This window comes from Gastrolobium bilobum, unplaced genomic scaffold (assembly GCF_033153095.1).
Source record: "Gastrolobium bilobum isolate Gb01-03AN ecotype WA unplaced genomic scaffold, APGP_CSIRO_Gbil_v1 utg3268, whole genome shotgun sequence".
Classification (NCBI taxonomy): Eukaryota; Viridiplantae; Streptophyta; class Magnoliopsida; order Fabales; family Fabaceae; genus Gastrolobium; species Gastrolobium bilobum.
This window is the reverse complement of record NW_026899992.1, coordinates 40,257-175,449: the sequence shown is the minus strand read 5'-3', so window position 1 is coordinate 175,449 and position 135,193 is coordinate 40,257. Positions and strand designations below refer to the sequence as shown.

General features: G+C 33.9%; 5 protein-coding genes, 1 long non-coding RNA gene and 1 pseudogene across 11 annotated transcripts; all 7 read left to right on the top strand.

The window, feature by feature from the left end:
- The first annotated feature begins 17,751 nt into the window (after positions 1-17,751).
- Positions 17,752-20,587, top strand: LOC133294719 (ABC transporter G family member 9-like). Its single transcript, XM_061493465.1, has 4 exons — positions 17,752-17,865; positions 18,396-19,191; positions 19,537-19,856; positions 19,931-20,587. Exons 1-4 carry the CDS (start codon positions 17,752-17,754, stop codon positions 20,585-20,587), a joined length of 1,887 nt encoding a protein of 628 aa, XP_061349449.1.
- Positions 20,588-38,678: 18,091 nt separating this feature from the next.
- On the top strand, positions 38,679-39,993 carry LOC133294685 (NAC transcription factor 25-like). The gene is made up of 3 exons (XM_061493412.1): positions 38,679-38,862; positions 38,983-39,308; positions 39,427-39,993. Exons 1-3 carry the CDS (start codon positions 38,679-38,681, stop codon positions 39,991-39,993), a joined length of 1,077 nt encoding a protein of 358 aa, XP_061349396.1.
- Positions 39,994-57,884: 17,891 nt separating this feature from the next.
- On the top strand, positions 57,885-65,067 carry LOC133294718 (S-linalool synthase-like; annotated as a pseudogene).
- A 5,794-nt stretch (positions 65,068-70,861) lies between these two features.
- LOC133294715 (transcriptional corepressor LEUNIG_HOMOLOG-like) lies at positions 70,862-74,394 on the top strand. The gene is made up of 11 exons (XM_061493463.1): positions 70,862-70,925; positions 71,040-71,089; positions 71,178-71,287; positions 71,539-71,590; positions 72,497-72,608; positions 72,760-72,878; positions 72,960-73,115; positions 73,212-73,370; positions 73,720-73,836; positions 73,936-74,136; positions 74,242-74,394. Exons 1-11 carry the CDS (start codon positions 70,862-70,864, stop codon positions 74,392-74,394), a joined length of 1,293 nt encoding a protein of 430 aa, XP_061349447.1.
- Positions 74,395-93,048: 18,654 nt separating this feature from the next.
- Positions 93,049-95,816, top strand: LOC133294696 (pentatricopeptide repeat-containing protein At3g42630). Of its 6 annotated transcripts, none has more exons than XM_061493434.1 (4): positions 93,049-93,174; positions 93,603-93,753; positions 94,160-94,793; positions 95,674-95,816. In XM_061493434.1, exons 2-4 carry the CDS (start codon positions 93,664-93,666, stop codon positions 95,682-95,684), a joined length of 735 nt encoding a protein of 244 aa, XP_061349418.1. In that variant the 5' UTR covers positions 93,049-93,174; positions 93,603-93,663; the 3' UTR covers positions 95,685-95,816. The 6 variants fall into 6 exon arrangements, with proteins under 6 accessions (XP_061349418.1, XP_061349416.1, XP_061349413.1 ...); XM_061493432.1 differs by having other exon boundaries at positions 94,160-95,357; positions 95,674-95,811; XM_061493429.1 differs by having other exon boundaries at positions 94,160-95,357; positions 95,495-95,806.
- Positions 95,817-99,003: 3,187 nt separating this feature from the next.
- Positions 99,004-105,915, top strand: LOC133294697 (uncharacterized). The gene is made up of 6 exons (XR_009749241.1): positions 99,004-99,152; positions 103,113-103,205; positions 103,299-103,402; positions 104,758-104,807; positions 104,977-105,133; positions 105,370-105,915. It is a non-coding gene; the product is annotated as an uncharacterized LOC133294697 (long non-coding RNA).
- A 938-nt stretch (positions 105,916-106,853) lies between these two features.
- On the top strand, positions 106,854-108,152 carry LOC133294714 (uncharacterized). The gene has a single exon (XM_061493462.1). The coding sequence runs from the start codon at positions 106,854-106,856 to the stop codon at positions 108,150-108,152; it is 1,299 nt and encodes a 432-aa protein (XP_061349446.1).
- The last annotated feature ends 27,041 nt before the right edge of the window (positions 108,153-135,193 follow it).

Genomic DNA, 135,193 nt, shown 5'->3' with positions numbered 1-135,193 from the left:
CTCTTATTTTTTATTTGGGTTTTATAAGAGTTATGTTGTAAGAAAAGTAATTATGTAATGTTATAGAGATTCGTTTTGCGGGCCGTAGTTTTTTTTTCTTTTTTCTTCAAAAAGTGTGGGACTCACAAAATGTTGTGTGTGTAGGAAACTTTATTATGTCATGTTAAATGACAAATGCAAACCCTTTTTTATTTATCTTTTTTACTCTCTATTTTTTTTGTTCCTTTTTTTATCTTTATTTGTATTACTTTATTGCTTTAGTTTTTTATTCTTTTCTTTTCTTTTTTTCTCTCTCTTACTTTTACTCTATTTTATTTTATTTTTAATTGTTTATTGGTTTTCTTTTCAAATTTGTGGTATTACTTTTTTTTTTAATTTTTTCCTCAATATTTTAATATTTTTCATTTGAGTTCAAAACTGATTAAAAAACTAATTATATGGGTATGCAAAAGAACAACAAAAAACACTACACTTAAAAATTTTAATTTTTTAAAAATCAGTTCTTGAACTAAAAATCAATTCATGAACCAAACCAGTTTTTTTTCTCTTCTTTCAATTATTTTTTTTCCCTCTCTATTTCTCTTCTCTTATTTATTTATTTGTTGTCTTCTTTTTTTCTTTATTTATTTAGTTTTTTTATCTTCTTCATTTTCTTTTTTCTATTATGCGTTTTTATTACTTATTTATTTTTATTTTTTATTTGTAATTATTTTTTTGATTTCAGTATCACTTGTATATATATTTTTAATTTTTTATCTTTTTCTTCCTTCAATCTTTTAAAAACCAATTCTGAATTGATTTAAAACCAGTTCAGAACTGAATTGAACTGGTTCGTAACCAGTTCAAAACTGAATTTAACTAATAAGTCAATTCAATTTTCAAAACTGAATTATTTTTTCTAATTCAGTTCGGTTCAGCTAAGAAAATTGAACTAAAATGAACCATGCACACCCCTACACAAGCATAAAACTGGTCCACAGATACAAAACTAGTCCTCATTTCAGCAGCATAACAATTATCCAAATTTGTCCCAAAATTTTTCTCTAGATTCGAACCCATGTTCTTTTCAGAGTTCCTTTTTCTTACCTAACTCATACTGTCACTTGAGTCAACTTTCAAGTTCTAAATAAACAAATAAAGTTTTCTAATTATAAACATAATGTACAAGTCAATAATCAAGTCGTTATTATGTTGTTTCTTTATTCTTATTCTTTCTAATTTTTTTAAAAAAGATACTCTTCCTTTTGGATGTCGCAAGCTACTTGCATATTAAGGATGTTCCTAAATTAGGTTTGGTCGATTTCGAGAAATTAATCCATCGGTCCAACTTAATCATTTTTCTTATGGTACTATACCATCAGTCTTGGAGAATATACACCACATTTCCACGCCAATTTTCACGTTGGATAACTTCATGCATCAATCACGTGAACAACAATGGATATGTACCAGCTCAGCTGCATATAGTTGAGGCTTAATTTTCTATTATGACTTAGTTATTTTTCTATTGCTCAATTATATGATTAGTTAGGCCATATTCTTGATCTTATGTGTCCTATAAATGTAATTTTGCTTCTTTGTTTCAGTTGATGAATTCATTCACAATATATTAGTAAATTCATTCACCGATGACAAGGTCATAAGTTCGATCCTTATTGCCCCCCACTTTCTAGTGTAATTAAATAAGTAGAAGGTAAACAAAGGGCTATTACGCGAGGAATGTGTTAGAGAATAATAAAAATCATTAAAAAGGCCTTCATCCAACCGCTTAAGCTTTTGGTTTGAATTAGTTCTTTACATAGTATCAGATATTTAAATTGGAGTTTTGGTATCGTAGGAGAGAGAAGAGTGAGTTTTGTACTTTCATTGGTTTTTTTCTTTTGTTTTTCAATGTCTGATCAAGATCCCACATTGGAGCAACCTACCATGGCGGCACAAACTACACTTCTTGATTTCTATAACAATCCTTCTAATCCATTCTTTACGCATCCGAACGAATCACCATCGACGGTGCTAGTTTCTCCGTTACTCAATGGTACTAATTAGCATATGTGGGCTAGAGCAATGACAGTTGCACTCATCTCCAAGAATAAATTTGGATTCATTGACGACAACATATTTCCGCCATTTGAGACCGATCCAACATATTTTGCTTGGCAAAGATGCAATAACATAGTCAATGCATGAATTCATAGATCCATTTCACAATCAATTGTGAAATCCATTATATAGATAGAGAATGCTAGAGATGTGTTGCTTGATATTCACAATAGATTTTCTTGCTTAGACGTGTTTCAAATCTCTGATCTCCAACAGAAGATATATCATTTGAAGCAGTGAGATAAAAGTGTTATAGAATACTTTACTGAATTAAAGACATTGTTTGATGAACTTGATAATTTGAAGCCATTACTAGTGTGTAGTTGCATCGTTCATTGTTCAAGTGAAGGATATGTTAAAATGAAGAAGCATCGAGAGTGAGAACACATTATACGATTTTTAAAAGGCTTAAATGAACAGTAATCACAAGTTCGGTCTTAAATCCTGCTTATCAAACCTCTACCAGATGCTACTCAAGCTTTTTCAAAGGTAGTGCAGTAGGAAAGACAATTCCAAGGTGAAAATTATCTTGCAAATCCAAGCAATGCACAGATATTTCTCGCCTTCCATTAGTCTAATTCCTTTAGAAGAAATCATGGTGGACGAGGATTTAGAGGACGAGGTATAGCTCCTTTGAATAACTGCAATGGTGGACACAATTAATCAAATAAAATATGCAATCACTGTGGCAGATCAAACCACACGATTGACACTTGCTTCATATACATGGATTTTCACCAGTGTCTAAGCCAAGAAATGCAGCAATGCACACAACTAGTAATGTGATACAAGAATTTCAAGATAACTGAAGTGAACAAGTTGAAAAGAATGAAAGTTCCTCGGTAGTATCCTTTTCTAATTATCAATATCAACACCTCCTAAGTTTACTAGAGAAGAATAATATAGCTTCACCAGTTGTGCATGTAACAAATTTCACTCAAGTTTCAAATTTCAATACATAACTAATGCAGCAGCAACCAGGTAACATAGATATACAATGGATATTTGACACAGATGCTATAGACCATATGACATATATAAGATCTCATTTATCACACATACAGAAAATCCAACCAATTTTGATTAATCTACCTAATGGTACAAGTGTTATTGCATAATACTCAGGCATCATTCATCTCTCACCTAGCTTAACATTTCTCAATGTTCTTTACTTCCAAATTTTAAAGTCAATCTCATTTCAGTTACCAAGGTTTTAAACATTGTACCTTGCACCTTACTATTTCATGGTTCATGCTTACTCAAGCGAAGATTGGTATTGCTGAGCAAAAATATGGGCTATTTGTGATCATTGGTTAGGCTGCTCAAGAGGCATTCACAACAAATAAAATGGGTAGTTGTAGTGTAACAAACATTTGTAATACAAATAAAGATGACTCAATTCTATGGCACCGAAGGCTTGGCCATGTACCAGCTGATGTAATGAAGCATGTCATCTAGATTTCCTTTCATTCCATCTACTTGTATAAATCCATGTGATATTTTCTATTTAGCAAAGCAAAGGCATCTGGAATTTCATTCTTCTGAGAAAAAGTCCTCTAAATTTTTTCAACTTAATCATGTTGATATTTGGGGGCCTTATGCCACTACATCCATTGAGGGCCATCGTTACTTTCTCACGACAGTTGATGATCTCTCAATTTACTTGGATTATATTAATGAAAGCTAAGTCAGAGACTCTCGCACACTTGCAGAATTTTGTTGCTCACGTTGAAAATTAGTTTAAAACTTCCATCAATATCATTCGCAGTGACAATGGTGTTGAATTCCTCATGACAATATTCTACTCATAAAAAGGAATAATCCATTAACGTAGTTGTGTGTAGTGCCCACAACAAAACGTGAAGATGGAACGCAAACATCAACATGTGTTGAATGTAGCTCATGCCCTTATATTCTAGTCCAAACTACCTATACAGGTTTGGAATTATGCTATTATCCAAGCAGTTCATTTAATCAACTAAACCTACACATCTCTCTTAGACCAAAAAATACCTTATGAGCTTTTATACAATGAAGCCCTCATCCTTGAAACATTTGAGAGTGTTTGGCTGCTTATTCCTCAACTCTTCACGCCCCTAGAACCAATTTTCTTGAAGAGCCTGTAAAGCTGTTTACCTTGGTTAAATGATTCACGGCCAGCTTCAAATGCTCAAATACAGTCTCCCTGTCGTTCAAATCGGTTCGAGTGCCTCCAAAATACCTTAATCAATATCATTGTAGCCCATCCAATGCTCAACGTGTCAATCTTTGTGAAGGTACGTCCTCTATTAAAGCCCCTAAATATCCATTGTCTAGTATATTATCTTACAAAAAGTGTTCACCTATGTACTCTCATTTTTGCTTCAACATTTGCTCTAACGTTAAACCAAGTTCTTATCCACAAGCTGCTAAGTCTTATCAATGGTCCAAAGCTACAGAGCCTGAACTTCAAGCCTTGGAACAAAATCAAATCTGGCGTCTAGTTTAAGCAACCCATTGGCTGCAAATGGGTATACAAAAATAAAGTATCTCTGATGACTCCATTAAGCGAAGCAAGGCACGCCTCGTAGTGAAAAGGTTCACTCAAATGGAGGGAATTAACTTCTTCGACACCTTCAGCCCTGTAGTAAAGCTATCATCCATTCGAATTTTGCTAACTGTGTGTTAAGCACGTGGCTTCCATACTCAAGAGGGGTGAATTGAGTATTACAAACTTTTCGCAAAAATTCCTTTCTAGTTTCTAAATTATTATTTGAAGAAAACATTGATATATGAAAAACTAATCAATACATTTAAATAACCTATAACATATAATATATCACAATTATAGAACCTATGCTAGCACATACAAGATATCAAAGAAGCAATTAAAGTGCTAAAAATAAAGAGTTTAAAGTTTAGAAAATTATAAATAGTATATATCCTGGTTCGGTCACAATCATTAGTGACCTACGTTCAGACTGAAGTTGCTCGATCAAGTCTTTCACTATGTATCAAGCTTCACTAATGCTTGACAAACCACTACAATCTCCCAAGACTTCGGACTCTTGGACTGATAAATTCTTTGAAGTAAGATTTTGTTTAGCAATTTTAATTATCTTATATAATATTCATTTTTTTTAAGCTTTAATATTTTTTATCTTCAATTATCATATTTTTTTCACTTCTCAAATATGATAGGAATTAAGATTGCACAATCAACACCTTGCAATAAATGCTGAAAAGTCTGCACTTGATATTTATTTAGAGGAGCCTATATTGGTTATTGGCAATTGGAATAGTTTAGATAAATTGCAATAGTGGAAGGATAATAGTTGTCGTTTTCCGGATCTATCATTAATGGCTCGTGACTTGTTAAGCATTCCTATTACCACTGTGGCATCTGAATCTGCTTTTAGCATTGGATCACGTGTGCTTAGCAAATATAGAAATAGATAGTTGTCAAAGAATGTTGAAGCTTTGGTATATACCCGCAATTAGTTGGCTGGTTTTGTTGCCAATAGTAATTTATTTATTTTCAATGAAATTAAAATTTCATTTTAATTTGTCATTGTAACCTAAATTGATTATTTACATTTTTTGGTTTGTGTTTTGTAGATGATGATGATAATGATTATGATGGTATTTCCCATGTATTGGGTTGCTCTTCTTCACGGGGATATAATGGTCATGAAACTTGATTTGATTTAGCATTATGTCTTGTTGGACTTGAAATATTTTGTTTGGAAACTTTTAATGAAGTATTGGACCTTTGGAGATGTATTATTTGTGGTTCAGACTTTGATGCAGATGTTTGATATTTGGTGGGTTTGGTATGTTAATGTGTTCTTACCTTGCATGAATATTGTATTGTTTAAGCTGCCTATGGTACTTGCATTGAATGAATACATTTGCTCAAAACCTGTTGCTGCTTTGTCCATTTGTACGACAGCAAACCAATCAAAAAGTTTGTCTCACCCCAATTAAAAAGTGTGATCCTTGCAATCCAACCTTTACGGTAATCTGTATATTCATGCAATTAATGCTCATAGTAACAGTTGTCACTAAAAGGCATAGGGTTTGGGCACTGGTAGATGTTTCATGCTAGCCCAAGTAACAACCATTTCAATTCTATTCTCAAAAGGAACAAGAAGTGCTTCTGATGGAAGCTACAGGTTCTATGTGAGCATCCACATGCACATGTGTTACAAGAAATAATTGATTCATTGTAATAGGCTGAAAATGAGCTAACCCGCAAGCTATTTTTCGAGCCAACTCGTGATTCATTTTTCGAGCCAACCAACGAGCCATTATTTCAAGCCAATTCAAGAGCCATATTTTCGAGCCAACCTTAACCGGACTCGGGTCAAGTTGAGTTGGATTTTTTGGCTCATTTTTTTCGAACCAATCCTAACCCGGATCTTTTTTTCTGGTTGCAAGCGGGTCGAGCCGGGTTGGCCCATTTTATTAGCCCTACTAAATACAAGTTTAAATAAATTCATCAAAAATATTTTCAAATTCTAAACATAATTTCAAATTAATTCTCGAATTGATAGTAATGTGGCCAGATTTAATAGATTCTTTTCATGTATAAATGTAGTTAATATATAAAAATTTCTTACATAAAATATATATAGATTTATTTTAATTTGAATTAGATCAATTTTTAAATTTAGATGCGAAATCTTATTCAACCTAAAGCTTTTTTTTTATTTTGGGAAAATATTTTTATTTTTTCCACCCTCATATATAAAAGTAAATAAATCTCCATATAAAAGAAGATGAAGAAAAAATTGATGAAATCATCTGATATGAATTTGCGAGAAAATATTTTCGGATATAAAAATAGTATTATTATTCCCTTTTATTTTTTATTTCTTTTTTGAATTCATTCGATTTTTTGTTTTTTTACACTTGACTTTTTCAATTTTAGTTGGGTCGGTTTGATTCGATCTATTTTCATTGGACTGGTTTGATTGATATTCAAATATCAATACAGATCTTTATATATTTATATATATTCATATGTTGCCTATAGGGTAATTGTTTTAAGAGTGCGTTTGATACATGTATATTTTTTGAATTTCCGGGAAGTTGGTATTGGAACTCTATTTACCCACGTTTGCCGTTTGGTAGAAAGTTTTTGAAAATTTTCCCGGGATTCTAATTTGTGAACAAATTATATAGCAAAATGACATCCAAGAATATCACTAGGAGGGTGATATTTTTGGAATCCCGGGTGTTGGGAAAATTTGATATTCCCGATAATATTTAATAATCAAACAAACCTAGAATCAGTAAACTTGAGCAAATATTCTCAGTAAGATTTTTGCCTACCAAACAGTTTTTTGGTCACATTTCTGGGAAAAATTGTTTTTCTCCTCTACCAAACGTGTAACACCCCGTAGTACTCCAGTTGTTAACATCATGATCTTATAGCGTACACAGCGGAAGATTTTATTAAATAATTAAAGAGACTTCATGTAAAAATACGAATAAACTTTTTCCAAAATATTTTCTGAAAATATTTCTAAAAATGTTCACATGAGATATTACGAAAGCGTAAAACTAAAACATACATCTACTAATTAATCCATTAGCCAGTATTAGTGGCCAGTGACTAACCGGATATGACAACAAGTGTCATTCCTGCCAGAGTCTCACATACAGCATAACGTCTGTTTAACAGATAACTGAGAGATAAGAATCTCACACACAATCACACTTGATAAACATAGTTAAATAACATACAGCTTGCAAGTCCTACACGGACTGCAATTCCCTCAATGGGTCAGTACATACATAATGGCTCCGTGCCCAAATTAATAAATCCATACATCATGTCTTTGTGTACTTATCACATGCATCTAACTTATAATACATATATCCGTAATCCAAAAGCTCAAATAATAATAATCCTGAGCATTATTACATACTTCAACGGAGTCTCAAAATAAGCTAACTAGGCGTGTCAAAACACTACACATGCCACTTAATCAAATAAAAACGTAAAATGAATAGCAACATCAATCCAGTAATCCGTAGCTGGGCCTTTTCCCTTAGAATACTCACAGCTACCGTGGGTACCTGAAATGATGTCCCCAAAAAGGGGTGAGATAACAACATCTCAATAAGCTCAAGATTCTTAGAGGATCCTCTAATCCCCTGAGCCCACTTCTTGCATGACAAGTCAGATATAAAGAATATATAACAAACATACAGCATAAACATAGCATCATAGATCATTCTCTGGTTAACTATTCATGGGTTCTCCCCAAGAATAGCTAACTGACATGTCCCACATGCCTAGTGTGACTTCCAGAGTCAAGCCATAGATAGTCAACACAAACTGTAGTATAAAATAACTCCCAAGGTCAAGCCATAGGCAACCTGCATACATATTCACTAACCAGGAACCTCATCCATACATCATCAGTGCATCCTCATAATATCAATAATCATATAATATCTATATGAATGAGAATGAATGCACATATACCACATATCACATACTTTCATACAATTCAACCATAATACCCACCATCATGGTGGGGCCACAAGATAGAGGAGCAACCAAAATCAGGAGCTTAGCACAAGCCCACACTCCAATATAATACGTATGCTCCAAATCAATCCTCAAGTTCAAGGTTCTCTAGGCACACCTAGAGTAGGAACCATTCACATCATTAATTACATATTTATTAATCAAGTCATATCCAAGACTTAATCATTTAATGATTTCACTTTCCATACTCATATGCCAGTAATATGTCTATTACAAGTCAAGACCATTTATTCCATATTTACATATTTTCAGTGCATTATGAAGCGTTCACTTGTTACCCAATCAACCATATAGGTTAAACACCTTACATAAACTTAGAATCACACTCTAAGACCACTAAGGTAACTTAGATTAAGATATTTTTCACTTAACTTACAACTAATCAAGATATTTATCATCAATATATTTAATTCATAACCTTGAACATTAATTATAATAAGTTACTAAGGGGTTTCCATAAGCCCACTTAGCCTAAATCTTATTTTTGCGATTATCCTATGACTGTACATGCTTCTGTTTTCTAGTCACTATGCGCAACCCACTTGTTATAACATTCTCATCTTTTAGTATGTAAATCTAAACTCAATTACCTTTCCAACAAGGTATCACATGCCTCATTTGGAGTTCTCTAGCTCCGGTTATCACTGTTTGAAGTTGGACACGCAAAACTGCCTGCCAACTCCAAACAGAGTCCCAAACATCCCTCACCATTTCTAGGATTCTAAAAAATATACTAAACCGATTGCTCTCACATTTTTATAAAGAAAACTAGACACCTTCAACTTTAATTTGATGTATCATGAGCCTAATTTGAGTAAGAACTGAGGGAGAAACAATTCATGAAAAATGTAAACACGTACAACCCTTGCACATGGCTTCCATGGGCAGTCTACACTCAATTGGACCTACAGAACGCTATACATATTCAAATGGTACCCAATTTGGATACAACGTAGCTAACATCTCAAGATTCAAAATGATATATGAAATATCCCTATTGGACCTCTGTGGAGGGAGATATGGTCTCCCAAAGTTAGCCTAAAAAATGGTCATTTAATCAAAGTGTGTTTAATTAGCAATTCCTAATTAGGTTTAGTTGGAAACCCTAAGTTACTTTAATTTTAGTGTTTTTTACATTATTAGGTCACTTATGCATTCACACGTAGTCACATTAGGTCTTAGTTCATTAATTTCACTAATTATATAATTAGTGCTTCTAAACCCTAATTAGGTTCATTTTTAGGGTTTTATAGTTAATTAATACATTATGCATGGTCCACCTTGCTTAAACCTTATATTAGTATCCTAATTAGGTCTTGAACCAATATTTATCATAGTAACCCTAATTGATCCTTATTTGACCGAATTGTTTATGTGCCACAAAAAAGGTTTTTAGCTTGTCAAGTTCCTCATTTCTTTAGTTAATTAAGTCCTACACTTAATTAGTCCACTAATTCATTATTTAATTTAATTTTAAACATACAATCCTAAGTATACTATTTAGGACAGATTTGATATAATAGAGTCATTAGAGTCTAAATCCATTCCTTAATCAAGATTAGCATTTTTAAGCTTAAATGTTGCATTTTTAACATTTCCTTTGGTCCTACTAATGATTGTCCACACTTAACAACCTCAAGAACCAATTTTTATCAACTTAACACATCAACCCCCTTAAGAACTCATGATGGTCGAATTGTTTAGGTGGTGGTGGTGGGATTTTTGTCACCATTTCCAAGGTTTCATGCTTACATCTTCAAGTGAGCACCAATGCTTCAAGCTCCCATCTTTCTCAAGCAAGCATGCTTTCTTTTCGCAAAGAACATACCTTTAAGAAAACTCAAGGTTAGAACTCAAGAGCACAACCCAAAGATGAGATTTTTCAAGAAGAAAACTCAAGAAACTTACACTAGAACGTAGTGAAATAAGCATCAAAGTGATGTTCTTCAAGTATAACTCAAAGCACCATCACCATGGCTTGAAGAAGCCATGAACACGCTGCTGTATGGAGAAGAAGACCCACGAAAATTTGGCTTTTCAAAATGAAAATAGGATATTCTTGAAGAGGATGATGAGGGGAACAACTTTGGTGAAGAGTGTTTGGTGATTTGAGGGAGTTTTGGTGGTGGAAAGCTAGAGAGAAGGTCGAGAGAATTTGAATCTCCAAAGGGTAGAGAGAGAGAGTGGGCTGCTGATGGGAGTGTTTGGGAGGGTTGCCCTTAGGGGTGAAAGTGGGTTGGGCTGGGCCAAGCTTTGCCCCGAAAAGCCCAAGCCTATGTTAAAAAATTTCAATATGGCCTGGCCCAAGCCTAGTACGAGTCTAATTGTTAGCATGGCTTGGCCCGTTTATAAAAAAACAAATGGCCTGGCCTAGCCCGTTAGCCTTTTAATTTTTAACTTTCAAGCAGAATCATGAATCAAATTACAAAATACTCAAATTCTGTTACTAAACCAAAAATCATAATTTCAACGTCCAAACAAAATCATGAATAACAACAAAACTCATACAATCTGCATTTAAGTCACTTTCAAAAGCAAAATGTTCAAACTAAATAACATATATTTCATCAGATCCAACAAACAAATCCATACTATGTAAATTAAAATAACTATATGAATCCAACAAACACATCATGATCCTTGTAGTAAGTATAACCTCTCCTAAAAATCTTTTAATATATTCATATACACAATCTAACATGCTTAGATGTTGGTTCCTCTTACGTAAGAAATAAAGTCAGATTTCTATTAAAATATAATCGAATATAATTAAGTTATAAATAATTGCAATTGATTAAATTTATATATTTTGTTTTTTCTTCAAGGCATACTTATTCTATTTTATTTTATTTAAAATAAATAATACAATATAGGTCGGCCTGTAGGCTTATAGGCCAAGCCTTGTGAAAGTGGGCCTATGGCCTTTTTATTAAACAAGCTTTTTCAAGGCCCAAGCCCGGCCTATTTTACGAAATATACTAGGTCAGGTCTAGCCTGATGTAGGCCGAGCCGTAGGCCCCTGTAGGCCGGCCCGGCCCAGTTTCACCCCTTGCCTTAGTCTTCTAGGGTTTTAACCAAGTCACATAAGTGACTTTCTGTCCTTTAGTGACACCCGGTGTAATTTTTATCTGAATCGTTATCAATTTTTCCACTTAGAACCTTCAAGACTCAAACTTTAAGTAATTAATATTAATTTTGTCTAATTATCATGTTTCTAACTTAAAAGTTTAATTAGCATATCACAGATCCACTTACAGCTGTTTAATTGCACTGTATACTTTACCGGTGTTCTTAACTGTACCCGGATTTCATAATCTTCTTAACTTTAACATTATTGGTCTAATTATGACTTGCTAGGCATATATTGGTCTTTCTTTCCATTTTCTCATCATTTTCCTGCTCCGGGATTGTACCGGCTGCTTCTACAGCAGTACAAAATACCTGGCAGAAGTGATTTTTCCAAAATAACCCAATATGAGTATCAAACTTCATCAAATCATATAATCATATCATCAAAATAGCTCTCTAACTCAAATTTACTAAATTGGAGCTATTCTACTGACTGTTACTGTATCAGCAGTAAAAAATAACAGATGAAAATTTATCTGTGTAAAATACCATCAATAAGGATATCAAACTTCTTAAAATTTCATCCTCATTCCATTTATGACCCTAAGGTCTTCATAATAATCCTCTAATTTTGAAATTATAAAATTAGGGTTATTATAAAATGCCTCCTAAGCGTTTACTGTTTCTTATATTAGAGGAGATAAATTTATCTCTCACCTACATATAAAAGTATGTGAAACTCATGTTTTCTTTTTCTCTCTCTTCTCCTTACATTGACCCGTATGAACATCACATATTTTTATGTATGGGTAGGAGATAAATATATTTCTTATAACATGAGAAACACTAAAACCTTGTTTTAAATATCTATTTTGTTTGTATCCAAAAAAATATATATATCTATTTTGTGCGACACTAAGTTTTCTGCTGGCAAAGAAAGATTTATCCGTAGTCCGTTTCCTTAAATATACCTGACAAATCAAAATATTATGCTATAAAATTATAAATATTTACATCTTAACAATAAATTTTCTGACATATTTATTATCATGGCAAAGCGGGATAACCCAATCCGACGTGCCCTGTTCCGTCTCTAACTTGCCTTCAAATAATCTGTCCTGCCTCGTTTTCCTTTTGAAAATGAATTTAAAATTTCTCAAACGTCGTCCCCTCCTGCCTCATCAAGGACCCACCAACATATTAAAAAAATGAATTTTTAAAAAAAATTATACTCTCTGTATATATAAAAGGTATCAAATAAAGATAAAAAAAAATAAAAAAATATTATTAATTATTTTTAAAAAAAATAAAAAATAAAAATAAAATTAACTCTAGGATTAACTTGGCTGCCACGGGTTAAACTTATTTTGATCCGCCCTTAAATAAAGCGGATTCAAGCGGGTTCACAAGTTAAAAATCTTAATCCAACTTTCATTTATAACGGATGAAGCGAACCAATCCGATGGATTGGACCCATTTTGTCACCATGTGCATGAGAAAGCAGACGATTGTTTGACTATGGAAACTGGGACATCCAAATTCCTTATATTAAAAGTGGTGACGCAAAATGATATAAGAAAAAATATCATCCAAATTCCTCATGAAGGAACAATTTCATTTATCAGAAAAAATATTATAATTAAGCTGTTTTGATGGCAAGCAGTAAATTTGTACTGCCACTTTTGAGATTTCTTTTTCTACGCATTTTTAGGTTTTAGGGAGAAGGAAGAAGGCTGTGGTGTTGCAGAATGGTGCTCTTTTCTATCATAAAAATTAACATTGCCATTTTATTAAATCATATTATCAGGTACTTACCTTGATCCTGCAGCAGGACAATGCTTGGCTCTGTAAAGACCATGGACATCATAATCAAGAATTTTCAGTATATTGGTCAGTATTCTAATTATTCTACAGTGGCTTAATTATCTCAAATCTTGGCCACAAGAATTAGTCTGGGGTTATTCTAACTTAATTAGGAATTTTGAGTGCAGCTATCTCAAAATTTGGTAAATAGAACTTTGCTATCATATGATCTATAAATCAATATATAATATAATAAAAATAAAGGGATGGACCCACAATAACAATAAGGGCTTGTTTGGTGTGACGTATAAGACATGATATATAAGCTTATACTATACGTTATGACATTTTCAGTTGTTTGGCGTGATCATCATATAGTATAAGCTTATACATCATAATTTCTTAATACATCAAAACGATGTATAACTTAATCCGGTCTAAGGGTGAGGGATAAGGTCTGATAAGAGATTGATGTATTAACATCGTTGACCAATGTAATTTTCAAAAATTAATATAGTATTTTAATATTAATCTATTAAAATAAAAATTAATTTTTTAAAATATTGAATATTTTTATTTTTATAAAAATTAATTTATATTTTAGACACACTAATCAATAAATTTTTATAAAAGTTAATTTCATATGATATTTTTTGAAGAATTATATAAATTCTTTATTAAAGGATATTTTTATTAAAAATATTTATTTTTATCATATATTGTATTATACAGTGCATTACCAATATTAGATGATATTATCTTATATAATATATTATTTTATACAATACCGTGTCAAACGCTAGATAGTATTAAAATTCAATCAGGTCTTATACAATCAAACCTTATACTATCAGATCTTAAATAGTATTCCAAGAATATAAAATACTCACTACTCAATATTTCTTTTATTAAATACAGTAAAAAATAATTTTTTATATTATCTTTATTTTTATATTTATTTCTACTCATATTTTATTTCTTTTTTCTTTTTTGGACGAGGACCATATGATGCATGACCACATAAACTTTTCTCTACTGACTACATGCCACATATCACAAATAAGGCAGATTATAAGACACGATTACATATGTTTCGTAATCTACATGCCATCCGGCCACGTGTGCAGAGTAAGACACGTGTACGGAATATGTTTTCTAGAATTCCACAAAAATATTTAATTGCTATCTTAATCTACAACTGTATTATCAAAACGGATCATTTATATTACAATTTACAGTTCTATTAATTAAAATGACGATGTTGGGTCTGGTAATAACGATGTTGGGTGGGGGCAATAGCTAGTCTAGTATAGGCATGATTTTTGAATGGGTGATAATTCTAATACTTTCTAGTACCTTATAGGCATGATTTTTTTTTAGGGTGTCTTATATTGTATCGTTATTAAAATCTCGATTTATTTTTATGATTTTATATTTTTACGATTTTTTTTTTACCAAAATGATTTTATTAATATTACAAACGCTTTTACGTTTTTATGATTTTTTTTTTACATTATGATTTTATATTTTACGATTTTTTAATCTTTTTTTGATTTTATTTAAGATCTCGATTTTAACAACATTAATTCTCTTGTTTTCTTCTAAATGGTGAGGGTCATTCCCATAAATGATTTTGTAATTTAAAAGATAATAATGAGTTATTGAGTAATTTGCATTATTAGAAGTTTCAATCGTAAAGGCTTCTTCAATTCATATATATGAAAGATATGGACAAGCAGGAAACATGACAAATCAAACAAAATATCTTGTTGCTATGCTATATTTGGGACTGACGTAGCATGTGAGAACCGGCAAAAGAGTAATTGAAAGCTAAAGATGTAAATAAGTCGGTTAGTCTAATAGAAGTTTGAATAAACACTTTTTTTTATTCCTAACAAAAAATATGGTCTACTTTAGCCCTTTACAAAAATAAATTAATCAGTTAGTCCTAACAAATTTAAAGTGGACCCATTTTAGTCTTTTTGAGGGACTAATATGGATCTTTTTTGAATTTGTGAAGGACCACGATTTCAACTAAATTGGTGTACTTTGAATTTGTTAAGGACTAACTGACTAATTTATTTTTGTAAGGGACTAAAATGAAGACCGTGTTTTTTGTTAGGGTCGAAAAAGGGTATTTACTCTAGAAGTTTACTGCTCAATCTTCGTCATATCAGATGCGACTTATTATATATGATTAAATAAATTAAACTCAGACTTAAAAAAAAATGTATTTAATAAGTAGGTTATATGCTTTCTTCTATATGCTGAGCCTATAAATCAACATACCAGCTTATATTACATTATAAATAAATAAATAAATAAATTATTATTTTAATAATTTTATATAAAATAATATTTTTTTAATTATTATTTTTTAATTATTGAATGTCTAATATACTTAAATAAACAAATAAACCTGATATTAAATTTTTTATTTTTTAAATATAAGTCACGTCAAAACTTATGATTTGAATCTTAAAAAGGTATAATTATTTTACATTTCGATGCATGATATGAAAATCACTTTTATATAAAAAGGTTATTTGGATGTTAAAATAAAAAAAGCTCTCTACCAAAAAAAAAGCACATTTTATATATAATTTTTTTTTAACAATTTTTGTTGAGTCAAGTCAGACTCTCAAGTAAATTGCGGAAACGAAACAATAAAATACAATAAGAGAGAGATGAAGAAGAACATAGGCATTTTGTTTAAGGGAAATGATCCGTTTACAAACTTTTTTGATAAATTTTTACAAATTACACTATGTTCTCCCGGGAGAACATAGTGAAACTAGTATTCTTCCGGGAGAAGATAATGTAGTTTGTAAGAGTTTGTAAACAAAAAAGTTTGTAAATATAACCTGCCCTTTGTTTAAGGTGGAAAAACATCCTCCAATGTGAAGAAGTAAAAATTCACAAGGTACTAATCCAGAATCAAACTTCCATTATAGAATAATGGGTTACAAGAGTCAAGCTTCTCTAGTCTTTCACTAGAGTACAATCAAGCTTCACCAAGTATGGTGGTAACATCAAACGTTCATAAAGAGGTCTAACACTCAAACCTTTATTTAGAGGTACTCTAAAATAATCAAGCATCACCTATAATGGTGGTATTCAAACTTCCCTAGAGAGGTTTCAGTCGGGTTCTTTCTCTCATGGAGGATTTCTCCATCTCTTCCTCTATTTATAGATGGCTAGGAGGGATATCTTCAATGTTCTAGATTCTTCTTCATTTAATGTGAAGAATTTCAATACAAACTCTTCGTTCTCCAATGAAGTCCTTTTATTTTCTTATGAAGCCTTTTCATTCTTCCATGTATTGGAACTTGTATCTAATTAAGGATAAATAATCCAACAAATTTTTGGGATTTACGCAAATGAAATTTGGAGAATTTGGTTGCAATGTTAGAAAAGACTCGTTCTACAAACCACTCCAATGCTATAGGAAGATATTCGATTGTAAAGTGATAGGTTGTTGGAAGACCTAGCTAAAAAAAACAGCATGATAATGAGATAAGAAGAGATAAAATAAGTATGATAGGATGACGTTAAAATTGTATTTTAAAAATTTGATATTATCTTTTAGTTTCTACTTTTTTCAAAAGCAACCAATTACTGGCTAAAAAAAAATATTTTAATTTTAATTTTAAATTATTTTTTGAAAAAATTGTTATCCAAACATCTAAAAATTCGCAATTTGTTTTTAAAAAAACAAAATCAATTTTTTTAGGCATCCAAACGGGGAACAGTGACCAAAATGCCATTGTTCACCAATTTTTTTACCTAAATGCCACGCGAACAGTATTATTTCCCAATCTGCCACGGGACAAGTTCGCTACCCGGTATAGCGAACTCAGTTTGCTACCCGGTATGGCGAACTCAGTTTGCTGATGTGTCATGTTTCTAGTGGACACCAACTTGATTTTAACCAAGTTCGCCTACATGGTAGGCGACCTTCATTTTTTTTATTATTTTTTTTAAAAATTTGATACTTGTTATCCATTAAAAATGTGACACGTCAGCAAACCGAGTTCGCTACACAGGGTAGCGAACTTGCCCCCGTAACATATTGAAAAATAACATATAACATTTAGGTAAAAAAATTGGTCAACACTCACATTTTGGTGAGTGTTCCTCCAAACGGGCACTTACACAGTTATTGAAAGCGACGGGGCCACGGGGGTGCTTATTATTTAATATACATTGGCAAGCATGTGGCAAAGCGAAACACAATGGCAGAGGAAATGGCAAGTGAGATATTGAACTCTCTTGTAACTCAGAGGCCGCATTCAGCAGAAGCAAATCGAAACATCAGAGTGGAAGTTAACCCATCTGTTACCCTCAAGGTACACACTCATGGTCAATCTCTTACCTACTTTCCCTCATTTTCCTTCCTCAATTTAATTTTTTAGTTGTTTCATGTCTTAGAAGACATTGTTAATGAATCAAAGCTTGTACATGCTGGTGCAAAAAATTAAAGGGTTTGAATTTTTTCTTCGTTCCTCCCTCATCAAAATGAGTCTTGCACATTTATATGGTTGATGACTACCCCTGCTAATTTCAAGGGAGTGAATGGACAAAAGGATTAATCTTTCCCTTGTTGTTGCAATTTTCTCCTTATTTTCTGATTTCTTGCATAAGAAGTTTATGTTGAATTAAGCATGCTTTCAACTACTTTATTTGGATGGTTTCTGAAACAATTATCCTTTTTAATAATCAATTTAATGATGAATAGAAGAAACAGTTAACTGTTTCTAAATGTGCAAGACTCAAACAATTATCCTTGTTTGAGTCTTGCACATTTATATGCTTGCAAATTTTTCTTTAAAGTTAACTGTTAACAGTCCATATTCTACTGCACTGGTCTTTATTGCAGTTTGAAGATGTTGTGCACAGAACCAAAATTAGCATAGGGCAAAGCTTATTCTGCAAAAAGGAGGCAAGTTCTGAAGAGAAACTGGTCTTAAAAGGGATTAGTGGTGCTGTTTTTCCAGGTGAATTATTAGCCATTTTAGGCCCTTCTGGTAGTGGTAAAACAACTCTGATAAATGTTTTGGGAGGCCGGCTCAATGGTACCATTAGAGGAAACATAACCTACAATGGCAAACCCCTTTCAAAACCAGTGAAGCAAAACATGGGATTTGTTGCTCAGCACGATGTCTTCTATCCTCATCTATCAGTCAGTGAGACACTTGTCTATTCTGCTCTTCTTCGCTTGCCAAATAGCCTCTCTAAGGAAGAGAAAATCTCAAATGCTGAGGCAGTTATGAATGAACTTGACCTGACTCATTGTAAGGACACTATAATGGGAGGGCCACTCCTAAGAGGCGTTTCAGGTGCAGAACGGAAGAGAGTTAGCATTGGGCAAGAACTGTTAACAAATCCAAGTCTCTTGCTTGTTGATGAGCCCACTTCAGGTCTTGACTCAACCGCAGCTAGACGAATTGTGCTAACTCTGTGTGAGTTAGCTAAAGGTGGAAGGACTATCATAATGACTATCCACCAGCCTTCCAGCAAACTTTATTACATGTTTGAAAAGATTTTACTGTTATCAGAAGGTAGTAGCCTGTACTTTGGGAAGGGAGAAAATGCTATGAACTACTTCTCTAGTATCGGATATGCTCCATCTTTAGCCATGAATCCTTCAGATTTTCTGCTCGATCTTGCAAACGGTATGCAAGCATAAACCTTTCAAACATGCCTAGGAAATACCATCCTGCTTTATTTTTGGATTAAGACATGGTTAACTCACCCTTTACATTCAAATATTTCGTGGGCATTGCAACATCATAATCATATATATTCTAATCAACTTTTAAGAATTAATTTTGAATAAACTTTGATATTTCTGAAAAATTTGTGCGTTTTTCTAAAAAAATCAAATGACATGATTTGATATTTGTTAAAATAGATTCTGAGCTAAAGCATTAATTAGAAGATTTGTTCTCTGATTTGGTTTTGGATGGCCACTATCATTAGTCCATTCATTAATTGGAAATCATCTTAAGTTTTTCTAGGTATATATTCTGGAAATTCAGAAAATGATACAAAAGCAACAAAACAAGCGTTATTAGCTGCTTTTGAGAGTAACCTTGCATGCCAAGTGAAGATGGAACTTCAAAATGACAGGGTTTCATTACATGAAAGTTCGGAAGCAGAGATATTTGGTCAATATTGCACAACCTGGTGGCAACAGTTTAACATATTACTAAGAAGGGGTTTCAAAGAAAGAAAACATGAGCAATTTTCAGTCCACAAAATCTGTCAGGTTTTGGCCTTATCATTTTTCGCAGGTCTTCTCTGGTGGCAGTCTAGAATTGATGAAATGCATGACCTGGTATTTAGATAACATAGTACTTTAGCTTAAGAAATCCAAGACCTTTTCTGATAATTGTTACATTTGCTGTGTAGGTAGCATTACTTTTTTACTATACACAAGTGTGGGGATTCTTCCCTATGGTCCAGTCCATCTTTACTTTTCCTAGTGATCGAGGAATGATAATAAAGGAAAGGTCTTCCTACATGTATAGACTCTCATCTTACTTCATAGCAAGTAATGTTGTTGACCTTCCAGTACAGCTAGCCTTACCATCATTTTTTGTCACCATTACTTATTGGATGGGAGGGCTAAAAGCCAATGCTTCAAACTTCTTCCAAACTCTAGCTGTTGTTCTTCTCTATGCTTTGATATCACAGAGTGTTTGGCTTGCTATTGGTGCACTGCTTGTAAATAATCAAAGGGTGGCTGCTTCAGTTGGATCAGTGGTCATGACATTATCTGTTCTAGTCAATGGCTACTTTGTTCAAAATATGCCAGCATCTATATCCTGGTTAAAGCGCATATCTCATAGCTATTATTCCTATAAACTCTTGCTGGGGTCACAGTTCAAGTATGATGACACTTACCGGTGTGGTTCAAATTTCACTTGCTTAGTTGGGAACTATCCTGTAATTAAGCATGTAGGCCTTGACAAGCAAGGTTTCTCTGTTGCTGCCTTGGTGGCAATGCTTGTAGGCTACAGACTTTTTGCCTATTTTGCCCTTATGATTGGTATGAAACAAAATTAGACCCTTCTGGTGTAGATTTCAAATTTCGTTAAAAAGGGTATGTAAGTTAGGGAATACTCTCTTATTATTAATAATATTTTGCTTTTGCAGTATGTTGTTAATGTTGTTTGAATGTCATCATACTTCTGCCACTAGAAATGAAATCCAGTCTTTCAAATATTTGATCTAGTTTGATAGTATATGAAATTGGATACAGAACATTTGTGGCAGCAGGGGAAACAGTTGCATTGTCAGAAGAATTTAACAACAATTACAATGCCATTCCAATCATTTAGATTCAAAATATTAAAGGCGTGAGGGCGTATGTTCTGATGAAATAACAAAGGTTCAGCCCTAGGTGATTTATCTTTGTGAATAAGTACATACAAAACTCTTGCCTCCTTTTTCAATTAGAAAGCTACGAATCTAAAATGCTTAGAAGCTTATTTTCATTGATCTTCGTTGTTTGGAAGAAACCAGTTCAAGCAGAGGATTCTGAAGGTAATTGGAATCTGCAGATGGAGTCAGATACTTCCATCTATAAACCGAGAACATGTGGACACAATTTTTTAGCCATCAATATGTAAAGAATCAATTCAACCAAAAGCTTAAGCTTAAAGCTAATGGTTTTATATTTATCTAACACGTTCCTTCACATGAGAGTTTACTGGGTTTGAAGGGTGAATAATATGTTAAAAACTCGGGGTAGGATATTGTAACAATCAAATAGGGTTACTACTAATCAATTTCAACGTTAGATTGATTATGTTGATCCAACGGTTATATTTATTTCCATCTTTGTATGATTATGATTCCCCATATTTAATGTGAAAGCATTAAATATGAAAGATCATAACCATATAAAGGTGGAAATAAATATAAAATATTAAATATGAGAAATCATAACTATACAAAAATAGAAATAAATATAACCGTTGGATCAACATAATCGATCTAACGGTGAAATTGATTGGTAGTAACCCTAATTGGTTTGTTACAACATCCTTCCCCTACAAATTCTACAATACTTGATTAATTATTAATTAAATAAGGCGGTAACGATCGAACTCGTGACCAATTAGTCACGGAAGCTTTGATATCTCTTATAAAGAATCAATTCAATTCAAAAGTTTGAGATAGTGGATAAAGATAGGTTAATGGTTTTATATTTTTGTAACCCAAGATCATCTTATAAAGGGGGAAAATTGTCTCCTTTGCTTGTGTACACCAGAACATGCAATGTTGAACATTTAAATGGCATTCCAACCCAAATGTTCCCTCAGTCAACAGATCTAAAAAAACTAGTAGTTTGGTCCTCCTAAGTTGATGTTGGTTACCTTCTCACCCATATAATTGATGTAGCTATTTATGGCTAATAAGGTGATAACGTAGGACAAATCTGAATTGTCCAATACAAGTGTTACTCTTTTTCAAGTAGGCACTATGGCCTAATTGTGTGCATGTGATTTGGGCCATTTACACATACATCAACATGTCTTTCTATGTCAACAATTGTAACAGCCTAGGCCCAACGTTGTGTCCAACGGTTCACGTGTATTGTTACCTTCAAAACCCTGACCCCTCCCCTCTGAGGGTTGGGGTCACAAGTTGGACCCTATATCATATCGATCCTTCCGACCCCCAAAACCCAGCCGGGTTTCAATGACTCCCGGGTCAGAGGGGTCAAAAGGGGTCATTGCATGTTTTTTTTTTTTTAAAAAAAAATTCCATGAAACAATATTATTTTATTAAAAAAATAAATAAAAATGCTTGCAAGCTTAAATCTAATTGTTCTCTTCTCTCCTAATGACCTAAATGTTTTCAATCTTCACCTCACTGCCGTGAATCTTCTAGAAAAGGTAAGAATTTTAACCCTTCAAATGAAATCCTTACGGTTGTCGATGGAAAACAAAAACTCATTCTTCCTTCCTTTAAATTTTCCTTTGTCAGAGATCTTCTCAAAAGAGGCAGAACCGGGTCAGTGTAGTGACCCCATTAGAATATGAGTTTTGTACTTTGGTATCTTGATACTTTAATTAGGTTATATAATATTGACTTGTGGTTGTAATTGATAAATTATGTTAAATATATTTTGAATCTTTGATGATTGGTGATTTGTCTTTTAATATTTTCATATAGGATATATCTATTTATATTTTTTTAATATATAAAACCGGGTCAGCGTAGTGACTCCCTGACCCCCCGGTTGAACCCGTGACCCCATGACCCCTGACCTCAGCCGGGTCAATGGCCGGGCCCGACCGAGTTTTTAAACACTGGTATTGTAACATGCCAAAGTGAAACGAATCTTACATCTCATGCAACACTCTTCAGATTTTCATCTTTTCTTGAGCTATCTATCTCTCTCTATCTCTCTCTCTCTCTCTCTCTCTCTATATATATATATATATAAAGGAAACTCATTTGTTGGAAAGTTTTGCCATGTGTCACCCCCTCCTTGCATCTCAGATTTCTGTTTACACCACTACCCACTTAAAAACTTTCCTTCTTTGGAAAATTGGCAAATTCGAATTATTAAATATTTTAAACATTTTAAAATACGAAACAAAAAAAATGTTTAATTGAATTTTGATTCAATTGAGTTGTGGTGGCAGACACCTCATTCAATGTCCAAGTGTCCCAGTCCTCATTCAATGTCCCACTCAGCTGTTTCATCGTCAGACTTTAATGATGATTTCTACGTTTAAATCTGATCATGATTTGTACATTGGAATGATCAGCTCTTTTAAAATTCAAAATATGATTTGATTTCAATATTTCGATTTAAATTTTGAAATATTTCGATTTCATTTTTTGAAATCCAAATTGTAATGGTGGGAAAAAAATTTCTTTTAAAAATCTAAATTCTTTTTAAAATAAAAAAAATTCATTTGTGGTGGCACACAAGTCATTGAATGTCCCACTGCTGTCCACATTGCAATTACTCAGCCCTTTTAATTGCTTTCTACCTTGAAATTGCTCAGCTGATTTAAAATTCGAATTTTGAAATGATTTCAAATTTTGAATTTAAAATATGGATGGTAGGAAGAGATTTGGAAAGTTTTGGGTGGCACTCAGCTAATTTAATCTCTGACTACTTTTCTTTTGTTGCTTACGTCTATAAAAAGGAACGTTGTGCATTGTTATTTCCTTCTTCTGTTCGGTCTACAATTTTTGCTAATTGTTTCTTTGAGAAAAATAGCTTCTTTCTTTTCTTCTTTTTGTCTTCCAAAACGAAATGTTTTAAATTTTTTCGTCTCTGTTGTGATTTTAAATTTCTGTGTCAATTGTTATGATTTTCGTTTTTGTTGTTTGAATTTTGGCTTTCAATTTTTTTGTAGGGTGGAAGAATCCATGCTACTGTCAAATGATCTTTGCAGGTCTGAAAAAAAATCTGTGACAGAGAGGTGTATTTTATAGGTCCAGACTCTACAATGTAATGGATGCATTGTTATGAATGACTGATATAATGTATTAAGCTCTAAAATGCTTCTACATCTTTTTTTAATTCATTTATGTTATTGACTGTAATGTGAACTGTACATATTACATAAGAGCTATTTGATGAGGATCTAATCTTGGTGAATATAACCTTCTGACTGCTTCTTCTTCTTTGGGTGCTATTATACAGACATATGATGCATCTTCAAATGTAACTTGAGAATATAAACTAACAGCAGTGCTCTTGCTCATCTTTTGTCTATTTTATCAGGATGTTGGCTATTGGCTGGAGACTATAAATCTTGGTAATTATCGACAAATTTTTAAAGAAAATGGTGTTAATGGAGAATACCTGGAAGGAATGTCTATGTTCACGACTGAACAGATCCTTTGATTCATTAGACGTTGCCACATGAAGTAGGGAGACTTTATCACATTGTGCAAGGAATTAAGACGGATTAAAGGTTTTTCTCTCTCCCTTAAACAGTAAATATATAATGACGTGCCAATAAACTCTCATTTGATTTTATTTTTTTTTACTAATTTGTTGTGTGCTTTTCATCCACTGAGATATGGCTTGATGATCGTTGTTGTAACAATCTGTTTGATGCCATTTGAACAATCTAAGGAAACATGAATATACTAGATGAAAGATTAAACTGGAGGTTTAGTATGTGTGAGATATATCTTGAAATTGATATCATGCGTCTGTTTTTTTTTTAATACCAATATCATGCGTCTGTTTTCGGTACAGTTGTCACTTCAATACAGGCAACCATTAACAGATTCTCATCATGAGGCATAATTTTCTGAATTTGTTATGCAATATTGCAAAGAAAATTTATGAATAATAAGTTTATAAAACAGCAGTATAAGTTTATGTCAATATTTATGAATTATACAATACAACAGCTGCATTGCATTGCAAAACTTTGTACCAAAATATTTTTTTTAATAGCAAACAATAAAAAATGCATATCAAAATATTCTATCACTATTTTGGATATTCGTTTATTCGTTTTTCACAGTATGTTATACTTAAACTAATTTATTTATTTGTTGTTATCAATATTCGTTTTATCTTTGTGATTTTTTATTTAGATTTAACTATATTTGAAAATCTATTACGGTTTGGGCCTTTAATTTTAAATGTAATTTCAAAATCAGAACTGAACAATAAAAAAATTAAAGCAATAGGGTTTTGTGCCTTGTGTATTACTAGTCTACATACACTTAAAAAAAATCAAGTCTTTTTTTTTATGATGTCATATTTGTCTATTTTTCATGGGTAATTGTTAACCCTATTAATATTGCATAAAAAATTATTGTAAAATAAAAAAATTGTTTATATTGTAAAATAAATTCGAAATTTGAAAATAAATTAAATGAAAAATTATGTGAATAATTTTTAGTGACAGACAACTCATTCAATGTCCCACTGCATTCTACATTGGAATTTCCAAATTAATAATAACTCAACTCTTCTAAATTTTGAATTTATGTGTAAATTTAAATTTTGAATTTGAATTTTTAACTTTGTAATGGTGGAAAAACTTTTGAAATTTTTTTGTGGCAGGCAGCTCATTTAATGTCCCATTACTTTTCTTTTGTTGTATATTATGAGTAAAAAGATCTCTACTTTTCTTTTATTGTATATCCCACTATTGTTTTCATGGGTAATTGTTAGCCCTATTAATGTTGCTTAAAAAAAAACATTAAAAAAAACTGTAAAATAACAAAATTATTTTTATTGTAAAATAAATTCAAAAATAGGAAAAAAATTAAAAAAAAAATTATGTGAACATTTTTTGGTGGCAAACAACTCATTCAATATCCCACTCAATTTTGTGATGGAATTTCCAAATTAATAATAACTCAACTCTTCTAAATTTTGAATTTATATTTAAATTAAATTTTTCAATTTGAATTTTTAACTTTGTAAGGGTGGGAAAACTTTTGGAAAATTTTTTGTGGCAGACAACTCATTTAATGTCCTACTATTTTTCTTTTGTTGTATATTATGAGTAAAAAAGATCTCTACTTTTCTTTTATTATATATCCCACTATTTTTTTCATGGATAGTTGTTAGACCTATTAATGTTACATAAAAAACAAAAAACATTAAAAAAAATATTGTAAAATAACAAAATTATTTATATTGTAAAATAAATTCGAAATTTGGAAAGAAATTAAATGAAAAATTATGTGAACAATTTTTGGTGGCAGACAATTCATTGAATGTCCTACTCAATTCTACATTGGAATTTCCAAATTAATAATAACTCAACTCTTCTAAATTTCGAATTATGTTTAGATTTAAATTTGAATTTGAATTTTTAACTTTGAAATGGTGGGAAAACTTTTGGAAATTTTTTGTGGCAGAGAACTCATTTAATGTCTCACTACTTTTCTTTTGTTGTATATTATGAGTAAAATAGACTTCTACTTTTCTTTTGTTGTATATTCCACTATTCTTTACATGGATAATTGTTAGCCCTATTAATGCTGCATAAAAAAACAAAAACATAAATTTCTTTTGTAAAATAAATAAATTATTTATATTGTAAAATAAATTCAAAATTTGAAATAAATTATTTGGAAAATTATGTGAGCTTGATATATGGGAAAAGAGTTCAGCATTTAATATTTATGCAGTGGGAAAAGATATATATAATAAATTTGAATTTAATATAAAATTATAGATTAAACAATAAAATATTTTAAATTATAAAATTACATTTTGTAGTCGATAAAAATTATTTAAAATTTCAAATTTAAATGAAAAAAATAAGAAATGGCATTATTTATACTTTATAAAAAATAAATTAAATATTAACATAAAATTTTTAAATATACATGTATAACCAATTAAAAAATATATAAAAATCATAAATTAAAATAGAAAAAAATTATATAAAAAAATATGTACAATTAATATAAAAAATTTTAAAATTTATATTTATATAAAAAATGACGTCTGTCATTCTGTAAAAAAAAATTATTAAAATTTAAGAACTATAAAAATGAAAATTTTAATTTAGTACAGAAGAAAGAAATTAAACTTTCATTTTTTTATTGCAAGAGTGTAATTAAAACAAATACTTGCAAAAGATAATTATTTATATAAAATGCTGAGAGTTAGAGGTGGAAAACTGGACTCGGCCCGGAGGGCTGGCTTGCCAATATATTTTTATGATTCAATTGAAATTTTAATTACTAAATCTGATTTCAATTTTTGTAAATACAAATTTGTGAAATTCCAAAGACTAACGACAGTAATCCTTGCAAAAAAAATATTTATATAAAATGCTGACAGTTAGAGGTGGAAAACTGGGCTCGGCCCGGAGGGCCGGCCCGCCAATATATTTTTGTAATTCAATTAAAATTTTATCCTTCTTCTTTTATAATTAAATTACTAAATCAGATTTCAATTTTTGAAAATATAAATTTGTGAAATTTCAAATACTAACGACACTAATCCTTGCAAAAAAAAAAATTATTTATTATCATTTTATGAATTTGATTGTAGTAAATGAAAGTTCATCTGTTAGATAAAATATAAAAATCTAGATGCAACTATAAAAATATTTTTTTTATGGATAAATATAAAGACTTTTTACATGTTGATAGTTAGAGGTGGCAAACTAGACTCGGCCCTCCGGCCCGCCAACATATTTTTATAATTAAATTAAAATTTCATCCTTATTCTTTTTTAATTAAATTCCTAAATCTGATTTTAATTTTTGTAAATACAAATTTGTAAAATTCCAAATACTAACGACACAAATCCTTGCAAATAATAAATTTTTTTTTTTTTAAATGTGATTGCAATAAATGAAAGTCTATCTCAAAGATTAGTGTAGTTGCTTTGATTCTGTTTATATGCATTTGTTGCAATGTAAGCAAAAGATATGACTCATACATGCTTATTTGATTAAGTGGCATTCAAAATTCGTTCAGACAACTTTTTTTTGGTGCTTAAAAAAATTTAATCCAATCTTTTTTTTGCTGATACTATGACTTTTGGGTGATAACATATTAGTGTTACTTATTTAATAAGTTTTTGCCTTCTGTATTGTAAGCACAAGGAACGAAAATCACACAGTAAATGTCATATTTAGTAAGTGTTGAACTCATCCCTCTAATGATTGCTGTGAAATGACACTGCGTTTTCATTTTATAGGTAAAAGCTGATCTTTTAAATCCTTATTTGTTTGGTGTTATTGTTACCTTGATTTTGTTGATGAATGTTATAGTTAGCAATGATTTGTATGCATTTTTTTTATATCCCTTCCTCATGTTATCATGGTGTATTATGATGTAGTTGTATGCAAAATTAATTATCCCTCTGAATAACAAATTTTTGTTTCTGGTTGATATTTGCAAAGTTCTGTGTCAATGCTGTAATTTTTTCTACCTGAAATATAAAACAAAATAGCAACACCATTTTTTGTAATTATAAGGTTTATAGTGCGATTAACCAATCACGGCGGGCTACAAAAAATTTGATCTTTTTCCCCCGTGCATCGCACGGATAATATACTAGTTTGTTGAAAAAGAGAGGCTACCATTTTTCACATTAAATTTTAAATTGATGATGGTGATGCATCCCATAACGTTGAAATCGGGGAGTCAACTAGCTAGCTATATCTAGGGAGGCGTTTGGTAGAGGAGAAATTTTTTTTTATCCGGGAATCTCAATTTTCAAAAATATGATTTTTATATTCAATTTACGATAATATCTGAAAATTTAAAATTTAAAAAAATTCAGTGTCCCGAGAATCCGAATAAAAATTGTGTACCAAACGACCCCTAGAGAATAAAACGCTCGGTGTATCCTATAGGAATGACAAAATCTCAATTAGGCTTTTACACCAATTAAATCAATATTTCAAAATACTATCCCCACGATCCCCCATTCAATTCTATAATTGCTTGTAATATCCAATGGGTGCAGCTTAGTTGGTTCCTTGGCGCTGTGTTAGTGGGATTGGACATGTGTTCGATTCACGCTGAATGCATTCTTGGGGAGGGGGCTGAACCTTTAGCCATCACTGACCCCCGCACTCCGAATTAGTCTCATAGCCGGCTCAAAGAGTCGAAGCTTGTGGGGATACCGGAGGGAGCCAACTCGCCTCAAAGAGGTAATTAGGGTTTGGTAACTCCAAAAAAAATAATTGCTTGTAATAAAAAAAGAATAACGGACTTGAATATATATATATATATATATATATATATATATAGGGATAGGATCCTTTGACACCTCATCTGAGAGCCGTTAGATAAAAAAAGATCAACGACTTTGATTGCTAAGCATGTGACGCCATTGATCTTTTTTTATCTAACGACTCTCAGATGAGGTGAAATTTGACACCTCATCTGAGAGCCGTTAGATCAAAAAAGATCAACGACTCTGATTGTTAAGCATGTGACGCCATTGATCTTTTTTGATCTAACGGCTCTCAGATGAGGTGTCAAATTTCAAATTTGACACTGGTGTCAAAGGATCCTACCTCATATATATATATATATATATATATATAACGTTTCTCAAGCTGTCGGAGATAATTTTATTTCCGGCTAATAAATTATAACCGTACAAAGATGGATCAATGGTAATGAAGGAAGAGAGAGAAAAATGGAATCATAACCATTCAAATGTGAATCTACTAATATAAGGAAATAAATAAACAAAACGACGTCGTTTTGAGGTGGCCGGAGATAAACTTATCTCAAGTTGCCGGAGAAATGTTTTTTCTATATATATATATATATATATATATATATATATATATATATATATATATATAGGCTTTTTGACCCTTTTGCCCCTCATTAATTAATTAATAACCAATTTGCCCCTGATCAAGAACTATCCACCAACCTGCCCTCTTTTAGTCGACTACCTTGCTGTTTTAGTCGAGCAAATGGTCAATCTTCAGAAAGTGGACTACCGCAAATTTAGTCGACTAAAAAATCATCTTAATCGACTACATTTTTGGGATATTTAGTCGACTAAGTATCGATATTTAGTCGACTAAATATCGACGGATTTGTTTTTTAAAAACCCCCCATTCGGCAGAGGGGGAGTAGGATGACCTAATCGACTAAGGAGGCGGCCCAAACCCCAAATCCGCAGGAGCAGCTGAAAAACGCCCCAAACCCTTCCCTTAGGCGTGTGGATTGCCCCCAAATTTGGTCCAAATCGTGAAATCTGAAGGATAGGTAAGGTTTCTTAACTTGCATTGTGTTTTAGGTTTAGGAATTTTTTGTATTTGTTTGTTGTCCGAATTTGTGAACTCTAATCAAAGCGTTTGTTGTAGGTTTTGTAACCCTAATCTACTAAGGTTTATTTTTTTGCATTGTGTGAATTTTTTTGTTTGAAAAGTTTGTATGTGGCAAAAGTTTGCTTTTGGTTTACAGCGCTTATGTTGCAAGTTTTCATTACCATCATGACATGTTTCATATAGTTAAATGCTGACATGTTTCATTGTAGGTACCCTAAACAAATGACGAGCCGCAGAAGACCAAGCGATGAGGGCAATGAGTCACTTGAGAGACGCACCAAGCATAGGCAAGAGCGGCCTTCTTCGTCAAGGCGACAAGACGAAGAGCCTGATATTGTTGACCTCCCGTATGGGTATCTGTTTGAGGACGACCCTGCCGTCCACGCTTCATTCGTACGTGACCATTTGAACCGGCCGTTATGTGCTCCAAAATCTTTGGATACAGCCTTTTTTGATAAGGAGGGATTTGAAATTGTGGGGGTGTTGGAGGCGGCACATCTGAGGGTGTTGGCCGAGACCCTATGTCCGTATTCAGAGCTTATGGTGCGGGCCTTCTACCATAACCTCAGCTACGTACAGGGCGAGCTGAGGTCGAGGGTCTGTGGAATAGAGATCATCATGACGGCACCTGCATGGTTGGAGATACTTGGCTATGATTTTGACTCTTCTCAGACTGTGGTGTATGACGCTGATAGTGGTGTAGTACTTCCAGGATATGTACGAGAGGATGCCGTGCAGGAGCAGAGAAGAGTCCGTGGGGAACACTTGCACTATACGGTGGGGTTGCTTTCTGTGGAGTCCCGTATACTACACTATGTCCTCACCCACGTTCTGTTTCCGCGATCTTTTAATCATTCCAGGGTGTTGGAACATGACATTCCCATTATGTGGGCTATCCGACATGCCCAGATGGTGAACTGGAGGCACTATATCTGTTGGTTTATGTTTAAGGCCAAACATAAGGGTCATCTTCCATACGCCTGTCTGGTACAGAGGATATTGGTTCACTTTGGTATTCCCATGGAGACTGAGCTGTTGAAGAAGACCAAAATGGCTCGACCTCAGAGGATATGTTTAAGGCCAAAATGGCTCGACCTCAGAACCTACGGATGCATTATAATGCCATCCTCAATACCATTCATAACAAAAAAAATAATTGCTAAATTAAATCTTTAAAAAACAAATCTTACCACTGCTAACAGGGTCAACACGAAGTGGTCTCGTAACCTACGAACCCGGGGATGGTGAGCTTGTGTCAGCGTCGAAATCACCCTCTACGTCAGTATCTAACGTGTCACCTAATGGAATAACACTCTCAGGTTCACCGTCCTCATCGCTGTCCATATCGGCATCCTGTTCATCCTCATCTATTTCCCGCAGTGTTATCTGACTTATGACATGTGCAGGTGCAGATAAATTGACTACTCTTTCTTCATGACCAAAATACGGTTCACTTCTTGTATGCATGGGTGCAGATGAAGATTGGCCACAATCTAATTCAACATATATCTCAATAAAATTTTGAAATTTTCGGTCAACAATTGCATCTATGACACATTCGACATCTTCATCATCACATATATCGTTACCAATGTAGTAAATAGCATCCTTACCAACTGTTGTCTCTACCCTGGCAATCATCCGTTGAACGCATTGGCTGCCTTGCAAACCCAATTTTTGCTGAATTCTCTCCTTTAACTCATTGTATGTAGTGCCCTGTTTGATTTTCAACATTTTCGTTTTTCCTTCAAATTGAACACCATTGGGGCCTTCATAATGCTTTCCATCATAGTAGATCATTGTCACATACATGTTTGGACTTGTGCTCATCTTCCTCACGAAATTGGGACTTGGGTTCTGAAATTGGGGGTTTGGGTTCAGATTTTGGGGTTTGGAATTGGGCAATGACAATGATTTCACAATATTAGGTCTGTAGAGATGGTGGGATGAAATACAATCGGATTGAGAGGATTACACATGAACAAAGGGAGCTATTTAGGTTTACACAACAACAACAATCGAAATGAGACCGAAAACATGGAAAATATAGGGTTTCAGTCGACATTTAGTCGACTAAATATCGATACTTAGTCGACTAAATATCCCAAAAATGTAGTCGATTAAGATGATTTTTTAGTCGACTAAATTTGCGGTAGTCCACTTTCTGAAGATTGACCATTTGCTCGACTAAAACAACAAGGTAGTCGACTAAAAGGGAGCAGGTTGGTGGATAGTTCTTGATCAGGGGCAAATTGGTTATTAATTAATTAATGGGGGGCAAAAGGGTCAAAAAGCCTATATATATAGCAATAACCTATAATGTATCAAATAAAAATAGATTAGTGATGAGTTATAATTTGCATTTTGTAGAATTTTTAATATTTGGTGTCCAGTTTGCCACATCTTCGTAACGTAGAAGCTACAATAATCAAGTAAAGAGAATAATATTAGGTCAACAGTTAAGTTCCAAAATAAATAATTCAGCAAAAAAAAAAAAAATAGTTTATAAAATAACGTAGCTTGTTTACAAAGGATTGGATTGCATTATGACACTTAAAAATACTGATACTCCTCAGGTTCCCGTCTATTTTATCAAGCCTGATTCCTACCAGAGCATACAATATTGCCAGGATAATATGAAAAAGATTGTTTACAATGACTAATGCAGATTATCATTTTAAATTTGACCAGTAAGATTTGTCATTTTCAATATTGTATGTTCCTAGTTGTAGCTGAAGCCAGCAAGGTAATATATATACAAGATGTTATCTAGTAGACTGCCACTTGTACATACCCAAAAAAAGAAAAAGGTACATAATCCTAGATCCAGATATAAAATTAAAATACCATATCTTAGAACTTTCTAACAAGATATATCTATTGGAATATTATAAAAAATCATAAATTTGTAAATAATGAATTATTGTTTTGTTGCATGTGCCTTACCAATTGCATCATGAACACAGGACAAAAGGAACAGATGTATGCGATATGGCCAAGATGGGTTCACGTCAGCCTGTTTGAAATTTTGGTAGATGGTTAGATGTCATATAGAGAGCAATGTTAGAAGCAAAAGCAACATGCTTATGAAGCAACTGACCTATGTGCATGCAATTGTCTTGATTCTGTTTATTTATTGACCTCCTTTTAATTTTAATTTTTGACTGTGACGGTCCTATTGTATATATAACGGGTTTATTTTTATGCAGTGAATGAAGATAAATTATCTGCATTCAGCTCAAAATAATGTCGTTTTGGGATAAAAATCAATGTGTTTTTGTAATTACAATTTATTCTAAGATTATAACAATCTTTATTGATAGGCTGATCTCCGAGAGAAGCCCGTGGCGGAGAACCACCACCAATGAACTAAGTAAGCACCTCGGCAGTGGTACAAGAAGTTTGAATCGTTCATGACTGATCACAAGTTTGAAAGGACAGAAGCTGACCACTGCGTATTTGTGAAAAGGTATGAGGTCGGAGATTTTTTGATTTTGTTGTTATATGTTGATGACATGCTTATTGTAGGGAAAGACAAATCGAGGATAGTCGTCCTGAAGAAGGTGTTGAGCTCGTCCTTCGCAATGAAGGACCTCGGCCCTGCAAAGCAGATTATCGGAATCAAGATTATCCGAGATAGATAAAAGAAGCTACTATAGCTAAGTCAAGAGAAGTATATTGAGAAGATTCTGAAGAGATTCACATTGGACAAAGCCAAAACAGTGAGCACCCCCCTAGCCAGACACATTAAGCTGAACCAGAAGTAATGTCCGAGATCTGATGAAGACAAAGACGAGATGTTGAAGATCTCGTACCAATCCGCTATCGGAAGCTTGATGTACGCAATGGTTTGTACTAGACCCGACTTGGTGTTTGCTGTTGGAATGGTAAGCCGGTATCTGTCAAACCCCGGCAAAGAGCACTGTGAAGTAGTGAAGTGGATCTTCAAGTACCTCCGAGGTACGACCAACTTATGCCTCTTATTTGGAGAAGGCAAAGCCGAGTTGCAAGGCTACTCGGATTCTGATTTAGGGGGAGATTCCGACTCGAGGAAATCGACCACGGGATACATGATGAGATTTACCGGAGGAGCTGTCACTTGGCAATCAAGACTTCAGAAGTGTGTTGCATTATCTACAACTAAGGCTGAGTACATTGCCGCTACTGAGGCAAGCAAAGAGATGTTGTGGATGAAGAAGTTCCTCATGGAACTCGGCCATGATCAAGACAAGTACGAGCTGGGCTGTGACAATCAAAGTGCAATCCATCTTGCGAAGAATTCGACCTATCACTCCCGCACTAAGCACATTGATGTGAGGTATCACTGGATCCGGGATGTGGTGGAAGGTGGAGAGCTCGAACTCGTCAAAGTGCACACTGACCAAAATTGGTCCAACATGATGACAAATCCGGTTCCAACAAGAAAATTTGAAGACTGCTATGAAGGAGCCGGGTTGATGCTGAAGCCGACACATTGAAGTCGAAGGGAGAGATTTGTTGGGCTTCCTCCTTCAATGCTAAGCCCATTGAGGGGTTTCTCAAAAACCCTAAACCTTAAACCCTAGATCTCACATCCTCTATATATTCATTAGTTGTGGGTGGAGGCTAGGTTAGATTGTGAGAGAAAATTATTTGAGAAATTTGTGAGCAAAGCTTTGTGCTTTATATTTGAAAGATCTCTAGAGAGAGTTTGAGTGAAACATCTATAGGGTAGTTTGGTTATCACCATTGTTGGAGAGGTTGTGTTAACCACCATGTTGGGTGGTTTGCTGATGGTGGAAAAATATATATTCTGATGGAGGACATTCCTCTGTTCTAAATTTGTAAGAGAAAACAGAGTTGTTCCCTTACTTCCAACCTAAGTGTGCAAGTGCACGCATCAAGTAATAATGGGTGTATTAATGCCCAGATTATCGTTCCCACGAGGATAGAACTCTAAATAATGTCTTAGACTATTTTATAAAGAATGAAAATGAAAAGAAAAGTTAATGATTGAACTGTCTGGTCAAAATTTCCCTACTGTCTTGACAACGTTCCTCAGGAACAGTAAGTTTAGTCTGATGGCAAACAATTACTCGTTGCGTTATATATGTTATCCTTCCTGCTTAAGAGAAGGTGTGATAATAATCATTGGAGATTGATAGATACAAGATTAAATAAAGTAAAAATAAAACAGTTATAACTATAATCAAGAGACAACAAAGTGGATGGTTTAAAAATAGTTTAACACAAGGAACAGATTTACTGCTCCATTCTTAAATAGTTATTTTCTCTGCTCAAGACTTAGCACTTTTTAGCTTTGTCCCAGTTTCTTAACTGCCAACTCTGATTCCTCAGCTCATGGTCTGGATGACTCACAAGTTTCCATATTCCTATGGCTCCCTTGACTCCAACAGGTACTTGGTTCAGAACCTTAAAATGGACGAAGTGGCCCCTTATTCCTATGGTGACCAATAGTGTCGTTGCCAAAACACTACCTTCCCCCACTGGCTAAGCTGTCTGAAATCCCTTCCTTAAGGAAGTTTCTTTCTAAGTATGTGTTCAATTTCCATTGATACACAATGAATATAGCTTACTTAGCCAGAGAAATAAAAAAAGCTTCAATCAAGAGTTTTGAAAATAATTCTTGAAGAGTTTTACAGCTTATCCGTCCCACAGATATTTCAGCCCATGGCTGATATTTTAAACATAATTATTCTAAACTGAAGTCCCATAGACCCGAGATTCAGTTCAGAGATAACGAGTGAAAAAGAAAGAAGAAACACTTATATTGAAATGAAACAAGAAAGATTACAACAAAATATAAAATGGAGAAGATGGTTGATGCTCGTGAGGAGTCTCAAGTGAATGTTACAGAACAAGGTAGAAGTGTTGTCACTTAACTACAGCTACAACTATACAAAATTAAACTACTAACTAATATTTAGGTGATCTCTTCTTCGGGAATTTTATTCCTAAGGAATTCGATGATGTCTTCGTGTTTGGGACGTCCTTTTTATAGGCAGAAGAGGGAGTGACAGTCTTGTAAAATCCTTTGGAGTTGGTTTCTTGACTAAAGGAATGGGGAAGTGGCAACAGTGTTTGGAAGCTTGCAACTTGCTTGATGGGTCAGTTATTGTTGATGATTAGCCGTTTTCTTGCAGTCCCCTATATCTTGCTTTCTTCTTAGCGAATGAGAACTCTTTATTCCCTGCTGTGCACGTTTCTTTGCGTTTAGTTGGTGCACCGCCTCTGCTTTATGGAGACTTTGTTTCCACGTTTCCTGCAAAGTGAACAGAAGCATTAAATGAGTGGAGCAGGTGCATTAAATGCTCTCAATCTGTTCTCCTTTTCAAAGGATTATGTCATCATCCGTTCCCCCATTGTGTTTTTGTCACAAATGTGTAAAACAAGTGATTTTCATGCTGAAGTTGCTCATCAGATGAGGGAACGGGTGGTATTTTTCCATCAAAATGGGCTTAGATGGGAACGAATTTACGTCCCATCACACCACATTGGTGAATTTTTATTCTTTGTATCCATTATTTTCATAGTGGATGTTTGAACTGGACTAAGTCCCGTGGGTTTTTTACTTCTTCATTGGAGAAGGTTTTCCCACGTTAAAACTGCTTGTGTTCTCTTTCTCTCTCTCCCCTTTGTGTTTTTTGTTTTTTCGCTGCGCTGCCCGACCTGGTAAAGTTCAGGCCGAGGTAAAATTGTCGAGATCCGAGATACAGGATCTTGTTGACTGACTTCTGCGAGAAAGGCTGCTTAGCCGACTTGAGGGAACCGAGTTCCCAACATATTTTACATACTCTTCTTGTAGAAAGTCAAGTTAAATTTGTCTTTTATATGGGAATTGATTTTGTCAACCACTGAGTAATAAATTAAAATTTGACTTCTTGTGCTTCCTACTATGGTGTTCCTCAACCATTCCAAACGATTCAAATTATGGTGATTAAATTGAAAAATCAATAACCGAAAAATAAAAAAATAAAAAAAATCGCAAATTTTAATTGAATTGGACTAGTTTTCGATTTGGTTGGTGAAAAGCGATCCAATATATTAATTCTCATCTACCTACTTGGACTTTTCCCCAATCATAGCCCAAAAAATTCACCTTTTAACCCATCAGCTAAACCCAAGAAAAAACCTAGTCACACCTTATCAGCAAAATTTCGTCTATATAGAGCTTCATATCTCATTTCCCAAAAAAAATTAGATTATGATGTTTCTATATTTCAAAAAAAAAAATTTACAAAGCCAATACATATAAATTTTGAGCTTTTAAAAAATCGAAAATTGATTAAATCCAAACCGAAAAAGATTAAATTGGATCGAATGTGAAAAAAAAATCTAACCGAATGAATGATTACATGATCAAACTGGAGGAATTAGATCAAATGATTTTTGCTTCGAAATCCAATCTAATTCCATTGAATTAAGTACTCAAGAAAATCAGGAATTAAATTTGCTAAAATCGCTATGAGTTTGCTACTTTGCTTTGTCTCATATATATATATATATATATATATATATATATATATATATATATATACAGACTCCCTAAGCGAAATTCATTCTCAGCTAAACCAAATAAAATAAAAATGGAAGGCACCTACATGAACTTATTGATTCTCTCATCATTCTATTCAAATATATTTACAAAATCATACATATAAAAACATAATCTCACACAACAAAAACGATAATCTCACACATTACATGTTAAAAAACCATGGTCACACCACATCCAAGATTACAAGAACAAATAAAGAAGACAATGACAAATGTAGCAATGCGATCATAAAAGGTGAAGAGCACATGCACACGTGCCATCAAGTCTCTGTTTCTCGCTCTTCCTCTCTGTTAAGACATAAGTGAATGTGGTATGTGTGTGATGGAGAGATGGTGGCTTGTTTGCATAAGAAAAGCATGACATCAAAAGCGTTGCATTTCCAAACTCCCCAACCCTTCTTTCCCACAAAACCAGCCTCCCAATCCTCATTATCGTTTTGTGGTCCCCACAACCACGTGTCACACGATCTCATCCTTGATTTCCCGTGTGTCACAAAACCATCCTCATCTCGTTCGGTACGTTTATTATCTGAGGTCATGCATACACATAAACATAAACTGATAAACATACATACATTCCACCCTTTTCTTTCTTTCTATCTATCTATCCCAAACCCTTTCCCACTCATCAAAGTCCATTTAGCTATTTTGATCGAAAGCCTTCAATAATCCAAAGCGCTCCATATCCTTCTCTTTTCCAAATTTCACGAAAAAGAATACAAGCAAAGAAAGGAAAAGCAAAAGTAAAAAGAAAGAAAAACTTGTACTAATTAAAACAATGCATGATATATAGAAATTTGAACACAAAATTCTCATTATCATCGATCATGGACAGCATAGATTCATCATCATGCTCTCAGCATCCCCATCTCCCTCCAGGGTTTCGATTCCACCCCACGGATGAGGAACTCGTCGTTCACTACCTCAAGAGAAAAGCTGCATCTGCACCTCTTCCTGTTGCCATCATCGCCGAAGTTGATCTCTACAAGTTCGACCCTTGGGAACTCCCAAGTATGCAACTTTATCACACCCCATTTCATTTTTTCATCCATTTATTCAAACCCAGTTCTTACTTCTCTGGTTGCTTAGCATATGAATCAATAACCTGTTTTGGCATTGACTGTTTTACAGGTAAAGCAACGTTTGGTGAGCAAGAATGGTACTTTTTTAGCCCAAGAGATCGAAAATACCCAAATGGGGCAAGGCCAAACAGGGCTGCTACTTCTGGGTATTGGAAAGCCACTGGAACTGACAAGCCTATACTAACGTCTGATGGGCACCACAAAGTTGGTGTCAAAAAAGCACTTGTTTTTTATGGTGGGAAGCCTCCAAAAGGGGTTAAAACCAATTGGATTATGCATGAGTATAGGCTTATTCATAATTCCTTTGATTCTTGCTCTAAACCTCCTCCTCTGGCTGCTGATCCTCCACACAATAACAAGAAGAATTCCCTAAGGGTACTTTACTTTATATGCATTCCATTTTCATACATATGTTTCATTTTTTCGAGCTTATTTCTTTTAATAAAAAACTGAATATTAATTTTATTTTATTTTTAATTTTTCGGTTTTGTAGCTTGACGATTGGGTTTTGTGTCGAATATACAAGAAAAGCAATAGTACCACCCTGCCAAGGCCACCCATGATGGAGCTAGATAACGAGCTTTCAATGGAAACCATGGTACCAACCATGTCAACTTATTCAATGGCTAATACACACCAAAACTCTAAACCTCCATCTTCTAGAAGCACAAGTTATGGAACGCTAGGACATGAAAATGATGACAACTTCTTCGGTGGAATCTTAGCAACTGATCATCATCAGAGCATGCAAAACGGTTCTGATTCTCACCTAGTAGTCTCTCCAAACTCAAAAGGTGCTAATAATACCAATAATTTCCCCACGAAACGTGCACTAACATCACAGTTTTGGAACGAGACTGGGTCTACAGGGTCATCTTCTTCAAACAAGAGATTCCATGGTGATCTTAATAGTGGAAGCGCTGAAGAAAACAATTCCTTTGTTTCCCTGCTTAGCCAGCTTCCTCAGAGCACATCGTTGCATCCAAATGCGATTCTTGGGTCTGTTGGGGATGGTGTACTCAGACAACAATTTCAACTTCCCGGCATAAATTGGAACTAATAGTTTAGTTTAGCTTTTAGTATACACATACCTTCTGATTATGTTGCTTTCATTATTGGTTTGTTGATGCTGCTCTTAGTATTTTTCATTTTTGACAGTAACCATAGCATACACAAAAGGAAGAGATCGAGACTATTGGCCTATCTTTTGAAGTTGAAGCTTACAAAGTTGGGAAATTTAACTCTGCTGTTGCTAAAACTGATTTTTTTTTTAAAAATAAATAAATAAAAATAAGTGGATCTTACTTACTTTCTTTCTTTTTTGTCCGCCGCAAAAAATCTCATGTGCAGAAAAGAAGGAACCCTACAAAGTTAATTACACTAAATTAAATTGGATAGAATTGCATTATCACAATTATCTTATGTGAAAAGGAAATTTAATTAACGGAACGACGGGGGTGGAGCAGCAAAGAAATACAAGGGAAACATAGGATGAATATGTTTTCATTATATTGGCTTATTTCGAATAAGAGAGACTGGGTGATCATGCCGCATCTAATGTTTCTTCTTTTGTTTATATCCACTAGTTAATCAAAGCCAAATACAATTTTTGCAATTGAAAATAATGCATGCTACTATATATTTATGGAAGAAGTGTATGTCATTTTAAAAAATATAAAATTATGTCATTTTAAGTAAGAAAAAGAGATAGAACATTTTTATTCAACCCAAAGTAGTTTCTCTCAATTATTGCATTGGCATAAATACAAGGATGAGTCCCATCACTCTTTATATATATATATATATATATATATATATATATATATATATATATGTATGTATATATGTATAATTATTTCAGCCGCCGTTTTACGTACAGCAACGACAGGTGTATGGTTATGATTCTCCACATTTAATGCTTTCATCCTTTGTATGGTTATGATTTCTCGCATTTAATGCTTTCAAGTATATATATGACAAGTATTTGATTGATGTACATACAACAGCTGCAGATATGTAAACTCCATATATATATGTGTGTGTGTGTGGGGAATCATAACCATACACCAGTCGTTGTTGTACGTAAAGCGGCTGCAGATATGTTTATTACGTTTATTTTTTATTTATTTATTTAGAGATAGTGGGACCTACTATATTGTTGTGAGTGTGGCTCCTATAGCATGAGAGCCTATTTTTCATATATATATATATATATGAAAAAAATTTTCTACTATCACTTTAAATAAAATCATCTACAGTTATCCTTTTATAATCATGTATTTCCAAAAGTACATAGTTATAACATTAAAGTTGTTTTCTCTCTCTTCACGTCAGCAGACAGTTTCTGAAAAATGACTGAGAAGAGAGAAAAAAAAGTAACTTTAATGTTATAACTATGTACTTTTAGGATTATAGTTATAAAGGGTGGTTGTATAATACTTTATCTTAAGTGGTTGTAGACGTGTTTATCTCTCATATATATATGTGTGTGTGTGTGTGTGTGTGTTAAGGACGTAACCTGTGAAATAGGGACTCGTGTTTTTGGGTGAATTGTGCTTGTCGGACACGTGTCCGACACGCTCGGACACGCAGTCAATATTTTGGGACACGTAGTCAACTATCGGACACGCTCCGACACATTTTTTGGACACGCATTCAACTCTTTCCGACACGTGTTCAACACTCAGACACGCTGAGACACGTTGGGACACGCTCGGACACGTTTTTTTTTTTAATCTTAATTTTATTTTATTAACTAAAAATAAAAAAATCATTTATAAATCAATTTTTTTCTGTTATGAAATTTGACGTGAAAAATTATTTTTGTTTGTATTTATTTATGAAATTTAAATATTTGATTGGTTATATGACTTATTATAGACTGTTATATCTATTAAATATAAATTAATAATATTATTTAATATCAAAACGTGTCCCAACGTGTCAAAATATGACATTTATTAGAATTAAAGTGTCGGCGTGTCGTGTCCCGTGTCCCGTGTCAGTGTCCGTGCAACATAGGACGTAACTACCTTTGTAATTTAAGACTTGCTGAAAAGGAGATACAAAAAGGATGAAGCACGACCGAGAAAGTTAACGCCTAACAAGCACGGACACAGCAACTTTTGAAAAATTTGCGTGTCGGACACGTATCCGACACGGACACGCTCTGACACTCGTCCGACACGCGATCAACATTTAGGGACACGCGATCAACTTTTCGGACACGCAGTCAACCTTTTCCGACACGCGGTCAACGCTCCGACACGTTTTTTTTTAATCTTAATTTTATTTTGTTAAAAAAATAATTTATAAATTAATTTTTTTCTGTTATGAAATATGATATGAGAAATTAACAAAGTACAAAAAAATATTTATATTTATATTTATGTTATGAAATTTAAATATTTGATTAGTTATATGACTTATTATAGACTCTTATATGTATTAAATATAAATTATATTATATATATTAAAAAATTTATTTAATATCAAAACGTGTCTCAACGTGTCGAAATATGATATTTTTTAGAATTAACGTGTCGGCGCAGTGGCGGACCCAGAAAATTTTCTTTATGCCCGCACATTTAGTGACAAGGGTTCGCTGCCCCCGAAATTTTTTTTTTGTAAAAAAAGTTTAAATTAACGCTTCTGCTCATAATCTAGTTGCTTCCACAACAAGCTGCAGATAATAGTTTGACCATTCATTTTCTCCCCTAAATCTTACCAATCCTCCAAAATAAATATGAGAATATACTTCAGTACATCCATACATCATCATTTTATTTTATAGTGGATTAGTGGTGAATAAAAAAGTCAACATTATCTATACATAAGGCAAGCAAAATCACAGACCTCGTCTCTAGAGATTAACTTATTTCAGAATGTTAGAACTGCAATCAATCTTCTTTTTTTATAAAAATAAAAAAGGAAACAAAGGATGAAGAGAACATGAGAATGAGTACGTGACACGGGAGGAAGAATAAGTTTTCTCTCTAATCAATTTGCGTTGCTATGTTTTTTTAATCATCTCTATACGTTGCTACGTTGCTACGTTGCTAACTAATATAAAAATAAATATCATTTTTGGCCCCTAACAAAAAATTTGATCCTGAGTTTCGTCCATTATAAAAAAAAAGTAGACATCTGGTCACTATGAAATTCAAAGTGGACCCATTTAAGTCTTTTTGAGGGACTAATATGGATCTTTTTTGAATTTGTGAGGGACCACGATTTTAACTAAATTGATCCACTTTGAATTTCTCAGAGAACTCGAGACTAATTTTTTTTATAAGGGATTGAAGTAGGGACCATATTTTTTATTAGGGATTTAAAAGAGTATTTATTCTTTTTTTTTTTTGGAGTTACCCAACCCTAATTATCTCTTTGAGACGAGTTGGCTCCCTCCGGTATCCCCACGAGCTTCGACTCTTTGAGCCGGCTATGGGACTAATCCGGAGTGCGGGAGAACAGTGATGGCTAAAGGTTCAGCCCCCTCCCCAAGAATGCATTCAGCGGGAATCGAACACATATCCAACCCCACTAACTCAGCGCCAAATTACCAACTGAGCTGCACCCGTTGGGTAAAGAGTATTTATTCTTAATATAAATATTGAACCAAAAGATAAATAAGAACCTAAAAAAAAAAAAAAACTAAAACGAAAATTTCATGTCCGCACTTGCGGACATGTGCGTAGACGTGCATCTGCCACTGTGTCGGTGTGTCGTGTCTTGTCGTGTCCCGTGTCGGTATCGGTGCATCGTAGGTTAACACCAATTTCGTTCCAAAATTTCTTAAATCCTTATATGTATTTTTGGTCTTTCTTATCTGATTATCTTAGAGCATGTTTCGCAACAATTTTAAACAATAATAATAATAGTAAAAATAATTGCTTTTTATTGAAAAAATTATTTAAAATTTTATTTACTCTCACAGTAAAGTTATCGAAGCACGTGTAGTAATATGTGATTTTCCACATGAAGGGAAGCTTTTTGACTAAAAGTTTCTTATAATTGCAAGTACGGGAATGAGGAATCCTATCTTTTATGTATAAAAAAGTCAACGACGACTTAAAGTTGTTGAAATTTTGACCGTATAAATTCCTTACCACTAAGTAAGGAACTTCTATCGACTATCATGATCGCAGAGTGGCTGGCCAATAAAGCGGTTGACAACAGCTTACATGTCTTTCATGAACTTCTTCATGAGTTATTTACTTTGTTTAATGCAGGTATTTCTAATGTTCCTAGTTCTAGGCCTTTGATCATTGTAATTTTCTTTGTTTTGGGCTAACGCTTGTCTTTTTTATATTAAAAAAAAAACAGCTATACTTTTTTTCTAGACAAAATCGACATTTTTTATATTCACGTCTAATGTCTAATAGTCAGAAGATGTTGGATATATACTACATATTCGGTTCTTATTGGCACCATAAATATATTTACTGTTGCTTAGGTCGGGTTTTTAAACTTATTTATATTCCTTTATAAATAGAGTGCGCTTTATAACAAGTGAAATGAGGAAATGATAGTGAAACATTGCTGGAAGTAACTCACCTTGAGTGATTCAACATCAACATCAACATCAACTATACCTTTATCCCAAATTAATTGGGGTCGGTGGCAGATGAACCCACATAAAAGATACAAAACGGTTAAAAAAAAAGGTGAAACTCACCTTGAGTGATTAAGGATAAATTTTTGTCTCCGTCCTTTCTTCCCTTCTCTCTTTTATATTTTGTGACTGCGTGTGTGATTGTTTGGTCACAATTAGAAATACATAATCCACAATGTTTATATAATTTTGAAAATAAAATAAAATATTAAAAATAATACATGAACAAAACGGGATATCCAAGTATGAATTAACCTGGATCTAGTAGTTATATAATTGGGCCAAGCCCTATAGGTTAACCGGAGAATTTGTCAGAGCCTGGGTGAAATATATATATGCACGTTAATTGCGGATGAGGCCCTAGAATGATTTCCAACAAATACAGTAACAGCCCGATTGAGGTGCAGTAATCCGAAACCAAACAGGAAGGAACCAATATTTTATTTTACAAATAAAATTTATTATCGTTTTATAATTATAATCAATTGTTAACCTTACTTTTTTTAGTTTTCATTATTTTTATATCATATTTCTTGTATTGAGATTGGTTCCTATGCAAAGTTCTCATGTCTTTGAATTTTTATTTTTATTTTGGATTACGATGTAATTTTTATATCTTTTTTTTTTATATCGTGTCTTGGATTACGTTTTATATCATATTTCTTATATCATATTTTTATATCATATTTCGTTTTATAATGAATTTTTCTAAGGTCCATGTATGTGACAGAATACGATGTAACACGCATTAATCTCTCTCTTAGAATCATCTCTTCCGTACGTGATGAAGATGTTTAAAAAAAACAAAACAAAACAAAAAGTGTCCTCCAAAGTCAGAATCACGTGCATCACAATTAAAATGAATCGTATGCATCAATTTGAGGTGTTTGCAGTCTAAATTGGATTGATTTTAAAGAAAAAATCATCTGACTCAATTCTTTCGATTTAATTGTTTAATTATCCATTCGATTTGGATCGGATCAATTTTTAGTTTTTTGAAAAATCTAATATTTTAGCGCAACAAATCTCTAGTTATATCAAAATAAAGCCATACAAAGTTACAAACTACTGAAAAATTTAAATCTTCAAACTAAAACAAGTCTTAAAAATCATGAAGAGTTAAAATAGATTAATTATAGACATTAAAAAATTGAAATAAGATAGTTTGCTATCAATAACATCTAAGATCTAAGTCTACAAAACAACAAGATTTCATGCCACCATTTTTCAAAAATAACAAATACATGATACATTGGATCAGTTTGGATTGAATCGGTTTTCATCAACCAAACCGAAAACCGATCCAATCAAATTAAAATATACAATTTTTTTTATTTTTTGATTTTTTGATTTTCAATTAATTTAGTTGTCAATTAATTTATCGTGGTTTGAATCGGTTGATGAACACTACTACCACCAATCATGAACATTACTGAAGAAGCTCCTAAATTCCATGGAGCCGGATGACAAGGATCCTTGTAGTTCTTGATAAGTGTTAGGGTTAGGGTAGTCTGAAAGTTAAAAATTAAAATAAATATTAGCACATAGTAAAATTAGGCCATGTATTATTCAGATCTCACACGAAACAGATTTTGTAATTTACTAAATAACGTAAACTTAGTGATGTTTTATAAAAAGTTAAAAACCAAAAAAATCTTGAATAACTTAACCTAAATTTTAAATAGATTAATTAATGTATCAATTATGTACTGACCTCTTTTACGGTATCAATTTTAAATTATACGGCGCTGATATTTATAATGTCGTCACCGGTCGTTCAAAGTAAGACGCAGATGGATTTGTACGAGAAAAGTTAATGTGGACCAGATGCATGTGTACCTGGTACAAAAATAAAAAAAAAATCAAGATATAGAAGAAATAAACAAAATAATAAGAATAAAAATGTCATACAAAATTTTTAATTTAAGAAAAAAGAACACCTAATAATAATAGACCGGGTGCGCAATAACTTTTCTCGATTTGTACACCGCCTACCAGTGCCAGCTGTATTCGGTACAGAAAAATTTGAAGCATTTAATTCTCGTACATAGTGTTAAAGCATGTAGAAAATATGCAACACACAATATTTGGAAGGGGGAATGCTTTTCATATATTATTATTATTATTTTTAGATATTTTAATCGATTTAATATTTTGTGATTAATTTGATTCGGGATAGGTCTTATCATTAAAATTTTAAACTTCTCTCAAAGATGATACTGAAAATAATCAAATATATGATTTTACCATACTTGCACAGTTCTCTCACGCCAGCTAAATTACCATCATTTGATGCTTTTCATATAGGGGTTTGATTTTCTCATGTTGAATGAGAATTCAATTCTCATGTTGTAGAGATAAAAAGCATGTGGGACCCATGTGTTAGAAAAAATTATATGTGAGACCCATGTCAGCACAGAAATCGAAGGGTGTGTAGAAAATTTTAAATTCTCATGTTGAATGAGAATTATAAAACCCTTTCATATATTATTTCGTAACACAAATAAGCCTCTTCTTATAGGCAATAAACGACTAAAATAAGAAGAAGAAAAATGTAAACTCAAGAGACACATTACCCAGAATCCCAAATAACTCCATCAATAAGTGGTCCATTATGTAAACAATAAAAAATTAATTAAACAACTTTAGTACAGTCACCACATGCCTATTACATCAAATTAAAAGACCATTAAACTTTCTAATTGACACTAAGAAAATGAAAGTACTCTAAGGGTGTGTATGAGAATCTTTTCAAGAATCAATTTTTTTTTTAATTTTTGTTTCCGGAAACAGAAATGGGTAGAAACAGTATTTGACAGAACCAGTTTATTTATTTTTTTTCCGAGAATGAACCCGTTCCATTTCTGTGTTGGGAACAGAAAAAAATTGAAAAATTTCTAGTTTTTTGTTCTTGGATACAAGTTAAAAAACACTTATCTCTCTTAATTACTCTCCACCACTACTATCCCGACATGAACACCGCTACCATCGTCATCACCACCACCGCCACCATGCTACCGCCACCATTACCATAATCTCCACACCACCACCATTGCCACCACTACTGTAAGAACCTACACCGTTAATTTAATAATTTAATTAATTAATAATGTGAATTTAGGAAATAATTTCATAATTGACCCTAACAATTATGATAAGGCTTAAATAATTATAGAAAGTAATTAACATTGTTGAAAGTCACTTTTCTGACGAAAAGCGCAGATACCGATTCTGCCTCACGGTATAAATGCGTACCGATAAAGTATCCCGGAAAATTATGAAAAGTGTGTATATATCACTAGAATAATATTTAGGACTGAAATACAAAGTTTGAAGTTAAAATAATGAGAACTGGCGTCGGAACTGATACCGGCTACGTAAAAGCGCCTACCGGCAAAGTGCTGCGAAAAATAAAATAAAAATATGACAAATCTTAAAAAAATGGCTAGGTTCAGAATCCTAAGTTTGGAATTAAAATGCTAAGCGTAGCTATTAGTGCTAATACAGTACGTTTAAAACTTAATGAAGCTATATATAGTGAGTGACACAAAGACCTAGGTCAGCCTTCCTCTATTCTACGTGAAAATTTCTGAAGGTTGGACCAGCCACCTTGCCACCACCCTCTTCTCCTTCATTTTGTGAGCCAAGAGGCCATTTTCTTTATGGAACCTTCACCAAAGCACCTTGGGGTAGTGTGAAGTAGCATTGTGAGTGAGTAAGGTTCCCCATTTCTGAGCATCCAGCTTCTGTGAGTGAGAGTTTGTGGCTGCCTAACCTTGTAGGGGTGTGTGCGGAGCATTTTCTTGGTATTTAAGGCTTCAAGAAGCCATCTTTAGTGTGAAAAGACCAAGCTTTGTGTGTCATTTTCGTGCACCTTGGAAGTCTGACTTGTGGAGCTGCATAGAGAGCTCCAAGAGCATCTCTAGCTTCTGTTTTGGAGCCTTGGGTATGTTCTTGAACCTTTGATCATGAGTTTTATGGTTAAAAATTGAGTCTTGGTTTGTTAATGAGTTGGTTAAGTAATCCACATAAACACTGACCTAAAAGAGTGTAAAAATGCATGCTTGGACGTGTCTTGATGTTAAAAATGCTGTCTTGGAAGGGTATCTTCGCGAAAATGTAGAACTGCATTCTGTCGCGAAATATCCGGATATGATATCCGGATATTGATATTCGGATATGGGGTTTGTGATATCCGGATATGCCCCCGACATATATCCGGATATTCTGGAAATTTTGAGATAGTGACGGTTCTGTTCATACAGAACTGTATTATGGGTTTATGGATCAGTGATTGGTTAGTTGAACCTCTGTAATAAATAATCTAAGTCAGAATCAATTGGATTAAAGGCTTATGGCTTTGTGAGAAGCCTAATGGCATGAAACGTAAAAGGGAATAATGTTATAACGAAATGAACCTTAAAGAGTATGGATATTGATGATATTTCTGATTTAAACAGATTGTAAGTGTGCTGTGTTTGGACCTTGGACTGTTGTGAACTCTTGACTTGAGATCGATTGCTTAAGCGGTAAGCTTTTGTGTCCTAAGATTAATCTTTTGCTTGTTCCACCGCCTCCATAGGAGGGTGGTTTATATGCATGATATGCTTTTATGAAAATATTATATGCATTAATATATGCCTAAGATATGTGAATATGTCTGTTGATTACTTACACAATCAGACTGCGACTCTGGTGTGTAAGGCATAAGGCTGCGACCTTATGTTTAAATGTAATGTATGACAGTGATGTTGATAGACTGCGACTCTGGTGTGTAAGGCATAAGACTGCGACTCTTATGTTTAGATAGGTCGCAGACGTGCATAATCCATATCCCGTCGTTCCCTGGCCAGTCGAACCGCATCTGCATACATCACATGATTATTGAGTTAAATGTTTAGCCTGTTGAGCAAGAGATTATACTGTCATGGTTTATATGCTTAACATGAACATGCATTGAAATTACTGTTTTGAACTTATATTATGCCTGTAAGCAATGTTATTAAACTCGACCCGGTTATTGAACCGGTCGAGGTGCTGGGTCACTGGTTCAACCAGTGGGTCACTGGTTTAACTGCACGACCCGACATATATATATAAAATATAATTTTTATATTAAAAAAATATACACATACTCAAATATATATAAATAATTAAAACTTGAACCAGCAAAATATTTATATTAAAATATACACATGGCTCTTGCTTCAACCATGCTTGTAAAGAAGTGAAAGAAAGAACCTTATGCAATTGAAAATTGATTCATTAGTTTGACATTCGTTGACATGAGGTGTAAAGAAGTGAAAGAAAGAACCTTTTGGGGCCAAAGGTGACCTGAGGAAATGAAAGGTAAGCACGTAGAGGATTATGAGCATCGGGAGATACGGAAGATTGAGTTTTGGGATCGGATTGAAGGACCCATTTGGATGCAGAGAAGGATGAGTTGGCTGTGGCGGTTTCGTCTCTGAAAACTTTGGAAGGAAGGGAATGCCTTAGAACCTCAGGAAGCACATCAGCATGAACATGTCCTTGACCTTGTTCGAGGTTGTTGGTCTTTGAAAGGGGGATTTTGTTGGCTAATTTTCTCACTGCTTGTTTGGATTCCTGGAAAAAATAAGCTGTTCTTTCCCAGCTAACCTTCCCGCGAGAAAATGCTGCATCGTGGATCCCATCAAGAGCGATGTGGAGGTCCACATGAAGAAGATGCTGCAGAGGGAGAAAGAGGATAAGGGGATGTTGGGATAGTGTGTGGAAGATGAAGTATAGGAGAATGTGTCCCACATCGTTCAAAACATGAGATAAATTACACTTTATGAATAATATGACCGCATCCTTTACACGTGAATCTTGCTTTGCCTGTTAGCTTGCTCTCTGTGGAAAGTAGCCATCCAGGTTATTGGCATCCAACCGCGGGTACCGGTTTTTTACAAAAACCGGCGGGTTGTAGCGGTTTCTTCCGGGTTGTACCGGTTCAGTGACATGACCGATCTACTGTGTGGCTCGGACCGGTCGCACCACCGGTTCACTGGTTTCCGCGTTGAACCGGCCGGTCCGGTCCGGTTTTTATAACACTGCCTGTAAGTGAGCTTAGGGCGGAAGAGTCCTTGAGGACCGCTTGTCTTACTGAGATTTCTTTTTAGAGATCTCACCCCACGTTTGGGGCACATTTTCAGGTTCAAGTACCTCGGAGATTGAGACCTCTAGCTGTAGGAGGCCGGAGCTTAGTTGATTGATATGCATGCTTATTATGCTGATGTACCTGTTTAGTGATTATGCCTTATCCATTACCATGTTGTTTGTCTTGAGACTTGACGAGTATGTTGTTTATTTGGTGAGCATGAGGATTGTCCATGCCACATTGATTTGACTATGTTTAAGTTTAATTGAGTTGTATAAACTATCAGGATGTATCCGGTCTACGTGTTGTAGTTCCGTGACTAGAGACACAATTATTTATTGAATGAGGTATTTCAGTTAGTTGTTTAAATTGCAATTTACATACAGGCAATCTTTTGAAAAATGATTAAGTAATCAACTTGGTTAATATAATGACGTCATAATTGAGAAGAAAAAGTTATTCCGCATTTTAATTAAGCGTAGCTTAATACGATGACATGATAACAAATCGGGTATACACGGGGTGTTACAACTACCACCACCATCATGTCACCACAATCGCCATCATTACCACTACCATTGTCGCATCCAATGCTATCACCACCAAGCCAACACTACCCCTACCACTGCCACCACCATCGCCGCAGCCACTATCATTACCACGCCACCACCACCACTGTTAGAAAATAATATAAATCATTAAAAAGACTTTTACCCAATACTTTAAGGTTTTTGGTTGAAATAATTCATTACATGGTATCAAAGCCTCAGTGAGCATAAGGTCACGAGTTCAATCCTCACCGCCCCTCCTTGTGGAATTAAATAAGCATAAGGTAAAACCAAAATAAAATAAAATAAAATAAAATTGGGCCTATATATGCAATATCCATGTTTCAAGCCTAAAGAGCATTTACGTGAGGGGGTGTGTTAGAGAATAATATAAACCATTAGAAAGACCTTCACCCAATACCTTAAGGTTTCGAGTTGAAATGATTCTTTAAAACCACCATGCCACCACCACTGCTGTCACCATCACCAATACTACCACCATTGTCGCCACCACGCCATCATCATTGTCGCCGCCACTGCTGCTACCACCACAACCATGCCACAATCACTACCACCATACCATATGAAAAGAAATGTGATGATCCAAAAATTTATTGTGTCATCAAACGCAATTCTCATTCTTGAAATAAAATTTTGTTGTGTTGTCAAACACAACCATTCTCATTTTTTCCTCAGAAATTGTTCCAAGGCACAAAAATAGAAAAAAATTATTTCTTTTCAGAAACAGTGCGAGGAAATAGACTGATTGTCATGCATACCCTAATATTCCCTCCCTAAAATTGATGTTCTTCAAACATTCAGTTTTCTCCAAATCCTTTAACATTCTGCATGGAACATAAGCCAAGTAATCCTTTGAGCTTCTCAAACACATCAATTTTGATAGGCTTCGTAAACAAATCAGCAACTTGGTTTTCACCTTTGCAAAAAATAAAATCAATTATACCATCCTTTGTAAGATTCCTTAATTAAGAAATGATATTTCACATCTATATGCTTGCTTTTCCCATGTAAAATTCGATTCTTTGGCAATTTAATTGCAGAGTTATTGTCACAATAAATTGAAATTGCTCCTTCTTGCTTGAAGTGAAGTTCTTCAAGAATCTTCCTAAACCAAATAGCTCATGAACCCAAACATAAAAGTATATCCTGAAGTGCTTCTTTATCATCTACACCTCTTTCAAACACATCCAGGCCTCTTCAATTGCATAACCTTGTCCAAATACTCAGCCCAGCCAAATTGTTGGCTCTGATACCAGAGTTGAGTGTAACACCCCGTCTACAACCGATTTGTTAACATACATATGGTTACAAAACTTGTCATAATTAATTATTTAGCGGAAGACTTAACGTAAAAGTATCACCGTTACACCGAGTAACAAAGTGATTAAGTTTTTTCTTTTAATTTATCTTTATGTATCATCGTGCATAATTTCTTTTTCAATATAAAATAATCTATACAGTCTCATACCTGCATAAAATCCATACTTAATAAACCTGTGACCATAATTAATGATCAAATAACTATCTGAATATGATAATAGATACCATTTCGAACAGAGTTTTTACGGACAACATAACAGCTGTAAATTGGACTATTCCAGGGATCAAATCCCACTATCCTACATAACACCTGATAAACAGAAAAGTTCAATCCATATATATACATACATACCAGAATATGACTCTGTGCCATTACTGATATCAACCTACTTAACAACATACAGACTTATACATAATCTTGTCATCTGTTGTCATCTGTATACAATTATATCCATAGGTTACATATGCCTCTCAAAATGGAAATCCATACTATACATATACATGAACATAACATATCATGCTCAACAAAACATATACGTAATAGTGATACTCCAGAATGCTACACTAGCTATATGCTCCAGCCAGTATCTCTAGCCATCCTGAACTAGTCTCTTGCCCTGTGAGGGCTCTAATGATACTGTAGTACCTAAAAAGTAAGTTTCCAGACGAGGTGAGATTAACCATCTTAGTAAACCCAGGATTTATGGATAGTCTCCACCCATGAGTTCGCTTCTTGCATAAATGTCAGATAATATAGCATAGAAGACATCATACATTCATACACATACATAGACTTGTAGAACTATACTCTAGGGGTTGTATCCCTCAAAGAGATTTTTACCTATACCCATACCCATACCTATACCTATACTCCCAGGGCTGTATCCCGCAAAGGAGATATATATATATATATATATATATATATATATATATATATATATATATATATATATATAAGGGGCTATATCCCGCAAAGGAATCCAGACTTGCACTCTCCAAATCTATACATACTATCTCATAACATATTCCCTTATAACCTATCATATAGCAACATATCATATTACTTCATACTATTTCCTATCATATCATAACATCATACAACGTAAGACTCCCAAAGCGTAATTTCTTACTTTGACCAATCTATGAACTCCCAAAGCGTAATTTCTCACTCTGATAAGTCCATACATAATCTCTGAGAACGCAAGTCTTCAACGGAGTGTTCATTGATCAACAACCATATACCATACATACATATCATATAATATCATATTATATCATGTCATATCATATCATATCATACTTGTCATATCATATCATATGCATGAGCTATATGAATGCAACTATATTATATATCCACATTCATCACAATATATACCATATGAACCATCATCCAAACGAACTTTGGTTGAACAATATGTCGGAGAAAACTCCGAAACCAAGAACTTACCTGGAACTAGCTTTTTTGTAAACCTTGCTCGTACGTCACTAAAGTTATTCGTATATCCGTAGTCGTCAAGATCACCTATTCAAACATGATCTTTATGTCAATACATAATTACTTACACTTGAAGAATCCTCTTATGTACATACATATTTCAAAATTTTCTTCGAGTTAGTTCACATAATTCTTAATATATTCTTGCGTGCCAATTCATACCAATTCACAAGTCAATACTCAATTTAGACATATACTATAAAGTCTTACATATTAATACATTTAACCTAATTCACTTAACTTATAGGTTAACTTAGGTTTCAACACTTTCACATACATATCATACACTTGATTTTACTTGATTTATACAACCAAGCACTTAATTGAATTAAAAATCATACCTAGATCACATAACCACATAGTGGCTGAATGATACTAGTAAGGTTACCATGTATTTTATGCATTCCATTCTTCATCAAAGACTACTCAAAACAACTCTTCACTTTATTTTTCATTATTAAACTCAATGACCACATAAAGTGTCAATAACCATTCCATGGTTTCAACTAGTGAATCAACTAATTCAGTTCGTTCTAATACACTCATGTAACACCAACCATCCTTAATACATAAGCCAATAAGCTTCCCAACCCTTTTTTTCTCATTATGGCCGAAATAGAACATAGTTTCCAGCCTGGACAATATGCACCATTTAATTCAGGAAAAATCCATTTTTATCCAATTTCCCTGAAATTTTATTATGTTATACTAGACACGTTCAGATTTAATATTCAACAAACCACACTCAATTTAGAGTTCTATAACTCCATATATGAATTTTTGAAAACAGGGCAGATTTGAGGTCATAGGTTCCACGAATTTTATACCGCTTCCAATGATTCAAACTTAATCCAATCAATTCCATACCCATCAAAACACAAGATATACTCATGATTTAATATCATACAAAGTCAGCCCCCTTTTATAAACCCTAATTTAAAATTCATGAAATTATGCTAAAGGAAGATAGTTAGTTACCTTAAATCACTTCAAGAAGACTATATCATTAATTATCCTTCAAACAAGCTTCAAAACCCCTAATTTCCCTTGATTGTAGCTGCTGGTCGAAGGTTTAAAGAGGAGAAAATAAGGTATACAAAGCTTCTTTCAAAGATTAGCTAGAAACTAGGTTTTTACTCACAAGATGACTAGGAAGATTTTCTCTTAAAGAAATTATGCATTTTAGTGACCAAAAGACTAAGTTCTTGAGCTCTCATGTTCTCCCATGGTTTCCACGATTTTTAGGAAGAAGAAGCATTAGATTTTGGTCCTTTAAAACAAGCCAAAACTGACCTTGTAGGTGTAGGAAATATCTAGCACACTTTTTTTTTTTTTTTTTTTTTTACTTTTAAAGCTTTTTGTTATCTTATTTACTATTGGTTGATTTTATTAATTCTTCTCTTAATTTTTATAATTATTCTAGACATAATTAACATGGTTTAAGACTACTTAAAACCCTTAAAATATTCTATAAAATTTAATCATATCATTTAATTAAAGTTTAGACCTAATTTTGCTTAATTGCAAAATGGTCCCTATACTTTCACATAATTAAACTTTGACCCCTAAAATTTTTAAATATTACTATAAGGGTCCTAATGGACTTGTTTGGCTTGAATTGTATTTCCATAATTTATTTCATGTCAATCGGATGATTAACAGATCAATTCTAGCTTCCGTAACATATTTACCGCAAAATTACATAACTTAACTATGTAATTTCATAATTTCCTATACTTATGTAATTATATCCATAATAACTATACATAATCAATTCTTACAAGTTACGGTTGTTATGTTGAGAATGGTATGAGCGAGCCTAAAACCCTTTACAAAGGATACCTCCATTAACGAGCCAAATGATAAACCACAATAAGTGGACTGATACCATATTTCAATCCAAAACCTTAAGATTGTAGGTCTATGAGTCTTTTGCACTTATATAATTCTCACTTGGTCCATGTCTAGTCAATATGAGACTTAATACCACTACTCACACTTGAATATTTATATTTCCAACAAAATGATTCACATTATTGAAATTTCAATTTTTTTCGAAGTTTGTATTTTTTAAATTAAAAATATTGATAATTTTTTAAATTTATAAAGTGAAATGAGCGAATATTTAATAAAATAAAAAATAATTTATTCAAGTATGATTATATTCTTTATAATTAAGTACTTTGATAAAGTTTTAATTTTGTATCAAATTTAAACAATAATTATTCCAAAATAGATGAAGTATTTATCCAAAGAATTTGATGCAACACAATAAGCACTGAGTACATTATTAAAATTTTAAAATGGCTATCGTAGGAATAATTAATATATCGGATACACATTATATATTAATTTTTCAAATATCTCTAGATACTTTATCATATTTTGTAATTATTTATATTTTTTCTTGTCAATACAAATATAGTATCACAATCATGAAATAAACAATAATATTTTATTGTGTTTAAAATAATTAATATTAATTTTTGAAACATTATTATCTTTATTTTAATTTAAAGCTTATGCTTTAATATTATATGAACTTTATATGATTTTCGTATCCAAATCAAAGTTCCACTATTCATATTTCGACTTTACTAACTACCCAATTTTTGTCAGGTACGTATTATTTGTTTGAAAGTATGAATTGAAATTGCCAAAATGAATTTTAATTCTACAGTCGCTTGGTACATGAAATTTTGAGATTCCGCGTGCATGGGCAAGTATAACACGGATGCAAAAATAGAGGACGAAGAATTTATTGAGTTGATAGTGATGTACAGCTGTCTACAATAAATTATTTGTTGAGTTGATTTGCCAAGGGAGACCGACCATTTTGTCATGTTTTGGTAAAAAAATTACCAGAATGTCACGTGAACTAAAATTTTTTAAACTGCCACGTGGCATAATTCGCTACACAGTGTAGCGAATTATGCATGCAAATAATTCGCTACATAGTGTAGCGAAATATGCCACGTCAGAACCAAAAAGTGCCATGTGTCAAATTTGTTGAAATTCGCTACCCTATGTAGCGAATTTCAACATTGTGAGACATGACACTTTTTGGTTCTGTGCATTCTGACGTGGTATATTTCGTTACACTGTGTAGCGAATTACTTACATACATAATTTGCTACACTGTGTAGCGAATTATGCCGCGTGGCAGTTTGGGAAATTTTACTGTTCGCGCGGCATTCTGGTAATTTTTTTGTCAAAGCGTGGCATTTTGGTCACTGTTCCCCAAGACGAAGAATTTAATGGGGACATTGACCATTGTGCCACTCCTTTAATGAAAATTTACCTTATTGCCACGTCTGGAAATTTTTTTGCCAAAATGCCACATCACAGTCCTGCTGGTCTGACAAGCGGGATTGGACTGGACACGTGTCAGCGTCTGAATGGTTAACCATTCTCGCTGGGCTGCCCAGCTAGAATGACAGAATGCTGACACGTGGCAAAAGTTCAGACATCCAGAGAATGCCTGCACTTTTGCTATGTGTCAGCATTCTGTCATTCTAGCTGGGCAGCCCAGCGAGAATGGTTAATCATTCAGACGCTGACACGTGTCCAGTCCAATCTCGCTTGTCAGACCAGCGGGATTGTGACGTTGCATTTTGGCAAAAATATTTTCAGGCGTGGCAATCAGGTAAAATTTTGCCCAAAAAGTGGCAATATGGTCATTGTCCCAATTTAATGTCCCCAACGAACTTTGCACGTTTGATAATCTAGCAATACGTTATATAAACAGAACAAGCTTGATTCGCATAGATCTCACTCATACTCGGGGGTTAAGAAATCATATTCCAAATATCTATACTCATTATTATTCTCCCAAATGGAATCTCTCTCATCCTCCCTTAAAATTAAAGTTCAAAAGATTAAGGGAAGACTATTCTCCACAAACCTTGATCCCTACTCTTTTGTATGCCCTTCTGCTTATGATACCGCATGGTTAGCAATGATACCTGATCCCAAGAAACCTTCCCAACCCATGTTCAAAAACTGCTTGGAATGGTTGCTCAACAACCAAAAACAGCAAGGGTTTTGGGGAGAGTGTGATGCTTTTGGCAAACCCACCTTGGAATCGCTTCCCGCAACTCTTGCTTCCGTGGTTGCACTCAAAATGTGGAACACCGATGCATTACTGTTAGATAGAGGTTCGTTAATTTGGTCTTGATTCCACTTGTATCTAATACTAGAGGTGTGCAAGGTTCCATTCGGGTCCATTTTTTATACTAAATCGAAAAAGTAATTCGGTTCGAGAAAATTGAATTAGTTTTAAAAAGTGGTTCACTTCTTGAAACAGTTTGCAAAAAATATTTGGTTCTTACTCTAAAATTTGGTTTATTTGATTTTTTTCACATTACTAAAAGTGGGTATGATTTGGTTTGGTTTTTACCTCGTCCAAACCAAATTAATAATGTAGTTTGGTTTGTAAAATGATTTGGTTTTTGAACCGATTCAAAAAAAAATGTGATTCTTTTTGTGGGACCCGATAGATTCTTTTAAATTATTTTGCACATCCTTACTTGGGGCTCATATAATTAATGAATTAAAACCGTTAAATGCAAGTGAGATTGGAAAGAAATATTTCAACTTATAAGCTTAATGTGAGGATATGTTACGTGAATGTGGGCGATGATGGTGGAAGTTATAAAAAGAATCAATTTAACCCCAAAAAAATTAAATTATTAGATGAAAACCAATTAATAATTTTATATTATATTTTATATTTCTCTTAACAAAGATAACAACTACTAACTCGTGTAAAAATTATTGTTCTTTCACATATATTTGCTGTTTTTTTATCTCAGGCTTGGCATTCATTGAAACAAATACTGAGAAGCTGCTCAAGGATATCAATAACCATTGCCCTCGTGGTTTTACTATTGTTTTTCCTGCCATGATTAAACTTTTAGAGACAGTTGGTTTAAGAATTGTCTTTCCAGTGCAGTGACAGGGACAGTGTCAAGTATCTTCCGCGATCAACAAAATCTGCTTCACGAGTACTTATTCAATCCTTGCATAATTAATTTTTGTTCATTTCCCTTTCATTATTATATATATAATTTTGCTAATTACATTATATTGGAATGAATAGGAAGGAACTTGTGGGGAAGCATTGCTTCCCACCATTGTTATCATATCTTGAAGCTTTGCCTCCTTCGTATACAGTGAGTGAAGAAGATATATATCGCAATCTGAGTGGTGATGGTTCACTGTTCCAATCCCCCTCAGCTACTGCAAAAGCATTCATGGCTACAAGGAAGATTGAGTGTCTGACCTATTTACAATCTGTAGTTCAAAGATGCCCTAATGGAGGTTTGGATCTTTTACATATTTAAATAAAAGCGTTGGATATAAATAAAATTAATGAATAAAATTATGAGTGTAACTTACATAATGTAAAATGATCGTGTACATAGTTGACCTGTACGCAACCTGAATTCCATGAGCGAGGAGATTTAAAAAAGGGTTTTATAATAGTTATATTGTAGGAAAAGTGATTGTGTAATGTTATAAATATTCGTTTTGCGTGCCGTAGTTTTTTTTGCTTCAAAAAGTGTGGACCCCACAAAATATTTTGTGTGCAAATTTTTTTTTTGTGTCATGTTAAATGATAAATGCAAACCCTTTTAAAAAAAGGGTCCCTCGGATAGACGGTTGCAGGACATATCCTGCAAAAAAATAAAAATAAAATTACGTACTATAAGTAATTCATAGTTTTTTTTCCATACCGTGGTAGACGTAATATATAATTAATTATAATATTAAAAAAAATTATATATTCTTTATAATTATGTATTACCCATAATATTTAGTTATTTATTTTGTTATAGGAATTTCTTCAACATGATTCTTATATTTTCTTATAAAGAAACAACTTGTTAAAAAATTACATAATAAGCTTCATATCTTTTTTTTTTTTCTTTTGTTTTATTGAAAAAATTTACATTGCTGCAGTTCCACAAACATATCCCATGGATGAGGACCTTATAAAGCTTTGCATGGTAAACCAATTACAAAGGTTAGGGTTGGCTGAGCACTTTGTTGAAGAGATTGAAGAAATTTTGACGAAGGTCTACAGGTAAAGGCTGTATTATATACACTATGTTTGGCAGACTTGGATCCAAACCAGAATATATATTATATATTTATTTATGTGATGCTATTTACACGTACAATAATTTAAATTAAAAAAAAGCTAACAAGCTGCTCTAAACAAGATCTAGAAGCCAAAACGAGTTATTTAACGTTTGACCCGAAAATTATTTTTTTCTTATTGTTTATCTTAGGTACCAAATTACTTGAATAGCACTAAAAAAGAGAGAAACTTACTTGAATATATGAAAACGGAAAATTTCTTCATTCCTGCGATAAAGAGTACTTATATATTAGTCAAAATTAATTATTCTAAACAATATCTAGAAGCCATATAATATAACAGTAACTAAATATAACCAGCTCTCATCTGTTTCTCTGATACTTACAGGAATTATGTGGAACAACAATCATGGGTAGAACCCTCCAATTCCGTTATAGCTCAACTTCACAAAGACTCTTTGGCATTCCAGCTCCTAAGGATGCACGGATACAAAGTATCACCCTCTTGTACGGAATCAGTTGCAATTAACTAAATTTTGTTAACAAGTTTATTTTTATGAGAGCTATATTTCTTTTCTTTTCTTTTATTGGTAGATTGCGTATTTTATTTATATATGTGCGTAGCTTATTTTTAAAAATTAAACTTTAATTATTTCTTACAAATAAAAAAGAAGCATGTCTTTTAAATTTTGTTACTGTATTACAAGGAAGGAGCTTCTTAATATACACAAGTCACAATTTATTTTTGTTAGCAAAATATATATATATATATATATATATATATATATATATATATATATATATATATAGGAGGTTATATTTATAAATTTTTTGTTTACAAACTACATTATGTTTTCCCGGGGGAACATTAAGTTACACTATATTCTCCCGGGGATACATAGTGTAATTTGTAAAAAAAATTTGTAAACGGATCATTCTCCATATATATATATATATATATATATCAAAATACATTATGATATAATTAAACTGTTTTTTAATGCAGATAGTAAATAAACCATCCTTATATAAAAACATTCAATTTTTTAACAGTCGATTTCCCTATATCGAATATATAAAGTTATTTTAATATATTGTTTTTGTAAAATTGAAGAATATGTAATCATTAAATCAAAATGAAGGTATATATATATTTGTATGGTATAATTTTGATATATTATAAAAAATTTAACATTATTCAATATATTACTACATTAATAAAAAAACGTTTGATATGATAATAAGTAAGGGAAATATAAGAATCATAATTTCTGGAAATTTTTTTATATATTATAGATAATATATAGTTGTAAGAGATATAAATAAAGAAAAAATTGTTTGTCATTTTAGATGACATAATTTGTGTCATTTCACACTCACAAAGAAGTGAGACTCACACCTTTATTTTATTTTTGTCCACTCTCTTTCTTCTTTATTTATTTTTTTCTCTCATTTAAAATCACATAATTTTACATATTTTTTCCGTAAATAAAACTTTACATGACATGCGAGGGATCAATAAATAATTACCTAAGGTGTCAAACTCTCTTACTGTTAAATTTGACCGCTATTGTTATAAAAAAAAAAAAAAAAATTGACCGCTATCGTTGTACTAAAGATTTTACTCACAAAAGTTCCAATACAAATATGCAGTGAGCTTTCGTTGGTTTCTAGATAATGAAGAAGGGGAATATTAATCTTATGTTACATGAGAGTATTATCTCATGCTATAGAGAGAGTTTAAGTGGGGTCTATCATTAAAAAGTAAAAAAGAAAAAGAAAAAAGAAGGGGTACGATTTTCGATGTGAGATAAAATGAGATAACTACCTCATGTAAAATGAGATTAGTATTTCCCAATGAAGAAATGAGAACACGTGTTGAAAAAGAACCCGAGTGTTTGTCAACTACAATGCTTTACATGTACAGAGCCTCAAACCTTATGTTTCTCGGGGAATATGAACTTGAGGAAGCCAAAACACTTTCGAGGAATCTACTTGAGAAAAGCTTGACGGCTAGACACGGAGACCGGTCCCACGTGAAATTATCACGGTTCCACAAAATGGTATGGTACTATATCCCTTAAATTAGGGACACCATTAATGCTACTGTTGGAAATATGTGTTGTACAAGTATCTTATTCACACTTACACTATTGGAAATCGAAATGTTATTAAAAAGTCAGGTATTGAATTAATATCGTTTAAATTAAATTTATATGAAGATATATAATAAAGGAGAAGGATATTGTGACAATCAATTTATGTTACTACTAAGTGATTACCAATCAATCTCACCGTTAGATCGATTATATTGATTCAACGGTTATATTTATTTCCATCTTTGTATGGTCATGATTCCCCATATTTAAAGTGAAAGCATTAAATATGAGAAATCATAACCATACAAAGGTGAAAATAAATATAAAGCATTAAATTTGGGGAATCATAATCATATAAAGATGAAAATAAATATAACCGTTGGATCAACATAATCGATCTAACGGTAAGATTGATTGATAGTCACTTAGTAGTAACACAACTTGGTTCTCACAATATCCTTCTCCTATAATAAATATATAAATAGAATTGGTATCACAATCAAAGTAATCAAGATTAGTATTTCACTTCCTTTTCTCCATGTGCCAAATTTAAATACAAGAAAAGTGCATTTGTAATGGAATATTTTGACATAATTTTCAAAAACTTATTTAATCAGAAAATTAAATTGATACCGGATTAACACTGGTTTCATCGATTCTTAATTAGTTAGCATGCATGGTTAGTTAATTGATTGAACCGGGATATCATTATTATTTTCGTATACAAATAATTTTTTTATATTATAATCCTGCATAGAAATTAATCATATTGCATGCGTAACTCAGATATATGAAGAATCTTTTAGAAATTTAAGTGAGGAATGAAATAAGGTCCCACATTAGTTAGGATATATGAAGTAAACATCACATGTGTGGAAATATCCTTAAATTTATTCTTTTAAGATTTTTTTTTTTGGAAATAATGTAAAGCTGGTTTGGTCAAGCCAAAAGTTATACTCTTTTTTATATTAAAACTGTTTCAACTTTGAAGCTTTTATACCTGAATTGGTGACATAGGTTGAGCGTGAGTTGAATATTCCATTGCTTGCTCGCACAGATCATTTGGATCACAGGGCATGGATAGAAGAAAACGAAGCCAATTTCCTGTGGAAAGGAAAGATCTCACATGAAAGGTGCATTTATAACCAAATTATTTCCTGTTTTTATTTGACATATTGAGCTAAAAAGTTGCCTTGCCTTATACACCAACGTTTACTGACAAATCTCTGACATAGGATATCACACTTTCACAACGCTGATCTCCTAGAACTTGCCATGCAAAATTACGAGTTTAAGCAATCAATGTACAAAAATGAGTTAGAGGAACTGAAAAGGTTGTGATTCAATTTGTGGTGAACATATTTTAGCTTCACATATATAGCATAGCTTATTTAGCCCTTACTCATGTGTAGCACACTTTTGAAATTATAACAGGTGGTCCCAAAACAATGGCCTTAAAAATATGGGATTTGGCAGAGAGAAGACTACCTATTGTTACTATGCTATAGCTGCTTCCACTGACTTCCCAGAAGATTCTTACGTACGAATGTTAGTGGCAAAGAGTGCTATCATAATCACAGTTGCAGATGATTTTTTTGACATGGAAGGATCTCTCCCTGAATTGGAACACCTCACAGATGCAATTAGAAGGTATACATATATCACCCCCTCTTTCTCATACTAAAATAATTTAGAATGTTCACATTTTCAACCCAATTTAGTACCTTTCCCCTCTCTCTATATATATGATAGATGGGATTCTAGGGGCTTGAGCAACCACAGCAAAGTTATATTTGATGCTCTTGATAATCTTGTGAGCGAAGCTGCTGAAAAATATCTCGAACAAGGAGGGATTCATGATATGAAAAATAGTCTACAAGATATAGTAAGCTTTCTAAATTTATGTGATTTATGATATAATCTTATGAATAATTATTAACGTGGGAGAGTGTTACTTCTGTGAAGTGGTATGAAACTTTTGTTTCGTGGCTCGTGGAAGCAAAGTGGAACAAAAATGGACAGACACCATCTATTGATGATTACTCGAAGAATGGCATGATCTCTGTTGCCACACACACCATGGTTCTTCCAGCTTCATGTTTTCTGAAACCAAGCTTACCATACAAGAAACTCAGGCCAGACCAATATGAAACCATCACTAAAATGCTTATGCTTATTTCTCGTCTATTAAATGATACGCAGAGCAACGAGGTAGTTGAATAACTAATAATTAAAGTGGTTACTTTATCGGTTTGCAAAAATAAACCCAAAATCCTTTCCTAAATCCTAATATTTCATGTGTATATATAACAGAAGGAGGTTGAAGAAGGAAAGTTGAATTTTGTTCAGCTCAACTTGATGAGGAACCCAAATTTTGCAAAAGAAGATTCAATTTCTTTTGTGAGAGAGATCATTGACAAGAAGAAGAAAGAGTTCCTTCAACATGTTCTGGTTGATGATCCAATAAGTGACTTGCCCAAGCCTAGCAAGCTGCTTCATCTGACATGCTTGAAAGTTTTTCAGATGTTCTACAACTCTAACAATAGATTCGACTCTAATACACAATTGCTGGAGGATATCAACAAAGCAATCTATGTTCCTCTAAGCAGAAAAAGGATGCCCCCCAATATTCTCTCTCTGTATTCAAGGCCAAAGATGAAAGATACAAGTATGCAGAAACCACATTTCAGATGTACCTTTAAACACAAAAGCTGTATTAGCTTTTTTCAGCGTCAAGTTCCTCTACCTGTCTTAAGAAGTGGTTATGGGATAATACCCATGAAAGCCAAAGCATCATTCCCAGGCTTCATCTAAATCTGCAAGCTGAAGAAAGTTTTTGTTATAAAGCTATTAGCTACTTATATGTACTCTTAGAAATTTTATTTTATGGAAAATATTAATCAATTAGTTTTGTATTTTAAAATTAACCGGGTCAATGGATATTTCAATATTATTATTGTAACTAGTCTATTGGGCAGCAATGTAGACTTTAGTGTGATCCTGTTTTCCGTAATGGGTGGACTGAGTGCACACAAACGCTTCTCTAGTTTATTAGCTAGGTCCCCTTGGAGTTAAGCTCCATAAGCAGCTTCCACTGCTGAGGCTGCCTTTATCGAAACAGGTGATAGAGAGAAAGATCTGTAGTCTCTTCTTTCTTTCGACTTTATAATGATCCAATAAGGTACATACAATCCCAACTCTGATTTCATATTGTTTGATATTTTATAATTATATACATGATTTAAGGTTAAAACTAATTCTAACAATTGATATCAGAACCACGTGTATATGATTATAGAATTCATCGTACATTTATTTGTTTGGTTGAATTGAGAATTTCCATGTACAGTATTATATGCTTTCTTTATCATATAATTGTTGCAATGAATGGGACACGTTGTTACAGTGTTATATGCTTTCTTCAACCATAATTTCATGAGTAGTTTAAGTCTTCAATTTATTTTTGTTGCAAGTTTCCCTAGTGGCTAGTTGGTTTATTGTATTTGATAAACTCAAGAGTACTTGATTCGAAACTTGCGTAAAGGCTTTTCTCAACTCTCAACCTGGTTTTCAAGCCACGTGTTGAGGACAATTTCTACCCTTCAACAAAAACTATTCAAGCTAGCGTCTGTATTTTTCCTCAAGAATTGTTTCGTGAATCGTGTAGATCATTAGCATTTTTTTTACTGTTGTTTTTCGAGCTGTTTCGTAGTACAAACCGATTGCCATTATTGTTCCGATTTTTGTTTTATCAGTTCCGCTTTTTTAGGTCCCATAATTATATGGTTGTTTGTTTTATCAATAGATATATTTAGATATATTCTGTTTCGTAATGTGGTTATTTTATTACTGTTACGTAAACCCTTAATATATCTATTGTTTCAAAATTGAGATAATCACAATAAGATATAATTTTCAAAAATATTTTACCGTTTGTACCTTCTAGATTAAATAGCAGAAATATTATATCCCCATAGAAAATAGAAAATTATCTGGAAATATTTTATTTTTTTAAGGTTATTTATATCACCAGGTCTGAATACAATATAGTGCACGATTAAATATTGTTGCAGTAAGGTTATCTCTTTTAGATGCACGGATTTTAAGGGTGATAAATATAAATTATTATTATTTTGTTATTTATTTATTTATTTTTAAAAAAAAAAGGATATAAGTGGTCCCGGTTATGTGTATGGAGATTATGACAATTAAGGCAATTTAGGCAATCAATAATATTTTATTAAGGCTGATAATATAGAATCGGAACAATTATGAAGATTTTATTTAAAAAGATTTTGTTAACAAGAAAATGATTTTTCGTGGAAACAATATCCAGAAACAATATATTTAAAATGTTGGATTTTACGTGGAAACAATATCCACATTTTTAAAATGTTGGATTTTATTTAAGGCAAAATAAATTGTTCCGCCACATTTTAAATATGTTGTTCTGATTATTATATTATTATGTAGTATATCTATGCTGCATTTTAAATACATGCGGCTATTGTTATGATTTTTATTATATTTTAAAATTGCTTAGCACATCCGATAACGATATAAGCAAAATATTATTTTGATACACAATTTTAATAATTGTGGTTGACAATGAGTGGAATTCTTCTTAATTGACAAATGTAATAATTTTTAGAAACACATGTTGGAAAAGTGTTTCATGTTGTTTGAGCATGTTTGGTTCATGAGTTATTATTGTTGTTTAATAATTATTATATGTTAATTACCTGCCCAAAGAGAATTTTTAATATATAATAATTTATTACATGAAGATAAATATTATTGATGGGATATGTAATTGAAAATTATTTATCTGTCCAAAGGAGATAAATTTTTTGAAAATTACATATGATGCTTTTATGTTGGAATTAAGGAGATATATAATTTATAAAATTTATCTGCCCAAAGGAGATAAATTTTAGACAATTATATATAATTCTCGCAGTTGTTAAATCTTAATGTGATGAAAAATAGTTATATATTATAGTCTATGATATTTAATTATTTTTGTTATTGTTCATGACTAATTTATTACATTATATGTATAACTTTTGGTGATAAAAATTAACTTGTGTTAAACTCTATCAGTTATTAATTTTATTTTATTTTTGGATATATTTTGGTGCACAATGTATTGTATGCTTCTGCCTAAACTGCTTAAAAAATTATGAGGAATGCTTTTAGTTATCTCATGCAATTTCCTGCCCAAAGGGAGTTATTGTGTGTTTTAATTGGAAGCTTAAGTGTAATAAAATTAGTAGAGGTGCAATGGTCTAGGTGATGTATCTGCTCAAGGGGATAGATCTCTGAAGCCAGTGTATGCTCATTAATTGATTCATCTACATAAAAGTAAGTGGGAGTAAATATATTTTCTTAGTACTTTATGTAGATTGTAAGATGTTGATTTATTGAATAAAATAATAGCCTTTTATCTAAAAGCTTTGATAAGAAAGACCTTAGAGTAGCTTCTTTCGTGTATAGAACATGAGTTTAAATTCTTTTGATTTTATTAATTAGTGGGAGTAATACTCAAGGCTTGCTTTTGAATATTTTAGATTCTTTTGATTCCTTTGGTTAGTGGGAGTCGTATTCAGTTTGTTTATTTTTGATCACTTTTCTATGCAAACTGATAATTATTTTGTGATATTTGTTGAAATTTTCCTAATTGATGATCATCATCATTATTATTTCTCCTGTCGACTGAAAAATATATATATGAAATAATATCTTTAAGCATGTTGTGAGCTTAAAGGTGATTGGATGTCACAAATTTTGAGATCTCATGTTTTATTGTGACATATTGGTTTATCCAATCTGATCAATTTCATGTCGTTTGGAAATTGTGTTAATTCAATTTTATGTTGTTTAGAAATTGTGGTAATGCAATTTCATGTTGTTGAGAAGTTGCATTACAAAGTGTAATTTCATGTTGCTTGGAAATTGCACTAATGTAATTTCATGTTGTTGAGAAATTACATTGAGGACCGATAAGAATTAGCGTGTCACATTGTTGATCACATTTTGGCACTAATTCTTACTACACTACTAGGGAAGGGAATGGGGTTGCCGATTGGATGGCCTCTTTTGCCTACTCCTTTGATTGGTCTTTACAAGAGTTTGACTCGCCTCCTTCTGGTTGTCGTGACAAACTTGAAAGGGACTATGTAGGAGTAGTTTGGTCTAGGAGGTGTTCCTAGTTTCTTTTTTTTGTTTTTCTGTTTCCTGTTTGCTTTTCAAAAAAAAATACTTGTTGTATGTGAGTAAAGAAGGTCATATGCCATGATATTTTCGGTATATTGATCGCCATATTCATATGATGAGGTTATGTTGGATTGAATTGTTTTGAGATGCTAGAATTGGAATATTGTTTTTAAAAATTGTGACCACGTAAAATTATATTTTTAGTTATTAACCCGATAGAGTCATTTTTGAAATAAAATGATTTTCAAAATAATATTAAATTAATTAATATAGCCCAAGTGGAAAAATGTTAGAAATTTTATTTTATGGGCAATATTAATTAATTAGTTTTGTATTTTAAAATTAATCGGGTTAATGGATATTCCAATATTATTATTGTAACTAGCTTATTGTGATCACATTGATTTGGACTTCTGGCATATGTTGTTATTGAGCTTAGTTGGGCAGCAGTGTAGGCTTTAGTGTGACCCTGATTTCCATGATGGGTGGATCAGTGGACACAAACTATTCTCTAAGTTATTAGCTAGGTCCCCTCTCTAGCCTATTTATGTTGGAGTTAAGCTCCATAAGTCATCATGCTCCCATCGCTGAGGCTGTTTTTATCGAAATAGGTGATAGAGAGGAATATAGTTCCTTCTTTCTTTCGGCTTTGTGATGATCCAACAAGGTACACACAATCCCAAGTCTGATTTCATATTGTTTGGTATTTTATAATTATATACATGATTCAAGGTTAAAACTAAGGGTTCGCTTTTTCTGCAGTTACTGCAGATAAGTTATCTGCAGTAAGCCCAATACGACGTCGTTTTGGGACGAAAATCATGGTATTTTTGTAATTTTAATTTATTTCAGGGTTATAATAGTCTTTATATTTATATTTTTTTAAGATTTCAATACCAAAACGATGTCGTTTTAGGAATAAATGCAGATAACTTATCTGCATTAACTGCAGAAACATTTTTCCCTAAAACTAATTCTAACATGTGGACCTCTTGGGCTACGCTTTATACTCATATAAATTGTATAGTGAAGGAGAAATGTCAACTTTTTATTTGCCAATACTATTTTTATAGCTTACTAAGAAGAAGCAAGCAATCCTGAAATGGAATTAATGCTATTTAAAGCACAACTTTGTGCTCAAATTCCATCTTAAAAGGCAAATATTAAAAAACTTTCAAAAATTAAGAATGAGAAATCTTAAAACTTAAAAGACATATGTAATGCAGAATTTATGGTGCACAAACATTATCAAATGACTGGATGAGTTGAAGACGAGCTAAACTAATTAAAACCGGATAGTAAAGTTAGCTAACACATATAAACAAGCATACATTGGAAAATGAATTGCTAACAAATTCATGCAAATCATGCTGATAAGCAACGATGGTTGGAAACAGACTGATTTTCCTGAACCACCGTTGATCATATTTTCATCTGACGGTTCTAATTTATTAATTAGATAACTTATAATGCACATAATGTAAAAGAAGAAAATAAAATTTTTATTATTGTGTATGACATTAGTCATTACTCTACCGTGTTGCCGCTCAGCACTCGAAACTTCACTGAGCAGTGCACGGGTACATGGAAAGGAAGCGTCACTAGTCATCCCAATGCCACGTCATTCAATCAGTTAATTTTGTTCGTCGTTAGCGGTTAGTTACAAGCAGTTATAAGCTTCTTTGTTACTTATACACCAGATCCTTTGCATTCCCTTCTCTTTCACCTCTTGTCGTTCAATTCCCTTAATCTCTGTATTTTCTTTTTTCTCTTTCTAAACCTCTTTTGCATCTTCTTTTCCGTGCTTCTTGTTAACAATTAAAGTGGAAATGTGAGTGTGTGTGTTTTTTCTTTCATATTGCAGTTGTGTTCTAATTTAGGTTGACCCATTGTATATGGCTCAACATTGATTCAAGAAGCTCGTAATCAATTAGAGTTGTGGCTCAATTGTTGAAAGAGACAATGATTTGAAATATAACAAATTACAATCGAATCCAAGTCCCAGTAAAGCAGCAGATTGTGATATGTGTTGGAGGAAAAGAAAAGCAACATATTTGACGTTATTTGAGATTAAAGATTTGAGAAGTATTTTGAATTATTTATTTGTAATTTTTTATTTATTTTTAGATGTTAATTACTTTTGTATTTATTTTAGAATGTTAGATTTTTGAATTTTGAATCAATTTGTAATTAGTTTATGAAAGGAGGCTTATGACTCTTATTCTAGGAGTTGAATTTTGTTATTTGATAATTAGAAATTGAAAACCATATGGTTACTCTTTTGTGAAATCTTAACTGCTTAGCCACTTTTCTATGCATCATGTTCTTTCTTTCTTCCAGTTTTTTGATCTTTGAAGGAAATTTTGTAACGTAGATTTCAAATTTCATCAAAATGGACATGCGTGGAAATGATGATCGTTCCCCAAAGGAATCGGGAGGCTCAAATCATATCACTGGTACGTGTTCTTTCCCCATTAATAATAAATACTATGGTTTTATTATTGTTGTAATTAATCTTAACAGAAGTTGCTAAATTGAGGTTGAGCTTCAAATTTCAAAATCTTGTATAGGAAAAAATAAACTGCTTTCAGGAGAGGCAGGTGATACTCCAGATTCCAAGGTGATGACTAATTAATGTTCAATCTTGAATGTTCTTTGTTTTGAGTTGAAAGATTGTGAATCCTAATAATGTATTTGTCAATTTTCAGAAACCAAAGCTCCCAAATGATTCAAAGGAGGAAGAAAGACCTTCGATCCATCCATTGTCAGAGATGGAGCAGCCTAAAGGAGTCGACACATTACCTGAATTAGTGGGCAGGTTTTTTTTTTTTTTTTTTTTTTTTTTTTTGTCTCCTAATTTAGCTTCTTGTTTTTTTTTAATGAGCAGTTCCTAACGTATTACCCTTGGTATAATTAGTTTACATATTTGGTTTATAATTGATACAAAAGCTGAGTTGTACATTCTTTCTTCGTTTTTCTATGCAAAATTAAAAATGATATCTATTGAACAGAGTACAATCTCGATTGGTTTACATAATTCGTTTACTATTATTCATTTTATTTCCACAGTAGTCATCCTTCTCGGGATGTTAGCAACCAGGTCTCGAGGCAACTATTTGGGGTATGTTCCAATCCACCTACATAATATAATAAAGAGTCACATTGGCAAACTTATGATTGGCATAACATATATATATATATATATATATATATATATATATATATATATGTTGATATTTGCAGGATAGCACCGGAGTTGGAACTAGCCAGGGGAGTGGTGAGGATTGGGTCGTAGTAAGATCAATTCAGCGTTCACATGGACGTCCTGAAAGAAGTTTGTCATGAACCTATTTTTTTAGTTCTTTTTCTATTTATGAGGGACTCTAGAAATTCAGCTTATTATCTTAGTGAAAAATACGAATGTGATATCTCTCTTTGTGCCTCATTCTTGGTGCTTTCTTGAAAATACTCTGTTATTACACACAAGTCATATACCTCCACTATTAGTTGATTCTATAAAGCGGATTTGGAATTTTTTTCTTATATCTGTTTCTTTCTTAATAAATAATATACCGGTGAATAAGATGGTATCATATGGTTTTTCTGTTACACATACTGTCTTACATTGTCGCTAATCTCTGAATATTCAGTTTTTTCGTAGGATGCTGGATAAAAAGGTGCATTTAGTATATGCTCCTCATATGGATCAAAACAATAACATGAATATTTATCTTTTGAAAATATTTTGATTTTTAAGGATGATCAGTGCATGTTTTCAAGATATTGATGATTAGTTTATCTTTGCAGAAGACAAAAATAGTCTCAATCTGGTGCGAATAGATGGATGGCGCCCTTTGGGTGTAAGTGATGGATATGATTTTGGAATCTTAGGAGTAACAATTCTGTATTTTATAGTCAGTTATTAGAAACTTCAATCCAATAAAGAGTGCATACTATAAATGTAAATAATGGAGCTATTTTTTCATTTATTAGCTAGAAATTGACCAAGATGTCACCTGCTCTGCAGCCCGCTGAATTAGGTATCCGTATGCTTGACGAAACGTCAACAAATTTTCTGCAACCGTCACCGTCGTTGATAACACAAATTGTGCAAAAATTCCTTGTTGAATTAGACGCAGGTAAATTTCTACGTTGGCTCCAAAGCCTTTCAAAAGATTTAATAAGTGATTATTTTAGACATAAATGTTGGAAACCTTGGGTTGAGATTGCTCGCAAAAAAAATTGTTGGAAACCTCAATTAAGATATTAAATTTTTATTCAATTCTGTAGGTGAGTTTTTGTTCGAAGAAGTTACTCGCCATCATCAATCAAGCATAAGCGAGAATTTTTTGTCCTGCCATTTTTCAGCGGACGGAAGATTTTTGGCATGTGCTGGACATGGGAAGAAGGTAGTTCAATTCAATGTGAATAAGTTCAATTCAATGTCCCATTATTTAGAGCTTATTGTTTTTTTTTTTTTATAATGGCAGGTTACAATTTGGAACAAGGAAGATTCTAATTTTGCCATTACAGAAAAATCACATTCAGATGTGATCACAGAAGTTCGATTTCGTCCAAATCACCGGTCAACTATGTATGCTACATCTTCCTATGATCGAACTGTAAAAACATGGGATGCAGCCTATGTAAGTTGTTACTTTTTCATCTTACTATCTTTCTGTATCTATATTTCGTAAGTAGGCATGCTGGACCAATAACTCTTGTTTGATATATATATATAGCCGGACATTGAATATGCCACTCTTAATGCGGATTTTGGCTATCCAATATTGTCATTGGATTTCCACCCGAGAGATCGTGACTATCTTTGCTGCTGCGATGCTAATGATTTAATTCAGCTGTGGAATGTATATCACAATGCTTACATGAAGAGCTTTAAGGTGAGTTTTACACATTTCATCACTGAGGTTGAGCGTTGCCGAACTGCTTAATGAATAATTTCAAAATTAATGATGATCACGAGGAGAATGACCAATATAGTTTTGTTTAAAATATATATTTACTAAAATATATGTAGTTTGGAAACTATTTATTTAAGTAATATAAATTTTCTCTTTTTATCATTTTTGATCTAGTGGACGTTTCGAACATGACACAAGTCATCACCATATGATTAATACATGTTAAGTTTTTGAGTCCCATAGTTAAAGATATAATTTTTTTTGTCAAATTATAACCTTATGTCACACTAGAACAGCAGGAATCGACTTATAATAATATATACTGCAGGGAGGTACTCAACAAGTTAGATACCAGCCTCGATTTGGGAAGCTTTTAGCTGCAGCTTCAGGAAAGTTTATCAATATATTTGAAACAGAGAATTACAAAATCCGGAACAAACTAGAGGTTAATTTATCATCTTTCCTAGTTTCACTTGATTGAAATGTAGATTTTGCAACATAAATAATTAATATATAACATGGCTGGATTTTCATTTACTACCAGGGACATAACAAAGAAGTTATTTCCATTTGCTGGGATCAAACTGGAAACTACATTGCCTCAGTTAGTGAAGATGAGGCACACTTCTGGTCCGCTGCCCCACAAGGAGGTTTACTACATGTTTTGGCTTGCAAACACGGGAAATTTGAGTCGTGCATTTTTCATCCTAAATATCCTAACCTCGTAATTATTGCTGGCCATAAGGTAAACTCTTTATTCATCCACTATGTATGCATTTGAGCATAAACGATCTGAATAAATGAATACATAGCAAACTGATAAGATAAATTTGTCCAGAATTCATTACAGTGCCTGGAATTTTGGATTCCTCAGAGAGAGCATTCATTGAACTTTTTTGATGGTGGTGATGGGATATTTACTGGACTAGCAACTTCACCCCAAAATCAAAGGGTTGCCTCAATTAGCCGTGATCGCGTGAAACTTTGGAAAATAAGTTCCTAGGTGTAAATTTTCATGACTTTTGTATGATTGAATTTCCTTCATTGCTACATTTTTTGGGTACAAGTTTACTTGCAGTCTTAGAGAGAGAAAAAATAAAAATTACAATATTGTGCCGCAGACTAAGGCCAACCTTTACTTGCTAGACACATTTATGTTCTTAGTTGTCTATTCAATACTTGAGATTTTTTTGGTACCTCATGCGCAGTAACTTATCAAATACAAGATTCCAACGTACCGAAGCTTCCAAATAACATTGTGAGGCATCGGTTAAGAAAAATTAGCTTTGAGTTTTGGTGTACCTCAATGTTGAAGGTCACATAATTGTGGACTACATAACTTGACACATGGTATCTGACGTGTTTTATTCTTTCACTCTAACTGAAAAAAAATACTTGAATGTTTGCAGGAGACCCTAAGTGCTAAGTGTTTTTTTTTTTGGGATTGATTGGGGAAGTGTGGGTGAGTAGTTAATAATATCATCTTTGTACAAGTTTGAAAAAAATTAATCCAGTAAAATAAGTTTTCTAGGATTTGTCATTTGTGTGTATTTTGTGATGAAAATTACTGTTTTAAAATACCACTTCCAATGTGGTATTTTGCGATTACTAGCTAAGTGAAGAAATATCATTTCCCATCAATATTTTACTTTTAACCAAACATATAAACTCAGAAAATTAAACCCAATTTTTTCGCCTACCAAACAACTTTTTTTTAATTTTCCTACCAAACTCATTTTCCTACCATATATTCCTAGTAATTGTATTTCTATGGTAAATTTTTTTTCTTCTACCAAACACCCCCTAAAAAATTTATAAAACTCCGTTATTAGAAAAGTCACATTTTTCAACGAAATTTTTTGACCAAAAAAAATATGTTAAAGATATTAACGGATTTATTGACGGAATAAAGAAAGAAAAGTCTTGGGACGGAAAATGATTTGGGGTGGGGTGTATTGGATTGAGATTTTAATGGATTATTTTTGGACAAAGAATCTATTAGTATTCAATTTAGATTTTAAAAGATTGAAAAAAAGTCACATGGTATTCGATTAAGATTTTAAAAGATTATTTTAGAATCTGTCCAAATCCATTAGTATTCTATCAGGATTTTAAACAAGGAAAAAAATAATCTTGTGGTATTAAAAAAATCTGATGGTTTTAGTGTAATTTCTGTTAGTGTGAATTTTGTGAGACTTTTTAGTGAGAACTATAAATAAAATATCACTTTCATAATCTCACCCTAACCCCTAAGATTTATTGGGATTTCTCTATTACAGTGTTTTCTTCTTTCTTTGACAAGTCGACCCGCTTGAAATCGATTTCTGCCATAGGAGCTTCATAAAAACTAAAAAACAACAAATTTTTTAGTGATTTTCATCACAAAAATAACAACCAACAAGATTCTAATCTAATCATCTAAAAAATAACAGATTTTTTAGAGCTTTTGGAAGTATACAAATGATTTTTCAAATTATGGATCACCATTTTTCTTGCCACAAAAAATATGATTTTTGTATTAAAAACAATATAAAACAGTAGGAAAACAACAGTGAAACAAAAACCCCCAAACTAATTTCGTCTTACATCAATGAAACAAGATCGATTTAAAGAAAGATTGAAACTTTCATAACATGAACTCTATGTTTCGTAAGAATACATTCATGAACGAAATTCTTTCGCTATATGAAATGATTTCAAACAATTTTTGTGTCAATGAATCGCTAAAAACTTGTTTTTCAAAATCAATTGAAAATAATTCAAACTTTTTTATAAACTTTCATGTAATAAAATCCACAAATTCATATTAGAAATTTTCTTAGAATACTCAATGAAAATATGCATATGATATACACTTAGAATACTCTCATAATGTAGGACAAAAACCCAAAGGTTTCCAAGATCAATTGCAAAACGAAATTTTAATATGAACTTTAGGTTCTATAAGAAAATTTTGAATTATTTTAGTAAATAAAAAATTTGTGGGTCTTATAATCATATATGTATAAATAACAAATGAAGAAAATAATTTTTAACCCATTGGTCAAACCAAAGAGTAAGAACAAGGCTACTGTAGATATGTGAAGAGTTGATGCTTAGTAAGAGATCAAGTTACATCAAATTATTATTGATTGAGAAGATTATATTAGGTTTTAGTTTTTTATTAGTATCATTGCATTTCTTTGTTATTTTTTTATTGACTCTTGTAATTTTGAATGTTTATTAAAAATTCATATGATTTTTTACAATCTTATAAATTCATATTGCCCTTTTAAATCTTATAAACTCATATGATTTTTTAGGTTCTATAAGTTATTCTCACCTATGTTGCTCTGACACCGACACAGGATATATAATAGCCCTAGCCTAATTAATTAGTAAATTACATGTAATTAAGTAATTAAGCATGTATTAGTGAGTAAAATTAAGTATAAGACCTAATTAAATGAATTAGGGTCACTTTTGAAGTAAAAAGTGCTGTCAGTGAAAATTATGGGATAAAAATAAGTGTAGGCAAAAGTACCCAAAATATAAAAGTAAAATTAGAAATATTCCTAGAAAAATATTTCAGACCTTTGGGTAAGGTTTGAAAGAGAATGGAGCTGTATAGATAAATGAGCCCATACCCAGTGGAGAAAACTTAACTAAGTTAAGTGCAAATGAACCAAATGAAGTTTCATTTCTCTTCTTCCATCAGACGAACCCGTGAGAGAAAGAGAGGAAGGGAGAAAGCATTTTGGAGAGCAAACCCTAGCCACTCCATTTCTCAACCATTTTTAGTGATTCAAAAGCCTAAACCACTTAGAATCTTCCTCTCATCCATAATCCTAGCTTGGTTTTGAGTGGGGAGCATTGTGGTGTGAGATTTCTTTCTCCCAAAATTCGACCCATTTGATGATTGGAGGAGTTTGAAGGTAGTTCTTTCCATGTGAGCTTAGGAGATCAACATCCCTTGGTTGTGCAACCATTTATGGTAAGTTTTCACTCCTTGAACTTTATTTTCATGGAGATTGCATGGTTGAGGAAGATGATGAATAGTGTCATGGTGGGTGGTATGAGTTTGGGTTTGATTTAAGCTTAAGCCCTTTGTAAAAGTTGTTGTAAATGATAAATAAACGGTAGAAATAGATTTAGATTTTCATTTGGTTGTTGTTCAATATATTGGAAAATTTCATGGTTGGACATGTGGAGTTTCTTGCATTGTTGAACTATTATTTGGTTGGATATTAATTGTGTCCATGTGATGGCTAGGATTGAGGCAATTGGACCAACTTTGAGTGACCACACATTGGAGCAAGCCATGGAGCTTGATTAGCTCATTTGAATTGGTAAGTTCATGCCTATTGTGGTGTGAATATTTTTGTTTGGTTGATGACAATTTTGGTATTCATTGGATTGTCTTGATAAATTGTCTAGTACCTTGATGTAGGTATTGATTATAAAGCTTGATTGTTTGAGTTGGTGAAGAACAAAGGTTGAGATTGAAAGCAATTGAGGTAAGCCTTCAGACCTTGGGAATTGATCCCTTTATTGTTCCACCAAGCCCAGAATGGGTTGTGGTTATTGATAGTGTTGTATACGCAATAAGGTAGTTTAATGCTTTGTTATACGTATGTGTATGCATTTTGTGTGGCATAGGATGGTGTTTCCCTATATTTTGTATGTTGCATGACGATGCGTAATTCATACTTAGTAGTTTAGCTGGCCAGTATGGCTATTTTGCATCTGAGTATCCTTAGGACAACATGAGAGCTCGAGGGATGTCTCACGGAGATGTCTTTACACACTGCATGAATATGCATTTACTGCATTATTTACTATTATTGCTACTATACTGTGAGTGAACTATGGGGTGGAGAGATGCTCCAAGGACCCCTGGTTTACTGAGATGTATTTATATATCTGATCCCGTGTTGTGGGGACCCCCTTTCAGGTACAGATGCTGTAGGAGCCTCTGGTGGCAAGTGGCCATACTTGGATTAGATTGATGCATGAGGATATTACATCATTTTGTTTATGCATGTCATTTTTTAGTTCCTATGTATAGGATTTATATTTGAAAGCCATTTGTTATATGTATGTCATTCTTTATTCTGATGGACTTAGCCTATGTTTACCTCCTTTGGTGTCTCGTTTGTTGATGGGGGCCAAGGAATTGATCATAGTGTTTTGTAGCTAAGTCTTATGGTTATATATTGAAGACATTTAGAGATTGTAATGTTGTACTTACTATATATATATGATGGAAGAGCATGGGTGCTTCTTTTCATACATGTCTACCCTGAAATAACTAAGAATCATGTATTGAAGTGGTTGTATGTTGTCCATTAGGTGAGAGAAGACCTTTAGGATGAAAATCCATGTAAAAATAAAGATATCATGTCTTGTTGCCCATTTTTAATATCCTATATGATAGATTTGGGCCCTTTTGTCTTAATGGAAGTTGTATATCTTTTTCTTAGCTTTCCAACGAGACCAAGATTGCGTCAATCAGATAAGTATAACTCCAGTTAGGGGTAAAATACTAAGGCTAGGTGTAATCTCCAAAACTTTGGCGCTAACCGCGCCAAGATACAGTGGGAAAACGCATTCCCGGCGCCATTTGCACCATGTTGGTGCTGTTCGCGCCATAAGTCTGGGAAGCTTCTGTTTCGTGGCGCCTTTCGCGCCGGTCTTAGTGGGTTCAGCACTCGTTTCGTAGAAAATTCATAATTTGGGCTACGGTGCTCTGATTTGAGTGCGGTTTGAACCTGCGCGTAGATAACGAAGAGATCTATAACATATTGAAAGATGAGGACCATATAAGTAGTATAAAATTTCTTAGGTAACTAAAAAGTGGAGGTGTTTAGTGTTGAATAACATTAAAAATGAGTTTTAAGCCCTGGGTGCTCTAAAGGGACTACTTGGCACACTATGGTCTAAATTAAAATTAAAATAGGTATTCCATATATAGTTTAAGTTATACTCACATTATGTGAATTGTTTTAATTACAGAATTGATTTCAAACAAAAACGTTTATAAATAAAAAGGAAAAAGTTTATCCGTACTTTAATTCAATTGCTGTGATTGTAACTGCGCTTAATGCCGTATGTAATGTTAACAAACCGGTTCTAGAACGGGGTGTTACAGGATACGACACTCCGACATTATTTCTAAAAATTATTAGATTTCGACACGTTAGTATATGTTTTGATATTAAATAATATTTTTTATTTATGTAGTGTGTATTATATTTAATATTCAATAATTTAACAGAAAAAATGAAGCTAAACTTATAATATCCATCAATTTTACAACAAAACATAAGATATCGCAAATATTTATATTAAACTCAATAAAATAGTAATCGGAATCTAACGAATCTAAAATTTGGAACTAAACACGTAACTCAACGCAACCTTTGAACTTTTTTTTGAGTTTCTGCAATGCGTGTTGGAGTGTCAGACACGACACATCAGATATTTTGAAGTTCGTTGCATCATAGATTCTCACTTGACCCCAAAAGTCTACATTTGACACTTTGTCTCTTAATTTCCTTTCACTTACACCCTCATTCCAACACTTAATCTTTAGTAATATCATTTCCATGACATTGGACCCTAAAATTTACCAAAATTATAATTTGACCCAAAATAATTATCATAATTATATTTTTGCTTCTAAATGACTTGTTTGACATGCATTGGACTTAATTTCATAATAATTTCGTTAATCACCTAGTTAACTTGTCATAATTTCATTTACATACTTATTAATGTATGTTTTTCAAAAACAGCTATAGCATGTCACAACAGTGCTACATCAGATTTTATTATGGGAAAAAGATGTGTCATTTTAAATGACACACTTTATATCCTTTCACTCTCACAAAGAAGTGGGACCCACGCCTTTAAAAAGTTCCCCATCCATTCTCTCTCCCATGATTTATCTCTTTCTCTCACTTAAAATGACACAACGTAACGCCCCGTCTACAACCAGTTAATTAACATTCATATGATAGTAAGCGCAACATGCTCAACTTAACTAATGCGGAAGCTAACTGAATAAATTTTCTTTTTCCTTATGTATTGCAAACTTTTTCACTTCCATGGCCAAAATAAAACGGACAACATTTCGTCTGTATTTTGGACCATTGGAGATAATTTTCATCATAATAGTTTCAACCTGATCGACAATTTAATATAATCCAAGCATAAACCATATTACCCAGTCATCCATGACGTAGGCTATCTCATAATCATAACAGGTCTCAAAATAATATCCATAGAGTTACTTACATGATTACATCAACCAACCAAAAGAGATGTAATCAAATAAGTAACCTAGACATATATAGACATAACTAACAAAATAGATAAACTATTAACATGGTATTGACATCTCCTATGCTCTCAATGACATGGCATATAGATACTATAACATCCCAATCTCGAGCCGGTTCAATTAACATACATATAATACAAACAGAACAGCGGAAGACTTAACTTACGAAAATACGATCTAACTTTTTTTTTTCCTTTTTCATTAATCTTAATTCACATGATCTCTCACATTGCATATTTCTCCTAATTTAATTCGTATTTGACGAAGACGAAAATCGGGCAGAGTAACCTTTGTAAATTGGACAACTGGGGATTTGCCAATCCCACTCTCAAAAGTTCCTGATAAACAGTTTATACCATATATAATTTCAGAAATACCAGTCATCTATAAAGGACTATATACTCATCCATGGGTGCATGCATAATTGGCTCCGTGCCACTATGTCTAACAACATACATATTTCAACACATGCACATATCTGAATACACAAATGTACATGCATCAAATATGAACACATGTACAAAACATATATGTACCATATATTGTATAATGGATCAAACATCATGATCCCAAAATGAATAGAACACTATATTACAGTACCTATTCTCCAAAAGTAACATCTACAATGAATAGTAGCGTTCGACCATCCAGAACTCCATATCCTCATACTAGTACCTCTAGCCACGGGTAGTGTCCTTGTCCCGTGAGGGCTCTTCAATTAACTGTGTTCCTGAAATCATATCCCCAAACGGGGTTAGAGACGAATCTCTAGTAAGCTCCAGGTTTATGGAAAACTTTCCATACCCTGGGATCACTTCCTGCATGACAGTCAGATACATAATATACAAAACATCATATAAGCAAATATCATAGCTGAACAAGCATATACACATATCTTATCAAAAATGCACACAGTATTTCCCAAGGGAGGACTCCAAGCGAAAATCAACGCACGTAACAAATATCATAACTAAACTGAACATATATACATATCTTATCAGAGATGCACGTAGTATTTCCCAAGGAAAGACCTCAAGCGGAAATCAATGCACATAAATTCATTTACGAAAATCAACACAATAATCACATCAGAACAAAACATATCTTATCAGAGGCGTACGCAGTCATTCCCAAGGGATGACCCCAAGCAGAAATCAACGTACGTAACAAATATCATATACAAAATAATCACAATAATCACATCAGAACAAAACATATCTTATCAGAGACTTACGCAGTCATTCCCAGGGGATGACCCCAAGCAGAAATCAACGTACGTGTTCCCAAGGGAAGACCCCAAGCGGAACCAGAACATATCAGAAGTGTACACCATCAGTTCCGAGGGATGACCCCAAGCAGACATTAGTGCACATAGGATCAATGGCCAGAGATCATCACATAACAGAGGTGTACACAGTCAATTCCAAGGGAGGACCCCAAGCAGGAATCAGTGCACATAAGATCAATGGCCAGAGATCATCACATAACAGAGGTGAACACAGTCAATTCCAAGGGAGGACCCCATGCGGAAATCAGTGCGCATGTTCCCAAGGAAGGACCCCAAGCGGAACTCAACATATAACAGATATATACACAGTCAGTCCCAAAGGAGGACCCCAAGCGGACATCAGTGTATATAGATTCAATGGCAAAGATCATTACAGAAATCTCATGAAAACATATCAAAGTAAACACATCAAAACATATCAAAGTAAACACATCAAAACATATCACATCACATCATCATATAGTTCTATATAAATGTATCTATATCATATATCTCATACATATCATACAACCCGACCACAGTCCATATACTATGGCAGAACACAAAGTAGGAGAGAATTCCATAAACATAGAGCTTACCTCTTGGAGCTTTACAATTTGCTTACTTGAAGAACAAGCTACTTATCTTGCTCCACGAGAATCCAAACGTTCACAATCCCTAGGCACACCTAGAGAAGGAATTCATACAAATATCAATAAAATGGTTCAAATCCAAGTAGTTAACCAGACACACCATTTATTGATTTTATCTTTTACTTATCAAATATTTTTTAACTATTCATACATACGGTATTGTTCATCTCTACAGTACTATTCATGTATACGTCACTATTCACGTATACGGTACTATTCATATATGTCACTATTCAAAAATACGGTATCTAAAATTTTTCAAATACATTTTCACCGTTAAAATCTTCATCTGAACGCTTTTCTCCACATGAGATAAGCCTCAATCAAGCTCTAACATGCTCAATCAAGCTCTAACATGCTCAATCAAGCCGAACTTTAAAAATGAAAACCTAAATTAATCTTTCTCAAAATTCAAAGAAAACTAGGATTTCTTAACATAGACTTACCTAGAATCACCCAATGAGTGGATTTCCAACCTCAAATGAGATCAAAACGCCTTCTTGGACCTTCAATCAACAAAAGAGCGCCACTTTTCCTTCCATTTTTCTCTCAATACAAGGCTTTTTGATAGATTATGGATTAGGGGTTGCGTTTGTCTCCCAATTCTAAGCAACTTCGCTTTTTATCTCACTTGATTTCATCAAGAAATGAGAAAGTTACAATTCGAGCTATCCTTCCAATGGCCGCGGGTTTGTCGCACAGAGAAGAAGAAAAAAAGAACGCACGAGTGAGAAGAAAAGAAATGAGGATACTGTACGTTTCTAACTTAAGTATTTAAGTTGGTTTAATTGCGTAAAATCTTATCTATCTACGCACCTCCATTCACTACCAAACTTTGCACACTAGTCCAAAATATTTTTATGGTAATATTAATAATTTTACTTTTTACTTTCGGGTAACTTTATTTACCCGCTTTTTTAATCCTTAACTGTCATTTTAACTCCTTTTTAACCAAAGGTGACTTTATTTCTTTTTTCTTTTTACTTCCTTATAATTATTCTTCCATATTAAATCCATAATAAATGTGAGGGTTATTATAGATACATATCCAAAATAAAACCATGCCAGATACGTATCAGCATAACAAGCTAATCCTGATTATCAGGTCAGGTAATATCTCTCGTCTAGCTTCTTGCCACGCGATGCCTCAGCACCATCAGCTCATGTACCTGAAATGATAATCCCCATAACGCGGGGCGAGATAATATAATTACCTCAATAAGCTAGGGACCCTTAGAGGGCTCCTCCACCCTAAGCTCACTTCCGGTATAATCACAGTACATAAAATATACATTCATGCATCGGAATATGTATGACAATGCAGTGTGCAATAATGTAATCATACTGGCCAGAGAATATAACAAGTATGCATTACGCAAGGAAACACCGTCTTGCAACATACCGTATGAGGAAACACTGTCTCATACTATGCATAAGGAAACATTGTCTTATGCCTCACACAAGGAAACACCGTTTTGTGTGGCACACGAACATACATACATATACATGCAACATATAACAATTTATTTTCAACATATCATATCAAACCACCACCCTCCCTCAGAGTTTGGTGGAACAAACGGGGGATTAACCCCAAGGACTGAAAGCTTACCTGAAATAACTTTTTTTCTAGCCTCTTCCAAGGCAAAAGGTCCACAGGTCAACAAAATACTCAATAAATTACCAACACACCTATCCTTGGTGAAGTTATCACAATTAATCATATATCTATTTCATATAAGTTTCTTTCAAACCATTATTTGATACTTACCTCAATCTCAAATAATCAAGAGTCTTGCTCAATGTCCATGCTCTTGCTCTAGTCCATGCTCTTGCCCCATAAGTCCATTTGGTCTCACACTATAACCAATGAACACATTTACATCATTATCCATCATAAATTCATATATACGGTGTTGTTCATCTCTACAGTACTATTCACGTATACGACATTATTCAAAAATAGGTATATTTAATTTTCCAAATATATTGTTACCGTTAAAATTCTTATCTAAACACTTTTCTCAACATGAGCTAAGCCTCAATCAAGCTCTAACATGCTCAATCAAGCCAAACTTTCAAAATGGAAACCTAAATTCAATCTTCATAAAAACATGAAAAGGAAGTGAGTTTCTTACCACAATACACTTCACAAAAAAGGAGGGATGAGTTTCTAAGCTCTCATGACTTCAAACTCCATCAAAACCCATCTTTTTCAAGAAATTCGAAATCTTAAGGGAGGAAAAACTCTCTCTACAGTGAACCCCAGACAAAAATGTTGGTACCAATGTGTTCCTCTCGAAATTTCTCACAAGCTTGGCTTTGGAACAGAGTAATTTGGAAGTCTCTGGTTCGAGTTATGAATTTTGGAAGATTTTCAACCAAAATCTCCATTTCTTTTTCCTTTGCTTTTTGCCGATCTATTTTCGAAGGGAATATTGACTCAATTGAGTCACTTATATGAGTTTACTTTACTAGTGAGTATAAGCTTTTCTATTTACACACCTCCATTCATTACCAAATTCTACTTTCCTTATAATTAATCTTCAATATTAAAATTCACAATTACATGTGAGGGTTATTATACACAATTTTACATCTTTCAAAATGATACTCACTTTCCCTTTTTATTATTTTCCAATCCATAATAATTTAGGTTATTATGGAAGCAATCCTGAAATGGAAATACAAAAACTTTGTCCACAAATTCCATCTTAAAAGCAAATACAAAAACTTTTAAAAATTAATAATGGGAGAGCTTAAATTAAAGTGCACAAACATTATCATATGACTGGATAAGTTGAACACGTGATTAATTAATTAAAACCGGAGGGTAAAGTTAGCTAACACATATAAACAAGCATTCAACGGAAAATGAATTGCAAACAATAAAGTAATGCAAACGATGTTTATAAGCAACGACGGTTGTAAACAGAGTGATAAACTGATAATTTCTTGAACCACCGTCCATCCAATTTTCATCCAACGGTTGTAATTTATTAATCACATAATTTATATGCAATATGATATAAAATAAGAAAATAACATTTTTATTATTGTGTATGAAATTAGTCATTACACTACCATGTTGCCGCCTCAGTACTCCAAGCTTCACTAAGCAGTGTATGAGTACATGGGAAGGAAGCGTCCCTAGTCATCACAATGCCACGTCATTCAATCAGTTAATTTTGTTGGTCGTTAGAAGTTAGTTATGATAAGTGTCCAAGACACTATGTTTTTATGGTTAAAAAGAGTTCAAATAATTATTAAAATAGTTAAAAATATAGAGTTAAAACAATAAAACAAAATGAATTGTTAACAAATAGAAGATTCTGAATATTTGTTGTTGTTTCAGGTTGTTGAAACTAGAATAACAAAGTGTCAATATGATAAGGACGAGGCAACAATGAAATCCGCGCAGCAATGGAAAAATCAGAAATTAAATAATAAATAAAATAAAAATTGTAACGCTTGCTCCACTGCTCGCTAAAGCGAGCAAGTGGGCGAGCTCGCAAAGTTCCTAGCTCGGGCGAGCAAATGGGCGAGCATCTCGCAAAAGTCCTCGCACGAGCGAGTAAGGGAGCGACTAGTAACAAGTGCTGGCTGAGTTGCTCGCTTCAGCGAGCTCCTCAGCGAGCGGGTCCAAATTTCAGAAGCCCAAATTTCACCCTTTAAATACAACGCGAAGGAACACATTAAGGATACTCTGGAACGCGGAAAAAGAAGGCACTCAGAGACGAAGCGAAGGAAGGAGCGGAAGAGTAACACTGGATCGTGGAAGAGGAGAAGGAAGGAATCAACTCTGCACCATTGATCATCACCATTAGACAAGTTTTATCATGAACTTCATTACTTTTATAGTAGATTTTAATTCTGCCTTTATAATTATGAGTAGCTAAATTACTTTTAGGAGTTAGCAAGATACAGAACTAATGGGTTCTTAGTTGATGTTTGTTTATATTATGAATTACATTCTTGTTTCTAAATTATGCAATCAATCTGATATTTATGCTTAGTTTTATTTATGACTTGATCACTCTAGATAAACATATGAGTCATATATGACAATATGGATGTTGATGTATGATTCTGATTGGTTGATTGCTGGAATTTGCATGATCTAGGGATAGACTTGTGAATTTTATAACTGTGAGTTCTTGCGTTAATGCTTATTTTATGAAAAAGTACTAAGAGATTAGGCTTTGGATTAGAATAAAGGATTAGATTACAAGGGATTGAGATTTAGTCAATTATAGAAAGAACTGTTAATATTTTAATATTGATTGTAATCATAAGAATAGGAAAACTCGTTAAGAAATCATTGGAGAAGTTGAATCCTAATTACGCCTCTTTTTTATTAAAAATCTAAACTCAATTTCTAGTATTCTAAATTATGAATTTAATTTCTAGAATATTAAAACCAAAAAAATAGTTTTACAAATTCTGAAATTTTAATTAAATCACAATATTCTCGAGAAAACCTTTAATGATCGATCCAACTTTAATTAAATAAATATATTATTGCTTGGTCATCAGTCCTCGTGAGATCGACGACAACTTTCTTATCACTTTATTACTTGTACGACCGGTGCACTTGCCGAGTTCGTCAACAAGTTACAAGCAGTTATCAGCTTTTCTGTTGCTTAAACACCATCTCCTTTGCATTCCCTTCTCTTTGACCTCAAGTCGTTCAATTCCCTTAAGCCGTGTATTTTCTTACATCTTTTGCATCTTTTTTTCTGTGCTGCTTGTTCACAATTACTGTGGAAATGTGAGTGTGTGTATGTGTTTTCTTTCTTTCTTTCAGTTTCTTGGTCTTTGAAGGAATTTGTGTTAAGTAGATTTCAAATTTCATCAAAATGGATATGCATGGAAATGATGATCGTTCCCCAAAGGAATCGGGAGGGTCTAAAGATATTCTTGGTATGTTTTCTTTTATTTATTAATAATAAATACTACAGTATTATTGTCGTTGTAATTAATCTTGACAGAAGTTGCTAAATTTTAAACTCTTTGTATAGGAAAAAATAAATTGGTTGCAGGGGTTGAAACTTGTGGAGATGGAGGTGATACTCCAGAATCCTCTAGTAAGGTGATCACTTGTTCATGTTTAATCTTGAATGTTCATTGTTTTGATTTGAAAGATGGTGCATCCTAATAATGTATTTGTCAATTTTTAGAAACCAAAGCTCACGAATGATTCAACGGAGGAAGAAAGACCTTCGGTCCCTCCATTGTCAGAGATGGAGCAGCCTAAAAGAGTCGACACATTACCTGAATTAATGGGCAGGTTTTCTTTCTTCTTCTTCTTCTTCTTTTTCTATTTTTTATTTTTTCTTCTTCTAATGTATATATAGCTTCTTGTTTTTTTTTAATGAGCAGTTCCTAACGTATTACCCTTGGTATAATTAGTTTACATATTTGGTTTATAATTGATACAAAAGCTGAGTTGTACATTCTTTCTTCGTTTTTCTATGCAAAATTAAAAATGATATTTATTGAACAGAGTACAATCTCGATTGGTTTTACATAATTCGTTTACTATTATTCATTTTATTTCCACAGTAGTCATCCTTCTCAGGATGTTAGCAACCAGGTCTCGAGGCAATTTGGGGTATGTTCTAATCCACCTACATAATAATATAATAAAGAGTCACATTTGCAAACTTATAATTGGCATAACATATATATATATATATATATATATATATATATATATATATATATATATATATATATATATATTTGTTGATATTTGCAGGATAGCACCGGAGTTGGAACTAGCCAGGGCCAGGGGAGTGGTGAGGATTGGGTCGTAGTAAGAGATATTCAGCCTTCACAAGAACCTCCTGAAAGAAGTTTGTCATGAAACTATTTTTTTAGTTCTTGCATATTTTTTTTCTCTTTACGAGGGACTCTAGAAATTTTAGCTTATTATCTTAGTGAAAAATACAAATATGATAGATATCTCTCTTTGTGCATCATTTTCTTGGTGCTTTCTTGAAAATACTCTGTTATTACATTGTCGCTAATCTCTGAATATTCAGTTTTTTCGTAGGATGCTGGATAAAAAGGTGCATTTAGTATATGCTCCTCATATGGATCAAAACAATAACATGAATATTCAACTTTTGAAAATATTTTGATTTTTAAGGCTGATCAGTGCATGTTTTCAAGATATTGATGGTTAGTTTATCTTTGCAGAAGACAAAAAAGGTCTCAATCTGGTGCAAATAGATGGATGGCCTTTGGGTGTAAGTGATGGATATGATTTTGGAATCTTAGGAGTAACAATTCTGTATTTTATAAACTTCAATCCAATAAAGAGTGCATACTATAAATGAAAATAGTCGAGCTATTTTTTCATTTATTAGCTAGAAATTGACCAAAATGTCTCCTGCGACAACAGGGCCCTGAATTAGGTCTCCGTATGCTTGACGAAATGTCAACCAATTTTCTGCAACCGTCACAGTCGTCGATAACACAAAATGAGCAAAAATTCCTTGTTGAATTAGATGCAGGTAAATTTCTACGTTGGCTCCAAATCCTTTCAAAAGATCTAGAAAGTGATTATTTGAGACAGAAAAGCAATTACATAGAGGACTCATACAAGGCCAAGCAATATCCATATCTTGGGTTTATAAGAGTCTACATTATGCACAACTTATCTAAAAGGCTTACACTAATACCTCGGTTGAGATTGCTCTACGAGGCAAAAATATAGTTAAGATATAAGAAAAAATGTTGGCAATTATATTGATTAAATCTTTATTCAATTTTTTTAGGTGGTTTTTCGTTCGACGAAGTTACTTGCTATAGCATCAACATCAACATCACCTTTTATTATTGGTCAAGCATAAGTCAGAATTTTTTGTCCTGTGATTTTTCAACTGACGGAAATTTTTTGGCATGTGCTGGACATGGGAAGAAGGTAATTCAATTCAATGCGACGAAGTTTTTTGTTTTTCTTGGAAACCCATCATTTAGAGCTTATTGTTTTTTTATAATGACAGGTTACAGTTTGGAACAAGGAAGAATCTAATTTTGCCACTACAGTAGAATCACATTCAAATGTCATCACAGAAGTTCGATTTCGTTCCGGTTCCGGTCCCCGTTCAACTATCTATGCTACATCTTCCCTCGATCGAAGTGTAAGAATATGCGATGCAGCCAGGGTAAGCTGTTACTTTTTTTTTTTTTGGTAAAAACTGTTACTTTTTTTTATCTTATTATCTTTCTGCATATTTATTTCATAAGCAGTAACTATTGTTTGATATATATAGCCTGACATTGGAGTAACCTGCACGCTTAAATGCAATAATCGCCGTTCAGTATTGTCATTGGACTTCCACCCGACAGATTGTGACCTTCTTTGCATGTGCAAAGACCATGATATGATTCAAATTTGGAATATAGAAAACCTTCATTGGATGCACACTTTTAGGGTGAGTTTTACACGTTTCTGTCAGATTTTTTCAAGAGGTTGTGCAAACTGCTTAATGAATAACTTCAAAATTAATGATTGAGGAGAATAACCAATATAGTTTTGTTTTAAAAAATATATATATTAAAATAATATAGTTTGGAAACTATTTATTAAAATAATATAGTTTGATCATTTAATCACTTTTTTATCACGTAGACCTCGCGAACATGTTAGGTTTTTGAGACATACATACTAAAAAATATAAACTTTTTTATTTATTTATCAAATTATGTATAAATAGTTTCCAAACTATATTATTTTAATAATTTTTATTTAAAAATATACTGTATTGGTGAATTAGCCTTAAAACTGCTTTCATCATAAATCTAAATCCACTATCTGGAAAAAAAAAAAAAAAAAACATGATGGAAAAACCTTATCGCACAGAACAACTAGCAGTAAGCGACTTCTATAATAATATATATTGCAGGGAGGTACTAGACAAGTTAAATTCCAGCCTCCATATGGGAAGCTTTTGGCTACAGCTTCAGAAAAGTTTATCAATATATTTCGAACAGGCACTTACAAATTCCGGAATAAACTACAGGTTAATTTATCATATTTCCTGCCTTCACTTGATTAAAATGTAGGTTTTGCAACATATATATTACATAACCTGACAGAATTTCACTTATTACTAGGGACATAGCAGAGATGTTCTTTCCATTTGTTGGCATCAAACTGGAAACTTCATTGCCTATATGAGTGAAGATGAGGCACGCTTCTGGTCTGCTGCCTCAAAAGGAGGTTTACTACATGTTTTGGCTTGCAAACACGGGAAATTTGAGTCGTGCATATTTCATCCTGGATATCCTAACCTCTTAATTATTTCTGGCCATGAGGTAAACTCTACATGCATACAGAAATTAGTGAGCATAAACGGTCTGAATAAATGAATAAATGGAAACTGCAGTACCTGGAATTTTGGATTCCTGAGAGCGGTTATACATTGGACTTTCTTCATAATGATGGGATAATTACTGGACTAGCAACTTCACCCCAAAATCAAATGGTTGCCTCAACAGTGATTGCGTGAAACTCTGGAAAATATAGTTCAAGTTAAAGTCTCTATTTGTAGGTGTAAATTTTCGTGATATTTGTATCATTGGATTTCCTTCTCTGCTACATTTTTTGGGTACAAGTTTACTTTGCTTTCTTATAGAGAAAAAAAAAACAAAAATTACAATACTTGAGATTTTTTTGGTACCTCATGCGCAGTTACTTATCAAATAAAAGATTCCAACGTACTGAAGCTTCCAAATAGTATTGTGAGGCTTCGGTTAAGAAAAATTAGGTTTGAGTTTTGGTGTACTCAATGTTCAAGGTCACATAATTTTGGACCTACATTACTTGACACATGGTATCTGACGTGTTTTATTCATGACTCTAACTGAAAAAAATAAATCCTTGAATGTGTTACAATTTTTTATTTTTACATTATTATTTTCTGAATTGTTGAGTTGTTTAAGTAGCGGGTAGTTATTTCTATTTCAACTTTCCTAAATGATAGGGTACAATTATTACTGGAGTCTATCTAGTGCTAGTGGGTAGTTATTTCTAAAGTTGTTTTGTATTATCTATTTAATCCTTGAAGTATTTGAATAAAGATAATCATAAGAATTATTTGAAAAAAAAAGCACTCTGTGCAGCAAGTCAGGCTTCATCAGTAAAACCATTTGAGGTCATGCTTCCTCGATAAAGCCAAATTCCCATTTTTATTTATTGTGTTTGTAACAATTGGTAAGCTCAGGCATGGACAAACGCGTTCAGAAATTGGAAGACGCGGTCCAATCTTTGTTGGAGCAATTCAAGAAGATGTTCAACCAATTCTCCAACCGGTTGGACGTCTTGGTGGCTAATAGGCCCAACACTCTCTCATATGGTTTTGGGCTGGCAAAACTATACGAGGCTCGCGATCAGAAGATCATCTTTGTGCGACAGACCATGACAATTAGCAACACCAAGGGTTCACCTTTATCCACTCTCATCAGCAGTGCTGCATCTTTCGGCAGCAGCGCCTCCACCCACCTGTTCGACTCTCGTTCGTTATAATGACGCATTCACTCCAGACCATCACTGCAAACAATTGTTCACCATCCAAGAGTGACAAAAGAGAGCAACAACAAGGCGATGATGGACGAAAGTTAAGGAGAAGTGGATATTGAAGATGATTCAATTACTTGATGTTGAATTTACTCTTGAGGACAAGAGTTATTTTTAGAGGGAGAGAATGGTACTATTTATTATTTTTACTTTATTATTTTCTGAATTATTGGGTTGTTTAAGTAGTGAGTAGTTATTTCTATTTCAACTTTCCTAAGTGATAGGGTACTATTATTAGTGAAGTCTATATAGTGTTAGTGAATAGTTATTTCTAAAGTTGTTTTGTATTATCTATTTAAATAAAGATAATCATCAGAATTATTTGAAAAAAAAAAAACACTCTGTGCAGCAAGTCAGGCATCATCAGTAAAGTTATTTGAGATCAGGCGTTTTCAATAAAATCAAATTTCTATTTTTATTTATCATGGAAGCTAAATTTCTATTTTTATTTATTATATTCGTAATAGAATCTTTGCATGAAACCCTAAAAAAATTATAAAACTCCATTATTAGAAAAGTCACGTTTTTCAAAGAAAGTTTTCGACCGAATAAAATCTCTTAAAAGATATTAACGTTTTGTTGACGGAATAAAGAAAGAAAAGTCTCGGGACGGAAAATGCCAAATTTTCCGTCAAAAAATAATATAATTAGTGCACTCGTTTTGACGTTTTGTTACATGTAGAAGGGAATGGAAATTTTGACGGAAACAATTTGATTGAAAACTTTCCGTCCATAATGGGTTATTTCCGTCAGAGAGTTTGACGGATCGTTAGATTCCTTTGGTCGATGAGGATAACGTTTTACGGAAATGTTTCACATTGAGGTGCTCATCTCTCACACACACTCACTCACTTTGCATTGAAGCACTTCTGTGACCGATTTGGAAGGAATTTCTCTCTCACTGTACCGACTTGGGACCATCGTTTGCATTGTTGGATCGAGGCTCAGAGGTAGAGTGTGAGCACTTCGATTTTTTAGCACAATTTGTGAGTGCAATTATATTTCGATTAGGAATTGGTCTCCAGTCTGTGTCTCCTTCGATAGTCATTTTTCTCATCTCTTTCTTTGCCCTCATTCTGTGACTTCAATTTCTGCACTCTTCTCTTCAAATTTTTTGGTTTAATCCTTTATGTTATACATAAAACACCCAATTTGGAATTGAGGTGTAAAGTGTATTGTCATTGAGGTGGTTTATTTAGATTAGACCTCTCATGTTTCTTTAATTTCTCTTTTCCATGTTTGATTGATAGCAGAGAGGGGCTTCTCCATTCAAAAGAGCAATAAATTATATCCTTATATATTGCCTTACTCCACCTATCACATGTATTCCATCCCTAGTGAGGTTTATAAGCTAACAGTGACAAGTTTTTTCATGCAGAACCTTGATTCACTCACTGTTCCAATGATTTGTTCTTCCTAGGATACTCGAATCGTTCTGAATGGAAATCAATTCTCTTGCACTCGCTTCTTGCCGTATGTCCATTCTGCAAAAGGACTCTGGCAGTGGATCTCCACCACAACGCAAGAAGGTTTTCAATTTATCATTCTAAGATTTAAACTTTTCTCCATTCATCACTTCAATAAGTATCCTGTCCATAATTGTTATTATTATTAACAAAACAGACTTAGTTGCAGATATTTAGCTCCAGCCCATTATTTTATCTTGCATTTAATCATGAATTTAATGGTACTTGCCTTTGAAGTTTCGTGGGAGTGGTTGTATTTAATCATGAATCCCCTTGTTCTCTGATGTACCTGATGAGGAAAATGCTATTGTGCTTACGGTTAAAATTCCCAATTTCTTGCATTTATGATGAACATCCAAACTTCAGTTTTGGGTTTGCGATTATGTAGACTTTTGTTAAAAATCACACTTTGTGCTGACTACTTTTTTTTTTTTTTTTTTTTAAATTTTGGGGAATGTGCTTTGGGCAGGTAATCTCGCGGCAAAATGAAAATGGATTTTTTGGTGGGGTGGATAGCTGTATAGATTGCTCTTCTTTGGTTGAGAACTCGAGTAGGAAAAGAATGCCTGATCAATCTAATAGGGCTTTTGGTGATATTAAAGTTGATGGTTATCTGCCTAAAATATCTACTTTGTCTGCATTGATGTTATATTATACGGAGAATGGCCTCTTTTCTCAAGCCCAGACTGTGTGGGAGCAACTCCTAAATAGTTCTTTTGTGCCTTCTATTCGATTCATTTCAAAATTATTTGATGCTTATGGAAAGCAAGGGAATTTGGATGAAGTGATCAATATTTTACATTATGTGGATTCGAGGAATTTCAATATATTACCTGATGTTTACTCATTAGCTATCTCTTGTTTTGGAAGAGGAGGACAGCTTGAGTTGATGGAAGATACAACAAAGGAGATGGTTTTGAGGGGTTTCCATATCGGTTCTAAGACTGCCAATGCTTTCCTTTTGTATTATTGTATTTTTGGTTCTTTGAGAGAGATGGAGAATGCATATGGCCGCCTTAAGAGATCAAGATTTCTAATAGAGGAGGAAGTGATTCGGGCCATGGCCTCTGCATATATAAAGGAGAGAAAATTCTATGAATTGGGTGAGCTCTTAAGAGATGTGGGCCTAGGAAGGAAAAATGTAGGAAACCTTTTATGGAACCTTATGTTACTTTCTTATGCTGCCAATTTCAAAATGAAAAGCTTGCAGAGAGAATTTCTTAGAATGATGGAAGCTGGGTTCCACCCTGATATTACAACCTTTAATATCCGTGCCCTAGCCTTTTCAAGGATGTCTCTATTTTGGGACCTCCACCTTAGCATTGAACATATGAAATATGAAAAAGTCTTTCCTGATCTAGTAACTTATGGCTGTGTAGTTGATGCATACTTGGATAGAAACCTTGGAAGAAACTTGGACTTCATTTTAAACAAAATGAACTTGGATGACTCTCCAGAATTGTTAACCGAACCGTTTGTATTTGAAGCCTTAGGTAAAGGGGACTTTCACATGAGTTCAGAAGCATTTTTTGATTTAAAGACACGAAGGAAATGGACTTACAGGGTTTTAATACAAAAATATCTTAACAAACATTATCGGAGGAACCAGATATTTTGGAACTACTAACTGATTGTCTGATGTTTCAGTCCATTCAATTTCTGGCCAGGTAGTTATTTTGAATAACCTCTTACTGAATTGTGGGGTCAGCAAAACAAAGAGCTAACTATCTTTCTTTGTTTTCTTTTGACAAGATTTGAATCCTACTTTTCTTTTCTTTTTCTTTTTTTTCAAATTTAAATTTAGGATGAAAATGGGACTCTTTGCGAAGAAATCTAAAAAAAAGGTGAAACAGTGATAGTGATTTGGATGAATACAATGATTTGGAGTACGAGAAGATAAGTGTTGATGCAAAGTTTTATTATGTGGTATAACCTTAGTGATTTCTTGGTGGAATGTGATTAAGGATTATTTTGCTGATGTAGGTGGAGGATGATTATGTTGATGATGATGGTAAGGAGGAGGAGGACAAAGAAGAACAACATGGAGAGGAGGGAACAGATGGGGAAGAAAATAGAGAAATAGAGCAAAGTGGATGGAAAATTATGAGATGGAATAGCAGCAGAAAGAGTATGATCTTTATCACCAGGAGCTGTAAGATTCCATTTAACATTTATATACATTTATCTGTGAAGTCTTTATTTTTTATTTAATGTACTTGTTATACTAGTTATGTTTGTGTTGAGAGCGTAAAATTTAATTTTGCATAAAATATATCTTGTTGTATCAAACATAATACAGAGACAGCAGTCAGATTGATTGCTGTGTATATCTTCAAAATGTGAATGAAGGTTGTCTCAGATTAACATTTTAGATATGTTTTCACTGAAGTACACTGTATATATTAATCCGTTTATTTGCTGGTACACGGTATATCTTTTGTATGCCCTTCTGCTTATGATACCGCATGGTTTGCAATGATACCTGATTCTCAGAAACCTTCCCAACCCATGTTCGAAAATTGCTTCGAGTGGCTGCTCATCAACCAAAAACAGCAAGGGTTTTGGGAAGAGTGTGATGCTTTTGGCAAACTCACCTTGGAATCGAGTCCTGCAAATCTTGCTTCCGTGGTTGCACTCATGACCACTCAGTTAAAGACACTAATAGTCTAATATAATATTTAGTTATTAGGTCTAAGTATATGAATAATTTTTATATTATCTCTAACATTATTGATCCCATTTGTCTCTTAACGCTCAAATAACTAATGAACTACACATATATTTGCTTTTTTTGAATGTCTGGCTTGGCGTTCATTGAAACAAATACTGAGAAGCTGCTCAAGGATATCCATAACTTTTACCCTCGTGGTTTTACTATTGTTTTTCCTGCCATGATTCAACTTTTAGAGAAATGATAACCGTTGATCGGCGGAAATCAACGGTTAAGATGTGGTTGTAACATTGTGCGTAACATTATTTGTGTCACAATATCCTATCCCTTTCTTTATATACTATTTTTTTTGTTTTGAAAGCCAACGTATCATAAAATGCCTTTCTTTTATTTTATTACTTTTATATTGTTTTTAGAAACTGACTCGCTTAACTTTTCTTTTTGAAATGTGAATGTTTACTTTTTATTATTTTATTATTATTTTGTTTTCCAAAAGTTAAACTCACGTAACATTTTTGAAACCTGTAACTTCTTCTCTCTCTTTTTTTATTATTATATTTATGTAATCAAAACCTAAAACTCACGTGATACTATATGCAGATTTCTTTTCAATTCAATAACGTTTTTTTATTGTATTTCTTTAAAAAAATAATACCACGTGACCTGATGAATAAAACAAGGCTTTTTCACCCTTTTGCCCCTTATTAATTAATAACCATTTTGCCCCTGATTCGAAATTATCTACCAATCTGCCCCTCTTTAATCGACTACCTTACATTTTTAATCGACTAAACGGTTGTTGGGAGATTTAATCGACTAAATCTCCCTACTTAATCGATTAAAATCATATTGACTTATTTTTTTTTTTTTGTCAAATATGAAGATTTAGTTGACTAAATAGGGAGATTTAGTCGACTAAATCTCCCAGCAGTCATTTTTTGTCAGTTTTGGCCATTTAGTCGATTAAAAATGCAAGGTAGTCGACTAAAGAGGGGCAGATTGATAAATAGTTTCGAATTAGGGACAAAATGATTATTAATTAATTAATAAGGGGCAAAAGGGTGAAAAAGCCAATAAAACAATACATTCAGTTTATTTTAATGGTAAAGTTACTTTGTTTTGTATTTGCTTTACTTTTTATTTTTCTTATAATATTTGTTTAATTATTTTAAATTTTAAAACTTAACCATAACAAACAAAACTAATCATTATTATTTAATATGAAATTAAATGCAATGATATGCATTGGAGCTTAGGAAGATACTATATGATATAATATTGTGTATAACAAAATATCTAAAAATACCTAACCACTTATATCTTCAAATTCCAACTTCAATTTGAGACTTTTTGTAAATCCTTTGTCATCATCAAAATATTTATTCCATAATGCATAAGAGGTTTTCAGGTTACAGTTTGGAAAAAGGAATATCCTAATTTTGTCACTACAGCAATAACATATATAGATTTCATCACAGAAGTTCGACTCTGTGATGCACCTGGGTGACTCGCTTGGATTGAGTTTTTCATAATTTATTTCTTTATTTACGGATTTTAATAATTATTACTTATTTCCTTTTTGTTATTTAAGATTATGTTTGAGTGTGCGTTGATTGTGCGTTATCTCCTTTGATTGCACATAATTATAGTTATTTATTTTATTTTTTTTGTTATTTTGTTTTTACATATTTAAGGCTTGGAGAACCCTATTGTTATTTGGTTATTTTTGGTTAAAGAAAATTAAGAAAAGAGAATAGTATTTTCTCGCAATCTTTGTATTTGTTTTTATTTCTGTTTAGTCAATTCCGTATTATTCTGTCCACATTCAGGTATATTTGCTACTTCTTCGAAGGATGGAACTGTACAATTGTTGAATGCTGCCCATGTAAGCTGTTACCTTTTCATCTTATTGTCTTTCTATATATATATATATATATATATATATATATATATATATTTTTTTTTTTTTTTCGTAAGTGGCCATTTTAGACCAGTAACTCATGTTGGGTGGTTTCGTGATATAGCCCACCAGTATTATCCCATTTTCTGTTCTTAAGGGGGGACTGTACGAATAATGTCATTGGATTTCCACCCGATTTATCCTGATATTCTTTGCTGGTGTGATGAGAATGATTTGATTCAACTGTGGAATATATGTAACGACGGATCAGAAGTTTACTCAAGTGCTTTAAGGTGAGCTTTACACGTTTTATCCAGATTATTTTTTTCAGATTTTTTCTAGAGGTTGAGCTTTGTCAAACTAGTAGAGTTTTTATTTAAAATAAAAAATATGAAAATATAAAAATTATTTATGAAATCACTTTTTACCACTTGAGTATTAATATGACACCATGTGATTCCCAAGTGTTAAGTTTTTTAGACCCACAGTCAAAAAGAAATAAATAAAAAAGATCAAATTATATCTAAGTAGTTTCCAAACTATATATTATTTTTAATAATTTTTATCTAAAACTATACTGTATTATTGGTGAATCAGCCTCATAACTGTTTTCATCATAAATCTAAATCAGCTCATCTTTCCTACTTTCGCTTGATTGAAATGGTTGTTTTGCAACGTATATAACATTACTGGATTTCATTTACTAATAGGGACATAGCAGAGATGTTCTTTTCATTTGTTGGCATCAAACTGGAAACCTCATTGCCTCTCTGAGTGAAGATGAGGCATGCATCTGGTCTGCTTCCTCAGATGGAAATTTACTACATATTTTGCATTGCGAAATGAGAAATTTGACTCGTGTATATCATGACCTCTTAGTCATTCGTGGCGGTAAGATAAACTCTTCATGCTTCAATTTATTATCTCCAGTATGGTTTACACTCATGAGTGCACCTTAAAAAAAAGAGAGCTTAGGACTGGCTACACCTTGTTTATTAGCATAAACTATATGTGAATCTATATAAGAGTGGCGGAGCCAGGATTTAATTTTAGCCGGAGTCAAAAAATTTGACATATCAAATTATAATTTTTTTTCATAATTACACAAATCTATTTGGAAAAAAATTTACTTAAAATTTTCAAAATAATAGGATCAATGTTATTTTAAGAAATAATAGTTATTTATTTAAAATTTAGAATATAATATAAAATAAAATTAATAAAGAAAGTGCAAATTATATATACATATATGAAAATTTCATGTGATTTTTATGCACATTTTCATGTAATCTTTGATAACATTATTTCATGTGATGTTAATGAAAGCTTATTTCATGTTATGTTAATGAAAATTGATTTCATGTGGTCTTTGTGAATAAATCTTTTTATTTTTTACATTTTAATTTCATTTGGGCCTACAAACTTTAGTTTGCAACTTTGTAGGTCTTACAAGTCGTATTCGGTTTTTTTAGTTTTTTATAATATGACAGGCCATAGATCAAGTATTTAATAGGCTAATAGGTCATTATAGGTTCCAAATATTTTACATAGGCTTAGCCTATCAAAGTCAAAATTTGACTTAACTTGGCCCATTTATATTCCTAGCCGTAACCGGTGAAGAACATTAACATAGAGGGACAACAAACTTCACACCTAAAAAGAAACATGGAATAATCAGCGACAAATGTCTAAAATCATTTAAATGACATTGGATCCACATAAATCATTTAATTAGTGTTTAGATATTTTAAAAATTTTAAAAATACAAAAAAAGAGGAAGTTGTTAATGGACATGTATAAAAAATTTTCATACTCCATATATATACATATATATATTCATTGATTTTTCTCTTTAACAGTTTCCACTAATTAATAACCAAAATAACATGAAAAATAGTTTTTTTTCGCTCTCCACGTCAGTTGAAGTGACTGAGGAAATAGAAAAAAAGTAATTTTTCATATTATAACTATGTTTTACAGGTAATATACAGTGTCAAAAACTAAAAGGATACAACGTTGTGTCCTTTGAAAGGAGAAACCCTTTTTCCTACTTTTAAATGTGTTTATTTAGTTTAATTGGGTCCATATTTTGAAATAGGTCAACTAATTATTTTTGTGATTAAGTTTAGAAGTCTTTCTTTTTTAAAATAATAGGATTAAGAATAAAAAATATAACTGATTAGAATAAAGCAGAAAAAAAATATACAGGATAAAAAATAAAAAAAAGGTAAAACCCAAAAATCACCGTACTATACATGTTCCTTATTATTTGTTTGTATTTAGATGATTTTTTGTTACTTTGTATTGAATATTTGATTTTCTATTTAGACGGTGTCAAATTATAATTTTTATCTTAGTTAATTATAATAAATTATATAATAAGTAAAAAAAAAAATAAACAGGTGCCAAGCTGGTTTGGATGTGGCTACGCCACTGCTATATAATATATGTAATCACTCAATTTTGTCCTAACACATAATAATAAAAAAGGAAAAAATAATAATAATGAAAAAATAAAAATAAAAGAGTTTAACTAGCATATATTAATCGGCTCATTTCGTGGCGGTGAAAACTGAAATTCTTCAAGCTGAAGAATTCTTTTTGATTGGACCCCGCGAGATTAACTTTTGCCTCCTGAAGCAAGGGATGCTAGTGTCTCATGCATAGTACAGCTTCCAATTCTTCAAAGCGAAGCAACTTTTTCATTGACCCTTTATGAGATGTCAGATTGCAAATTGCAATAAGAGTAGTTTGTTTCACCAGCTGCAACGACTCGGCTACCCAGATAAGGCACCGCCCAAGGTAAAAAAAAGAGGTTTTACTCTCTGCACCAGAGGGGGCCACACTGTTGAATCAAAAAGTATAGAAAACTAAGAGGATTTGAATATGTTGTTATATTTAATGAAATGGCTGATAGCCAATATATACACAAGTCGGTTATACAGAATCAAGGAGGATCAACTAGAATAAAGTATACTGTTCAACAAACTATACATGGAATAATAACAAACTATTCTTGCTAAAAACTAGGACTTAGTTGCTAAAGGATAAGATCAAAGGTGATCTTCTCCTAACACGCCCCCTCAAGTTGGAGCATGAAGTGATGAAATGCCCAACTTGCTGCGAAGAAAACTGAATTGCTTCATGCCAAGCGGTTTGGTAAATATGTCTGCGAGTTGCTGATCTGTACGAACGTAGGTAGTAGTGATTGTATTGCTGAGAACATGATCGCGTACAAAATGACAATCAATCTCTATATGTTTGGTACGTTCGTGGAAAACTGGATTAGCAGCTATTTGCATGGCAGATTGGTTATCACAGTGCAACTGCATAAGGTGTGAATGTGGAACATCAAGCGAGTCCAGAAACGATTTGATCCATAACAACTCAGCTGTAGCTGCTGCCATTGAACGATACTCAGCTTCAGCGGAGGAGCGAGACACTGTGGGTTGCTTCTTTGTTTTCCAAGAGATAGGAGAAGTACCCAACATGATAAAATAACCAGTAACTGATCGACGGGTGATTGGACAGCTAGCCCAATCCGAATCAGAATATCCACGAAGAAGGAGATCATTGTCGGATCGAAGGAGTAAACCTTGGCCAGGATCAGTTTTGATGTACCTTAAAACGCGGATGACAGCATCATATTGAGCAATAGTAGGATTTTGCATGAACTGGGAAAGAACATGGACGGAGTAACTTAACTCAGGTCTAGTAATTGTCAAGTAAACCAAACGTCCTATGAGTCTTCTGTAACGTGCGGGATCCGAGAATGGAGGACTTTCTGTAACTGCAAGCTTATGATTTGTTTCGAGAGGGAAGGCACATGGTTTGCACGCAAGGAGACCAGCGTCTTCCAATATGATGGACCGTGAGCTATTTCGATGCCAAGAAAATATTTAAGAATCCCCAAATCCTTGATGTGAAAGCATGACTGGAGAAAGACCTTGACATCGGTGCATAAGGCATCATTGTCGCCCGTTAGAATAATGTCATCAACGTAGATGAGAAGAGCAACAAAGTGGCCATCTTTGTGTAAGGTGAATAGGGTGTAATCTGCCTTGGATTGGATGAAGCCATATGATTCAATGGAGACCTTACCGAAGAAGTTTACATGCGGATCGATACCTTCAAACTGATACCATATAGAAAACTAAGAGGATTTGAATATGTTGTTATATTTAATGAAATGACTGATAGCCAATATATACACAAGTCGGTTATACAGAATCAAGGAGGATCAACTAGAATAAAGTATATTGTTCAACAAACTATACATGGAATAATAACAAACTATTCTTGCTAAAAACTAGGACTTAGTTGCTAAAGGATAAGATCAAAGGTGATCTTTTCCTAACAAAAAGCGTGCAAGGAGGAGACGCAAGAAACCCTCACGTGAAGAAAGCTCTTGGAATCGCTCTCTATAATTAAGCCCATATTTTGAAATAAGTCAACTAATTATTTTTGTAATTAAGTTTAGAAGTCTTTCTTTTTTAAAATAATAGGAGTAAGAAAAAATAATATAACTGATTAGTATAAAGCAGAAAAAAAATAGAAAAAAAATATACAGGATAAAAAATAAAAAAAAGGCAAAACACAAAAATCACCATACTATACATGTTCCTTATTATTTGTTTGTATTTAGATAATTTTTTGTTACTTTGTATTAAGTATTTGATTTTCTATTTAGACGGTGCCAAATTATAATTTTTATCTTAATTAATTATAATTAATTATATAATAATTAAAAATAAAATAAAATAAGCAGGTGCCAGCTGGCTTGGATGTGGCTCCGCCACTCTGTGTGTTTTCTTTAATAATACTGTTGTGTTCTTTGTTTCGTTCTTTCAGTTTCTCAGTCTTTGAAAGAGTTTGTGTTACATAGATTTCTAATTTCATCAAACGGATATGCATGGAAATGATGATCGTTCCCCAAATGAATCGGTAAGGTGGTGACAAAATAATGTTCAATCTTGAATGTTCTTTGTTTTGAGTTGAAAGATGATGCATCCTAATCATGTATTCGTAAATTTTCAGAAACCAAAGCTCACAAATGATTCAAGGGAGAAAGCAAGACCTTCGCTCCCTCCATTGTCAGAGTTGGAGCAGCAAATTCAAGAATTTAGGGAATTAATGAGCAGGTTTTTTTTGTCTTCTAATGTAACTTCTTGTTTTCTTTTTTATTTAATTAGCAGTTCCTAACGTATTACCTTTCTTATAGTTAGTTTACATATTTGGTTTATATTGATACAAAAGCTGAGTTCTACACTCTTGCTTCGTTTTCCTACGCAAAATTAAAAATGTTATTTATTGAACAGAGGACAATCTGGATTGGTTTTACATAATTCGTTTACTATTTTATTCATGGGTTTTATAAGAGTTATGTTGTAGGAAAAGTGATTGTGTTATGTTATAGAGATTCGTTTTGCGTGCCGAAGTTTTTTTTTTTTTTTTGCTGCGGGCCCCACAAAATGTTGTGAGTGTAGGAAAATTTTTGTGGTCATGTTAAATGATAGATGATAAACCCTTTATTCATTTTATTTCCACAGTAGACGTCCTTCTCGGGATGTTAGCAACCAGGTCTCGAGGCAATTATTTGGGGTATGTTCCAATCCCCCAATATAATATAATAAGAGTCACATTGGCAAACTTATAATTGGCATAACATATATATATATATATATATATGGGAAAGTAATTTTTATGTGACTGCAGAAGAGAAAATTTGCAGCAATACAGGATACGCGTCCGAATCCTGGATTTTTTTTGTTTTTTTTGTTTTGATAGGATCCGCACGTGTATCCTAGTGTTAAAAATTTGCTGCAACTTTTCTCATCAGCAGCCACATAATAGCAGGATAGACGGACCCATATATATATATATATATATATATATATATATATATATATATATATATATATTTTTTTATATTGGCAGGATAGCAGCAGAGTTGGCATTAGCCAGGGCCAGGGGAGTGGCGTAACTATGGACCCCCAGAAGGCCAGAATATTATACAAAGAAGAGATATTCTGCCTTCATATGGACCTCCTGAAAGAAGTGTGTCATGAACATATTTTTCTAGTTCTTGCATCTTTTTTTCTCTTTACGAGGGACTCTAGAAATTTTAGCCTATTATCTAAGTGATTACCTCTAAAAATACTCTGGTATTACACACAAGTCATTACCTCCACTATTATGTTGATTCTATAAAGTGGATTTGGAATGTTTTTTCTTATATCTATTTCGTTCCTAATAAAATATATCCCAGTGAAATCGGTACCGTATGCATGGTCTTTTATACACACATGTCTTACGTTGTCGTTATTCTCTGATGGATAAAATGGTGCACTAAATCAATAATAAAACTGATGCTTCCGTATTATGCTCCTCATATGGATTAAAATAATAACATGAATATTTAACTTTTGATTTATTTTTTTTTAAAGGCTGATTAGTGCATGTTTTTTAGATATTGATGGTTAGTTTATCTTTGCAGAAGACAAAAAAGGTCTCAATCTGATGCAAATAAGTGGATGGCCTTTGAGTGTAAGTGATGGATATGATTTTGAAATCTTTGTAGTAACAATTCCATATTTTATAGTCAGTTATTAGAAACTTCAAATGCAATTGAGAGTTCATACTATACTTTTAAATAGTTGATCTATTTTTTCATTTGTTAGCTAGAAATTGACCAAGATGCCTCCTGCGTCAGCAGGACCAGCAATTTATGCAGATGTTGCAAACACAAAATGAGCAAAAATTCCTTTTTCTACACGTTGGCTCCAAAACATTTCACAAGATTTAGAAGATGATTATTTGAGATAGAAATGTAATCACAGAGAGGACTCGTGCGAGCAATAATCATATCTTCGGTTCGTAGGAGTCTACGTTATGCACATTGCACAACTTGTCTGAAAGCTTACAGTGAAATTCGCGTGTACCTCGGTTTGAGATTGTGATAAGTGTCTAAGACACTATGTTTTTATGACTAAAAAGAGTTTAAATAATTATTAAAATAATTAAAAATATAGTGTTAAAACAATAAAATAGTAAAACAGAATGAATTGCCAACAAATAAACAAATTCTAAATATTTGTTGTTGTTTCAGGTTGTTGAGACTGGAATACTGGAATAACAAAGTAGCAAGACGAGGCAACGAATCCGCAGAGCAACGGTAAAATCAGAAATTAAATAATAAATAAAATAAAAATTGTAACGCTAGCTCCACTGCTCGCTAAAGCGAGCAAGTGGGCGAGCAGCTAGCAAAGTCACTAGCTAGAGCCAGCAAAATGGCCAGCAGCTAGCAAAGTCACTAGCTAGAGCGAGCAAAATGGCCAGCAGCTCGCTAAGGTCTTAGCACAAGCGACCGATGGAGCGAGCGGATCCAAGAAATTAAAGCCCATATTTTCCCTTTAAATGCAACGCAAAGGAAACACTGATGATGATTCTGGAACGCGAAGAAAGACGAAGTCAGGGACAAAGACAAAGGCAGGAGTGAAGAGGAATGATGGAGCGTTATAGAGGAGAAGGAATGGATGCAAGCTGCATCATTGATAGTCTCCATTAATCAAGTTTTACGATGAACCTTATTTCTTTTACTGTTTATTTCAATTCTGCATTTATAATTATGTCTAGCTAATTTACTTTTAGTAGTTAGGAAGATACAGAACCAATGAGTTCTTAGTTGATGTTTGTTTATTCTTATGAATTACATTCTTGTTTCTAAATTATGCAATCAATATGATATTTATGCTTAATTTTATTTATGACTTGATCACTCGTAGATAAACATATAAGTCATATATGACAATAGGGATGTTGGTGTATGATTCTGATTGGTCGATTGCTGGAATTTGCATGATATAGGGATAGACTTGTGAATTTTATAACTGTGAGTTCTTGCGTTAATGCTTATTTTATGAAAAAGTACTAAGGGATTAGGCTTTGGATTAGAATAAAGGATTAGATTACCAAGGGATTGAGATTTAATCAATTATAGAAAGAGCTGTTAATAATTTAATCTTGAAAGTAATCGTAAGAATAGGCAAACTCGTTAAGAAACCATTGGGGAAGTTGAATCCTAACTACGCCTTTTTATTAAAAACTCAAAAACCAATTTTTAGCTTAATCAATTCTGAATTTAATTTCTTAAATATTAAAAAAACCAAAAATAGTTTACAAATTCTATTTTTAATTTAATCACAACATTCTCAAAAACACCTTTAATGATCGATCCAACTTTAGTTAAATAAATATATTATTGCTTGGTCATGAGTCCTCGTGGGATCGACAACTCTACTTTATCACTTTATTACTTGTACGACCGGTGCACTTGCCGAGTTCGTCAACAAGTTTTTGGCGCCGTTGCCGGGGACTGATTTAATCAACATTAATTTTATTTATCAAATTATAGATTGGATCATTTTATTTTATTGTTATTTATTTTACTGTGTTAGTTTAATATTTTATTGTTTTTATTGTTATTTAGTTTATTTTGTTATTTTATTTTAATTTGTTTGCTTTAAATTTTAAATTTTCTGTTTAGTTAGTGGTTTCCGTTAGTTGGTCCACTGAGCCTTAGTTTTCTGGTTTATGCATCTGCGAGGCACTGTTAATCCCAGTGACCTACAGTACGAACCAGAGTTAGGACGTTTAGAAAGAACTAATAGGAGACGTTTGACCGCAAAGAAGACACAAGACGCATCGAGCTCCAATTCTGCGGAAGGACTAGTCATGGCCGAGGAAAACCAAAATCCACCCGAAGAACTGATGAGTCACTTCTTAAACCCTAATTTCTCGCATCCGACTGCGAGTATTAGGAGACCTCAAATCCATGCCAACAACTTCGAAATAAAAGCCTCCTTCCTGAATTTAATCCAAAGTAATCTATTCGAAGGAGACCCAATCGAAGACCCAAACCGCCACATCACTAAATTCCTACAATTGTGTAGCCTCATTAAAGCTAATGGGGTTCCTCCTGAAGAAATCTGTTTGTTGTTGTTTCCCTTTTCTTTAAAAGGAAGAGCACTTAATTGGCTGGAATTACAACCTGCTAATAGCATCGCTACGTGGGAAGATTTGGTTGAGAAATTCCAAAAGAAGTTCTTCCCATTATCCCGATTCTCTGAGTTGAAGGAACAAATTGACAACTTCAAGCAACTCGAAGGCGAATCTCTGTGCGTAGGATGGGGAAGATTTAAAGAACTAATCAGGAGATGTCCCCAATACGTTTTATCTAATGGCGAGAAAGTCCGAATTTTCTACAAAGGAGTTACTCCGACTTATCGAGTACTTCTTAACGCTGCAGCTGGAGGGAGTATCGGAGAAATCACTCCCACAAGGGCTATTGAACTGATTGAGAAGATGGCATCTGAAGACAACGAGGTCACACGAGTTCAACCTAAGAAAGGAGTGTTGCAGTTAGACGGGTACAACGCTGTGTTAGCCAAACAAGACAAGATGGATCAAAGGTTAGATTCACTTGTTAAACTCTTTACCCAAAATCAAATCTCTGCGGTTAATTCGCAATTTCCTGTAGTTTGCGACACTTGTGGTGGACCACACACTCCTGAAAACTGTGACGCTACGGTAACAATTGATTCGGCTCAGGTTCATGGAATCTGGAATAATCAGAGGAGAGAAAATCCTTATGGAAATACGTATAATCCGAGCTGGAGAAACCATCCTGGTCTGTCATACAAATCTGGGCATCAACAAAATAATACAAATTTCCAACAAGATCAACCTAATCAGAAGGCCGCTTGGGAAGTTGCATTTGAAAAGATGACTCAATCTCAAGCAAATTTCGCAGAAGAAACGAGAGCATCTTTTAAGAATCAAGAAGCTTCCATAAAGAATCTGGAGAATCAAATTGGTCAGCTTGCCAAATAGATGGCTGAGAGGCCTCCAGGAACCTTTCCTAGTAATACAATTATTAATCCCAAGGAACAATGTAATGCCATCATTACAAGGGAAAGTGTGGAAATACCAATAGCTGCACCGAGTAGTGAAAAAAGATGCAGAGAAGGAAAATCCTGCTGAAGAAAAAGTTGATGATCATGTCGATAGAGATGTCACAATTATTGGAGGACCATTAAATGACACCCCACATAAAAAAGTAATAAAGAAGCCTTCTTTATAAGAAAGAATGAAAGCGTTGGGGGATAACCCGTATGTTAAGTCTCCTTATCCTCAGAGGTTACAACAGCACGAGCAGAAGAAAAATTTCTCTAAATTCTTAGAGATTTTTAAGAAACTGCACATCAATATCCCTTTTGTGGAAGCTTTAGAGAAAATGCCATCATATGCTAAGTTTCTAAAAGAGATCTTAACCAAGAAGCGGAAGCTCACAGTAGAAGGATCCACTATTTTGACATAGGAGTGTGGTGCAATCACGCAGAAGAATTTACCTCCGAAATTAAAGGATCCAGGGAGTTTTAGTATCCCTTGCACGATTGGCTCGATGACAATAGAGAGAGTTTTATGTGATTTAGGTGCTAGCATCAACGTAATGCCATTATCTATGATGAAAAAGCTGGGAATCACAGAAGTGAAGCCGATCAATATGATTCTGCAACTAGCTGACTGCTCCACCAAGCAAGCATATGGAGTAATAGAGGACATACTTGTTAAGGTGGACAAGTTCATCTTCCCGATGGACTTTGTTATCTTGGATATAGAGGAGGACGCTATTGTTCCCATGATCTTTGGGAGACCTTTCTTAGCAACCTTCGGAGCACTAATTGATGTGCCTAAAGGTGAATTGATCTTAAGGGTGGAAGGAGAAAGGGCTATTCTCAGAATGTTTGAAAAAGAGACTCCACCACCTACAACTCAGCCAGAGAAAATTTTCTTTATTGAGGAAAAGAAGGCTGAAGAAGAAGAAAATAAAGATCATAAGCCAGATGAAAGTTGCAAGCCGGAGGTGAAGATGGCAAACATCAAGACTAAGTATAGAGTTCTTGAGGCCAAACCTTCTCGCCCATATGCACGAGAGTACTATTACGACAAAGCAATATTTATGATAAAAGGAATGGCATCATCTTTGAATTTTGGCTACAAGTCGCCATGATTAATGGAGATGTAACGTCAAGCTAATGACGTTAAACAAGCGCTCTTAGGAGGCAGCCTAAGAATTTATCGCTTTTAAGTTAATTATTTTAGTTTTATTTTTCTTTTGATTATCTGTTTTAATTAGTGATGACTCTGGTGATGTACAGATTTTATTTTCTCACTCTGTTGTGAGCATGATTGCTACTACTGACTTTATCTGATGATATTTTTTAGATGATGTGTGCAGTTCTTTCTTTTTGATTTATTAATTGCTGAGGACAGCAAATTCCTAAATCTGGGCATGGGGACGCACCGCACCATATATGTAGTAGCAGTTGGTACAACTATGATCCCTGTGATAAGAAGAGCCGCAAAATTTTTCAGAAAAACAAAGAAAAATTCTTTTCCTTATTCCTCTTTATTTTATTGTGTTTCTTCTTTCTGTCTAAATTACTAAATCATGCTAAGTTAGAATTAGTCAGTAAAAATTAATTTATGATGTGATGACATAGAATACATATATATATATATATATATATATATATATATATATATATATATATATATATATATATGAATAAGCATTGATTTAGTTAGTCTAAGAGTTAGTAAGAATAATAAAATTACAGTATGACTGATTGAGAAAGAGCATAAATTACTGAATTGCACACATATAACCGTGAGGTTTGAGCCTAAACAGAAAAAAATTTCAGTGTGCATTTTACTGTTGAAAATATTACCAGAACTTGTTTTGTTTCTCTTTGAAGTAATTATTTGCATGCATGTTTGAAATGATTGAGGCATTTTATTGTTTTAACTAGTTAGCCAAAAAGCCAACCATTATGATATCCTCTGTTTAGCCCCTTGAGCTTAAGCCTTTTCTGTTCTTAATACCTGTCATCTTAATTAGCCACTCTACATACACATCTACTTTAAATAAAATTGGATTATAGAAATTTCATGGTAGGGCGTAAACATGAGTACTTCGTCATGTAATTCAAAGTGGTGAAAAAGGAGTTTAGGCGAGTAGAGCAAAAGCAAAGGTTGGAAAATGGTGAAAAATAAAAATATTTATTGTTTCTATGCAAATAAAAGTGTCGTAAAATGAAAATGAAAAAGAGAAAAGTATTGGAGGTTGAAAAAGAAAAGAAATAAAAGTGCTGAAAAAAGAAAAAGGAAGGAAGAAAGGAGAAAAAGGATGATTGTTTGAGTGTTTACACTTTACCATGATCTTTTTGTATTTCATTGTTTTAGCTAGTTTTTCCTTATTTATCTTACCTTCAGCCCAGCCCCATTACAACCTGAATAAAGACCTCTTGATCTTTGTGCATGTGAATTAAGTATGGAAAGTGAGAATATTACCAAGCTTATGAAAATATTGATACAGTGAAAATTTGAGTGAAACACTTACCCTTAGACAGATTAGTAATGAATGACTTGATATATCTAGTGAGGGATGTGTTAAAACTCAGTGTTTATGCTTGATTGACTGAACTCATACTTGGATTTTATAACTTACTTACTTTCAAGTCTGCTTAGTTAATTATTTGTTCTTAAAAATCCTCATATTTTTTTGTCTAAGTCTGATCATTCATAAATTGATGTATTGCCTAGTTTTATATTAAGCATGCTTACATTGATCATTCATAAATTGATGTATTGCCTAGTTTTATATTAAGCATGCTTACATTATTCCTTGTTTTTAATTCAATTCATTGCTGAGGACAGCAATGAGTAAATCTGGGAATGTTTTGATAAGTGTCTAAGACACTATGTTTTTATGGCTAAAAAGAGTTTAAATAATTATTAAAATAATTAAAAATATAGTGTTAAAACAATAAAATAGTAAAACAGAATGAATTGCCAAAAAATAAACAAATTCTAAATATTTGTTGTTGTTTCAGGTTGTTGAGACTGGAATAACAAAGTAAAAAGACGAGGCAACGAATCCGCAGAGCAATGAGAAAATCAGAAATTAAATAATAAATAAAATAAAAATTGTAACGCTAGCTCCACTGCTCGCTAAAGCGGGCAAGTGGGCGAGCAGCTAGCAAAGTCACTAGCTAGAGCCAGCAAAATGGCCAGCAGCTAGCAAAGTCACTAGCTAGAGCGAGCAAAATGGCCAGCAGCTCGCTAAGGTCTTAGCACAGGCGACCGATGGAGCGAGCGGATCCAAGAAATTAAAGCCCATATTTTCCCTTTAAATGCAACGCGAAGGAAACACTGATGATGATTCTGGAACGCGAAGAAAGATGAAGTCAGAGACAAAGACAAAAGCAGGAGTGAAGAGGAAGGAATGGATGCAAGCTGCATCATTGATAGTCTCCATTAATCAAGTTTTACGATGAACTTTATTTCTTTTACTGTTTATTTCAATTCTGCATTTATAATTATGTCTAGCTAATTTACTTTTAGTAGTTAGGAAGATACAGAACCAATAAGTTCTTAGTTGATGTTTGTTTATTCTTATGAATTACATTCTTGTTTCTAAATTATGCAATCAATATGATATTTATGCTTAGTTTTATTTACGACTTGATCACTCGTAGATAAGCATATGAGTCATATATGACAATAGGGATGTTGGTGTATGATTCTGATTGGTTGATTGCTGGAATTTGCATGATATAAGGATAGACTTGTGAATTTTATAACTGTGAGTTCTTGCGTTAATGCTTATTTTATGAAAAAGTACTAAGGGATTAGGCTTTGGATTAGAATAAAGGATTAGATTACCAAGGGATTGAGATTTAATCAATTATAGAAAGAGCTGTTAATAATTTAATCTTGAAAGTAATCGTAAGAATAGGCAAACTCGTTAAGAAACCATTGGGGAAGTTGAATCCTAACTACGCCTTTTTATTAAAAACTCAAAAACCAATTTTTAGCTTAATCAATTCTGAATTTAATTTCTTAAATATTAAAAAAACCAAAAATAGTTTACAAATTCTGTTTTTAATTTAATCACAACATTCTCAAAAACACCTTTAATGATCGATCCAACTTTAGTTAAATAAATAGATTATTGCTTGGTCATCAGTCCTCGTGGGATCGACAACTCTACTTTATCACTTTATTACTTGTACGACCGGTGCACTTGCCGAGTTCGTCAACAGATTGCTCTATGAGGCAAAAAATTGTTGGAAACTAGATATGAAAACCTCAATTAAGATAATAAAAAAGAATGTTAGCAGTTAAGTTCAACACAGTCAGAAGAGAATGTTGGCAGTTATATTAATTAAATCTTTATTCAATTTTGTAGGTGGCTTTTCTTTCGAAGAAGTTACTTGCCACCATCTTTCAAGCATAATCGAGTCTTTTTTCTCCTGCAATTTTTCAACAGACGAAGATTTTTTGGCATGTGCTGGACATGGGGGGAAGGTAATTCAATTCAATGTGACAAAGGTTTGTTTTTTTTGTAACCAATTATTTATAGCTTATTGTTTTTTACAATGACAGGTTACAGTTTGGAAAAAGGAATATTCTAATTTTGTCACTACAGCAGTAACACATAGATTTCATCTCAAAAGTTCGATTATGTCCAGGGTCAATTATATTTGCTACATCTTCCTATGATGGAACTGTACAATTATGGAATGCAGCCTATGTAAGCTGTTACCTTTTCATCTTATTGTCTTTCTGTATATATATTTCGTAAGTGGCCATTTTAGACCAGTAACTCATGTTGGGTGCTTTCGTGATATAGCCCACCAGTATTATCCCATTTTCTGTTCTTAAGGGGGGGACTGGACGAATAATGTCATTGGATTTCCACCCGATATATCCTGCTATTCTTTGCTGGTGTGATGAGAATAATTTGATTCAACTGTGGAATATTTGTAACGACAAAATTTTATTCAAGTGCTTTAAGGTGAGTTTTACACGTTTTATCCAGATTGTTTTTTTCAGATTTTGTCTAGAGGTTGAGCTTTGCCAAACTAGTAGAGTTTTTTTTTTAAATAAAAAATATGAAAATTATTTCTTAAATCACTTTTGACCACTTGAGTATTAATATGACACCATGTGATTCCCAAGTGTTAAGTTTTTGAGACCCACAGTCAAAAATAAATAAATAAAAAAGATAAAATTATATCTAAGTAGTTTTCAAACTATATTATTTTTGATAATTTTTATTTTTAAACTATACTGTATTATTGGTGAATCAGCCTCATAACTGTTTTCATCATAAATCTAAATCAGCTCTTTGGAAAACACATTATGGAGAATGACATAATTCATTATAACTTTATCACACACTACAACAGCAGGAAGCAACTTATATAATAATATATATTGCAGGGAGGTACTAGACAAGTTAGATTCCATCCTCAATTTGGGATGCTTTTGGCTACAGCTTCAGGAATGTTTATCAATATATTTGAAATAGACACTTACCAAATTCGAAACCAACTGGAGGTTAATTTATATATGTTGAGAAAACTCAGTTCCCTCAAGCTCGGCTTAGCAGCCTTTGTGCGGAAGTCAATCAACAAGATCCTGATCTCGGATCTTGGCAATACCTCGGCCTGAACTTCACCAGGTCGGGCAGCGCAGCGGAAAAATCAAACAAAAATCACAAAACAAGAGAGAGAGGGAAGAAGAACACAACCAAATTTAACGTGGGAAAACCTTCTCCAATGAAGAAGTAAAAAACCCACGGGACCTAGTCCAGATCAAAAATTCACTATGAAAATAATGGTTACAAAGAATCAAATACACCAATATGGTGGTTAACTCAACCTCTCCAACAATGGTGATAATCAAACTACCCTAGAGATGTTTCACTCAAACTCTCTCTAGAGATTTCTCAAACGCAAGGCATGAAGCTTTGCCCAAACAATCAAATAATTATCTCTCAAAATTTCTCTCTAATCTCTTAACCTAGCCTCCACCCACAACTAATGAATATATAGAGGAGGTGAGATCTAGGGTTAGGGTTTTTAAGAAACCCCTCAATAGGATTGGGCTTAGCATTGAAGGAGGAAGCCCAACAAATCTCCCCCTCCGACTTCAATGCGTCGGCTTCAACATCAACCCGGCTCCTTCATAGCAGTCTTCAAATTTTCTTGCTGGAACCGGCTTTGTTATCATGTCGGACCAATTTTGGTCAGTGTGCACTTTGACGAGTTCGAGCTCTTCACCTTCCACCACATCCCGGATCCAGTGATACCTCACATCAATATGCTTAGTGCGGGAGTGATAGGTTGAATTCTTTGCAAGATGGATTGCGCTTTGATTGTCACAACCCAGCTTGTACTTGTCTTGATCATGGTTGAGTTCTATGAGGAACTTCTTCATCCACAGCATCTTTTTGCTTGCCTCAGTAGCGGCAATGTACTCAGCCTTAGTTGTCGATAGTGCAACACATTTCTGAAGTCTTGATTGCCAAGAGACAGCTCCTCTGGCAAATCTCATCATATATCCTGTAGTCGATTTCCTCGAGTTGGAATCTCCCCCTATATCAGAATCTGAGTATCTTGCAACTCGGCTTTTCCTTCTCCAAATCGGAGACATAAGTCGGTCGTACCTCGGAGGTACTTGAAGATCCACTTCACTGCTTCCCAGTGCTCTTTGCCGGGGTTTGACAAATACCGGCTTACCATTCCAACAGCATACGCCAAGTCGGGTCTAGTGCAAACCATTGCATACATCAAGCTTCCGACGACGGATTGGTACGAGACCTTCATCATCTCATCTTTGTCTTCATCAGATCTCGGACATTTCTTCTGGTTCAGCTTTATGTGTCCGGCAAGGGAGGTGCTCACTGTTTTGGCTTTGTCCATGCTGAATCTCTTCAGAATCTTCTCAATATATTTCTCTTGACTCAGCCACAGTAGCTTCTTCTGTCTATCTCGGATAATCTTGATTCCGAGTATCTGCTTTGCAGGGCCGAGATCCTTCATTGCGAAGGACGAGCTCAACTCCTTTTTCAGGGCGGCTATCCTCGATTTATCTTTCCCTACAATAAGCATGTCGTCAACATATAACAACAAAATCAGAAAATCTCCAGCCTCATACCTCTTCACAAATATGCAGTGGTCGGCTTCTGTCTTCTCAAACTTGTGATTAATCATGAATGATTCAAATTTCTTGTACCACTGCCGAGGGGCTTGCTTCAAGCCATAGAGACTCTTCTTCAACCGACATACCAAGTCTTCTTGGTTTGGAGCTCAGAACCCTTCTGGTTGCTCCATATATATTTCTTCTTCTAAATCACCGTGAAGAAATGCCGTCTTCACGTCTATTTGTTCTACCTCGAGGTCCATTGAAGCCGCCATGGCTAACACGGTTCAGACCGAGGCCATTTTCACCACAGGAGAAAAAATCTCCTCAAAATCTACTCCTTTCTTCTGATTGCAGCCTTTCACTACAATCCGGGCTTTGTATCTCGGCTTTTTCCTGTTCTCTTCATTCTTAATCTTGTAGACCCATTTATTTTTCAAAGCTCGTTTTCCTTTAGGCAACTCGGTCAGCTCATAAGTCTGATCCTTGTGCAGAGACTTCATCTCGTCTTGCATTTCCTTTTTCCATTTTTCTTTCTCTGGGCTCGTTACAGCCTCATCATAACTCTGAGGCTCACCATCTTCAGCAATAACGATGTATTCATCAGATGGGTATCTTGTAGAGGGTCTTCTTTCTCGAGTTGGATATCTCGGCTGTTCTTCAGCTTGAGAACCCGGTTCATCATTCTCATCCCGGATCTCATCATCAACTCGGACCTCAGTGTCTTGGTCATCTTCAGCTTGTTGCTGATCATCATTTTCTTGATTTTCTCCCCCTGCTTCAGCTCGGACAGGAGGGACGGGATCTTCACGTCTGACAATAACTCAGACTTTGGGCTTCGAGATGTCATGAATGTTCTTATGCTCATGAAAGATCACATCTCGGCTTCTCACGATCTTCTTATTGATTGGATCCCAAAGTCGGAACCCGAACTCACATCTCGGCGAACCAAGATAGATGCATTCTTTAGTCTTCGCATCAAGTTTAGCCCTTTCATCTTTAGGGATATGCACGAAAGCTCGGCATCCAAACACCTTGAATTGATTGTAGGCTGCTTTCCGACCTGTCCAGACTTCTTCTGGAATTTCTCCTTCAAGTGGCCGTGATGATGAGAGGTTGATCAAGTCAACAGTTGTTTTAACGGCTTCTCCCCAGAATGATTTCGGCAATCTGGCATTGGATAACATGCTTCGGACCCTCTCTTCAATAGTTCTATTCATCCGCTCAGCCAGTCCATTCAGCTGAAGCGTCTTGGGGGGCGTCTTCTCAAGTCGAATCTCGACCGCTTTGCAGTATGCATCAAATGGGCCGCAATACTCACCACCATTATCAGATCGGACCACCTTCAATTTCTTGTCAGTCTCTCTTTCAACCATAGCATGGAATTCTTTAAGGATTAGAGTACCTGGTCTTTAGACTTCAACAAATATACCCACACTTTGCAGGAATGGTCATCAATGAGTGAAACAAAGTACTGAGCTCCTCCAAGGGATCTTTTCGACATGCAGCAGACATCAGAATGGACGAGGTCAAGAATATACATGCGTCGCCTTGGTTGATCCGGTCTCACAAAAGAAACCTGGTGTTGCTTTCCAGCTACGCAGTGCGTGCAACTCTCCAACGCTTGGCCTTTCAACCCGGTCAGTAATCCTTTCTTGTTTAGAATTTGGATCCTTTTATTGCTCATGTGGCCGAGGCGCTTGTGCCATAGCTCCAAGCTAGGTTCATCTCGAACAGAATTGGCTTCTCCGCCATTGATCTTTCATTGCATCACGTACAAGGAGCCTTCCTTCTTACCTCGGGCCACGACCAAGTTTCCCTTGGCCAGCTTCCATCTAACACTACCGAAGTAGTTCACTAACCCGGCATCATCAAGTTTGCCTACCGATATTAGGTTCAAACGCATGTCAGGAACATGCCTTACATCTTTCAACACAAGTCGGCATCCGACATCCGTGGTCAGAGTTACATCACCGACACCAACAATCTTGCTGGTCACTTGATTTCCCATCTTCACGACTCCAAAATCACCACCTCGATAACAGGAGAAAAAAACTTTTGTGTGGAGTAACGTAGAAAGAGGCACCAGAGTCAACAATCCAGGTGCAGTCATCATATGCAACATTTAAATAATTATCCTCACCAAGGAGGAATATCTCGGCATCCGGGTTGGCATCCACCGCAGTGGTGCTATTATCTTCTCTCTTCTTGGGAATAATCTGATCCGGCTTCACTGAGCCGTTCTTCTCGTCATTCTGCAGGGTCCAGCAGTCTGGCTTCTTATGGTCTGTCTTTCCACAGTAAAAGCACTTCAACTCATATTTCGGCTTTGACCGACCTCTGGACTTTTCTCGTCTGTCACGACCTCTACCCCGGCTTTTGCTTCTACCCCGGGAGTCGGATTTCCCTTTGTTCTCAGAAATGTTAGCCTCAGACGTGCTTGAAACACTCCGTTCTCTTCTCCTGACTTCTTCGCTCAGGAGGCTGTCTGTCACGACATCCATCTTCAACTTTCCTTCTGGAGTTGAATTACTCAAAGTCACTACCAGCGTATCCCAGCTTTCTGGCAACGAGCTCAACAGCAGTAAAGCCTGCATCTCATTATCAATTTTCATCTAAGCTTTTGACAACTGATTCACAATACCTTTATAGGTGTTGAGGTGTTCAATCATGCTCATGTCGTCCTTGTATTCAAGCTTCACAAGTCGGCGAACCAAGTATGCTTTATTCTTGGGAGTCTTCTTTTGAATCATGGACTCCAGCTTCGTCCACAACTCATACGCGTTCGTAACTCGGACACATGCTTAAAGAGGATTTTATCAATATATTTCCTGAACGTGGCTACAACCTTCCGATTCAGGATCTCCCACTCTTTATCAGTTTTGCCTGCCGATCTCTCATCAAGGGTAATGGGCTCATGTAGATCTTTGCAGTAGAGATGATCTTCCATCATCGGTCTCCAATAGGTGAAACTATCTGCGATAAACTTGAACATGTCTCCATCATTGGTTATGTCACTTGTCTCCATCTCGACTCCCTCAGAACCCGTAAAACTCGGGCTCTGATACCACTGTTGGGAAAACTCGGTTCCCTCAAGCTCGGCTTAACAGCCTTTGTGCGGAAGTCAATCAACAAGATCCTGATATCGGATCTCGACAATACCTCGGCCTGAACTTCACCAGGTCGGGCAGCGCAGCGGAAAAATCAAACAAAAATCACAAAACAGGAGAGAGAGGGAAGAAGAACACAACCAGATTTAACGTAGGAAAACCTTCTCCAATGAAGAAGTAAAAAACTCACGGGACCTAGTCCAGATCAAAAATCCACTATGAAAATAATGGTTACAAAGAATCAAATACACCAAAGTGGTGGTTAACTCAACCTCTCCAACAATGGTGATAATCAAACTACCCTAGAGATGTTTCATTCAAACTCTCTCTAGAGATCTCTCAAATGCAAAGCATGAAGCTTTACTCAGACAATCAAATAATTATCTCTCAAAATTTCTCTCTAATCTGTTAACCTAGCCTCCACCCACAACTAATGAATATATAGATTTATCTACCATAAACACACACAAAATTAGTTTACCAGGATCCAACGTCGGATCCTAGTAAAACTTAAAAAAAAAATAACTAGTGGGTCATATTTTTTTATCTTTGAAAAGGGGACCCTTTTCAAAATCAAACGATTCCAAATTAGTAGATACTGGGTTCTTGTACGTAAATTTTATTATTTTTTTAATATTTTTTTGAGTCGAACTGCATATTTTCACTGTTGACCTGGTTGGCTGAATTCTCCGAAGTCCAAACCGAATACAACTATGCATAGATTGTTACTAAAGCTTTTGTAGGTAATATATTTCTTTCAATCTATCTTATTTTTTTCTTTTTTAAATAATTATTTTACTTTTGATATGCCTAGCTGTAAAACATAACTGCAGCAATAAACACGTTAAGCTATATATTTATTAATGCATTGATCACTAATAATTATTGATTTTCTTGATAAGTAATGTGTTTCCTTTACCAGAACATATATATTAGACCCATTGAGAAGACAAATGTCTTTTAACACTTTATTTTCGTTCATCCTTAGTTGCGAACTTGTTTCTTTCAAGTGAGGGATTAATTTGCCTCACATTGTAACTGGCCTGTGTAACACCCTGTTACCGGACCGGTCTGTTATCATCAATTATGATATTAAGTGCGCTCACGATCACAACAGTTATTTGAAATTACGGAAAAAAAATTTCTTTTCAATATTGTTTGCACTTTTAAAATAATCGAATCAGACAATATACTAACTGTGATCATTACTCAAAACTAATTGCGAAATTATAAATACATAAGCTTAATACAATACAACTTAAATTTAAAGATTGCTAAGTAGTTCCCATAAACCAACAAAGCTTAAAACTCATTCTATCCATGATTAACACTAATTGCCTTCACCTTTTTACTTACTCTAAGAATTTTATACTTTCTCAATGATTCTCATTTCTTACTATGTTGTATATTTCTTCGTTAGCTTCGCGTGAGTTCAAACCGCGCTCAATTTGGAGCACCGTAGCTCAAGTTATTAATTTTCTAAGCAAAGAGGTGATGATTCCGCAGGGACCCCGTGCTGATAGCGCCATCCCCGCGCTAGTAGCGCCAAAAATAGGCAAACTTGGCGCTAACAGTGCCACAGATACGATTTCCCGCTGATTGGTGGCGATAATAGCGCCAACTTGGCGCCAAAACCGCCACAAGTCTGGAGATAGGCACCAAAACAAGGAAATTCAACCTACTTTGTATTTCCCTCATAACTTGAGTTATACTAATCCAATTTAGACAATTTTGGTCTCGTTGGAAAGCTAAAATAAAGATCTATAACTTCCAAGAAGGCCAAGGTGTCCGATTCTATCATATGGGATATGAAAATTGGGCAGAACTCTGTTTATATTTTCAACAATTGCCAATTTTCCAATCATTTACCTAATCATCAATTATCATTCAATATTCACTTGACTATTTAACAGCTCAATGCATTCAATAGGTCATTGACCCTTCCATCAATGATACACCTCCATAAAATATTCTTTACAACAACTAATTCTTAAACATAATCCTAGTGGCATGGACATCCCCCTTGCTCACCCATATCCAAAATGATAAAATGAGGCATATACAATTGGATTCCAAAATACAACTAATAATCAAGGGACTTAGGATTACATATGAACAACAAAAGCATGGTAAATACCACTACATGCAATACCATGTTCATGTACTAAGTCCTCTACACAATGAATGTCAACAAAATATAGAAATCTCTCAAAATGGCATATGAATCTCATGCATCAAAATCTATCTCCACCACTAGGTTGGCTTCTTGCCCGAAGCTCCAATGTGCTCACCTGAACCTGAAATGGTGCCCCAAAGAGGGGTGAGATATACATATATATCTCAGTAAACCAATGGCACCGGAGGGTTACTCCGCCCAGTGGCTCACTCAATGTGCATGCAATGATACATATATGAACAATACAACATATAAAATCACATCACAATTGGGCACAATCCAAGAACATCCATTACAGGATTCATTCAAGGACTTTATCAAACTTCTCCGAGAACGCTTCATGGTGCCTCTCCCATGGTAGAGAGACTCCATGGCAAACCCAACTGGAACTCCCAAGGAGAGCTATCCAGCGGAAGTCCCACGTTTGGAGTTCCCTAGTGCCCCTCCCAGAGACGACTCTACGGAAAAACTCGACCAAAACTCCCCAAAGGAGTATAAACTGACGGAAGTCCAAACCAACACAACTACTGGCCAGCGATCACAATTGCAATATCATACAACATGCTACACGCATGTCAATCAACATATCAATAATGCATAAACATCCTATTACACACATTATCAAAGAGCACACATCCAACCATCACCCCCCAACTTGGGCATGGTGGAACACACAAGGGGATTAACCCCAGTTCCAAGAGTTTACCTCAATTCCACAAGCAATGCTCTTCAACGTAAGCTCCAATCTTAATCCACTTCTATTGAGTCCTTGAGAGATAACCTACAATGATCATACAACAATGATCATCAACAACTTGATCACAAGTCATAATGATTCTACAACCCACAATAAACCTCACCATTATATCCAACACTATCAAACCATTCCACATACCCAATGGGCACCTTACCACAATTTCTCTCAAATGTGTTTACATAGCCATTAATGACAACATGCAAGGTCCAAGACAATTCCAATGATTCAAATATGTTTAATGTTCCTTTAACCTCCATATTAAATTTCCCAACAACTACACATAAGGTCCATCCACCACATTAGTGACTTCAACCATAATTTCAACACTTTTCAACCATAAATTTCACTAAGTTAAAATTTACATATCATTATAAGTTTTATTGGTTCAATCATCATTATACATCATTGCAAGCATTTAATTCCAAAGGAGACATACCATTTAATGCTCCTAACTATCACAACTCGTCAACACATAACCAAACACTCATCCATTTTATGATTTCTATGAAAACTCAAAGAGAGTGTAGAAACTTACCACCAATGGTCTTCAAATGATCCTAGGATAGGTTTCCAACCAATTAATAAAGCCAAGAGAGCTCCAAAGTTACTCATCTACTCAACAAATTCGAAATGCTCAAGGAGGAAGAACTTTTCACACAATGCACCCCACAAGATGCACTCAACATGAAATATACTCACAATCTCAAGGAGAACAATTTTGTAGTTTGTACTTTCTCCTAAAAATGGCTCTAACTCAAAGTGGAATTTGAGAAGCTCAAAATGCCCTAAGAATGGTGGAGGGCTGCGTGAGGGAGAAGAAGAGAGGAGAGAGAATATCAGTTTTTTTGTGACAAAGACTTTCTCTCTCATGTGTTATAACTCACTCACTTAAGTGGGAGTGAGTCCCACTTGTCACTTAACTCACTTAAAACATCCATTTTAATTCACTAATTTCACAATCCATAATTTTTATCCAAACTCCACATATTTTTATTTCCTATAGCATAATTTCATTTTTCAGGTTTACCGGTAAAATTACACCGTAGTGTATTATCCGATAAAAATCACTATTCATCAAAATTTCTCAAAATATACCTACAAACTCCAAATTTCGTAATGAATCCATTTCCAATATTATTTTCCTCAAATTAAACTCCGATTTATCATTTCACAGTATAGGGTTACACAGTTGGTAATTTATCATTTTGCCCCTGATTGATATTTTCACCCTAAATCTCAAGATTTTCACTAAATAAATCCTCTAACCCTTAATTTAGCATTTAATATCATAATTAAATATGCGAGGTGTTATAGCCTAGGTCAAAATGGTTTTGGCTAGCAATGTCAGGGAAATCTTCCTTTTCACTATAAATAATGGTTTTTATACTTCTGTCATCGCTGAAGTGGAAAAATTTTGCTGCAACACATAAAAAGTTAGGATATGCCAGTGAATGCTGGCTTTTTCAAAAAAATAAAATTAAAATGGTTAAACCCACTTTTTCTGTGTCTGCTGCACCAGAAAAAAATTGTGCAACGATAATAGAAGTTGGAGACCTATAAATAATTCACTTTTTCCTTCATCAACATAACAATTTTTATATTTTTACTTTGCTGCATTTTTGCCTCCTTATGCCAAACTATGCCCTCAATGTTGGGAAATCAACACCAATTTTCTCTTCCAGGACCTGTTGAGAAGGGTTTACCACAAGCGAAAAACAAATATTCCAATAACAACCATGTAAGAACCAAACACCACAACACAAAGCGATTGTTTAACGTGAAAAACATACTCAATGTGAAGAGTAAAAACCACGGGACCGGTTTAGGAGTCCACTCAAATTCTTCACTATCAACAAAGTGAGGTTACAAGGGTTTCGCAATAATTACAATCAACAAGAGCACCAACAAACAACATAGACATAAGATGTGCAAAAAAAAGACAAGAGGCATAATAAATAGGATTCTGTCCGAAATTAATTCCAGCTACAAGAAATGTCAACTCCCAAATCACAATGGTCAGATTAAAGAACAACAAGAGAGAAACACACTGACCAATGTTGAGGACAATCCAACGATTGAGCAAATAGAAATTTCCTTTTGTACCTCATTGCTCGAAACAGAGCATGAATTATGACGTCCTGTGTTTATAGCTGAAGAAATCCCTCTTGAAAGCTCCAATCAACAAACTGAACTTTAGATATGAATTACACTAAGTGTAGAACTTGCAGTAAATATTTAAGCACGATCCAACAGTTAACTTAAGAGAAAAAATTCTCTCAAGATCGCTGCCTACAATAGAAACCTACACACAAACCACTTTGGTTTGGAATTTTCTGGTGATGATACAGACCTCCAACCAGAAAAACCATTGTTGTATGTGAAGAGTGTTGAGTTGGGAATGAAGGAGATATCAAAGAATGAAGGAGACAACTGCTGAAATTTCTTCTCTTGTGATTTTTTGAAAATTGCTCTCTCTTCCATCCCTACCCCCCTTTCTTTTCTTTATGGTTGCTTTCTCTCTTTCTCTATGGTTGCTCTCACACTCTCTTCTTTATGGTTGCTGAAGAATTCCTCAAGTGGGAACCCTAGTTTTTCTTATTGGGTTGGGCTTGACTTTTAAAATAATAAAAGCCCAACAAATATCCCCCTCCAGTCTAATGAGGGAGTTTACAAACATCAATCATCAAGTGGAATCCATGCTTTCAAACTTCTCTTTAGGAAGTGCCTTTGTCATCATATCTAAACCATTGTCATCGGTGTGCACTTTATCAAGCTCCACTTCTTCGGCTTCTAGAACATCTCTTATCCAATGATACCTTACATCAATATGTTTGGATCTTTGGTGGAAGGTAGAGTTCTTGGCTAAACTAAGCTCTCTCAAAAACTTCTTCATCCATAGAAACTCTTTAAAAGCTTCGGTTGCTACAATGAACTTTGCTTCTGTTGCAGAAAGTGCAATGCGCTTTTGTAATCTTGATTGCCAAAAAATCGCACCACCTGCAAATGTAATCATATACCCGAAGTAGACTTACGAGTATCAATATGACCTTCCACATCTAAATCCGTGTACCAACAAGCTCTAGCTTGCCATTACCAAATCTGAGACTCAAATTGGAAATGCCACGAAGATACCTCATAATCCTGGACTAGAAGGAATATGCTAACAATGCCAACTGGATGGACTATGTTTGGTCCGGTGTAAACCATAGCATACATCAAATTTCCTACTGCTGAGGCATATGGCACTCTAGTAATATCTTCCTTCTCCTTATCATCAAAAGGGCTATGTTGAGCACTTAACTTAAAATGGGTAGCAAAATGTGTACTAAACACTTTAGTGTTGCTTATTCTGAATCTATCAAAAACCTTCTTGATGTATTGCTCCTGTGACAAGTACATCTTATTCTCATTTCTGTCCGAGGAATTTGAATGCAAGGAATCTTCTTTTCTGGCCCTAAATCTTTCATAGCAAAGTACTCACTCAACTGCTTCTTCAATATGCCAATTCTAGAAGAATTTCTACCAACAATCAACATGTCATTAACACCGTTGATTTTCGCAAATCAACGGTTATGATTTTCACAAATTAAACTCATTAATTAATTATTAATTCTCAATAAATGATAACCGTTGATTGGCGGAAATCAACGGTGTTAAGATATGGTTGTAAGAGGTTGTAAAAAAAAAGTTGTAAGTATAACCTTTCTCAAATTAAAAAATATTTAATAAAATTGTAATTCTTTTTTATGTATCCTGCTCAGATGTTTTGTATTTAATATAATTTAAATATATTATGATATAAACTAACTAAAATTAAAAAAATAAATACATATAAATTTTTTTGACCCGACTCCTGTTGGAGCTGGCTCCGCCACATGTCGTACACTATGCCAACCTTTACTTGCTAGACATTTATGTCCTAAGCCGTCCATTCAATAATGAGCAAATATCATTTTGGGTTCCTAACAAAAAATACGGTCTTCACTTTAGTCCTTTACAAAAAAAAAAATTTAGTCTGTTGGTCCCTATAAAATTCAAAGTAGACCCATTTTAGTCCCTTTTTTAGTCCTTTTGAGGGACTAATTTGTGAAGGACTACGATTTCAACTAAATGGGTCCACTTTGAATTTGTTAGGGACCTCAAGACTATTTTTTTTTTGTAAGGAACTAAAGTGGAGACCATATTTTTTGTTAGGAACCAAAAATGGTATTTACTATATTTTTTTAATACCTCATGAGCAGTTATTTTTGTCAAATATAAGATTCCAACGTACTGAGGCATCCAAATAACATTGTGAGACACAAGACAGGACCATCTGACAGGTCCAAAATAACTTGTATACAGGGTTACACACAAAGCATTAAGGGAGAATCAAGTATGTAACTCTTTGTAGGGAGTATATCTCTTTCAATCTCTCTCATTTTTTGATTTTTTAAACAATTATGTTACTTTTTTCTCTTACCTAATTATTTATACTTTTGATATGCGTAGTAATAAAATATTATTACAGCAATAAAAACGTTAAGCTATATATTTATGTAATGCATTGATCACCCATAACTATTGATTTTCTTGATAAGAAATGTGTTTCCTTTACCGGAACATATATATTAGGCCTTTTGAGAAGACAAAGAGGTCTTTAACACTTGATTTTCGTTCATTCTCCATTACAAAGGCATGGAGAATGGCTAATTTCATAGGTAATAGGTAGGTTGATTTTGTTAGGTCTTATTATTATTTCCTCTGGGATATAATGAGTGAATATTATTATTAGCCCTTTATTGTTCTATTAATGTGGATAGGACAACCGAGATTATTTTATTTCTACATTGTAGATTCTGATTATAATATATTTAATCAAACTACAGATAAATACAATTTTTTACCTATTTATTTTTAAATAAGCTCACGAACCTTTTATTAGATAAAAACTATTCTCGCTAACGTCCTTAATCAACCGAAGTAGTTTCATAATTAACATTAAGCATGATTAATTCGTTTAGAGAGGTATATGTTATATTCTCTACCTCAGACTATTTTTTTTATAAACGAAACTTAAAAAAGGAATTATCTCATGGAAAAAATTAATTAATTGCAATTTAAATAAAAAATTATAAATTTATTGCTATTTTAAAATTATTTATACGTGTATTGCAGTGTGTCACATCCGGATTGGGCGTAACCAGTCACGCCTAAGTTAGGCGTCACCCACAAGGCATTCACTCCTAATTTAGGCGTAACTCGTCTCGAGTTGACACGTGTCACAAAAAGTTAATAATTTAACGTAAAATTTCGGAAGACCATAACTTTTGACTCGGGTATCTGAATCAGGCGATTTTTTTTATTATACATAAATTTTTGAGATCTACGCAATGACATTTCATTTGGCATATTTTATCTCTCACGAACACTGTTCGAATTTGCAACAATGGTATTATAAGAGCATTTAAACTAATAAGGTTATTTTCGAACCAACACCAAACGCAATCTTCTTTTTAAAAAAGAGTAAATACATTTTTTCGTCCTCAAGAAAAAACACATGGTCCATTTTAATCCCTTAAATAAAAGTCGACTTGTGGTTCCTCAGAAATTCAAACTAAACTCAATTAGTTAAAATCGTGGTCTTTCAGAAATTCAAAGAAAACCCATATAAATTTTTTGGCGAAGGAGATGATTTTTTTATTCCGCATAACTTTTCGATATCTATACACCGGAACATTTTCGGAGAATTATTTCTTAATGCTGGGAAGTAAAAAGTTTAACATCATTCACAAAGATGAAATATGCCAAAGGGGCATCCAATTGCAGGTTTTTTATGGGACTCGTAGATTCTTCTTGTGGACTTTATGCTCTGAAACATGCTTTAATAAGAGGGTTTGAGATGTTATATATGTTTATAATAACGCATTCTTTGACGTCTATAATAGTATAATTCACTTCAAACCCTCTTATCAAAGCATGCTTCATAGCATAAGAACATATTTTTAATGCAATATATCAAAAGTTTTGCATTTTTTAATGCAACTTAAAGAATATTATTATATTCTCACCAATCTCTCACACACTTTTATATTGTGGCACTTTCTTTTCTCACAATATTATACACTATTTTTTTCAAACACTTGGTATAAAGTATATATTTTACTATGACATTAAGTATTCTTATTTATAGATGGACTAACTCACTTTGGTGCCAACCATAACTTACAAGATAAAGTCTCATTGTTGCAAATTCAAATTGTGTTTGTAAGAGATAAAATATGCCAAATAAGGTTTCATTCCGTAGATCTTGAAAAGTTATGTGGAATCGAAAATAAATTACCTGATTTGGAGACCTGAGTCAAAACTTATTGTCTTCAGAAGTTTTAGAGTTAAATTGTTAATTTTTTGTGCTACGTGTCAACACCAGACGAGTCACGCCTAATTTAAGTGTGACGACCTAACTTAGGCGTAACTGGTGACGCTCAATCCGAACGTGATACACTGCAATACATGCATAAATAATTTCAAAATAATAATAAATTCATAATTATTTATTTAAATTGTAATAAATTAATTTTTTTTCCCATTATCTCATCAATACTGTTCGATGCCTTATTGATTCAAGACCATCATTTAGTCTCAAATGTTAATATATCTCTGTAAAATTCAGCATATTTCAACAAAATAGATTAATTAATAGGCAACAAATATGAGTGTAAATAGTATAGGAAATAATCAAGTGTGAATTGCAAAGAAGTCCCACTTATATCCGTTAGATTTGAATCAAGTGAGAATCATATAAGTGTGAAAGACTCATGGATCAATAGTCTTAAAGGTTTTGGGTTGAGATTTGGAGTCAGCCCATTTACTGTGTGTTGTAAATAATATTGATTTAGTTTTTATTTAGTCATTTATTGTTGTATTGGGCCAAGCCCATTAAGTTAAAAGTAGGTCAAATATTCTCTATAAATAGAGAACCCTTTGTACACATAATTTACAATTCTATAATATATTCGAATACCCTTTTTCAAGTTGGTATCAGAGCTCTCGATCTGAGGGCTTTGCTTCCGCACATATTATCTTCTTTTTTAACAAAACCCTAATTTCTTTGCCTCTTGCCGCCATCAGCCGCCACCAAAAATTTTTTCCGGGGACCTTTTGGACCAAGGGAACCATTGTTGACCTTATTTTTCCTCCGATCTATCATTCTACGCACTGTTCCTCCGCACAAACGACCGAAACACCTCCGACCGCCTCCAATCAGATTTGTCTTCACCGTTTGGACCACTTTCCGGCGACTTTTCAACCGAGACCACCCACAGACAGGTGCGCGCTCACCGGACGACCACACCAGAAAAATCTCAGCCGGCGAAGCCCCTCCACGCGCTATCACGCGCCGCCCCTTTCCCGGAGAGTGAATCCCACGCGCAGCTCCTTTCTCCGGCGCGTGGAGGCGCGTGCGGCCGTGTTTTTGGACCGGACCACCACCATTCTTCTCGTCTTCTTGTCTTCTGTCTGGATCTGTAATTATTTTTCTGATCAGAGGTCATTTGATATTCTGTTTGGTTGATTTTATCGCTGGTTGTTAATTTTTTTTGTTAAAGAATGGCCGAGCATGATAGTTCTTCGATCTTATTTGGTAAGAGCACACGTTCTATATCTCTTCTTGCTTCTTGCACTGATTTTAAAACCTCATGGATTTTGGATTCTGGTGCAACTGATCATATGGCTTGTCGTACTGAGTTGTTTTGTTCTTATCATCCTACTGTTGGTAGTCATACTATATCCGTAGCTGATGGATCCCATAAATCAGTTATTGGTTCTGGTAACATTCAAATTCAACCTTCCTTGTTTCTTAAAAATGTTCTTTATGTTCCTCAGCTTTCTACTAATCTTATCTCCACTCAAAAACTTACAACTGATTTGAATTGTTTTATCACATTTTTTCCTTCTCATTGTCTTATTCAGGATCTTACCACGAAGAAGACAATTGGAGTTGCTAATGAACAGGATGGGTTGTATCATCTCCTTCCAGACCATGCTAGCAAAAATCAGTTATTAATGACACGTCATCCTTCTACTGCAGAGTCTATGATTTGGCTCCATCACAAGCGTCTGGGGCATCCACCATTTAGTCTTTTGAAGTCTATGTTCCCCTCTCTATTTCTCAATAAGTCGGTTGAGACCTTTCATTGTGATGTTTGTGAATTTGCAAAACACCATCGAGTTTGGGGCCCTTCTAAAGTGCACAGTGTTTCAGGTGCAAGGTGGTTTGTTTCTTTTATTGACGATTGTACTCGGATAACATGGATATACTTGATGAAAGACAAGTCTGAAGTACCAGATATATTTATTCGGTTTCATCACATCGTTGAGACTCAGTTTGGTAAGGGTATTAAAAGACTCAGATCTGATAATGGTACTGTGTACGTCAATCAACGCCTGTCACAATTCATTTCAGACAAAGGTATGATTCATGAGCTCACATGTGTTGATACCCCTCAACAAAATGGGGTTGTTGAAAGGAAAAATCGTCACCTTCTTGAAGTTGCTAGAGCACTACTTTTCCAGACATCTGTTCCTAGTTCTTATTGGGGAGAAGCAGTATTAGCTGCAACTTTTTTGATCAACCGTTTACCTTCACGGGTCCTTAACAATATCAGTCATATTCATTCCATGACTTCCTTCTTTCCTTCTGTTCCTATATTGTAGAGCCTTCCACCAAGAGTGTTTGGATGTGTTGCCTTTGTCCATGTTCATAAACAACATTGGAGTAAGTTGGATCCTAGGGCTCTTAAGTGTGTCTTCCTTGGTTATAACCCTTATAAAAAAGGGTACAAGTGTTATCATCCACCAAGTCAGAAATTTTTTGTTTCTATGGATGTCACCTTTCAAGAATCTGAATCTTATTTCCTGGGTCCTCATCGTCAGGGGGAGAATAGTTCTTCAGAAGACTCGTCCCCTTCCTTCTTTGAGTCTGGATCAATCTTCTCTCTTCCTAGTGTGTCTGCTCCTGGTGTGTCAGAACCTTCAAATACACCTGAGATACAACCCATACTGTCTCACCAGCAACATCAATCGTCTGAACCACTGGTAAGTCCTGAATCTCCTATTTCTTCTGAGTCTCCTGAATCTCCTGTTTCTGATTCTAATATTATTTCCTCTCATGATTTGTCTATTTCTTCTGATATCTCTAATGACTTACCCATTGCTTCTACTTCTGATGACTTACCTATTGCTCTTAGAAAAGGAAAAAGATCTTGTCACAAGAAAACTTGTTCCTCCTGTCTCTCTTGTACTCAATACCCTATCTCCCACTTTGTTTCCTCTGCTAATCTTTCTGTGCAGCACAAAAGCTTTGTTTCAGCACTAGATTCTATTGCAATCCCAAAATCAGTACATGAAGCCTTGAAAGATAGGAATTGGGCTCAAGCCATGCAAGAGGAGATGAATGCTTTGGAGAAAAATAAAACATGGGAAGTTATTGATAGACCCAACGGAAAGAAAGCAGTAGGGTGCAGATGGGTTTATGCCCTGAAATATAATTCTGATGGCACTCTTGAGAGATATAAGGCTCGATTAGTGGCCAAAGGTTACACTCAAACCTATGGCATTGATTATGAAGAAACCTTTGCTCCAGTTGCAAAGATGAATACAGTGAGAATCTTGTTATCCCTTGCTGCCCATTACAATTGGGATATAAATCAATTTGATGTGAAAAATGCTTTCCTCAATGGTGAGTTAGAAGAAGAAGTCTACATGGAAATCCCGCCTGGTTTTGATTCTGTGAAGGGGGAAAATAAAGTTTGTAGATTAAAAAAGGCCTTGTATGGATTGAAGCAGTCACCTCGTGCTTGGTTTGGAAGATTTACTAAGGTTATGATGACCTTAGGATACAGACAGAGCCAAGGAGATCACACTCTTTTCTTCAAGCACTCCCAAAATGGGAAGCTTACTGTGCTCCTTGTATATGTTGATGATATTATTATCACAGGTAATGATTTTGTGGAGAGACAGATTCTGCAAACACTGCTTGCCTCTGAGTTTGAAATCAAAGACCTTGGAAAACTGAGATATTTCCTAGGGATAGAAGTAGCTCATTCAAGCAAAGGAATTTTTATCAGCCAGAGGAAATATGTTCTTGATCTTCTCAAAGAAGCAGGAAAGCTCGGGTGTAAACCCTCTAATACTCCTATTGAGTAAAATCACAAGATGGGCTATGAAGAAGAGAGTCCTCTAGTTGATAAAGGACAATATCAATGGCTAGTTGGGAAATTGATATATCTGGCCCATACTAGACCAGACCTAGCTTATGCTGTTAGTGTTGTCAGTCAGTTTGTGCACGATCCAAAAGAAAAACACATGCAGGCAGTAGAGAGAATTCTTCAGTATCTTAAAGGTACTCCTGGTAAAGGATTGTTATTCCGACGTGATGGCAATCTATCTTTAGAAGTCTACACAGATGCTGATTATGCTGGATCCGTGACTGACCGTCGTTCTACCACTGGTTATTGCATGTTTCTTTGCGGTAACTTGGTGACATGGAGAAGTAAGAAACAAGATGTGGTTGCCAGATCAAGTGCAGAAGCTGAATTTCGAGCTATGGCTCAAGGCATTTGTGAGTTACTGTGGCTGAAAATTGTACTTGATGATCTCAAAATAAAATGTGAGGGACCTATGAAGCTGCTATGTGATAATAAGTCCGCTATTTGTATAGCTCATAATCCAGTTCAACATGATCGGACTAAACATATTGAGGTCGACCGCCATTTCATCAAAGAGAAACTTGATAGCGGGTTGATTACCACTCCATACATTCCCACTGGGAGTCAATTAGCTGATCTATTAACAAAGGGGCTTCCTTCAGACAGATTTCAAGAACTTACTAGCAAGCTGGGAATGATAAATATCTATTCCTCAGCTTGAGGGGGAGTGTTGTAAATAATATTGATTTAGTTTTTATTTAATCATTTATTGTTGTATTGGGCCAAGCCCTTTGTTGTATTGGGCCAAGCCCATTAGGTTAAAAGTAGGTCAAATATTCTCTATAAATAGAGAACCCTTTGTACACATAATTTACAATTCTATAATATATTCGAATACCCTTTTTCAAGTCTGTGATTTATCATTTGGCTCATTGATAGAAGTATCTCTTACAAAGGGTTTTGAGCTCCCCCGTACCATTCCTATAATAAGCCTTCTTTTATAAGACCTAATCTATAAATTTACAAGCTATGTTGCACCGACACAGACATGTTAATTTTAAAAAATGCTAGATTTTGACTATAACACCCTGTGTATACCCGGTTTGTTAACATATCATCGTATTAAGCTACGCTTAATTAAAAATTTGTGGAATAACTTTTTCTTTTCAATTATGACGTCATTAACAATTACCAACTTGGTTACTTAATTCTCTTTCAAAACATTGCTTGTATATAAATCGCAATTTGACAGCTAACTGAAATACCTCAATATATAAATAACATAAATGTGTCTCTAGTCACAGAACTACAACATGTAGACCGGACAAACACTGATAGTTTATACAACTCAAGCTAAAAATACTAACAACAATGCGGCATAGACAAACCTCATGCTCACCAAATAAGGCAACAAAGCCCAACATAGTCTCAACTCAAACAACAGCATAAGGAATACAGGCTAAACAACAATCCATAAATATAAGCTGGAAAACATAAACAGCAGACAACTCAGCTCCGGCCTCCTGCCGCCAGAGGCATCAGCCCCTAAGTTACCTGAACCTGAAATAAGCGCCCCAAACGTGGGGTGAGATCTCTAACCAAAAATCTCAGTAAGTCAAGGGGTCCTCAAGGATCTTCCACCCCAAGCTCACTTACATGTGCAATATAAGTTCTAAAAGCAATATACAATATCAGTTCCAAAAACAGTGCAATGCAGCAGATAATCATGCCATGTGTGTCAATACTATTCTACTAGCCAGAGAAATACAGGATTTATATACGTCTATTACCCACATTAGTGCAAGACGTCACTTGCACCCACCCACGGAATCACCGTCTTGTATGACGCCACATACTCAGGCTTACCGTTTAGATGGAACAACACATACATATTATAAGCAATTGCACATAAAGCTCAACAGCATTTCAAATATCAAAGCATGTAACACATCATGTATATAAACCATCCCCCCATGGGGTATGGTGGAACCACACAATGGCTAAACCGAGGACACGAAAGCTTACCTTACAAGCTAATTATCCAAGCCAAGAGTCCACACAATCTCAAGGCCCACAAACAGCAAAATCACAATCTGTTTATACAATAATTAATCATCAATAATCATTGCTCAAGATTACATTAAGTGATTAAGGCTTTCTTACTCATTCTAACTCATTCCATGTTGTTTCTGCAGGAAGTATTCGAATACTCCACGAGTAGTATTCGAATACTCCAGCTCTCCAGAAAGTATTCGATTACTTTCACTTAAGTATTCGAATACCACAAAGTATCCGAATACTTTCCCCCCCCAGTATCCGAATACTAAAACTCACTGTATTCGAATACTATCCAGTATTCGAATACTTCTTCAAAGGTATCCGAATACTTTTCTTCCCAGAAAAGTATCTCAATACTCCTGCAAGGAGTATTCGACTACCAAAGGACAAATATTCGAATACCACACGAAAAGTATTTGAATACTTCTCCAACAGAATGCAGAATTTCGAATAGACAGCTACATAATCCTATTTTTAAGGGTCCAAATGCGATTGGGAGTCTAATGACTCCCTAAACAGATGTTCATAAGCATGTTAAGAACTCAAAAACACATTCATTTACTTAAAAGATCCAAGTTTTACTTTTTAACCAATTAAACAAGCTTAAAACGTCAAAAACACAAAGCTATGATCATGGTATACCTCTAAGGCTCACAACTCCGAAAATGATACAGCAAAGAGGTCTCCAACTACACACCAAGGTTCTGACTTTACAAGGCCACAAATTAAAACCAAAAGCTTGGACCTTTCACCATCCAAATGACACCATGAAGCTCAAAATGCCAAGAAGATGACTCCCTTCACAAGACTCAACAACTCAGCCCTCAAACAACCCATAGGCAGCAACAAACACTTAAAAGGCTACACCACACTCCCTCACAATGCCCAACAAGACAGTGTTTACAACTTCAAAGAGGAAGAATCAAAGGAAAAGTGAGACCTTGGGGAGATTCTATGGAGAAAACTCAAGTTTGAAAGTAGGAGAGGGTGGCTGATGGAGGGCTTCAGCAAGTGACTCACGCAGGATACAATATGACCTAGGGTTTTGGGCAAAGTGAGAATTTATAGCTCACTTAAAATTAAACATACAGTCTTAGCAAAAATAGCTATGCTTAGCATTTTAATCTCAAACTTTAGATTCTGAACCTACTTAATTTTTCAGGATTTATCATATTTTTATTTTATTTTTTGCAGCACCTTTCCGGTACGCGCTTTTACATAGCCTGTATCAGTTCTGGCATCATTTCTCATTATTTTAACTTGAAACTTGAAATCACAGTCCTACCTATTATTATAGGAATATTCATGCACTTATTATAATTTTCCGGGATACTTCATTGGTATGCACTTATACAGTGAGCAGAACCGGTATCTGCACTTTTCATCAGAAAAGCGACTTTCAGCATTATTAATTACTTTCTATAATTATTCAAGCATTCTCATAATTATTAGGGTCAATTATGGAATTATCTCATTAATCACATAATTATTTAATTAAATTCCTTAATTAACGGTGCAGATTCTTACATCGACCATCATGTTAATTTTAAAAAGTGCTAGATCTATAAACTTACAAGCTATGTTGCACC

Coding starts and splice junctions, on each gene's coding strand:
- LOC133294719 (XM_061493465.1), top strand. CDS start 17,752: ATGGCAGAGGAAATGGCAAGTGAGATATTGAACTCTCTTGTAACTCAG. Junction 17,866..18,395: donor ACCCATCTGTTACCCTCAAG/GTACACACTCAT, acceptor TCTTTATTGCAG/TTTGAAGATGTTGTGCACAG. Junction 19,857..19,930: donor TTGATGAAATGCATGACCTG/GTATTTAGATAA, acceptor TTTGCTGTGTAG/GTAGCATTACTTTTTTACTA.
- LOC133294685 (XM_061493412.1), top strand. CDS start 38,679: ATGGACAGCATAGATTCATCATCATGCTCTCAGCATCCCCATCTCCCT. Junction 38,863..38,982: donor CGACCCTTGGGAACTCCCAA/GTATGCAACTTT, acceptor ACTGTTTTACAG/GTAAAGCAACGTTTGGTGAG. Junction 39,309..39,426: donor ACAAGAAGAATTCCCTAAGG/GTACTTTACTTT, acceptor TCGGTTTTGTAG/CTTGACGATTGGGTTTTGTG.
- LOC133294715 (XM_061493463.1), top strand. CDS start 70,862: ATGGACATGCGTGGAAATGATGATCGTTCCCCAAAGGAATCGGGAGGC. Junction 71,591..72,496: donor TCTCGAGGCAACTATTTGGG/GTATGTTCCAAT, acceptor CCTGCTCTGCAG/CCCGCTGAATTAGGTATCCG. Junction 73,371..73,719: donor CTTACATGAAGAGCTTTAAG/GTGAGTTTTACA, acceptor TATATACTGCAG/GGAGGTACTCAACAAGTTAG.
- LOC133294696 (XM_061493432.1), top strand. CDS start 93,664: ATGGAAATCAATTCTCTTGCACTCGCTTCTTGCCGTATGTCCATTCTG. Junction 93,754..94,159: donor CTCCACCACAACGCAAGAAG/GTTTTCAATTTA, acceptor TGCTTTGGGCAG/GTAATCTCGCGGCAAAATGA.
- LOC133294714 (XM_061493462.1), top strand. CDS start 106,854: ATGCATCTGCGAGGCACTGTTAATCCCAGTGACCTACAGTACGAACCA.